The sequence below is a fragment of the Danio aesculapii genome, chromosome 14, assembly GCF_903798145.1.
Source record: "Danio aesculapii chromosome 14, fDanAes4.1, whole genome shotgun sequence".
NCBI classification, from domain to species: Eukaryota; Metazoa; Chordata; class Actinopteri; order Cypriniformes; family Danionidae; genus Danio; species Danio aesculapii.
Window position 1 is genome coordinate 17474263 of NC_079448.1, and position 144179 is coordinate 17618441.

Sequence of the window (144179 nt, forward strand, 5' to 3'; positions counted from 1 at the left end):
TTTATGTCTCTTTGATCATATTGGGTTTTCATACATTGTGGTTATGGTTAGTGTAAGTGTAAGTTGATGTACTTTGCAGATTCTCTTATATTTAATTAAATATCTGTTGGTTGTCAGCAGATTAAAGCAGACAGTCTATTTTAATTACTCTTCTATTCTAATAATCTAATTAGAATAATTTGTCATGTTGTTGAAATGTTACTTAGAGGCAGCAAAATGTGCAATAGGGACAATCAAAATAATGTGAAAGAATTATTTTAATATAGTCCGTCATGAGCTAAAGTAAGTTGGTCTAAAACTCCAGGGATGCAAAGGGAGTCTCCAGGGAGACCCACTCCAGCCCTGCTTCCTAAACTGCTGAATTTCTATATAACCAAGATTTTTTTTGTTGAGTACTGAGTTTTTCATCAGCTTTTTTAAAATTCAAGGACACCTGAACTGGAAAAATATCAACTCATTAAGAATTCCATCCCTGTTAAGCTTTGATTCTTCAGTCTGTATGAAGTATGAGATGTTGCAACTGTACCCAATGTTTCACCCCCGATATTTAAATGATCTTTACATATTGACTCTCTAAATCTTTTCATGAATATTAATTAATTATATATTCTCAGTGGAATGAGGTGGTCTTGTGGTTTTTCCTATTCTTAAATTTTCATTACAGCCCATCTTCTTGAGTTGATACTAAATATTGTAGCATTTTTATATCTTTTTATGTGATTCACACACTTGTTGAGGTATGAGGCAGTTTTTGCAGCTCCACTACATAACATGTAAAGTAATATACTACATATTTACAGGAAATCTCACAAAAACAACCTAGTTATTATTGTTTATATATTCTAAACAAAAAAAATGGATGAAACATGTATAGTTTTAAAAGTAGACCTTTATTGATTTTGAAACATAATAAAATCTTACACAATTATAACATGATACAATATTTCAGAAGAGCTCAACAGAGGGAAACAATATATATATATATATATATATATATATATATATATATATATATATATATATATATATATATATATATATATATATAGATAGATAGATAGATATGTATATTTACAAACACAAACAACTTTTGTCAGACATTATGAGAAACTGTGTAAATAAATACTGTAAAAATGTGCAATAAGACAAAAAGTTAAGACTATACTGTCAATCTACAGTGTGTACAGCAAGTAGGACAATGTAACATTTAAGAAGTATTTATAATTAAAGAAATTCTACAAGTATATTTGTTTTGCACAACAATTCATTGGCTTTACATTTTGATGTCATATAATTAGTATTTTTTTATTGCAGTTGGGCAAGCAGTTGTTTACAGTCATCTACACGATCCAGGCTCTCGACGGCTTCAATGAGCCTTTCCACCTTCTCTGTGGACAACACTGTGCCTGCGTTGTTACGGAACTTCTTATGCAGGCTTTCTTGGCTAAGAGGGTTCCTCCAGTGACCGTAGAAAGTGTCGCAGCGTCCTCTTAAGACATCTCCGGTCACCAAGGTAACCTCAACCTCACCATACATTATGTTGAAATTGGCTGGGTTGTCGCTGGGGTGCTCTAAACGGACGCGGGAGAGGAGTGCATGAAGTTCAGGTCGTTGAATGGCTTCTGGGTGGAAGGACTGCACTGTCACTTCTCCATCCAGCAAAGCAGTGCAGGCGTTGAACTGGAAAGAATGGCGCGCCTGGTGCTCTGACTCTGGGAATGGACGATTGATGTATTTGGAGAGTGGCACCCTAAGCAGGATGTCCTGCACCAGGTTTGGAGAAATGCTGCCTCCTCTCAGGCCAACCAGGGTCTTGTGCACAGCAGAAGCAGCATCAGCAATCCAGTGCATTCCCAGATGTGCAGGAAAGCGCTTGAAAGCGATGTCTTGTGACTCTATCAGAAAGCTGTGCTCATCCTCCTCAGGGGATCCAATGGGACGTGGGGCATAGTCTTCATAGAAAGCACTGAAGCCAGCAACGCCAGGTACTGCATCCAAGACTAGAGGACTTGCTTCTAAACCACGAGATGCCAGCAGGGCTGCTTCAAGACCTAGACGTGAAGCATTTCCGATGTGAAGAGGTTTTGATTGTGTTGCAGCATTAGCCATTGGTGCACCTGCCAAAGATGCAGCGATGGCCAAGGCATTACTAGCCTGGTTGCGATCTAGAGAAAGGAGGCGAGCACAAGCAGCAGCACTACCCAGAGTGCCCACCACACTTGGAGGATGGAACCTTATGGAAAAGACAGAAAAGAGCATTGCTATTATTTGCATACTACTTAACACAGGACAAAACATCTTCAGATTAATTTTCACTTATAGCAACATAGCTCCACTGTTCTTTAAATGTGTGTTGCTTCTTCAAAAATGAGTATATCAAATATTTAGACAGTTATTTTTAATCTTGCCTTAGCAACTCTTTTGAATTTAATAAATCATAATGTTTGAGTCTTCACATAGCCACCTGTTTCAAATATTATTCAAGAATCAAGGTGGTTTTTGTTTTCTCAGTACTCAGGAAATAACAAATTATGAGTATTTAACTATATTCTTGGTGCACAAACAGAACTGCTTTGCATAGCCACCTGTCTGAAGGAGCTTTGATAGCCTTGCACAAAATCTGCAATGTTCTTACTTAGCCTGGTGTAAATGTGCATAACCTCACAGAATAAATTATGTAAGCAATGTTCAGACTGTGGTGTGCTTAGAAATGTTAAGAATTAAAAAATAATGGATGGACTCTTACCTCTTAGGGATGTTGTGAGCCTCATTGGAGAATCTCATCAGTCGGCCCTGTATTTCGATGCCCACATTGAATGCTGTTAGAAAGTCAAGCCCGCTTGGTTTGCTGTTGCTGTGCAACATGTCGCTGATAGCCAGGAGAGCAGGCAGTACGGCTCCAGAAGGGTGGGTTGCAGGATGCCAAGTATCATCAAAGTCCATTGAGTGAGCCTGTGCAAAACCAACATGTCAATAAATGTATACAATGTTTTTCTATAGTGGCAGTTACTCGATGATGGTTTGTGTCATCTTTTCTCACATAGCAAAAAACACAACATAGGAAAAGCTGTGCATGACTGCCGGTAGTATAAAAAGAGCCAATCAATTGATCTAGTTTCTATCATTTGAAACACTTCCTGGATTGTTTCTGTTTAACCATACCAGACATTCCAACAGCATGGTTCATTAATATTTCACAGTGCTGCTGAGGTTGCACTACTTATTAAACTAGTTTTTCACATTAATACATTTGGAGCCAAAAATAATGTTAGAAAACAAGTTTTCATTTATACGCTTCTTTGACTTTTTGACAGGCTGCTAATCTCAGGACTTGCAGAACAGGAATTTCACAAGAAAAAAATCTGTGTCAAATTACATAGGGAATGTAAGATTAAATGTCAAAATCGTACAGGTAACTCAATACATTAGCTGATACTTACAGCTACTCCATTGACAAAAGCAGCAAGCGTTGGCGAGAGCTTCACACCTTGGCGCCCATAGACAAAACTGATGTCGTCAGAAGCATACATGTGCTGGGGTAAGAAGACAAATGGATGGTCAGAAAATTCAACTCATTCACATGAACATATCCGAAACATATAACAGACATGCTTTGATTTATTATATTTACTATTTACTATTGGACGTTGTCCTACCTGGCAGTGCTGAAGAGCAAGATCAAACACCTCAGTGGTGCTTCCCAGAAGCCCAACACCAATGCTGTCCAAAACCATGCGTTTGCTGCGCTGTAGCACTGTTGGTGTCAGATTCTTTGGCTGTACGGTCTGAATGAACCTGCCAAAGCTGCTAGTGACTGTTTCCTCAGGAGCAGGACGCTCTGCCACTAAAAACAGACAAGAGACAATATAAATGAATCCAGAAACAATTCACATAATTCACTTGATTATTTAAAGAGCCAGTCTATACAAAAATGTATCTAAATTTTTGATCCTAAATTAAAATCTAAATCACGAATTAACAAACAGTAGTTTAGAGGAAAGGTAGAGAGCTGTAACAGGTAGAGCTTGCTCACCATCTAGTGCAGATTTATGGAGTCCTCGGGCTGCCGAGAAGGAAGTCAGGTATCTGGAAGATCTCTGTGTGCAAACAATTATGTTTGAGTGACAACTGTGAATTCTATCTAAGTGAATTCATAACAAGTAAGTTTTTGTTCTTTCTTCAATTAGCATGGCTTTAACCATTATTAGTCCATAATAAAGTATACTTAATATAGGTAATAGTTCATGGTTATTATTGCACTGTTATTTAAAAAAAATGCAGTTTATTACATGGTTTTGTTTTTTATTTAATTTTGAATTTTTATTTTTTTAAAGCTCCAAAACTACGAAGACAAGATGATAATACTTAATGTTATACCTGTACAGCTGAAAGCATGTTGAAGATGATTGTTGTGGTCAGGATCTGGATATGAAGATTGTTTTCAAAGTCTCTCTCCTTTTTCTAGTTGAATGTAGAGATGACTGATTGACGACAGAGGATGCTGCTCTAATAGAGTCAGGAATGGCCTGGCTCTTTTTATATGGTACCAGACTACAAAAGACAATTATACACCCACTGAACCCAGAAAAGAACCGGGGCTGGATTTCCCAGGTATTATTTTTAGGTTCATGGGTGGGATTTTCACAGAAGGAAACAAAATGTCTATTGACAGGGCCAATGATGTCACTGTTAATGATGGGCATGGGCTGACTGACATCACAGTAACTCCTCCCATGTCCATCAAGAATGTTTCTATAAACTTAAAGCATTCTTGAAAATCATCTCAATACTTAATTTCAGACCAAGGATCTTCACTGGGTAAGTTTTTATTTGTATTTCTTTAAATATTAGTTCTTCTTTTGTCTTTTATTTTAAATATACATAAAATTAAAAATGTTAAATAGATTATAAATATACACCACAACAAAATATCTTTGCCCAGTGATTAATTTAGTATGTTAAAATGTTTGTAAAAGTATGTTGAAAATTTGACATTACTGTGAGCTCAAACTTACCTTAAGGTTATCCCCAAGTCTTGTCCACACAGCACTTTGTAAATTGGCATCTGTTTGCTGGCAGTTTGAGATAAAACAAATTAAATTACCGAGGCTGTCGCTTTACTGACACCTGAACTGTAACAAAGTACATTCTATGCAGCTAAGACTTGCCTCTACTCCAGAGACACAGTTTTAGTTAATAGCCTGAAGGCTGATACATCAACTATGTGAAATACTTTTGACTACTGCTCAGCTGTAGGCTGAACCAGACAGCTGCATTTCTTACTTACGGAGGTGGGAGAATAAGAAACTAAACACACATGAATAGGCAGGGTTTTTTTTTTGTTTTGTTTTGGTGCATTTTGAATGTCTCATTTAAAATCTTTGGGGAGATAAAACATGAAAATGTTCAATTCTTGTAATACATTTATTATTGTTATTTAATTAATTATATTATGTTTTTATCTTAACCATCACTAAAAGTACAAATATTTGATATCATGCTGATTATCTGCCTGATATTCATGAGTCACACATAACTTCTATTAAAACACATCACATAACGGCTTCATTATGTCTTAGACAGGTAAACTCAAAGAAAATTTAAGCACAAATGTTATTTATTATTATTGATTAGTAGATGTTTTGACAAGAATGTAAAATGTTTGTGTGAATTTGTTCTGTTTATCATTATGTCTTCTTTACACAACTATTTTTATCAGCAAAAAGCCACAGTTAAGGGGATATTCATGGCTTCAGAAAGTGGCTTTCCGGCAAGTTTTTATGGGGAACCAGGTGTCCTTGGGCTCCTGGCCAATGGAATCAGTGCTTTCCTTGTGCTACTGCAGAACTTCCATGGGGCCAGGACTGGTGTTCCTGCAGAAGGAGTGGAGAATATATTAGCAGGTGTTGTTGCGCATTGATATAATATTTTTAATTTAACAACAACTTAGAAGAATTATTCAGTATAACTCAGTAAATAATCTTATGTTAATTTAAACAGGTGTCCATCTCATTCTAATTGGTGGGCTGTGTCAGCTTGTGGCAGGCTTGTTGTCCTTCCGAAAATATGACCATCTAAGTGGAACGTCATTTGTAGGATATGCAGCACTGTGGGCAAGCTATGGGGCCACAAGAATTTATCTAGGTGCTAACCAACAAAGTCCAATCCCATTTAATGAATCATCAATGGCAAATAGTACATTTGTAGATATGAACACTAACACAGGCAGTATCAATACAACTGACATTCCATTGTACATCAAGGAGTCTGCCATCGCTGGGCTGGTTCCTTACATCCTGCTTTCCTTCCTTCTGGCCTTCTGTTCAGCAACAGTAAACTATATAATGCCCTTTGTGTTTGGTGCCATCACTCTCACGCTCATATTTGAAGCTGTGGGTCTAGTAGCAGGGTGGGCATTAGTGGTCTCTGGGATTCTGGAGCTCCTAATTTTGCTCTTTGCCATATATGGCTCATCAGCGCTGCTAATCAAAGGACTGACCCAACGTTATGTGCTAAAGGGTTTTGGAAACCCTCTCTTTAACGTGCTGCTTCTAGGAACCACTAATGCCAGCAGCTCCCAAAGCCTAGGTCAAGAGAAAAAGAAGAATACAAAATATGCTGAACCAATGGCTTTGGGATTCTTCTGTGACACAGTCTCACCATTTATTTTTGCCTTCTACGCCTTCCATTACTTCCCATCAAACTCAGTAGCTGCTATCTGGATAACCATAAATTCTGCTGCTCAACTTTTATCCAGCTATTATGCCTATCTGCGTCAAGACTGCTACCATGCTACCAAATTTGGCTTACACTGCATGTTTTGGTTGGTGAAGACCTGGGAAGAATATGTGGTGTCTACAACCACTGGCCAAATCGAAGCTGATAAAGTAAGGCCTGCCATGGTTGGCAACTGGTTCTTCTTGTCTGCTGCCTTGGTTTTCTGCATCGCGAGTCTAAACAAAGACACACTTGAGCTAATCCACAATTCCTTTTTTGCCCTGGTGACAATATCAACCATATCCCAGATTCCAATCAAACAATACTACATGTTTTTTGGAGTGGCCTGCTCTCTCTTTACTCTCCTGTCCTTCTATGGCACCTTTGCACGCCTCATCAATACCATTGCTGAGAAGTCCTTAATTCCAGTTGGACCCCAGCCTGTCTCCAATGAATCCCTGCAGAAGCATCTTAGTTACCTCAAGAAATCTAAACTGATTGATCCTGAGGGTAAAGGTGCACAGATCCCCGATGCTTTATTCTATCTCTGCAATGGGCTGGCTGCACTCTCAGCCATTCACAACAATCAGTCCAACCTGGCCTTTTTCGACCTAACTGTTCCTTGGGTACTCATCCCAGGAGCCATAATGCAGGCCTACATCAGTCGACTACAAGTACAAGGTGGCCAGAAATTTGGCTCTGTTGTTCCCTCCTTCTATGTGGCTATTTGGGCAACTTGGTGCTGGTTTCGGTTTGCAGGTACGAAAACATAACATGTCGTGAACAATATATAGAAATAATTCAAAATGTAAATGTTCAAATTTAGAGTACTAATGTGATGGTTTATTTTCCCTGCAGGACATCGCTTGCAAATATCCACAGAGTCAGCATACGGATTTGCTGCTGGTGCTATAGCATTCCTGGTCATCAATGCTTTCTTGATTCTAGTTGGTAGGTTTGTTTCTAAAGACATGAGATAGCCTATCACCGAGTCTCTTGGAGTTTACAATTGTGAATTGGACTGTTTTTTTTACAGCTGCCTATGGCAATCTTGTTAACTTGGCATTGACCACTGTGATGGAGGTCATCATAGTTTGTTTTCTCCTCTCTACTCTTGGAAGGCTTCCTTATCAACTAGAAGGTACAGCTAAATGATACATTTTGTAATGAAAAGTATTGTAGACAATAAAAAAGCAACTGCATAAAATAATGTCAACATTTAATATTTTATTTTTTTAGTTGCCATGCTAGCAATTTTTGCCATCATATGTTTATATGGAATGCTAGCATCACTTGTGAATGGTATGTTCTCCAAGACTCTGATACCAGTTGGACCTGCCCTTATCAAGGTATTTGATTTATCAGTGATGACAAAATATCAAAAATACAAGCTTCCTACTAACAAATGGATTCTCCATATCTTAGGACAAGAAAAAGAACAAATCCGAGACTACGTATCCATGTTTAATTGCTAATTCCCGGGAAACCAGTGGACTCCTTAAGATTGCAAATCTGTTAGAAAACAATGGAGTGTGTGGTATCCCTACAGACACTGTCTACGCCTTGGCTGCTTCATGCAAAAACCCCAGTGCAATTGAGAAGATCTACACTATCAAAGTACATACTGGCAGTTTTACTAATGATTGAATGCATATGTGCCCTTTGCAAACTAACCTACTGATTTCTGTCTTCACTAGGACCGTCCTGCAGAGAAGCCAATATGTATCTGTATCTCAAGTGTGGAGCAGCTAGTAGCAGCTAAACCTCCCTTCAGCCCTCTGCTGTGGGAGTTCATGAGGAATGTCTATCCAGGAGGAATTAGCTGCATTGTTCCAAAGGGGGATTGGCTCCTCAAACTCGGTACAGTCATTGTGAACATTTTGTATTAATATGGCATAACTGTACTTTTAAACTTATTTGGATTGTTTCTCTTTAAAGCTGCTATGACACAATGTGTACTGTATAAAGTGCTATACAAATACACGTGATTTACTGTTTTTTTCAGTAATTTTCACAGATCATGTTGTTTGCAGGTGTGGGTCCTGCGTATGACCGTGTGGGGACTAGAGAAAGCATTATGATCAGAGTTCCTGACCACACTGCTACTGCTCACTTGTGTGAATTCACTGGTCCACTGGCCATTACATCTGCCAACCCCAGTGGAGAAGCAGACAGTACTCACCATGATATGGTCATCGAGTAAGTATTTAAACTCAGAAACAACTACAATTTATGTAGCCTGAACAAAGGTTTATTATTAAGCTTGTAAGGGTTAAGGTTTTACATAACCCAGTCTTTTAGATTAACTTAAGAAATGTTGAACATTGTTTTCTTTTGACCCAAAACAGTCGTCTTGGCCACAAGATTGAAGGAGTCCTCTGTGATGGAGAATCTAATGAGGTGGTGGCATCAACTGTAGTGAACTGCCTGAAAATAGATGAAGGTAAACTCATATCTCAGCTGATACTTCATAATATATATGAGTGTGTGTATTCAGTTATTAATAATAACATGCATTATGTTCATTTTTCAGGAGCTATCAGTATTCTTCGTGAAGGTTGTGTGCCTGCATTGAAAGTGAGGCAAATCTTTGAACGAGTGAAAAACAACATGCTTTAGGTTTACTGTCATCAGATTTGACAGCACCTCTTGTTTCTTTGGTTAATGGAAGGATGTTTAGATTGTGTATGAAGAACACTTGACATGTAAATACATACATTTTGGATCTTGCTTCACTGCATTATTATTATTTTGAGCAAGAATCCACATATTGAAGTGGACATTATTCAAGTTCAAATTAAGTGAGCACTAGCTATCTTACTGTAGGTCATTGTGGAATTTTTTTTTTATTATTGTATGAAGGTTTTAAAAGATGTAATATTAAAGAGTTTTATTATTATTAATGTATTGTTATTTATGGATTATTTCAATGGTACATGCCTTTGCTGATTAAATGTAAATATACTGAAAAGCTTGTCAGTGGAAACAAGAAGAAATGTGGATTTAAATTATGTTTGCATATGCTTATGTATTATAACATAAGAAATCATGACATGTATGATAAATTTCTGTTTTGAAAAGTGATGTATGATTGATTGTCTAATAAAGTACTCTTATGAAGATTTTTTTTCTGTCATTAAATGAATTAAAATGCCTTTCTAAGCAAGCTATCATAGCAAGGGAGTGGGGATACTTCCCAATATATGCACAACACACAATGAACAGTCTGAAAACAAATACAAGGAAAACTATGTTAATGTAAAAAAATCACATTATCTAAATTCACATACAATTGGCAAACCCTAAATACAATAAATATATAGAAATATATTCAGACTGCATACAAAAATATGGAAACAATGTCAAAAGCATGGAGTAAAATCGTTCCATAAATATTTATTATTAATAAACAGCATTCTAGGGGGGAAACGAAGAAATTATACAATAGAACACATAAATACATAGCAGTGCCTTTACAAAAGTGAGGTTTTGAATAACACTTGAACATATAAATATATATGAACATGAATCAGGTTAAAGATGTGTTTCCATGTGAGTTTTGAAAAACAAGTTGTTCCAAAGCTCTTAAATGCTCCATTGAGCCAAATTTGGTAAAACATTTATCTTTTTGATTTTAATAAATGTAAACAATTCACACATATTCAGTTGAAGTCAGAATTTTTAGCCCCTTTTATTAATTAATTAATTAATTGATTTTTAAAAAAATATTTCCCAAAAGATGTTTAACAGAGCAAGGAATACTTCACAGTAAGTCTGATAGTATTTTTTTTTTATTTCGGAGAAAGTCTTATTTGTTTTATTTTGGCTAGAAAAAAGTTTTTTTAAAAACCTTTTTAAGGTAAAAATTATTAGCCCCTTTAAGCTATTTTTTTTTCCGAAAAGTCTACAGATCAAACCATCGTTACCAGGGACGTAGCAGCCTTTTTAAAAGTGTAGCAGCCTTTTATTTAAAAAAAAAAAAAAAAAAAGGGGGGGGGGGGGGGCAGCTGAATGAGATCCAAAATTTTACGTTCATTTTATTATTAATGACCTGTCTCTAAAAGTGAGGGGTACGCTTCCCCCCAGTTGCTACGCCCCTGATCAATAAACAATAACTTGCCTAATTACCCTAACCCCCCTAGTTAACCTAGTTAAGCCTTTAAATGTCACTTTAAGCTGTATAGAAGTGTCTTGAAAAAAATCTTGTAAAATATTATGTGCTGTCATCATGGCAAAGATAAAATAAATCAGTTATTAAAGATGAGTTATTAAAACTATTATGTTTAGACATGTGTTGGAAAAAAATCTTCTCTCGTTAAACAGAAATTGGGGAAAAAATAAACAGGGGGGCTAAAAATTCAGGGGGCTAATATTTCTGAATTCAACTGAATATCCATCATTCATTATCACTATTGTAAAACACTATTGAAATATTGTCTTCACAGTAATATAAAAATTAAGATATTGACCATGGAACTGACAGGGAAATTATGGATTTAGCTTGACATACCTAAATGCACTGGACCAGTTGTAAACAAATATTCCAAATACAGTTATATTTAATTAAGTTAAAATATTTAATTATATTTAATCAATAAGAATAATTTAAGACATGCATGGTGGCTGTGTGGAAAGATGAATATATGAGTAAATGCTGTTTTAAAAGGATGAATAAAACACTAACAGCTTAGGTAATAAACTGGTTTAAAGATGTGCAAATGGGGTGGTGGGAAAGTTAAGAGATACTTCATTTTTTTTTTAAATTCTGACTGTATAAAAGTTTAACTACAATCATGAATTAGCTTTTCCCACCACCTCCTGAAACTTGTTTATAAGTTTCACAAGTCAGCCCAGTAAACTACGGGGTGCCTCAAGGATCAGTTTTAGGCCCTTTGCTGTTTACAATGCTACCCCTGGGAGACATTATTAGAAGACTTGGGATCAGCTTTCACTGGTATGCAGATGATACTCAATTATATATTTCAACTAAACCTGACGAGATGTCTAAACTGTCTAAGCTAACTGAGGGTATTAAAGATGTTAAAGACTGGATGACCAATAATTATCTTCTTACAAAGTAAGCATTAGCTCTACTATAAAAGATCTGGGTGCCATATTAGACAGCAATTTAACTTTTAAAAATCATATATCCCATGTCACAAAAATTGCTTTATTTCATCTGAGAAATATCGCTAAGTTACGAAGTATGCTATCCATCTCAGATGCAGAAAAGCTAGTCCATGCTTTTATGACTTCTAGGCTGGACTACTGTAATGCACTGTTTGCTGGCTGCCCAGCATCCTCTATTTATAAACTTCAGCTAGTACAAAATGCAGATGCCAGAGTTCTTACCAGGTCTAGAAAATTTGATCACATCACCCCAATTTTATCCTCCTTACACTGGCTGCCTGGTAAGTTTCGTATTGAATTTAAAATATAGCTTCTTACCTACAAAGCTTTAAATAATCTTGCTCCTGTTTATCTAACCAACCTTTTGTCTTGCTACAATCCAACTCGCTCTTTAAGATCTCAAAACTCAGGGCTTCTGGTAGTAACTAGAATAGCAAAGTCGAGTAAAGGAGGTCGAGCCTTCTGATTTATAGCTCCTGAACTCTGGAATAGCCTTCCTGATAACGTCCGAGGCTCAGACACACTCTCCCAATTCAAAACTAGATTAAAGACCTATTTGTTTAGTAAAGCATACACTCAGTGCACCTCTTAGTGGGTTTCCACAAAGGTTTCTGCATCTTGTTTATATACACTATGAACAGCAGCTAGGCTAATTATTCTCTTTATTCTTCATTTCCACCTGGGGATACTCTTCCCGAGGCCCTCAGACTATGTAGAGTCACTGATTTGATCCAAGACTAAAGACGAGATTACCCCAAGGTTTCCATATCCTGGACCAGGCCGTATCCTGAGCAGCTACTGTGGTGGTCATGGAGGAGTGGATAACATGAGACCTGTGGCGCTCCAGGGACAAACGAGTCTTCGCTGAGGCCAGCTTCCAGCCTCCGCCGCTGAGACTGCAGCTCTGCACAAGATGTTTGGCCAGCGGAGAAATTAAAATGGTCGTGCCCAACTGAGTCTGGTTTCTCTCAAGGTTTTTTTTTCTTCACTTTCGCCAATTAGTGATGTTTTTTTCTCTCTTCGCTGTCGCCACTGGCTTGCATGGTTTGGGATCTGTAGAGCTGCGCATCGTTGGATTTGCTCTTCAGTGTTTGGACTCTCAGTAGTGATTATTAAACCACACTGAACTGAGCTAAACTGAACTGAACTTAAACACTACAAACTTAACTACACTGTTCCAATTTACTATGACCTTTTATGTGAAGCTGCTTTGACACAATCAACATTGTAAAAGCGCCGTACAAATAAGGGTGAATTGAATTAAATTGAAAAGTTTATAAAACTTCACTTGTAGGAAAAATTGATACTGAATATGTTTTACCAACAAATTAAAAAGCAACAGTTTTTACTTGGTTTATTTTCATTCAGACAGAGAGGGCAAATAAAAACTTGTTGACATACAAACAGCTTTAAAACAAACAGCTTTATATTATATTATATTATATTATATTATATTATATTATATTATATTATATTATATTATATTATATTATATTATATTATACATCTCAAATATAACACAGAATATCACAATATCAAAATGATATGATTGTTTTTAAAAGAAAATGTTTGCTTGAGGACGTTCTTTTTACTTTTGAGAGCTGTTTAAGAGAGAGCAGTGTATAAAATTGGCTTAACATAAAACGCCTACTGAATGAATACACAATTACATTATGGTTGAGTATTTACTGCTTAATATGTATTTCCTTTTTCCTCATTAACATTACAAAACTCTCTTATGAAAGCATGAATTTGAAAGAAATATTTTACACAGAAATTTATTTATCAAGAGTTACCATAAAACACTCTCCCAGCTTAGGTAATAAACTGGTTTCATGATGTGCATCCGGGGTGGTGAAGGGATTCTGGAAGTCAAAAGATACTTACTTTTATTTATTTATTTATTTGGTTACACTTTATTTTGATGGTCCATTTGAGTATTAGTAGACTGTCTGATTAATATCTGTTGATACTGCTCCTTCAACAGACATTTAACTGACTATAAGAAACTTTGCAAGTACATGTCAACTTACCCTAACCCTAACCATAACCACAACCTAACAGTCTGCCAATAATCTAATAATAATTAGTTGGCATGTAGATGCAATGTAATTAAATTCAACAAATGGATCATCAAAATTGTGTGACCATTTATTTTTATGCTCATTGTATAAAAGTGTGATTAGTGATGATAAATAGCCTTTTCAATTATCTCTACGTTCCTCCTGAAACTTTTTATAAAGCCTCACTTGTATGAACAATTGCAACGCAATCTTAATTTGTAACATTTCAATTTAGTGGCTAATTCTTATGAATTCGTTTGATCTCATTCGTACAGTTTAGTACGATTTGCTCATCACCCAATAATGGTTGGGTTTAGGGTGCTACGTCTTCTTTTTAAAATCGTACAGTTTTGTACGACTGAACTCGAATTCACCATTAAACTGATAAAACGTAAAATACTTACGTTTTCTTGTGAGGCTGAAAAATAAGTAAACGTTTTTACTTGATTTATTTTCATTCAGACAGTGAGGGCAAATAAAAACTTGTTGACATACAAACAACTTTAAATACGTTAGTCCAAAGACGTGCGGTATAGGATCAATTGAATTAGCTAAATTGGCCATAGTGTGTATTGTGTTTCCCAGAACTGGGTTGTGGTTGGAAGGGCATCCACTGCATAAAATATATGCCTGAATAGTTGGCAGTTCATTCCGCTGTGGCGACCTCTGAAAAAGAGACTAAGCCGAAGGAAAATTATTAAATGAACGAACTAATATTATATTAAACATATAGGCTAGCATGATGAAGTCACTCCACATCTCAAATACAATACAAAATTAACACAATATCAAGATGACATCAGATGGATTTCTTCATCTCACAAATTTCTGTTTAAAAGAAAATATTAGCTTGTCTTTTTATTTTCAAAGCTATTTAGGAGAGAGCAGTGCATAAAATTGGCTTAACTTAAAATACATATTAACACCTAGTTTATATCATGTTTAAATCTCTATTTCCTTTTTCGTCACAAATATTCCAAAACTCTGTTATGAAAGTATGTCAAGTGTAAAGAAGTGTCAAGATTTAAAGGAAATATTTTAGACAGAAACCTATTTATAAAACATTACCATATTGCCATGGTACGTGTGTATGATTCATGATTTCCTTTTAGTCATCTAAAAAACAAACAAACTCAACCATAATCAATTCAATTATAATTCCTAGGTTACGTTCCGTTCTATTATAATAGACACTTTGCTGATTAAACATAATCACTCAGATTAAACATAATTGCTCATAGCATCATAACTGCTTTCTCTTAATAGCAGCTTTTTACTGTAATTGTCATCCAGTCTTTGTCCATGGATGGAATTTCCAACCAGATACTCTTTTGTTATTCCTCCTCACGTTTTTTCAGACAATAAAAGCAAAGTATGCTGTTTCAAACCAGATACTGCTTTTTATGCTTCCCCCTTTCCTGTAAACATACACTCTAGACACCTGTCCCACTATGAAGCTTGGGTTACAGAGGGCAAGCTTCTCTCAGCTTTCACAACCACACGGAATCCTCAACAACATGATGAAAAGTTGCCAACTAGGACTATAGCAGTTTATAGCACACAATACTCTCTCAGTCACTGATATGGTGTGGAAAATGAGAGCTATAGTAACCCAAATTGCACTGTGGACAAACTCTCAGAGCCAAACGACTGTAAACAGGATGCTCTAGGACGTCCTGCCAATTGCATGAGACATCATGACAGAGTCTGAGAATTCAAAGAACAGGTTGTGCTGCCCATCATAGACAGCAGGCAAATAAACGGGCAGGGCTAGGTCATTGGTTCACCTCCTCAAAAACACCACATGAAAAATCAACACTTAAATAACCTGACACATCAGTCTTGCATTTTCATTGCGAGTTCCTGGAAAGGAGCTTCTTTATGCAAGAGATGCTGTCATAATTCACCCCATCATGGCTTTTGTTTAACTTGCATATTAGCATGTTTGAAAACAATGAGTCATTGTACGGTTAAAGTGCTAATTTTAAAGCCTTTTACTTCCTTCAGGTGAAATCCGACTCATGGTCCATTGGACTTCCTGTCAGTCAAACCGTAATTGAAAACAAAGCAAATCTAAAAATCTGTGAGGTGAGTTTACTGTTACTATACCATTAGTCTATAATTAATGTCAAGATTAGTTCCTCATTTTAGTTTGAGAACAAGGAAACAAGGCCCCCAAAAATGATTTCCTTCCAGAAAATACCTGAAATAAAAGCAAATTAAATGTGTGTTATTCATAAAGAGATTTTGCTAAAATAATTCCAAATAAATTTTATTTTTAGAATTTGTATAAATAAATCTTAGCTCTATGAAAACACACCTGACCTGATTCACCTCAAATGTTCATTATTGGGTAGTAAAAGTGTTGGATTAATTTAGAAAAAAAAAAAACGCTTCAGCTTGTTTCATCATAATAAAATAATAATAATAAAAAAGTATTACCAGGAATATATTAAGTAAAAAATATAATAAATATGTAAGTATCCCGTTGATCCAATAGTTCATTTTTTACTATGTATTTGGGAGTTAACATTATTATTAATTATCAATAAATGTAAATTATCAATGACATGAATAATAATATTAAATGGGAGCACTTTATAATATTGTTTCTGGTTGATTTCTTAACTACAATAGTTAACAAGTGAAATAAATAAAAATAAAAAAATCTTGTTTATACCTTTACTTATATGTTTGCTAATTCTGGCTTTTATTATTCACCTGTTCATCCTTGTAAAGTGATTTTGAAATATCAAACGTCTTATTGTTTTTATAATAGTCATTTAACCTGACGATACATGAGCTAATAATGAACATATTGCTTTAATTATTATTTAATTCATTCATTCATTTTCTATCGGCTTAATCTTTATTTCAGAGGTAATCACCAACTATTACACAATGAATGCCTTTCCAGCCACGACCCAGTACTGAGAAACATTCACACACACTCATACACTACGGCCAATTTAGTTAATCCAAATCACTTATAGTGAATGTCTTTGAATTGTGGGTGAACCCGGAGCACTTGGAGAAAACCCACGCGAACACCGGGAGAACATGCAAACTCCACACAGAAATGCCAACTGGCCATCCAGGACTTGTGAGGTGACAGCCACCATGCCACCCCTGATTCATCAAAATAAAAGAAAAAAAAGTAATTATTTAAAAGTAATATATTAAGTTAAAAAAAATGTTAAAACAATTTTTTAAATAATATAATATATTATATACACTGACTACAGTTGAAATCAGAATTATTAGCTACGCCCTTTTTTTTTTTTTTTAATTATTTCCAAAAGATTGTTAACATAGCAAGGAGATTTTCACAGGATGTCTGATAATATTTTTTTCTTCTGAAGAAAGTCTTATTTGTATTATATATATATATATATATATATATATATATATATATATATATATATATATATATATATATATATATATATATATATATTTATATATATATATATATATATATATATATATATATATATATATATATATATATATATATATATATATATATATATATATATATATATATAACACGTTGATCCAATGGTTAATTTTTACAGTGTATTTGGGAGTTAACATACAGTATTATTACTTATTACCAAACATGTATTACCAATAAATGTAAATTCTCAATAACATAAATCAATTATAACAGATGATAACAAATTAAATTGGATCACTTTAAAATAATGTTCCATTTGTTTACTTAACTACATTAGCTAACAAGTAAAACATAAAAGTATATAAATATAAAGGAATTGTTAATCTTAATTCTAGCTTGTACCTTTACTAATACATTTGCTAATACTCACTTTTATTATTCATCTGTTCATCCTTGTAAAGTGGTTTTGAAGTCATTTAACCTGACAAGCTATTCATGAACCTATTCCTGACAAGCTATTCATTTCTTTAACTAGTTAACACAAAGTTAAAATAAACATACTTGTAAAGAAATTATTTATCTTGTTTTAAAGTTTAAAAGTTTGTACCTTCACTAATAAATAATGTAAATCAAAACTTTACATTTGTCAATAAAGCTGAAATAACATGAAATAATAAATGTCTGTTATTGAATTAACTAACTGTACTAAATGTTATTTTCTTTGTATAATGGATGTTAATATCTTACAACCTAATATAGAAGTCACTGCTCAATATCAAACATTAGAAAAATTAGATTGCATAACACACTAGTTCCCAGTTCCTTGAAAAACGTTTTAATGTCATAACAAAGAAACTATTTTGAAAGTTTGCCAACATGACAATGCATACTATCCATCTGACCTATCCACATTTTTCTACAGCTAAGCATAATCATCGCTCAGCTTACATTGAGTTTTTTCTGGTTTCATTGTGTAATAATTTGTCATAAGAATGAAGGAAGTAGACTGAAGGAAGAAATCTTAATACAAATGTATAACGTGTCTGGTTAATAGGGGTGAAAAAATAAACAATAATTAAACATTCAACAAAATAAAAATGAATCATTTGTCACATGCCTCAGTGCTGACGGAAGTCGTTTAATTTTAAACAAGATAGGGTCAAGTGTGCCGACAAATAGCATCAAGGTGCTCACGGTGACCTAAATTCGATTCCTGACTCAAGGTCCTTTGCCAATCCTTGATCATTTTCCACTCTCTGCTCCCCATGAGTTTCTCTCAATTCTTTACACTGTTCTATCCATTAAAGGTTAAAAACCCCTAAGAAAAAAGATGTAAAAGAAAGGGTCTGATGATGCTTATAATATTTATTTACATTAAAAATTCCCATACTATGTTGACAGAATCAAAAGCCAGTAATAACCGATAAATAATTGGTAAATAATAAAAGTTACTGTTAGGTAAGCAGTGTTTTAAATTAAGGTCAGAAACGTATTTTTAAGTTATATTTTTTAAAATCCACAATTATTTTTATTATATTATTATTTTATATATATTTTCCAGCACTGGGTTGCAGCTTGAAGGGCATTAACTGTGTAAAACATATGCTGGAATAGTTGATGGTTCATTCCACTGTGGCGACCCCTGAAATAAATCAGAGGTTAAGCCAAAGGAAAATTAATGAATAAATATTATTTTTATTATATATATATATATATATATATATTTGAAATTTTTATATTTTCATCAGATTAAAAGCATAAAACATGTGCTGGTAATACTTCACATAACGATTCCATTAATAAAAATAAGTTAAAGTTAGATAAAATAGTAACATGAACAAACAGTTAAAAATACTGTAATTAATGTATTTTTAACTGTTTGTTCATGTTACTATTTTATCTAACTTTAACTTATTTTTATTAATGGAATCGTTATGTGAAGTATTTATTCATCTTTGTGGTAATTAAAAATACAGTTGTTTATTGCACATTACACTGTCAAGCTCACTGTTAGCCAGCACTCACTTTAGGGGACTTACACCTACCTAACTTTAAATTGTAATAGATATTGACCCCAGTAAGCTACAAACACATGCATTATGTATCGTTATGTATCATTGGAAAGAAGACACTTTAGGCTTTACTGTGGTAAAAGGGGAAGTTTTATGCTCAAAAATATTAAAAGTTATACATTGTGAAGTCATGAGAAAAAAAAATTGGGTAACACTTTATAATAACTACACGCTATGAACCATTTATTAAGCATTAGCAAATAGCGAATTCATTATCTGTTAAGCATTAGCTCTACATTAATAGATGTTAGTAAGCAGTTTATAACTGCAGCTATAAATGCTGTATTCTTGACTTACAACCACATTTATAATGTGGTTAATAATTGTACTTTCATACGTTGTTAATGATTTATTTTTCATTAATTTATTATGTATTACATTATTTACAAACCAGTTATTTAAGCATAGTGGGTTGATAATTCAGAATGCGTTAGTAAATGAGTAATTAACTATTAAAATCAACATTTATAATTCTTATTATTCAGGCATATACTAATAGTAAATTTGTGTGTTAATAAATGCTTTATTAACTCAACTTCATCCAGTTCTGTGACATAATCTAAAGTGAGGACTATTTATGCTTTATAAATCACTTATGAATGAAAATTAAAGGGTCAGTTAAATTCTAAACAGGAAAAAAGAACATAAACGATATTATTCATTCCTATTTGTTTAAAGATACACAAATGAAACTGTACTTCAAATGAAAAACAAATCTTTGCAACCTTATCTAAAATAAAATTACTGTACAGTTCAAACATTGCATCTTATTATATTGTTAAATTATTATATTGTTGTTGTTTTATCCAATTGTATGTCGTATTTTTACACTTCTGTTATTCAGCAATGTTTAAACTTTACTGTAATTTTACTTTTTAGATAAGATTGCAAAGATTATTGTTCATTTGATACCAAGCCTTTAATTGTGATTTATAAGGGATTTGTAAAGCATAAACTGTCCTCACTTTAGATTAGGTCTCAAAATTTAGTAATGAAAAATGAATCATTCACAAAGTATGAAAGTACAAGTATTAAGCACAGTATAAATGTGGTTTTAAGTCAAGATTACAGTATTTGTAGCTGCAGTTATAAACTGCTTACTAACATCTATTAATTAGCTAACATCTACTTATTAATGTAGAGTCAATGCATAACAAATAATGAATTCACTAGATGCTAATGCTTGGTAAATGATTTATAGTGTGTAGTTATTATAAAGTGTTACCAAAAATGGTATTGTAGTCAGTATTTGTTTTTCCATATACAAACACAGGAAAACATTAATGTGATGTCCTAGAAAAAAATATAACTAATGTTAATCAATTTTGGATTTTAATTATCGGTTAGTATATTTTGAACTACAGTATGATCAATAAATTCATGAAATTTTGTACATATTTAGTTCATGTTATTAAATACATGGACTAACGTTAATAAATGGAACTTGATAGCAAAATGTGACCATTCATATTATAACAAGGTAAAAATAAGCTCCAGTCCTTTTTTATGTCTAAAGCCATGAATCATAAGTGTAGACAACTGTTTGCAATATGAAAAGCCTGTTCCAAGTCATTGCTTGATGATGATCATACAAAATTTTAGTAGGATCATACTAAATTTGAAACATTTAAGGATATAACAGTATTTGTTTAGTTTATTTAGTTACACTCTGTAAGATCTATAAAAGGTAAAGAGTTACCCAACAGAAAACAGAGATCTCAATGTTCAGTACCAGTGATGGTAAGTCAATGCTTTTTAAATACCAGTGGACCATTTTGAGTAAAAAATTAACCCCATGTCACAAAACAGCAAAAAAATAAAAATAAAATAAAAAAGGACCTCAGTACTCCAACAGGCATATACATTTGAAGTCAAAACAGTTAGCCCTTCTGTGATTGTTTTTTTTTTTTCAAATATTTCCCAAATGATGTTTAACAGACCAAAAAATATTCCTCAGTATTTACTGTAATATTTTTATATCTGGAGAAAGTCTTATTTGTTTTATTTCTAGAATATTGTTTATAGAATAAATTTTTAATTTTAAATGTTCAATTTTAATAGCTTTGACTTCAACTGTATGTTTTAAAAAGCTGAGTGGTTTTTCTTTTTTTAAATATTTCCCAAATGATGTTTAACAGAGCAAGGAGATTTTCACAGTATGTCTGATAATATTTTTTCTTCTGGAGAAAGCCTTATTTGTTTTATTTCAGCTAGAATAAAAAAAAAAAACATTTTAAGGTCAAAATTATTAGCCCTTTTAAGCTATGTTTATAAGCTTTATATGGTTTAATAAGTCAGAGGAGCTAATAATTCTGACTTCAACTGTATATATATATACATATATATATATATATATATATATATATATATATATATATATATATATATATATATATATATATATATATATATATATATAAATAAAATTTATATATATATTATATATATATAAAACACGTTGATCCAATGGTTAATTTTTACAGTGTATTTGGGAGTTAACATACAGTATTATTACCAAACATGTATTACCAATAAATATAAATTCTCAATAACATAAATCAATAATAACAGATGATAACAAATTAAATTGAATCACTTTAAAATAATGTTCCATTTGTTTACTTAACTACCTTAGCTAACAAGTAAAACATAAAAGTATATAAATATAAAGGAATTGTTAATCTTAATTCTAGCTTGTACCTTTACTAATACATTTGCTATTACTCACTTTTATTATTCATCTGTTCATCCTTGTAAAGTGGTTTTGAAGTCATTTAACCTGACAAGCTATTCGTGAACCTATTGCTTTAACTAGTTAACACAAAGTTAAAATAAACATACTTGTAAAGAAATTATTAATCTTTTTTTAAAGTTTAAAAGTTTGTACCTTCACTAATAAATAATGTAAATCAAACTTTACTTCTTTACATTTGTCAATAAAGCTGAAATAACATGAACTAATAAATGTCTGTTATTGAATTAACTAACTGTACTAAATGTTATTTTCTTTGTATAATGGATGTTAATATCTTAAAACCTAATATAGAAGTCACTGCTCAATATCAAACATTAGAAAAATTAGATTGCATAACACATTAGTTCCCAGTTCCTTGAAAAAAGTTTTAATGTCATAACAAAGAAATTATTTTGAAAGTTTGCCAACATGACATTGCATACTATCCATCTGACCTATCCACATTTTTCTACAGCTAAGCATAATCATCGCTCAGCTTACATTGTGTTTTTTCTGGTTTCATTGTGTAATAATTTGTCATAAGAATGAAGGAAGTAGACTGAAGGAAGAAATCCTAAAATAAAAAAAAAAAATCTTTGTGCACTTAATACAAATGTATAACGTGTCTGGTTAATAGGGGTGAAAAAATAAACAATAATTAAACATTCAACAAAATAAAAACGAATCATTTGTCACATGCTTCAGTGCTTACTGAAGTCGTTTAATTTTAAACAAGAAAGGGTCTGATAGCCTAGTGGTTAAGTGCACCGACATATAGCATCAAGGTGCTCACGGTGACCCAAATTCGATTCCTGACTCAAGGTCCTTTGCCAATCCTTCCCCACTCTGTGCTCCTCATGAGTTCCTCTCAATTCTTTACACTGTTCTATCCATTAAAGGTTACACTCTGTAAGATTTATAAAAGGTAAAGAGTTACCCAACAGAAAACAGACATCTCAATGTTCAGTACGCAATGACAGTAAGTCAATACTTTTTAAAAAACCAGTGGACCATTTTAAAGACATCTGGGGTAAAAAAATTTACCCCATGTCATAAAACAGCAAAAAAAAATAATAATAAATAAAGACCTCAGTACTCCACAGGCATATACATTTGAAGTCAAAATAATTAGCCCTCCTGTGATTTTTATTTTTTCAAATATCTCCCAAATGATGTTTAACAGACCAAATAATTTTCCTCAGTATTTACTGTAATATTTTTATATCTGGAGAAAGTCTTATTTGTTTTATTTCTAGAATATTGTTTATAGAATAAAATCAGTTTTTAATTTGAATACTTTTGACTTCAACTGTATGTTTTAAAAAGCTGAGTGGTTTTACTTAATTGTTTTTATTTATTTATTTTTTTAAGAATTGATGTAGAAAGTACTCATTATTTTTTAATTCTTGTCTGTATGTTTAAAATAGATTTTCACCTGTAACATTTTCTGCATCGCAGAATCATTTTTATCAGTGTATTTTAAAGATACATGTGATTGAAGTCCACAGGTTTCAAGCAGTCAAAAGAGAGGAAAGGGATGATTTCAGCAAGGTCAAGCATTTCCAAAATCACTTCTCATCAAAACATATACAGTGCTCAGTATAAATTAGTACACCCCATTTTAAAAATGAATATTTGAATCCATTTCTCAGTGAATATGGGTAATATACATTGGTGCATTTGAACAAAACAGATTTATTAAACATAAATATATAAATAATATTTTTAATATTTTTAGTCACAGAACATCTTTAGAAATGAAAAAATAATGCATTTAAATTCATGCAAAATACTGCAAAAAAAAAAAAAAAAAACTCTTACAAACTACAACATTTAAATAAAACATTATATATTTTTTGTTTCTTTTGATTTTTGCTATTTTATTTTTACATTTTTATTTAATATTTTTTCCTAACATGTAAACTTGGGGTACTCATTTTTGAACCATTATTGTAAGTTATTTTGTCAGATTAGCTCCAGATTTGGCTACAGTACTGACTAAACTAATGTATATGCACAAATATAATATTGTAAAGAATCCCATAGAAAATATTAATTTAAATAAGTTTGTGGGGGTGTACTCATATATATGCAGAGCACATATGCTTATTGGTATGCAGTCCTTCAGTATGAATTCATGTAATTTTACTCACATTGATGTATATATTCCTTTGTCATTAATGACCCAATTATTAAAATAAAGTGTCAAAACAAACAAATAAACAATCATTCATTTTTTTTTCAGTTTAGTCCCTTTAAATAAACAATCAAACAAACAAAACATTGAATAGCTTCAGATATAGGAGACCCCTAACTGGTGCTAATGTCACAGCATTTGACTATGTCTTTATTTGGCTGTATTTACTGTATTAGTGTTGCTAAGCACACACAATATAATAATGTATATGACTTTTACTGTTCTCTGCATGACTTTGAATATGAACTCAGGTAAACACTGTAAGCATGAATCTTTTCAATATTTATACAAGGCTATATATCACAAAAATAATACAACACATTAATTATACAGCATAAATAATTTACACAATTTTACAGTTTAATATTTTATAAAAAAAAAAAAAAGTAGAAAAGTATTTACTAGTACCATAATGGCCAACACACAATAAGAAATATGTTATTCACATCTACTTATACAGTATTTATCCCTATGTACATCTTTATTTTCAATCACATAATTACAAATACTCTTAATAAACCAGTGCAATTTCCTTGTTTCTTGACCAATTTCTCTGAAATATCTGGTGTCAGGTTAACAGCTGTACTGTACAATTTAAAATGGGATCATCCAATGATTAAAATGCATAACACTTAAAGAGTTTGAAACCATCTATAAAGTCTCATCTTGCTCCATATGGTCATCTTGGCTGAAGTCCAAAGAGCTCTCTGATTCCACAGGTGTCACATGACCACACCCAGAGTCTGACAAGCTGGTCTGAGAAACCGCAAGATCTCTGTGTGGATCTGCAATATCTGTCTCAAAAGCGCTATTCAGTTCACCATGCATGTGCTTTTTCTGAATCTCCTCAAAGATCTGAAGAACCTTTGGAAAAATCACAACAAACAGATTCCCTGTTAACTCCAGATAGTTTGCATTTATATACATATATGATCACCTTGTGATTTTGTTATGTTATATTTTGTCATGTTACCTTAGATTTGGGAATTAGACCAACACGGAAAAATCCAATCTGGCCACTCTCGATTTTGGTGCAGTCTACTACTGTGGAAGCAATGTTCTCTGGTGATGGCCCATCACAAAGCACTCCATCTACCTGTAAGGTATAGGCAATACTATTTCAATTCTCTAATTAGTATTTATTTATTTATTTTATCAAAAAGTACACCACTTTCGTACCTTGTCACCAAGCTTTGCATAAACTTGATTATGATGGGTAGTATCAGCCTCACCAGTGGGATTAGCTGATGTGACTGCGATGGGACCCACCTATAAAACAAGAATGCATGATTTATACTGTACCTCGCTATTGCAAAGCCCAATATTAGCAAACAATAACATCACCTACTGCATTTATGAGGTGTGTAGCAACAGTGCAGTCTGGGTTTCTGATGGCTATACTCTGCGGTGTGCCAATATATTTTGATGAGTCACCCAGTCCAAAGAATTCCATCCATGGAGCTAAGATTAAATAATGATATATTGATTAAATTCCACAATCCAGGCTCATTCTGAACACGTACCCCTATATACATTTCTGGAAAGAGCAAAATATGTCCTAGGAGCTATGTTTTTTTGCAGTTTTTGTTTTCGCCAATCTGCCAAAGGCCGCTGTGCATGCTTTTTCAGATTTCAAATTCTCTCGCGATTGCCATTCGTGCCTACTGTTCTCACGTAAATCCACCAGAGGCCACTGTCGGCTGACTGACTGACTGACCAACCGACAGATTCCCTCACCCACCCCCTTCTCTAAACCCAACCACAGTGTTTTCAAAAGCAATCCAGAAAAAGAAAAGCCTTTACGGCAGCCTGATTTTTACCACGTCTTCAGATTTTACCACATTCTCACTCTGTTATTTACTTGTTTATTACTTTCTGGAACCGTTCTTCAATGGACTAGAACCTTGTTGTTGCAGTCAACTCTGCTCTGCGTCTCAAGTCCGTCAACGTACGTGTTGGACTACCGGACAAACTGGTAACAGCAGAAAAGCCGTCCATAAAGACGTAAGCGGTCAGCTGGGATGCTCCAAAAAGAAACGGTGTGTCATACCCCCGTAGCATTCGTTTTAAAGTTGAAATGCAGCCATACTTAGCTCTGACTACATAATCCGTGATCTCCAGAAATGTATATAGGGCTACATTTTCAGAATGAGCCAATGTTGCAATTCTGCATCATTTTGTAAAAAAAAATATCAGGTTCAGTGTGAAAATTACACTACTTACCTCTAGCTATAACCAAGCTAATGGAAGATGGCCAAGCAGCTTCCATAAAGTCCCATAGAATAGGGCTGATCTGTTTTCTGACTGGCTCTAGCTGCTTTATTGATGCAACCCATAAGGACATGGGTCTTTCTTTGGCCTGCTTCTTTACACTATAAAGGTGTGAGTAGATGGTTAGTGACAACACTGGAGCAACCACAACTAAATATTCTTCTTAAAATTTGGGCTTTAAATGACAACAGGGAAATGATCTGACCTATATGCCTTTTCAACAGCTTGTGGGCGATTGCAGGCTGCCACAAGAACATAGACAGTGTCTGTGGGCATTCCACATATTCCCCCATTCTTCATGATCTCTGTCATAAAATAATGGGAAATGTATTGGTTAAACATATTCATGTATACGCAAACAGTTTTGCCAATAGATATTAGTCAGGGTTTTGAAAATGACTGAACTTTATACAGAGCATTCCACAATAAGAGTGTAATGCCATATTCCCTGACTAAGTTCTATAGTGTAAATCAGTGTTCAGGAAAGTTACTTTTAAAAGTAATATATTCAAATCTTGAGTAAAAAAAATAACTAAATTACACTTTAAGCAAGTGTTTTTTTTTTTTACTTGACTGTGCGTAAGATTATAATATACTTTTAAAAGTAACTTTCCCCAACACTCGTTCAATTTTTGCTACACTTACTGACCTGCGATCTGATGAACTGATGTGGACCTCCTGGCTGAAAGGTGAGGGCAACTGTCTTTGCCTCCTCCAAAGCCACTCAGCTTGATGAAAGGATCACCGAGTGGTAGTTGTGGACTTTTAAAGATGGAGTTGAAAATACTGGCCAAAAACATATAGAAGCTGACAAGCCCAACAATTATGGTCACACCGATATCATAGCCGTAGGGCAGTGCACCCACTGCATCCAGTAAGAAGCTTATGAGGATGAGCTGGAAAGTGAATGTATAGATAAACCAAGCCTTGCTGAGAAACATCGACCCAGCAGTCACCAGTACATTGAAGAGCATGAAACTGATGATTCCTACTGCTAGGTGAAGGCCACGCACATCACCATAGAGGCCGCCGAAGCGTGTCAGTCCCCACACTGTCCACATGATACCATAAAGAACGAAAGTCGTGCTCTCTAGGGTCTTTCCTCGAGCAAAGGCAACAGAACCACATATTAAGTGCAACACACCACCAGAAACTACTGTCCAAGGTAGGATGAGAATGGCTAAGGGGTTTCCACTAGAAAGTGAAGCTGTAATTGAAAAGGCAGCCAGGACACTGCAGCCATGGCCCAACACTTCAGCGTCTGCATATTTGGAGTAGCCCAGATAGGGAGCATGCAGATTTTTGTCATGGGTATGTAGGACAAATTTATTACTACGACTAAACAGGTTCTTAATGAACCCTGCACCTGTAGGTATCTTACTTGTGGATGCCATGTTAAAAAGGGTTACAAAAAGCACAAAAGAAGACATAACAAAAATGGCAGCCTGAACACCTTGCGTTCCTCTCTGAAAGAAGCTCTGGGGTTCAGCTGCAACTGCTATGCAGTATGCAACAAAGAATAGTTGGTATATGGTATTGACAAATCCCCCGTGCAGGCTAAACAAAGCCAGAATGAAAAACAGCACAGAGAATACAACTGGAAAAGGCACTTGAGAATAGGGAACCTGGTTTGTTAGGTGCACTACTAACGCAGTGTATCCTTCAGTGAAATGAAGAATCGATGTGAAGCCGTAAAAAGTGGCTGCCAGGTTGTCCATAGATCTATAGCTCTGAACACACACACACAGCTGAAAGACACCAGCGGTCCACAGCCATGGCACATGACCAGAGAAAAGAGTAGGGACAACACCAAGCAGAACACAGGCTAGCACACAAGCTGACAACAAATTCATGATTATCCCAATTATCACAACAGCGTTGGCATGTCGACCCTGTAACTGTTTGTTATCTTTGTTAAATGTTCCAGGTAGCTGAATCTTTCTTTTTGTAATGTAAGACAACAAGCGACCACTTCCAAAGTATGCACCCACAATACAGACCAGCAGATAGCAGACGGCAGTAGCTGCCTTTCCGAAGGCCAGATCCGCAAGGCCAGCAATCTGGTGGGCACACGCTAAACATATGGTGAGGGCAATGAATGACAGGACAACCTCATGACACACAACAGCCACAATACAAATAACAAGCAGTGCTAGTGTGAAAGCTGCAAGACCTGGCACCATAGCATCTCTCAGTCCTTTTTGGCCATTTATTATATTTTCACCTGCAAGTATGTAAACTAAACCTGAACCACACCACAAGGCAGACACTGTCAGGCACAAACTACCAAAGAGTACATTGTGGGACTTGCTACGTCGTAAACCTGAGAGACAGAGAATAAAAAAAAAAGTCATTTACATGGAGGACATACAGTTGAAGTCAGAATTATTAGCCCATATTTATTTTTTTCCCCAATTTCTGTTTAACCGAGAGAAGATTTTTTCTAAACACATTTCTAAACATGATAGTTTTAATAACTCATTTCTAATAACTGATTTATTTTATCTTTGCCATGATGACAGTAAATACTATTTGACTAGATATTTTTCAAGACACTTCTATACAGCTTAAAGTGACATTTAAAGGCTTAACTAGGTTAATTAGGTTAACTAGGCAGGTTAAGGTAATTAGGCAAGTAATTGTATAACGATGGTTTGTTTAGTAAATAATCAAAAATTATAATAATTTTGTCCTTAATTTTGGGCTAATAATTTTGTCCTTAAAAAAGTGTTTACATTTTTTTAAAAATAAAACAAATAAGACTTTCTCCAGAAAAAAAAAATATTATCAGACATACTGGAAATTTTCCTTGCTCTGTTAAACATCATTTGGAAAATATTTAAAAAAGAAAAAAAAATTCAAATGAGGGCTAATAATTCTGTCAACTGTAAGCAAACAAGTGAATTCATGTATTTATTATAAGAGCACCATAAAACAAGTTTAAAGATTAAGTGTTTAATTTTTGAGGCATTACCACCACCACCAGAAGAATAACTGACATAAACAACAAACAGACCACCCCCCCCCCCACCACCACCCTAAAACAGACTTTAAATACAATGCAAATATATTGCATTAAAATATAAATATAAAAATATATATATATATATATATATATACACATTAAAGTTATATGTTAATGTGAAGCAAATTTGTTGCTTTTTCGTGACTAATATGGTGACAATATTTTTGTTAAAACATTTGAAAGTGTCTGTTAATAGTATTTTTGTAAATTAATCAATAATCGCCACAATATTTTACTCTCTGATTAAAAAGTAAGTTTATGTAAATGCGATAAAGATTTTATTTGTATATAAAATCTTATGTGGTTTATTGGCGTCAAAAAGTGAATGTGAAACACATACAGTACCTGAATAAGCCAGCAGAGCAGCAAATATGAGAAGCAGAATTCCTAAAGCTGTGTCTTTGATCAGGGATTTGTCTGGCGAGCTCGCATAGTTGTTTACCAGTAACAACAACGAACCTATTAGAACAGTACCGTTATTATTATAAGCCCAATTAGTTAATCAAGTAATTATAATTATAAGTAATTATATATAATTATAATTATTCAAGTCTGTTAATATATTAAATACATAATATACTAAGTATATACACATAATAAACTAAGTATTACAATATGCAAGAATATATTGCTAACTGTAAAACATTTACAATAAATATTCGCATTTTAAAATCCAGTTACATCCCAAAACTACTTTTTAAAATTATTTTAAAAGGCTAAATAGCATTTTTAATTATTTAAAAAATCATTCGAAATAAACAACTAATCAAAATAATCATAACTTTCTTCATTTATTTTAAGAAACCTACCCCCAGATATTCCCAGAATGCCAATGGATAAGTGTAATGATTCAGTGTCCGCCATCCTCAATTTTGACGCTCTTCAAACTCTCGCTTAGCTTTATACACACTGCTGACGTTATGCATGCTGATGTCAGATACGCCCTTTCTAAAAAGGCCCTTTATTTCCTGCTTTCCTGGTATAGCGAACTTGAAATACTTTTCTAAATGAATTCGTGTAATAAATATATCATTTCAGTCATTTAACACATTTAAACCTGTACTGACTAAGGTGTTTTAGGCTGTTTTTATATTAATTCAAACGTAGCCTGAATGAACATATAATATACAGATTATCTTTTAAATTCTATTATTATTATGATTATTACTTTAATTGAGATTATAGGCCTACTTATTGTTGTTGTAGTTGTTTTTAATATTATTATTGTTATACGTATTATTAATTTGATTTGCAAAAAAATGTAAATAATTTCTAACTATTTAGTCTAACGAAAAAATATACAACTCGGTACACTTAGATTATTCTGAATGAATAATAATAATAATAATAATAATAATAATAATAATAATAATAATAATAATAATAATAATAACAATAATAATACTAATAATAATAAATAGTAATAATAATAATAGGAAAATAGCTCGTTTACTTAGACACCTGTCTGAGATATGTGTGGAAATGCAACTTCTTAGTCTAAGTCTATCTGTGACAGTAATCTTTAAAAAATCGGACATTATTTGTCCACAGATGACAAACGTAATCTTATGATTACATAAAGACAGACTGCTAGTTTCATATAAACTCTAGAGTCATCCAAACTTAATAATTTGATTAATAAGAAACGTACAATCAGTTAATGTGGCACCAATATAAAAACAGGTGAGCTCAGAAAGAGGGCATGACTAAGCGGTAAGCGCGACCTGTTTGGGTAAACGGGACAATAGTTTTCTTATTTCCTTCCAGAAAGCGTTGACGGGTGTGTCCTTAACTTTTTAACACGCCTTCGTGGGCGGTTCTGCTCTTCAAGAATATAAGCAGAATCCAGTCTTGCTCATCTTTGTGTAGTGAAAGCAACCTTCAGGAAAAGAGCGCACTTCACTGTAAAGTCAACTACTTCAACAAGGTAGGTTCTGCATTTCATTTTACAATGACATTTGTAGACTTGAACCTAAAAGTTTCAGATTTTTAAAAACGTTAACATCATGTTTAAAGTATAAATTTCAACATTTCCAGTAAATTATGTTTTTGTCGTTGTTCTTTAATGCTACAGTTAGTGCAACCAAAATTTTGCAACTGTAGAATTAATTTCCTAATACATGAGGTATTATTGTGTTCAAAACATGTTGACTTGTTCCCTGGAAACAGCTGTGATCGTGTGTTACCTGGGTAAAACTCTCTAGAGGTGTCATTACCATAAATATTTAAAGCAGCGTGTCAGGAGTTGGCACCTGTTGTTGTCTTTGCTTTTCTTTCATTTTCTTTATTTTATTTGGTTTGTTATGTTGAGTGTCGTGAAATGTATGTAGTCTAAATGAATAATTACCTTAAAAGACCAGCATAAATAGTAAACTCCTGTATTGTGTTTAATGTAACAGAGATAAGATGGCAAAGAAGAGTGTTGCATTAGTTCTGTCTGGCTGTGGTGTGTATGATGGCACAGAAGTTCATGAAGCATCTGCCATAATGGTACACCTCAGTCGAGCAGGTGCCGAGGTAATATCTCTCTCTCTCTCTCTCTCTCTCTCTCTCTCTCACACACACACACACACACACACACAAACACACACACACATTATTTAGGCTAGAATAAAAGCAGTTTTAATTTTTTTACAAACCATCTTATGGTCAAAATTATTAGCCCCTTTAAGCTAGTTTTTTTTTTCAATAGTCTACATAACAAACCATCGTTATACAATAACTTGCGTAATTACCCTAACCTGCCTAGTTAACCTAATACACCTAGTTAAGCCTTTAAATGTCACTTTAAGCTGTATAGAAGTGTCTTGAAAAATATCTAGTCAAAGATTATTTACTGTCATCATGCAAAGATAAAATAAATCAATTATTAGAAATGAGTTATAAAAACCATTATGTTTAGAAATGTGTTGAAAAAATCTTCTCTCCGTTAAACAGAAATTGGGGAAAAAAATAAACAGATGGGCTAATAATTCTGACTTCAACTGTTTATATATATATATATATATATATATATATATATATATATATATATATATATATATATATATATATATATATATATATATATATATATATATATATATATATATATATATATATGAGATAGAGCTCATTAAATTGTTAGTTATAATTTAAGTGTATGGGTGTTTCCCAGTACTGGGTTGCGGCTGGAACGGCATCTGCTGCATAAAACATATGGTGGAATAGTTGGTGGTTAATTTCGCTGTGGTGACCCCTGATAAATAAGGGACTTAGCTGAAGGAAAATTAATCAATGAATAAATAATCAAAAGAAATGAATTCTGAATTATAGTGTATCACATTTGCCACACAAAAATAAGCTGCACAACCCAAGTATTTATAAAAGTAAGAAATGTTTTCTTGATAAGAAAATTAATCAAATTAAAAATTTCTGAGCTATCATTTAACACTGAAAAACATAATCATACCTGCTGAAAACTCCTCTATTATATGAATAGCAATTATTCAAATTGAAAAAAAAAATTAAATTCTCTCAATTTTTTCAGGGTTTGCTGTAGCAGAATGTACAACCCAGACATAAAATAGTTAATAGCTAATAACAGTAACAGTAACAGTTGGAATAATATTTCACTTAATAATAACTTACTTTTTTACTATATTTTTTATCAAACATATGCAGCTGTAGGTAAGTAAGATACTTTTTTAAAATATGAAATATTTGAAATATTCAAATGAAATGAAATATGAAATTAAATGAAATATTCAGTCATTCATTCATTTATTCATTCATTCATTTTCTTTTCGGCCTAGTCCCTTTATTAACCCAGGGTCGCCACAACTTATCCAGCATATGTTTTACGCAGCAGATGCCCTTCCAGCTGCAACCCATCACTGGGAAACATCCATACCCACTTATTCCCACACATACATTATGGACAATTTACCTATACCACATGTCTTTGGACTTGTGGGGGAAACCGGAGCACCCGGAGGAAACCCACGCCAACAGGGGGAGAACATGCAAACTCCACACAGAAATGGCAACTGACACAGCTGAGGCTCGAACCAGCAACCTTCTTGCTGTGAGACGAACATGCTACCCACTGCGCCACAGCGCCGCCAAATATAAAAATTATTATTAAAAGAATCAAAAATATTAAAATAATTATCCAAGTCTTTTGAGTGTGAAAGTGTGAAATGAACAAAAAAAAAATTAATGAAATAAACACCACCTCATGCCTTGCCTCTATGTTTAACTTGGGTTTAATGCAGCTCACTTCTTGTGTAGGTTACAATATTTGCACCTGATGTTGAGATGATGCATGTGGTGAACCACTGTGAAGGGAAACCTGTGGCAGACAAGAGGAATGTGATGCAGGAGAGTGCCCGCATCGCCCGTGGTGATGTCACAGATCTAGCCAAGCTAGATGTCAGCGCATTTGATGCACTCATCATTCCAGGTAATAAGAGCATCCATGACATTATATAACTCCACAAATAAATAACTAAATACTATATCAAAGCAATCTGATCTTAATGTGTTAAAACTGTATACAGTACATGTAAATATATTTTGAAATGATTCTTTCCGGATTTTATCCTTCTTTAAACATTGGCACCTCTTTTATAGGAACCCATTAAATATCCAAGCTATGTTGACAGAATAGTTATCGAAGCATAAACTCCAAAAGGCTTTTTATGTCATTAATGTGTGACTTTACATGAATTACTGTCTGGAGATTAGGCTTGGTTTGGTTTGTCAAACCAAGTTTATCAAAGAGTCCACAGAGAAACGACCAAACACATAATCCTCCACAGACACATTTACATAGCTGAAATTACCATTTTCTAATTTTGTCATCCTTTGAAAGGATCTTGTTCTAGCATCTCTCGCTTTATCCATATACATTTACAACACTCATTTACCAATTTTAGGATTTTTTGGGGGGTTCAAAATACAAATGATGAATTATTAAACTTGTAGGTGGTTGGTTTGGGTTAATGAAGGCATTAAAAAACAAAAAAGGTCATGGGCACTAATGCACTTAGGATTTATCAGTGGGTTGGATTTAAATAGAATATAGTTTAAAAACTCATATTATACCGTAATTTTTATTCTAAAACATGCAATATATTTTATAGCACAATGAGCGTATATATTTTAAAAGATCACAAAAAATTTAAGTTCTTTTAAATCTGTTAATTCTTCATGTGCCATACAGGGGGTTTTGGAGTGGCTAAAAACCTGAGTGACTGGGCTACAAAAGGCAAAGAGTACTCTATCACACCTCAGATCGATAAGGTCATTAAAGGTTTCCACAAGGCAAATAAACCCATTGGTCTGTGCTGCATTTCCCCTGTGCTGGCAGCAAAGGCTATTCCTGGATGTGAGCTCACCGTTGGTCATGACACTGAGTGTAAAATGTGAGTTTGGTCAATTTATTTGAATAATAATTCACATGATTACAGATAAAGGGTTTAACAAAAGTGTTTTAACAAAAGGTATTACTTTTTTACTTAGTATTTTCATTTTTTTCTTAACTGCAGGTGGCCATATGCTCAAGTGGCACAATCCATGGCAGAACTGGGCTGCAAACATGTCAATAAGAATGTTGGCGAGGTACATGTTGATTCCAAGAACAAACTGGTGACGACAAGTGCATTCATGTGCAATGCTCCCATCCATGAAATTTTTGATGGCCTGAGTCTGATGGTTGCAGATGTTCTCAAGCTAGCTTAACTCTGTTATGTGATGTTGTTCAAATTATTACATAAATATGCATATTTATTTCAACCAGAAAATGTTGTCATTTAAACAGGGAAAATTGAATATAGGTTACATACTGCAAAACTTTTAAGTAAAACTGTGTTTTTGATGTAACCTATTGTCAATAAAACTGACTTGAATCTATGCACTTCTTTGTTCATTGAATATTGTATTTCATTCATGATTATACCAGCCTGATCTCAAGAGAAAACGTAAGTATTTTACGTTTTGTCAGTTTAGTGGCTAATTCAGAGTTCAGGTGTACGAAATTGTACGATTTTAAAAGAGAGGCGTGGCACCTAACCCCACCCCTAAACCCAACCGTCATTGGGGGATGAGCAAATCGTACTAAATTGTATGAATTATATCGTACGAATTAGCCACTGAATCAAAAAGTTACGAATTGCCGTGAGATTGTCTTAGATTATACACAAGCTCAATAAGTGTTTCACTAATTCCATCTTGAATTTAGATTGGCACCCTACCCCCACAAAGCACACACATTGAAGTAATTTACTGCAAAATAGTAATTATTTTTAATTTATGTTATATACTATATACATTTTATATAAATCATGTTACAATATATAACAAATCAACAAACAACTTGTTCCAGATAACTGCCCGACTTACAGTACTTGCTTATTTATACTGTATATTTATTATTTAAGCTAAACAAAATACAAAAAGCCAAATCACAAAAAAATATAGGTCGTGTGGTACAGGAATTAAGTAGGCTAAATTGTCCATAGGGAATGAGTGTGAATGAGTGTGCATGGATGTTTCCCAGAGATGGGTTGCAGCTGGAAGGGCATCCGCTGCATGAAACGTACTGGATAAGTTTGAAGTTCATTCCCCTGTGTCTACCTCGGATTAATAAAGGGACTAAGCCGAAGAGAAAATAAATGAAAGAATGTTACGGGTAGCAGCAATATAAGTGAAGACCAAGACAACCAAGATAAGTAAAATATGTGACAAAACAATATAAATGGTCACCACAAAAGCCATTCACTTAAATAAAAAAAGATCAATTTGAAACACTTTTCAATAATTTTTTGTAATGTAACATATTTACATATTGTGAATCATTTCCTTTAATAGTGACATTCAAATTGAACTGAACTGAATCATCATGCTTTTAGGACTTCTAGGCTGGACTACTGTAATGCACTGTTTGCTGGCTGCCCAGCATCCTCTATTAACAAACTTCAATTATTACAAAATGCAGCTGCCAGAGTTCTTACCAGGTCTAGAAAATTTGATCACATCACCCCAATTTTATCTTCCTTAGACTGGCTGCCTGTTAAATTTCGTATTGAATTTAAAATATTGCTTCTTACCTACAAAGCTTTAAATAATCTAGCTCCTGTTTATCTAACCAATCTTCTGTCTCGCTACAATCCAACTCGCCCTTTAAGATCCCAAAACTCAGGGCTTCTGATAGTACCTAGAATAGCTAAGTCGAGTAAAGGAGGTAGAGCCTTCTCATTTATAGCTCCTAAACTCTGGAATAGCCTTCTTGATAACGTCCGAGGCTCAGACACACTCTCCCAATTCAAAACTAGATTAAAGACCTATCTGTTTAGTAAAGCATACACTCAATGCACCACTTAGCGGGTTTCCACACAGGTTCTGCATCTTGTTTATATACACTATGAACAGTAGGGATGCTATCCCTGGGGATACTCTTCCCAAGGCTCTTAGAATATGCAGAGTCACTGATTTGATCCAAGACCAACGACGAGATGATCCCAAGGTTTCCATATCCTGGACCAGGCCGTATCCTGAGCAGCTACTGTGGTGGTCATGGAGGAGTGGAACATGAGACTGATTCCTGTGACGCTCCAGGGACAGACGAGTCTTCGCTGAGGCCAGCTTCCAGCCTCCGCCGCTGAGACTGCAGCTCTGCACAAGACGTATAGTATATATAGTACGAATAAATGAACAATAATAACGAAGTATGGTCAAAAAAACTGAGTCATTTCCAAATACACATGCTATGCCCCATATGGTCTAAAACCTGACAGGTGGGCAAATCTAAGCTTGTTTTTAATAAAACAAATCTAAATATGTATACAATAATTAATACTACTACTAATAATGACATTATACAAAAGCAAATTGTCATGAATAAACTGAAAAAGCCCCCCGAGATGAAGAAGGCATGTATGGTTTTTATATTTATGTAGGCTAGAAAATAATATGTTTGTATTATTTTAATCCTTTATATTTATATCCGATATATATCCTTAATCATTTCATTCTTTTTCATTTGTAAAGAAATTTGCGTATTGCTGTACACCCTGTGTGTATTAAGCAATGTGTAAGCGAGGCACACAAATAACGTGCTCTGCACTGGACTTTAGACCTGATTTGATCTGGTCTATTGAACAATCTATTTAAGTTCCTCAAAATAGCAACGCGCCAGCAATGTGCCTAAACACGCCTCTTTTAGCGGTCTTTTTTTTAGACCAGAACGCCTATGGGCGCACATATGAGTGCAAATGCATTTGCTATTTAAACAGCGTGCCGCAAAATGTCAAAACGACTCTTGCGCCAAGCTGAAACTAGCAAACAACAATTGCGTCATGCCTTGCCATGCATTGCACCGGGTGTATGATAGGGCCCATAGTTTTTATTGACGTTTTCATTTGCTTCAGCAACTTCTCACATTAAATGCCAGTCTGTCAGAAATCACGCTACAGAAAAACACTGCATGTCATATGACTTAACCAAAGCACATCATTGGCTACACTAGGTCTTCTCTTTTCAACAACAACAAAAAAAATCTATGTTGGTCTTACAGAAACAGTGGCAGGGAAATGAACATAAATATCATGTTGCCACATGGCAACACCATGCGGTAGAGGGTTAAATTTTGCTCTGACAAAATTTATTCTCAATGAGTAAAAGCAAAGTGTGCAGGTCTGATGAGCAAGCAAAAGAAACTCTCTCTCAAACTTCTAGTCACAAAATAAAAAACGGTTGAAAGTAGGTAAAACATTATAGATTTCCACTTCCAACATTACAATCAAATAGAGATGTTCTACCTGAAAGAAGATGTCAGTATATTCTTGGTGAGGTGTAACGTTTGAGTTGCAAAACACTCTCCAAGGAGTACAGCTCTTGGGGCCAGAAAAAGCAAACAACGCCTTAGTCACACACACACACTTTTATTTCATAATGAGATTTCTCAATCATTCTCATTTGTTTCATTTCAATAAAAGCATAGATTTTTGTTAATACTTTTAATGCATTTCAAAAAGTGCAAGTGATTTGAGCACGACTAAATGATCACATAACATTCTCTCTCTTTTTTTTTTTTTTGCAGAGTAACTGCATTTTTTTTGGAGTAACTGTGAAAATGTTTGTAAATGTAAACTGAAATTACCTACTGCCACACTACACTAAAGATGGGAATAACTGACATAAAGCATTTACATGTGTATGCATATTTAAAAAAAAAAAAAAAAAAAAAAAAAAAAAATATATATATATATATATATATATATATATATATATATATATATATATATATATATATATATATGTGTGTGTGTGTGGAGTTTGCATGTTCTCCTGTTTCCCCCACAAGTCTAAAAACAAGTGTAGTATAGGTGAATTGGGTAAGCTAAATTGTCTGTAGTGTATGTGTGTGATTGAGTGTGTATGGATGTTTCCTAGTGGCTGGAAGGGCATTTGCTAAATAAAACATATGCTGGATAAGTTGGCGATTCATTCCGCTCTGGCGACCCCCAGATTAATAAAGGGACTAAGCTGAAAAAAAAAAGAATGAATTAATGAATATATTTATTTTGATTCTGGCATCTCTGTGATCTAATATAATCAGACCATCTTTTCTCAGCCTGTACTCTTGTGTTTTCCCTGCAAATATTGCTATTGAGTTGTCTTTTTATTTTTTCAAATGTTAATGTCTCGCTGTCATCTTGTATGGCTACTGAAGAGCTTTGTTGAGTCTTTTAACTCTGCTTTTTGTTTGGCTTTGAATGTAGATGCTCCACTTAAACAGGTAATAGGGTCAGTTCTAGTCCTCAGCCCTGGTTAAGTTAAGCCCTGGCTCTAGGTCACCTACTTGACTGTTGTTTAAACCTGTTAAAACCTGTCTTCTTTCAAAACCATATATTCCATTGTTAATCCCATTGTTTGCTCAATTTTGTTGCCATACTTGAGGAATGCCCAGATTCTTTTTTGTTCAGAAAATACATCAGTTCACACCTCTCTCTTGACATAAATTACTCTAAATTGGTTTCTCCACCCAGTAATTTATACCAATGTATTCATCTTAAAAACATTTCTCAGATGAAATTTATTAAGATGTACTGGCTTGTTGTCTGTTTAAAAAGGTTTTAGACACAACTAGTCCTTACCTTGCTATAATAAACAGCTCTTTAATAACTTCGGTTTTCCAGAAAGATTTAAACATGCTATCGTACAGGCGTTATTAGATAGACATCAACTTATACAGGCCTATCTCTAGTCTTTCATTTATTTAAAAGGTTTTAGAGAAAGTTGACAAACTTCATATTTGTATTTGTGTATGTTTAATATTTTATACCCATTTCAATCTAGTGTCAGAGAACATAGCCACAGTAGCCAGTTGGAGTGCCCACAAGTCACCATAGGGCACTCCACACATCACCTCAGCCACTCACCCGGGCTGTATCCAAAATCACCCCCTATATGCTTCCATTTGTAACAGGTGGTTATTTTTTATGTTTACGTGTCAGACGTAAACACAGGCACAGCTTCATCAGAACATATTCCTCTTATTCAATCTTTTCACAAACATCTGTATACCCCATATGTTATTGGAGTGCCCTCTATTGTCCAATGGGTGCCACTACATTCCCTCCTTTCAGTTACAACATATCTTATTCATTCATTCATTTTCCTTCGGCTTAGTCCTTTTATTCATCAGGGGTGACCACAGCGGAATAAACCACCAACTATTCCGGCATTTGTTTTACTCAATGGATGCCTTTCCAGCCGCAACCCAGAACTTGGAAACACTAATGCTCTCACATTCACACACAAACACTACGGACAATTTAGTTAATCCAGTTCACCTGTACTGCATGTGTTTGGACTCTGGGGGAAACCGCAGCACCCAGAGGAAACCCATGCGAACACAGGGAGAACATGCAACTCCAGACAGAAATGCCAACTGGCCCAGCCGAGACTCGAACCAGCAACATTCTTGCTGTAAGGTGACAGTGCTAACCACTGAGACACTGTCACCCTTATATCTTATTAGTATTCGATAAATTTAAATAAACTATACTATCTTTCATTTTCAGGAAACCAACATCTCCATAACATATAACATTTAACTTCTGAACTTTCCTGAGCTGGAAGCCAGGATAGACTACCTGAATATTCCTGACTTTTGCTGTAGGGATTTTTCTGCCCTTTTCTTGATAGCAGGTTGCCTAATGCTAAGACTCGATTTATAAGTTGAATCTGTTTGAGAGACAAATAATCCTCCCCAAACTTGTTACTGATCCATTGACTCCATGGTGAGTTGGTACAGGAAGAACTGTAAGATGACTATTCCTTTTCAGTGTTCCCAAGTCTGTTTCTACTTGTTAAGATCTAGGTGTTGATGCTTCTCGATCAACCACTCCAGTAACCTTCAATGCCCTGATACCCACTTTCTGTCCCAGCACAATGTATGTTTTAGCTCTGCGTCCTGATTTGAATGTTTCATGTTGTTTTCCTTTCAATATCCTGTCTTTCTTTCTGAAATTTTATTTATTAGGCCATTGTGGAGCAAGTGACTTCTGAGTGACTGGGACTGTTCCTCCCCAATCCTCCTCCCCAATCAAGAGCTCTGCGAGCCAGAAACCCTGTCTCAGCATTTGCTTCACTGTTCCGACCATTCGTTCTGCCTCACCATTTCTCACAAGGATATTGTGGACTACTTGTGACTCAAACAAGTAGCAAACTCTAGATATGCAATTGTAGATCGTTGTCTGTCACCAATGTTTCAAGAATTCTGTAACATGAACTTTCCACAGTTGTTGTTGCTGTTACAAGTTTTGGTTGGTTTGTGTCTTTGATATATCTTGAGAAGTTGTCAACAACAACAAGACAATAGCCTCCATGCTATTGAAACATATCTGCTGCAACCCATTGTTATTGTCTCACTGGTAATGGTGTTGGCACCAATGGTCACATCTCTCCAACAACTCTCTTTCATCTCTTATTACAACAGACCATTATACTGATTGCTTTGCTCTTGCAATCAGTTTGTCATCCCTTAATATTCTTGATGCAGCCTGTCAATCAACTCTCTATGCATAAGTTTTGGCAACAGAATCTGAATTTCTTTACTAGTGTCTAATTGGCTACATGGATATCTGCTCTATGAAACCAATATTGCATAAGATGTTTGCCTTTTAGTGTACACTGTTTCAGTTGCGGGTGACACGGTGGCTCAGTAGGTTGCACTCACAGCAAGAAGGTCGCTGATTTGAGTCCCTGCTGGCATGTCTGTGTGGAGTTTCATGTCCTCCCTGTGTTTGTGTGGGGTACCTCCGGGTGCTCTGGTTTCCCCCACAGTCCAACGACATGTGGTACAGGTGAATTGAATAAGCTAAATTGGCCATAGTGTATGTGTATCAATGCAAGAGTGTATGGGTGTCTCCCAGTGCTGGGTTGCAGCTGGAAGGGCATTGTGTAAAACATATGCTGGATAAGTTGGCAGTTCATGCTGCTGTGGCAACCCCTCATGAATAAAGGGACTAAGCTGAAAAACAAAAAGAATAAATGTTCCAGTTGCTTACAGATTAAATATGCTTCCTACATTTCCTGAATATGGAATTTGTTGAACAACGAATCCACCAAAACATGACAATCCTTCTTCAGTGTTTTGCTTCAGGTCATTTTCAGGTTGTGACAATGCACTGCAGCAACCAGTTGTTTTCCAGGGACGTGCACAATTGTTACAATAGACATGACTCAGACAGATGTTAGTATCAAACAGAGTTTATTGCAGCTATTGTAGAGATGGATAAAAGCAGTGATGTTCAATGAAAGTCTTTGGATTATCAGAGTTACAGAGCAGAGTGATAATGACAGGTGATTTCCAGAAGCTGGTTAATCGATAGGAAGATCAAGGAACACAACTTAGACAGGAACACAGGGAGTAGACGAAGGAGATCAATATTGCTGGAGCATAAGTCAAGTAAGGGTCTGAGACAAGGATGTGAGTCCTATCTGTAAAGAACACCAGACAATGAGGGTGCTTTTATCCATTGTTGTGCTGATTGGGTAATGGTGATCAGGTGTGTATGAACTCAGTTCTCAGGTGATTGGGATCAGCGATTTAGGGGAGAGCCTGGCGTATTCGTCATAACAATGTTGTACTTGAACCTGAGCAGTTTTAATCTAAACAGAAGCCGCTTAAAGTTGCAGTCAAACTAGAGTTTGTGCTTGTGAAATTCTGTCGTACGCCGCTGCGAAAAACGGCGGGATTAAACAAGAAGATTATACATTTAAAAAGCAAGCGATTGGTCCATGTTTTTAATTTTTGTCCGGAGAGGTCTTGTCTTGATCTTCAGTTGGTCTCACGTAGACAAGTGAAGTGATTTCGCAGGTTATAGTTCACCAAACTTAAATTTTGCAACTTAGCGAAGTGCGAAACTTGACGCATGACCTTGCGTTTCCGGTCTGACGCATTCGTGTGCGTATGAATGGAAGTCTATGGGGAGAAAAGTCCAGTGTGACCACAGCTTAATTCTGAACCAAAGAATTCTTGGAGGTAAGACATCAATGATTCTATTGCTCAACAGTCATATTAGGGACTTGTGGTCTGTTTGCACAGCAAACTTCAATCTGAGTAAATACAGACTAAGCCATTCAAATACCAACATTCTTTTTCGATTTGTGCACATTGGGTCTCGGTAGGTGTGAGACTTCTTTATATGTATGTAATTGTAAGGAAGGATCAATTGTTCTGTCGACAATATGGCTGCTGAGTTCTGTCATGATTTACACAGTCTTAACTTTCAAACATGTTTACAGTAGATGCTTTTGTCCAATGTGATTTAAAATTAAGACATTCAGCAGTTCAACAAGAAGAGGCAATGCACAGAAAAAGTGCTCAGTAAATTAAGCACTAGAGTAAGGAGGGGGGAGTGTTTTTTATAAAGAGAAGAGTGTTTGTATAGGGGGTTTGTCAATCCCACTCACTTGTGTGAAGCACACTTCATAAATACACATTGTTTTTATCTTTGAAAGTGTGTTCTGACACTTACAGGTGATTTGTCAAGCCCAATTACCTGTGTGAGGCACACTCAGAATTGCATAATATTTAAGGCTGTTGTGTGGTTGGTGAAGAGAAGAGGGGGTCCTGGTTTTGTTCACAGGGGTTCAGAAGGGATGGAATTTTAGTTGTCTGTAAATGATACTAGTGAATCAGCAGTTTGTGTAGGAATGGCAATATCATTCCACCATCAAGGGACATTTGAATAAAAAGATTTTGGAAAGTGGCTCATAGCATTTCTGTAATGGTACCATAAGGTTAATCGAAGGGATGTAGACCTTTAGGAGCAGGTGCCACTGTTCCATTGGTAAAAGGTAAGAGGGTGCAGTACCAGTGGGGGTTCTGTAAGCAAGCATCAATGTTTTGAACTTGATAAAAGCCTAAAATGGTAAACAAGGCAGAGAGACAAAGAGAGGTGTTACGTGGACTCACTGCAGACCAGATGAGCTGGAGCATTCTGGATCATCTTTAGAGGTTTAAGCGTGCAAGATGGGGGTTCAGCTAGAAGAGAATTACAGTAGTCCAGTCTTGAAATGACAAGAGCTTGAACTAAAACTTGTGCAGCATGATCTGTTGGAAAGGGTCAAAGTGCAAACCTGGATGATCAAGCTGTGTTAGCAATGTGCTCTTTTAAGGACAGCTGATCATCCAGGCCCAAGATTTCTTACTTAATTACATGGGGTGATAGTTGATGATTCCAGTTAAATTGAGATATTGCGTTGAATGTATGGCGTTGCAGGGAAGATTAATCTGTAGGTTATGGTCTTTCCAAGCTGATATATCCTCCAGACAGAGTTATTTTTTTCTGTTGAACATAAAAGCAAGCTGTAAACCTGAATCATTGATTATAGTATTTGTTTTTCCCACTGTAGAAGTCAGTGGTTACAGGTTATCAGCTTTCTTCAGAATATCTTCTTTTGTGTTCAGTAAAAGAAATGTTTTGACCCACACAAGACTGTGTAAATAGTAAGGACATTTTCATTTTCATACAAACTTTCTTCTTATGGAGCAATCACAGTATTGGGGTAAATCCAAAATGGTAATCCAGAATAAAGACAGACAGCAAAGAATCTACAAATTATCCAAGGTCAACCATTGGCAGGGAAAACAATGACAGTCTGAGAAAAGTATATGAGAAGAACAAGTGCAGCATTAATCAAGGAAATAAATATTAGATTAAGTGATCAATGCAATGTGTGGTCAGTTTAGACTGGTTCCGTATCCATAATTGCCTCCTATACCCTCATTCGCTATTCTCTACAATAGTCCACTAATACAGTTCACTTGAAGGAATGAATAAGAATGACTCTGTGAATTTGAGCACTGCTTGTTGCAAAAAATGGCCAAGACAGATTAGATTTTAAACTCCTGGGTCAGACCAGTTATTTAACACTTAGTGAGTTGTCTATTTGTAATAAAAAAAGTACTTTGTTACTTTTGACATGTACTGTACGTTTGCAAGAAAAAGTATGTGAACCCTTTGAGATTACTTTGAGATGTGTGCTGATCCTTTTCTAAATGACAACAATAGAAAAACCCAATCTGCTTAAACTAATACCATACAAACATTGTTTTCACATTTTTACTGAATAATACATGCAAACATTCAGAGTGTAGGGTGGAAAAAGTAGTTGAACCTTTGGGTTTTATAACTGGTTGACCTAGTTGAGCAATACCCTCAACCAAATGTTTCCTACAGCTGAATATCAGACTTGCACACTGGTCAGGAGGAATTTTTGACCATTCCTCTTTAAAAAAAAATTCCTCTTTCAGTGCAGCAATATTCTTATGATGTCTGGTGTGAATCGCACTCTTGAGATCATGCCACAGCTTCTCAGTTGGGTTGAGTTCAGGACTCTGACTGAGCCACTCCAGACAGTGTATTTAGTTCTGTTGAAGCTACTTCTATGCATTGGGTAATTGTCCTGTTTTGTGACTCATCCTCTGTGCTTCAGCTGGTGAACAGATCTTAACTTTTCCTGCAAAATCTCTCTCTATGCATAGCATTGTGTGTTCTATCCAAACAAGTAAAGTTGGTTTTATCTGTCCACAGAATATTTTGCCAGTAGTGCTATGGAACATCTAGGTGTTCTTTTGCAAACTTTCTGCAGTGGTTATTATTGGACAGCAGTGACTTCGTCCATAGTGTTCTCCCATGGAATTTTCTTGTCACATTCTTGTTTAATGTTTTGCTTATTGTGTGTTTGTAAAGAGCAGGCCAGGGCTGAAAAGGGGGAGGGGGCAACAAAACAGAAAGGAAAGAAACTAGTCCATGGAAAAGAAAAGCACAAACTTCATAGTAAATATGAAACAGATATTTTCAACTCTGGGAGGATTTAATTTCAATAAGCACAGCTTGTCGCCTTAGTGGGTGCACCACTTTGAAATATCCAGAGTTACAGGTAAAGAATCCGCATATCAAGTGAATTATCTTCTTTACATAATGGGAGAAAAAGTGATGAAATCTTAAACACCTTGCCATTAAGTGAGAATGTGAAAGAATTATGAGCAGAAGACAAACAAGGCTCATTCTGAAAATGTACCACTATATACATTTATGGAGAGCACCAAATACGTCCCTGGAGGTACCTTTTTTTTTTTTTTTTTTTTTTGCAGTTTTTGTTTTCACGAATCACGAAGGCCACTGTGTATGCTTTTTGATATCTCAAATTTCTCTCACAAGTGCCATTCACGCTTGCTGTTCTCGCATAAATCCACCAGAGACCGCTGTTGACTGACTAAATCTTCACTGGACTCAAACCCTGTTGTCATGGTCAACTGCTCTTTGCATCTCAAGTTTGCCGACACACATGGCGACCTACTGGACAAACTGGTTACGGCGAAAAAGCCATCAATACAGAGGTAAGCGGTCAGCTTTTAAGCGCAAAAGGGAACGGTGTCATACCACTCTGTCACGTTTATTTTAAAGACAAAATGCAGACATATGTATTTGTGGCTACATAATTTGCGCTATAGAGCTATGTTTTCAGATTGTTTGCTGAAGAAGGCTTTAAATGAGGACTTTATATGAAGACATAATGTCAACAGCAAATTTTAACACAGAGCTTCATCATGAATGTGTACAGACTATTAATTAAAGTTCTTATTATATAAATTGATTCAGACACAGCGTTTCCAGTTTATGTATTCAGTAGGAAAACAAGCGAAACTCACCAAATTTACAACGATTAATTTAGGTTTTAACAGTACTCTTTTGGATGTCATGACTACATTTAGATTTTGCTTGAAAAATTACAAAAAGTGCATTCAGCAAAATGTGTACAGCCACAGTGAAGGGCTCATTCACAAAGAAAGCATTTTTTTCATTCCAATCTGCTACATTTTTATTTTTCAATGTAAACACACACTAGACAAACGTGCATGACCATTACATTTAAATACAGGAGTTCATGAGTTGTTAAGAATGAGTTAATAATAATGTGCCCCTTAAAGTAATGTCATGACAATGATACATTAACATAGTCTTTCTCATAGAGTGAGTTAAATTAAAGTGTTAATTAAAAACACATTTACAGACATGTACTAATTAGTAATGAAGGTAGCTTTAAGGTAGCAATTATTGACACAAACTTGCGTGACTGATGTTGTATTTAAAGTTTTTGATTAGCGCATACTTTAACTCATTAGTTCACAATAAATATTATTATTTTTCTCTTTGTGCTTGTCATTCTCGAGTATACCATTATATAACTTTTTATGTATTTGTCTGTAATGTAACATATATATATTTTCTATGGTGGATATAACTGAAGTAATGAGGGTTTTTTTTGTCTTTATTTCTGGCACATGTTGTGGCCTAATAATTAGAGAGTTTGAGTTTCAAAGCCAGAAAAGCAGAAAGGCAATATGGAGTGAAAAAACAGAAATACACTTTATTAAATGTCTTCTGTTTATGCAAAGGTCGATATTAATTCCTGCCTGTTTTCATATATGTTACAGCTTTAATCTGCAACTCTAAAAAAATCTGTCTTTCCTGTTTGTTGAGAATAATTATAATGTAGCCTATATTTCATCTACAATGCAATAAAGTTTTGCACATTATTTCTGACACATTAACAATGACATTCATGTTCACGATAGATTTATGAAAAGTTTGGTCGTCTTGGTTTTGTCAAAGTTTTTTGGTCTAAATTTGTCAAATGTCAAAGACAAAAACTGGTTGTGATGTATTTGTTGAAGTCAAGTTGTCATAACAAACAATTTCATCTTTGCATTTAAAATGTCAAATGCAAATGACACTTAATTACAGTTGTCATAAGCCTGCATAACATCTCATTCACACTCATGACATGTGTCATCTCATGAGTATAAAGATTTAATGACAGTTTTATAAATACCCCTTTAAGTAAAATGTTATTAAATGTTCACAGCTTAGCACGTTCACCTCACAAAAAGAAGGTTGCTGGTTCGAGCCTCGGCTGGGTCAGTTGGTATTTCTGTGTGGAGTTTGCATGTTCTCCCTGTGTTTCCCCCACAAGTCCAACGACATGTGGTACAGGTTAATTGGGTATGCTAAAATCTATTTTGCTGCGTAAAATATATGGTGGATAAGTTGGCGGTTCATTCCGCTGTGGCGACCCCAGATTAATAAAGGGACTAAGCCGAAAAGAAAATGAATGAATTAATATTAACAGCTTAAATAAACAATGAGGTTAAATTTCAGAACCTAAAAATAAAAACCCTGAAAAGTCATTAATATGTACGCATTTGTTAATTTAATTTTATATTCAATCTTTTTATTTCAAATACTTTTATTTTTTTGTTCTATACCTAAGACTTTACACAGTATTGTATGTGGATTTTTTGCCCTGCTTTCTGTTTTCATTTTTTTTTATTGTTTATTCTCTAGTTTTTTTGCTACATTTTATACCAGTATTAATTAAAGATTCAAATGACAAAACACATCAACAGTTAAAGTAGCACTCTCACTGGAAAAACTGAAGTCAACTTAACAAGTCACCTTCCACTTTACAGTATATGTGATTGTTATAAAACCTTTAGGTTTTATATTTCATACTTTATCACAAAGCACTCATCACATTTTACTATGGATGCATCTTTCTGCCTGATAGTATGTGGAATGCTGTCACTTTTTATAATTTTTGATCAAGAATTTGTTCAAAAGCAGCAAATGACATAAACATCCAGAGGTCACTTTGAGCAATTTATTTGGTATTCTATGTTCAGATTGTGACAATACAGAAGAACAAATAATACAGAGATACATTATTAAATATACAGATTCAAATATTATAAAACAGGGTTTCTTTAAAGCCTGAAAGATAAATACATTTTAAATACTTCTAGTGTAGTAACAATGAAAAATGTGTACAGTATATTGTATATAATCACTTTGAAAGTATACATGGGTTGTCAAGATTAATAATAATAATTGATGTTAATAATATTAAACAAATGGTTAAACTAGGCTACTTTTCTAGGTCTATTTAAGAGAATAAACAATGTTAGAGTTTAATTACTGCAAACAGTCTGTCTTAATGAGCTCAGCATAAGCCAGTCACAGTTTGGAGGTTTTCTTGGAGAAGTGGTTGTATTTGTCAAAACCACTAACCAGCACTGTATCAGGAAACGTCCTGGGGCGCTTAGGATCCTGTAAGGTAAACAAGTGAACAATTAAATAAATATATATATGAAAATGAAAATCTGTACATTACAAGTGCACTGTAATCGTTTTGTAAATAAAGTAAGATTTTTACCTGTATTGGATAAGTACATGTAGGAACATATCGGATCACGTAGCCACAACGCCTCCTATTAGATGTGTTGGGATCACTAGCATGAACCAAAAGTCCATCATGGACCTATGTGGGAGTAAAATTCAGATAATAAATGTCCTTATAGTCTTTATGGATGTATGTCCAAACCACTTTTTGTATAGAACCAAAATACAAGATGGGATATGATTTTGGTCAATAGTAATTGAGTTCGATGTAATATCCAGTGTTTTGACAGGTTGTATACCTCAATTCTTTCACTGAATATTGTTTTTCAGACTTTGTAAAGAAATACTCACCGACATCTGGCCAGCTATCAGGGGGCATAAGATGGCCTTTTCTGTCTGCACTAGCTCCTCTGGGATCTCTTGATTGACACTCAACATGTTACCAGCTCGTTTTGATTGGTGATGGGGTAAAAGACCATACTGGTGACTTCCTGTTGACAAAAAGACAAAGAAATTTCAGATGTTTCACATTACAAGCCAACCACAATAACACAAGGAAACAGTGTTCCTACCTGGAATAACCTGGAGTGCTCCATTATCCTCAAGTGAGTCATCAAGGGCAAGCCAGACTGACAAAACGGGACCTCCATCAAAACCCCAGTACCTAAAGACAAGAATATGATGGCTTATAGTACTTGCAATGACCACCTGAGTTAATAGAATGAATTTCAATACGTGTAATTGTGCTTACTTCATGTCCTGGTGCCAGGCTACAAACGGCACTTCTTCCTTTTCGTTTGAATCCGTTGCCTTATTACAGGTATTGCTCAATTGGATGATCCCATTGCTTGCTTGCTTTTCAGCATGTTTGCTATGCACTGGATATTTACAAATGAATCTGGAGTCGAGCAGGATGACATCAGGCCCCAGAACTCCTGTGACCACCTCAAGAAGCCTTGGGTGCATTGCCAGGGCCATCACCCAGTCAAACTCCTTGTGGATGTTATGAAGACTGTAAGCAGTGTAACTTTCGCCTGTAAGAGAATACTTTGGTTACTTCAGTTCCAAACCTTCCTTAAAATTCAAATTCAGTTTTTCTGAAGCTCACCATGTTTTCTCTCCAGCTCAGCAAAGGCATCGCGGGCCTGCTGCAGCTCCTCTGGGCTCAGGATAGGAAGGGCAGTCAGATACCCATCCTGTTTGTACTGGCCCTGAATATCAGCAACGTCTTTGTTCATGTCTGAAAATGGAGTTTGTGCCTTTGACTTCGTATCTCACTCTTCCTCACAAGTGCTCACCTCAAACTCTACACAGAAAGAGAGAGAGAGAGAGAGAAACCCTGTTTTTATATCATGTGGTACAGAGAAATGCATTGCAAGAGGGAAAGATTGGAAATACAACTTTGCTTCTACATTCTGTCTGACTAAGGCATTTCCTTTTCCATCCTCTGAAAACCCCCTTGTTTCAGTCTTACTTTGCCCCGTTTATACATAGCAGATTTATTCTAGGTTGTTTATGCAGGAACAGAGCTATAATGTGCCTGGAAGCAATGGTCCATGACATAAGGGTGGAGTGAAGTTAAAAGTGCACACTTAGGTGTCTATTTAATCTGCTTATTTTCCTGAAGAACTGAAGTCAAACACACACCTGAGTCAGAAAGCTGTTGATTTCTGTGTGTTCAGTCTTGGTCAGAAAGCTGTTGAGTCTTGGCTGCTGCAGTTTTGAAAAACAAACTTGTAAATGAGAAAAGTACAGAAACTTTAATGTTTAATCTAAATGACATGAAAATAATAATAATAAGTAATACCTGCTCTCTGCTGTTCAGGCTGTTGTTACCCAAGTTTTGTTGCTTTTTACTATCAGTCTGTGTTTATTTATAATCGTTTGAGAATTAGGCCCCTCCTCTAATGCATCATATATTTCTAATTTGATTATCGCAGGTTGATTTTTAACCACCTTTTAAAAATATCCTAGGGTGTGTAGGTATTGTATTTCACTTATGGTGCAATACGTTGAGCTTGTCAGTAGATGATGCTGGAAATTCCAAGTCAAAAATGCATTTCCTTTTGTGAGCAGGATTCTTTGTAAATGGAATACTACACAATGGAACATGCTGTCATCTCTCAGCACGTGTTGAACGTGACCTACATATTCACCCATTGATGACAATGTCATGATAAAGCAAAAACATTTTTTCCCCAAATAGAAACTTTATACAGTACTTGCTATGCATAGTCACTTTATAATAACTACACACTATGAACCATTTATTAAACAACAGATAATGAATTTACCATTTGCTAAGCATTAACTCTACATTAATAAACATTAGTAAGCAGTTTATAACTGCAGATACAAATGTATTCTTGACTTACAAACGCATTTATAATGTGCTTAATTGTACTTTCATAATTTGTTACTGGTTGATTATTCATTACTAAATGAAGTATTGCATTATTTACAAACCATTTGTATTTAATAGTAGTTGGAGATTTTTAAGATCATTCAGAATGAGTTAGTAAATTGTAGTTGCAGTTATAAACTGCTTACTAACATCTATAAATTATGAGATAATGCTTAACAAATAATGAATTCACTAGAAGCTAATGCTTAATAAATGATTCATAGTGTGTAGTTATAAAGTGTTACCTTATATGTTTTTTTTTTTCTTTTTATGAGCTGATTTTTATAGAATTATTATTTATTTTTTATTTACATCATACAATCACAGATTTTAATTAATTTATAATGTTCTATTTTTATTACAATTTTATAATAAATAAATATATTTATTCACTCATAATAAATATATAGTTTTTATTCATTTTAGTTTGTCATTTTGATGCATCAAATGAAGTTTGGGAAATGTTGCCCTTTCCTCCCTATTTATTTTAGTTATTCCAAAGGGAATAGCTGTATTTTCAGTGATAATATCCCTGAAACGTCAGTCACATTTAAGTTTTAGACACATTTTTTTTTATTCAGTTGCAAAACACCAAGGCAGAAATAGTTGTTTATAAATATTCTTTGTCTATTAATATTTTACTACTCTGAAGAGACAAAATACAGTATAGCTGTTAGCAATTACAGAATTTTTACTTTGAGTCAATTTACCATTGATGATAAGAACTTACAAATATAAAATACTACATCCAAACATAGAAAAAAATAGAAACAGTAAAGTAGAAACATCTATATACTGATGTATATTTCAATAAAACAAAACGCTTTAAAACCGTTTTAAGAGACAATTCTATCTAATAAAAAAAAATAACTTGAATTATTTTAGAGGCCATTTACAAGTGCACCAATGGACAACTACATTTCTAATGAATGAGTAAATACAATACAGCAAGTATCCTGGAAGCAATCAGTTAGTCATTAAGAATGAGCTCAATACAGAACATTCCAAAGGGCATTTGTGTTCTTATAATTGAAGGTGCAGAAAAAAGTGCTTCCTCTTAGTAATCTCTTAAAACAACTATCTGGAAAAGATATACCAGCTTACAAAGATTATAGTATTTACTCTCTGACAAGAATTGTTTGAGTTTCATGCTTTCAGACAATAAACTGGTTCAGACCAATTCATATTAAGACTATACACAATACACATGTCAGTCATTTTCAAGTATAAAAACAGAGTAATACAATAAAAATGAGGAAAATGCATTAAATAAATAAAGCAGTTAAAAAGACAGAATCTAGCTTGTTTACATTCTTTTATTATGAAGTTTTAATCCATTCAGGGAAACTCCAGCTTGCCTTGATGGTCACGGTGATTTGGACAAATATATCCACCACGCTGCTCTCCTCTTTGTTTCCGCCTGTCTGTCCTGGGACGGTCCTGCTCATTGTTGCAGCGATGCACCAGAACTGGATCTTTCTCTGCTGGAGTTTTTTTCATCAGAAGCCTTTGAAGAATTCGTTTGTCTGAGCGTTCTTTCTGAAAATCATCCTCGTACACTTTTAGCTGACAAAACAAAGAAGATTTCATCTAAATCACAACAGCTATCTGATTAACACTTTATAAGATGCCTTTAAATGGCATAACTTAAAATAGTTTAACAATAACAATGATTTTTAGTGAACAAATGAACAATTTAATTAAATATAGGCACATATCAAATTGTCAGTCAAATAAACCCATACAAGGTTATTATCAACATTCTTGTAAAGCTTGTAAATCTTTTGACATCACAACCACTGGATTCTTTGTCTATATGTGACCCAGGACCACAAAACCTATGGTATACAGATAATAGCCAAAATCAAAAGCCAAAAATATATTGTATTGATAAAAATTATGACATTTAGTTTTATGTCATAAATATTCTAAAATGGTGATTCATTCTGCTGTGGTAACCCCTGAATTAATGAATTATTGAATTAATATTCTAATATTGAGTAAAGATCATGTTCCATGTACATTTCCAACTATAAATATATCAAAACTGATCTTAAAAAAAAAAGTTTATATAAATTCAGCGAAAAAAAGTTAATAAATTGAAAGACATATTACTGGTTTTGTTGACACATTACAATGACTCACAAACTTTTTGATAAAGCAGATTCATTTTGATATATAATACATAATTTCCTTATTGTAACAAGTTGGAATTTTTCCCTCCTCATTAACTAAGTAAACTTTTGGACTCTACAAACAGAAAATAGCTATTAGCTAGTAACTTGTGCCACCCAGTGGAATACGTTAATAACTGACAGTGTTGTGATAATTTTGTAACTTGTGCCACCCAGTGGAAGACGTCCATAGCAGACAGAACAGGGATAATCTAGTAACGTGTGCCACCCAGTGGTATAACTCCAAAACAGACAGTGTATCTCGTTGGTTGAAATGGAATGCAGTCCAGTGCTCACCTGCTCCTGCAATAGCACCATCTGCTGCCGCATCTCTCCCTCTCTGTGCCGTAGTCTCTTATTCTCCTGAAGCATACGCTCATGGTCCTTCTGCTCAGTTTTATAATCAGCCTCATAGATTTTAGTCTGTGGAAGAAGATAGTTAAAATCAACTGAGATTTTTCAATTTAAATGAGGTTTGGTAATATAACTACTGCTTGCATGTTGTTAACTGTAAAAAGCAAATGACAGGAAATGCAACTGTTTGAGTCATTTTATCACAAAATAAATAAAAAATGTATTATAATACATACATACTTTAAATGTTTGTTTAAATGCTATTTTATTATTTGTGTTTTAATGAAAAAACTTTTCATCTAAACAGGACAATTAATCACTGCACATCAGTAAATGAACAATCAGTGTTTTTTCATAGCATAAAGTTTTGTGTTTTATTTCTTTGTAATAAATATGTAAAATGCACATAATAAAGTATATATTAATGTCAAGCTTCTACATTCCTAATGTTTAATTTATGGCTCATAAGTTTAAACAAGTAAACAGAGCCTTTGGTATAATTCAGCTCATTGAAATTGTCTTTTCAATGGAATATCCCCACATTCATTCTAAATACATATTAAAATATAAGTACTGATATGATGTACATAATTAAATTAATAAATAAAAAAGAGACAATTAATACTTGGATGCATTTTAGTTATATGTCATCTGTTAAGGTATCATTGATTTACATTACAAGCATATATGAATATAAATATCAACACCAAACTGCATTGATATATATATATATATATATATATATATATATATATATACACATACAGTTGAAGTCCGAATTATTAGCCCCCCTTCGAATTTTTATTTCTTTTTTTTTTTAATTTCCCAAATTATGTTTAACAGAGAAAGGAGATTTTCACAGTATGTCTGATATTATTTTTTTCTTTTGGAGAAAGTCTTATTTGTTTTATTTCGGTTAGAATAAAGGTTTTTAATTTTTTAAAATCCATTTTAAGGTCAAAATTGTTAGCCCCTTTAAGCTATATATTTTTTCGATAATCTACAGACCAAACCATCGTTATACAATAACTTGCCTAATTACCCTAACCTGCCTAGTTAATCTAATTAGTTAACCCTAAAATGACAATTTAAGCTATATAAAAGTGTCTTGAAAAAAAAACTAGTAAAATATTATTTACTGTCATCATGGCAAAGATAAAATAAATCAGTTATTAGAAATGAGTTATTAAAACTTTTGTTTAGAAATGTGCTGGAAAAATCTGTCTGTTAAACAGACATTGGGGAAAAAAATAAACAGGGCTAATAATTCAGGGGGGCTAATAATTCTGACTTCAACTGTATATATATATATATATATATATATATATATATATATATATATATATATATATATATATATATATATATATATATATATATAATAAACTAAGATGTTCTCTTTAAATTTAAGCTTTCTCACAATTTTATATTATATGAGTAATAATATAATATAAAATTTGAAATATTAAATTTGAATTTATGTATTTCTTTATTTTCTACAATGTAATATCTAACAGTCATTATAGGAAATTATGCCTATTTAAAACTCTCTTGGTCATTTCATTTAATGTTATGATGCTGTTTATTAACCTGACACCGAAGTGCCTCCAGCTGTTCTTTAAGATCTTGAACTTCTTTCGTGGAATCAGACTTGATCTGCATTCTTGTGCCAGCCAGTTTGAGACTTGATTTTGTGTCTGAAGACACAGTAGATCGAACGTCCAGTGACGGCTTAGAAGATTGCTGGAGAAGCTGAGAGTCTGAGGTTCCACTGATATCTGGAGTCTTCCAATGTAGAAAAAAGTCAGCATGTTCATGTAAAGGATATTCACATATCAAACTATAAATAGTTGGCCTGACTGATTTTTTTTTAAAGCTTACCTTTGTTCCCCTAGTCCATTGATGAAAATCTGTTTGGTGTAGTCGGCTCTCAAGCAATCGAATATATTCCTGGAGATGCTGATTCTTCTTCAGTTCCTGCATCAGTGTTTGTTCATAATATTCCCTCTTGTTCTACAAAAACAAACACACAGATGTCAATATGTCCATATGTATCTAAATCATAGTGTTGAAAAAAGTCACATGAAATACCATGAAAATGTGTTACATTATAGCCAACAAAACACTTTACCACATCTTGTGTAACTGTGGAGGCTATTTGAGTACAGTGAACTCATTTTCATGTTCAAAAACCAATCTCAGATGATTTGCGCTTTATTTTGCATTATCATGCTGGAAGTAGCCATTGGTAGTGTGCCAAAAAATTTCTCCCACACCATTACACCACCTCCACTATGACGTTGATGTCAAATTCTGACCCTAACATCTAAATGTCACAACGGAAATCGAGACTCATCAAATCTTCTAATGTCCAAATTTGGTAAACCCGTTCAAAACATAGCCACTGTTTCCTGTTCTTAGCTGACAATAGTGGCACCTGGTCTAGTCTTTTGCTGCTGTAGCCCATTAGCCTCAAGGTTCGACATGTTGTGCGTTCAGAGATGCTCTTCTGCATACCTCAGTTGTTACAAGTGGTTATTTGAGGTACTGTTGCCTTTCTATCAGCTCGAACCAGTCTGGCCATTTTCCTCTGACATCTGGCATCAACAAGACATCAGAACTGCCCCTCACTGGATATTATAACTAGAGGTGGTTGTACGTGAAAATCTCAGCAGATCAGCAGTTTCTGAAATACTCAGACCAGCCCGTCTGACACCAACAACCATGCCACGTTCAAAGTCATCTTTTTTCTCCATTCTGATGCTCGGTTTGAACTGCAGCAGATTGTCTTGACCATGTCTACATGGCTAAATGCGTTGAATTGCTGCCATGTGATTGGCTGATTAGAAATTTGCTATAACAAGCAGTTAGACAGCTGTATCTAATAAAGTGGCCGGTTAGTGTATTTAATCTGTATAATATATAAATTTAATTTTTATTAATTTATTTATTTTGATAATTTTTATTACATTTAAATAAAGCTTAAATTTAAATTTATTCACGTTATTTTTCCGAAATCATTATAATATGAAGATCTGGTGCTTACAACAAACTTTTATTAATATTATTACTGTTCAAAACTATTTTTGTGGAAACTGTGACCATTAAACATGTATTTACTTTAATTTACCTTTCATCCTTTGTTCGTTATTTTAAAAACACAAAATGTTTGTGAGTTAAAGACATTTATAATCTATAAATGAATAAAAAATGGTGCTATTTTGAACTTTCTTTTTGTCAAATAAAAACAGCTAACAAAAAAGACTAATTTTCCTGGCTCTTAACCACGCATCATCTGAACTAATTACTTCAAACATCCTATTATGACCTTTGGATTTCTTTAAATAAAATGTGGTCCTGATGTATTAAAGCAGCCAAGAGATGACTCATCACACATATTGCTTTTCTGATCACTCAAAGTACCAGGGTTTATGCACCTGACACCAGGTTTTCAGCTTTAAATGAGACAAGTCCCGACATCTGTTAAACCCTAACTCAAAATCTGATTTACTTATAGAAATGATTATCTTTTATATTTATTTGTATTTAACAATCACACTGTTTTGAAGCAAATATACAATTTTTTTTTTATGTAATATATTTTATTTTATTGTATGGTGAGCTCTGCTGTGATGTAAATTTCCCATTGGGATTAATAAAGTCAAAACAAACAACTAACAAACATCAAACATTTAACATTTTAGTCAGTAAAACCTACATTTTTGTAGAACTATATTCATTTATTTAGAATTTATACACTCTCAGATATAAAGGTACACGAGCTGTCACTGGGGTGGCACCTTTTCAAATGGTCCACATTTGTACTTAAAGGGTCCATATTGGTACCTCAAAGGTATATATTAGTAGCTACAAATTTTAAGAGGAACACTTTTCTACTTATAAGGTACTAATATGTACCCTTGAGGTATTAATATGGACCTTTTAGGTACAAATTTGTATCTTTTGAAAAGATACCACCCCAGTGACAGCTCTTGTACCTTTATTTCTGAGAGTGTATTATGAAACATTCATTTAGATATGAAATGTATTAATTTTTAATATATAGAAATAGCTTCACAAAATGTTAACAACTTATACAGTGGTTCAACAGAAATGCTAATAATGTGGTGATATGAAGAATTTTGAGGTTTGCAGTAGTCAGGATTTGAAGTAGATCAAAATCTTTCATTAAAGTTGTTATAAAACCATTAAACAACATTCTCATGTCTTGAGACAATTTTGAAAAACATTTTAGATGCACTTCAAATCTTGACTACTGTATAACCATATTTTTTATAAGAACTATAACAATATTTTCTAGTGACGTAGTGATGCTGAACTCCCACTTAATGTGCCATGAGTGTGTGTCTGCCCACATACAGTACCTGCTCGTGTTCTACTTTAAGCAGCAGTCGACTGTTGAGCTGTTTGAGGGCTGTGCTTTCCTCCTCAAGGGCCACCACACGCTGCTGGAGGCCCACACTTGTGCTGTGGTAGATATGATCCCACTCCTCGTTCAGTTTCATCAGCTGACACACACACACACACACACACGCACACACACACGCACACACACACACACACACACACACACACACACACACACACACACACACACACACACACACACTAGGTTTTATATAAGTCTGGGGACTTTTTGATTTGTATTATAATTACATTGAAATCATTGTATTTGGTGAACCCTAACCCAACACTTTAATTTCCTTCAGCTTAGTCCCTGATTAATCACAGTACAATGAACCACTAATTACTCTGTTATATTTTTTTATATGGCTGATACCCTTGCAGCCACAACCCAGCATTGAGAGTACACTAACTTTTAAACCTCCAGTGAACAAAGAACATGCATACCCCAATTTACACACAATTTACACATTTTGTCCCGTTAACTAATCCATTGTCCATACAGGGTGGATTGCTTTCTGTAAATTTATGGATATTTGATCTCCACAAACACAGCAAAATCTTACACACAAAACAGTAATGAGCCCAGGAGAGGTGTAATCAACCTGTGGTTTGTGTGGGCCTCAGTATAGTAATGGGGACGCTAAAATGGCAGTGAGTGCTATTTTTTGGGCGAGAGGTTAAACTGAGTCTGTCTCTCTGTCATCATTAAATATCCTATGATTTATCCCACTTTTTGTAAGGTATTGGGTTGTAGTCTTAGAGTCCTGGCTAAATTCCCTCACAAATTCTTACATCACCCCCTCACAGAATTGTAAAGTGCATTTATATATTATATATATATATATATAGTTGGATCCATAAATATTGGGACATCGACACAATTATAACATTTTTGGCTCTATACACCAACACAATGGATTTGAAATGAAACAAACAAGATGTGATTTAACTGCAGACTGTCAGATTTAATTTGAGGGTATGTGCATCTAAATCAAATTAATGCTGTAGAAATTAAAACAGTTTGCATATGTGCCTCCCACTTGTTAAGGGACCAAAATAATTGGACAGAATAATAATCATAAATCATACTTTTTAATACTTGGTTGCAAATTTTTTGCAGTCAATTACAGCCTGAAGTATGGAACATACACACACTGTAGACATCCTCAGACGCTGGGTTTCATTTCTGGTGGTGCTCTGCCAGGCCTCTACAGCAACTGTCTTCAGTTCCTGCTTGTTCTTGGTGCATTTTCCCTTCAGCTTTGTCTACAGCAAGTTAAATGCATGCTCAATGTGATTCAGGTCAGGTGATTGACTTGGCCATTGCATGAGATTCCACTTCTTTCCCTTCAAAAATTATTTGGTTGCTTTTACAGTATGCTTTGGGTCATTCTCCATCTGCACTGTGAAGCAATGAGTTCTGAAGCATTAAGCTTAATATGAGCAGAAAATATTGTCTGAACCACTTCAGAATTCATCCTGCTGCTTTTGTCAGTGTCACGTTATCAATAAATACAAGAGAACCAGTACCAATGACAGCCATACATGCCCACGCCATGTCACTAATACCACCATGCTTCACTGCCTAGGATCGTAAGCAGTTCCCTTTCTTCTCCATACACTTCTCATCACTCTGGTACAAGTTGAAATCTAATCTGTCCATAGGATGTTGTTCCAGCAATGTGAAAGCTTTTTTAGAAGTCTAATCTGGCCTTCCTGTTTTTGAGGCTCATCAATGGTTTACATCTTGTGGTGAACCCTCTGTATTCACTCTGGTGAAGTTTTCTCTTGATTGTTGACTTTGACACACATACACCTACCTCCTGGAGAGTGTTCTTGATCTGGCCAACTGTTGTGAAGGGTGTTTTCTTCACCAGGGAAAGAATTCTTTGGTCATCCACCACAGTTGTTTCTGTGGTCTTCCGGGTCTTTTGGTGCTGCTAAGCTCACTGGTGGACTCTTTCTTTTTAAGAATGTTCCAAATAGTTGTTTTGGCCACTCCTAATGTTTTTACTATCTCTCTGATGGGTTTGTTTTGTTTATTCAGCCTAATAATGGCTTGCTTTACTGAGAGCGACAGCTCTTTGGATCTCATCTTGAGAATTGACAATAACAGATTCCAAATGCAAATAGCACACATGAAATGAACTCTGGACCTTTTATCTGCTTGTTGTAATTGGGATAATGAGGGAACAACACACACCTGGCGGTGGAACAGCTTAGAGGCCAATTGTCTAATTTTGACCCTTAACAAGTTGGAGGCACATACGCAAACTGTTGTAATTCCTACAGCATTCACCTGCTTTGGATGTATATACCTTCAAATTGAAGGTGCGGTCACACTTGACTTTTCCTTCCATAGACTTCCATTCATACGCACGCGAATGCATCAGACCGGAAACGCGGGGTCATGCGTTAAGTTTCGCAAGTTGGTGCGGTGCAAAGTTCAAGCTTGGTGAACTCTAACCTGCTAAATCGCATCACTTGACTGCGTGAGAGCAATTGAGGATCAAAACAGGACCTCTCTGGGCAAAAATGTAAAACATGGAGCAATCGCTGGCTATTTTAAATGTCTAATAAGCTTGTTTGATCCCGCCCCTTTTCGCAGCGCAGTACGACAGAATTTCGCACACACAAACGCTGGTGTGACCGTAGCTTAAAGCCGAAAGTCTGCAGTTAAAGCACATCTTGTTCGTTTCATTTCAAATCCATTGTGTTGGTGTACAGAGCCAAAAATGTTATAATTGTGTCGATGTCCCAATATTTATGGACCTAACTGTATATAATACTTACTATAAGGTACATGTACATTACTGGGTTACAAGAATGACCACCTGAGTCCCAAAAATGTATGTCACGACTGCTTGGGCCCAAAGAATAGCTTCTGCTGATTGAGTCACAAGAATGGACACCACCACCTGAGTTCTAAAAATGGCCACTGACTGACTTTCCAGGAGAGCTGTCTGATCTGGACATCTCTGGCAGATCAGATTTCATTCATTTATTTATAAATTAATGAATGAAATCCATTTCAGATTACACTTACTTACTATCCTTCGTCGTACTCCTTGATTTATCAGGTGCTGCCACAGCAAAATAAACATATGGCATATGTTTTATGCTGCGGATAATTAAAGACTACAATCTATAAGTATTATACCTAGTACTGATTATAAATCAGAAGCACTTTGAGTTTGAAAAAATGGCTTTTATTCTACCTCTTTATTGAGTCTACGAAGTTCAGTGTTTTTGTTGAGGAGCTGAAGCTTTTCCTCATCAGAGGAGGTAATTGACATGCTCTCTGTGATGAGGGTGAACTGCTCCCCAGAGAAAATGACCTCATCATGTGCCACGTCCTCCACCTGCCTATAGACAAAACACACATATTTGTTTTTGTAGGGTCTCAACTAGATTTGAGCATACATAGACAAAGGAACCTTTAAAAAGTGTAACAGTTTAACAGACATGGATCAGCACACTACAGAAAGGCAGTGCAGCATAAGTGAAGCTATTCTAGTTGTGTTTGTCTTGTAGCGGTGACTTGGCTGGGCCTCAAATTTACAGTTAATTATCCAATAGACAAATAAAATGAATTTCTGTTGTTAACATTTAAGACTCATGGGCTAGTTTAGCAATATATCACGGGCAAACAGGCTAACAAGATGGAGAAATGACACTTTACTGTAAAATGAATATTGTCAGAATTGCCACATTGCTATGCAAATCAGATGTTAAAGTAATTACTCTTGACACAAGGCATTACAGATGAAACAACATGACTAAAGTATACCACCACAAAATGTCCCCAGTTTTTAGTTCAACTGCACATGATATGACTGTCGGAATATGCCCGACAGTGGTAGTCGTACAGAATTTTCAGTTTTGTTGTGCGCCATGGGAGAGGAGCTGATTCTCAGGGTTTCCAAAAATAAAAAAGAATTGCAAAAGCAAGAGCCTTTATTCTCAGTGCGTTCATCATGGTTTAAATGAATGAATCAATACTAGAAATTCACATTCACATAAAAGAGGGAATAAAATAGAATAAAAATTTTGGAGGAAATGTGGAGACAGCATTAAAAATTTTTTTTATTACTCGCTTATGAATATAAATGTTTTTTAAATGAGTCTGTTGCTTGTCATGTGCAGCTTTAGAAACCAGTAATGACATAAAAAAATTATGTCTTATGGCATCAAAAAATGCACATTCTGGCTTAGTTTTGTTTATTGTTGCCTGTTCTTGTTTGTTTTTCTGTTCTGACAAAAATGAATGAATAAAAACTCTGGTCTCTATGCGACTACTGATTGTTTTGTTGACTTATTTTTTAATTGAAACAATATGTGTCAATCGAGGGAGTGTGAAGGAATTCAAATAAACTTCTAAGTCAGAGTTGTGTTAATATATTTACAATTTTGCTTATTTAAAAAAAAATAAACATGAGAAAGGCCCTGTTTTTCCACTTAGCCCACAACGTCTGTTTAAATCAATGGTCTTCACATTACTATTGATTTACAAGTTATTATGCCAGTTGTACTCATGCATAATATAGGTTTCCTCTACACTTGTAGTTAAAAAAATATTTTTGTCATTAAAAAAAATATTAGTTTCCAGTACAAACCATACACTGGTAAAACTGCTTTGAGGTGATAAGCATGATATTGTTTAAGAAAAATACATGGAAGTGTTTACTGATAATTGCATTTATATCCAACAGGCTTGTTTGTCGGAGCAGTGCTACAGCAAATTATTAATCCTTTAGAAAACATTGACCTTTAAATAAACTCATTCAAATTTATCAATAACTTGCAACATTCTAAATCAGCATTCACAGAAAATAAATCCTACATTAGGGCAATTATGTCAATCAACATTGTGCTGAGAGGCATGTGCTGGCTGGCTTATGCAAGAACTCAGTGCATGAGCAATTAAAATATAGAAACATTGATTCGTTCATTTTCCTTCAGCTCAGTCCCTTTATTTATCAGGGGTTACCACGGTGGAATGAACCATTAATATAGAAACAGATTATCATAAAATAGTGCTATGACCCAGAATTTGATCAGAATTTGACCAACTTAAATTTATCTTCCAGAGTCACCATTAACCTGTGGTGTTTGTCTCACGGGAAAACCTGAAATCTGCAGTAAATTACACATACAGTATAAGTACGTTTTTTGGAGATGTTGGCAATGCTGGTAGATGTATATTTTTTCAATTAGCCTTTTGTAAGTTTTTGTTATTCTAGTGAAGGTGTCCTTCTAAGAGTAATAGATGACTTGGTCTATACAGCACTAAATTAATTATTGTATGGTTAATTACAATTGGTAATACAGTCCATACAATTCATGACTATGTTAATTACAATGTGTACTAAGGCTAAAAATGTCATATTAAATACTATCTATTATAGTAAAAAATATATAATTAGGCCACAATGTAAATATTTTTGTCAATTGAGAAGCTAGGATCACAGTGGAAATGGAGTAATTAATAGATAGACTCAGAAAATCTGAAACAGCTTAAATAACGTCAGGGATGTGTTGCAAATATATCCAAATATTTGTTACATCCTCATGACTAATGACTCATGCTAAACTGTGAAAAGATATGAACTAAAAAAACAGAATCCCCTGTGTCAGTAAAAAGAAAATGAAAATGAGTTTGGAAAATTTGAGCTGGGTGTGTTTTTACAGCAGAAATTAATGTTTTTGACTTTTTATGTGTTTGGCATCAGTTCTTTTAACTCAAAATCATTCAATGTGCAGCATTTAAATTTTTAAATAACCATATCAGAATTGTCATATTTGAGGATATCATATCATATCATCATAAATTGTGAAAATAACAATTTTATTAATTCAAATAAGCTGAATTCTCAGTTAACTGTCACATCAGTGTGCCTTCAGCTAATAAGTTTTGTTCAATGAAAACTATTATTTTTTATGAGTCCAACATCCAGCTTTGGAAGAAAACATAATCGGATGTAGCCTAAGTAAAGTCATCTTTCACTACTGTATTGTTTTTAAATAGAGAAAACATTTTACATTATTTTTTTTCTAAATCTTGAATCTTATACTCTTAAAACAAAAAATAACATAAAAAGGTGTGAAGCGCATTTTAACCATATTAAAATGAATTTGAATACTAATTTGGCTATTGATTTTATCCATGAATTTTCAATCAAATGTACTTTTTCACAAGAGAGGTTAGAAAAATCATGAAGCTCTTTTATTATTATGTTTAAATGTTTTATTATTCAAAGAGCCAAATTGTGACTGAGGAAAGTTGAGTGTGCTGGCTAGTTGGTTATTTGCCTAATAAATGACAATAGGCTACAGTTTTTAATTTAAAACTTTAATAGATTCCTTTTTTGTCTAATGATACATGATATAATAAATTTGTATTTTAATAATAAGTATTTGTTCATATTTCTTTATTCTTAAGCTTTAGGAAATATTTTGGTACATTAAAAAGTGTTTATAATGACCATCCGACAAGCTAATCCAGCTAAAAATAGTGCTTAAAAACACTAAAATGTAGTATTTAAACCTCATAATTAAATCCAAAATGTAAAAAGATCTACAAATTTGAGAAAAAAGAACCATCACTTTTACCAGGCTAGCTACGGGCCTGGTAAAGCTGTATTAACTCGTTTCAACTGTCACATAGATGTTGAAAAATACACTGTATGTATGATTATAGAGTAACAAATAATCATGTTTTCTCAGAAAATGGATTTTAAATACACTAACAAATAAAATATAGCATCATATTAATACCACGGTTAATGGAAATGTCATCATTGTATATGTTATAATTATCAACTGTACTACAAAACATATACAGTTGAAGTCAGAGTTATTAGCCTCCCTGTTTATTTTTCCCCCAAATTCTGTTAAATGGAGAAAATATTTTTAAACACATTTCTAAACATAACAGTTTTAATAACTCATTTCTAATAACTGGTTTATTTTATCCTTGCCATGATGACAGTAAATAATATTTTACTAGACATTTTTCAAGACAGTTGGAAGTGACATTTAAAGGCTTAATTAGATTAATTAGGTTAACTAGGCAGGTTAGGGTAATTAGGCAAGTTATTGTATAACGATGGTTTGTTCCGTAGAAAAAAATCGGAAAAAAGGCTTAATGGGGCTAATAATTTTTACCTTAAACAGGTTTTTAATAAATTTATTTTTAATAACATACAAACTGTGAAAATGTCCTTGCTCTGTTAAACATCATTTGGGAAATATAGAAAAAAGAAACAAAAATTATAATAATTCTGACTTCAACTGTATATTTACTTTAACACTATTAAAGTAAATTCTCGTGGTTGGTTTACAATGAACAGTTGACATCAGAATAGTTAGCCCCCCTGAATTATTTGCCTATATTTTTTCTCTGAATTTCTGTTCAACGAAATGAAGATTTTTTTTTCCCAACACATTTCTAAACATAATAGTTTTAATAACTAATATTTTATAATAACTGATTTATTTTATATTTGCCATGATGACGGAACATAACAATTTACTGAATATTTTTCAAGATACTATTCAGCCTGAAGTGCAACTGAAAGTCTTAACTGGGTTAATTAGGCAAGTTATGGTAACTAGGCAAGTCATTGTATTATGTTCTGTAGACAATCAAAAAAATATTGCTTAAGGGAGCTAATAATGTTGACTTCAAAATGGTTAAAAAAAAAACTGCTTTTATTCTAAACGAAATAAAACAAATGAGACTTTCTCCATAAGATTATAAGAAATACTGTGAAAAATTCCTTGTTCTATAAAAGATTATTTAGGAAATATTTGAAAAAGAAAAAAAAAATCATGTTCAAATATGAATCATTTTATTCTTTATACATTTTTCATAACAGAAAATGTGTTAAATACCTGGAACCATGTGTTAGGAAGAATGTATTATAGGAAAAAAATTACAATAAGCACACTTCCTGTTTGCAGTTTTCTAAAAAAATATGAAACTAATTAATATCCCATTTACATACACACTACACTGTATAATGCCTAAGGGTGGCTCTTGAAGTTAACTTAAGCAGCAAGTTTAGAGGTTGAACAATATTAAACTGATACCCACTTAAACTGATGCTCGTTTTCTTCCTCAGGTAAAGAATGCTGTTTGCTTGAATGATCCTCTTCTGACAGTGAAGTCTGTGAACTTTCTTCCATGACAAATCTGAATTCAACTGATTAAAATCTGTTGTTCAATCCACCCGTTGTCTTATACTCCTGAATCAAAATGATGTAACATTCACAGCCCAAAGGCAACATGATAGTGTGATGTTTTTTCACTGGAGGGGAAGTTCGACTATAAACCCCTTCATTGACATGCAAGTTCACAGAGCAGGAAGTAATGCTCAGAATGTCACAGTAGTCAACCCATCATATCCAAACTTTATGATTGTTGCAAATGAATAACTCAATGGGAACAACTCATTTAGTCTAGCGATACTGTGAGTAATTATTTAAAAGACTTATTTTATGTCTTTGAGCTGAAAGTGTTTTGTGTTACTAAACTAGAGAAACAAAATAAGGAAGTGATTTACTGGTATACAGAGGGGAAATTCCACTTCAGCATCATCTGTTCTCTGTGGGCTTTCTGAAAGATGGCTAAAATAAGTGCTGATAAAAACCAACCCACAATTTCTCATTGTTAACACATGAGTGAAAGGTCATGGGGGTTATTGTTTATTTTTACTTGTTCCATAGTAACCATACATTTTCCCCACCAAAATGCCATTTACAACAATTAATATTTATTAGCAAATTTAAATGGCAGATTATTTTAAACTCCAGTGATGGGAAGCACCAGATTTGTGGAGACTTCGACTCTATTTACTGTTCCTTGTTTGTTTTTGTGACACAATGTACTTTTTCTGTGGTTCATGTTTATTACTGACATACAGTTGAAGTCAGAATTATTACCCTCCCTTTGATTTTTTTCTTTTTTAAATATTTCCCAAATGATGTTTAACAGAGCAAGGAAATTTTCACAGTATGTCTGATGATATTTTTGCTTCTGGAAAAAGTCGTATTTGTCTTATTTTGGCTAAAATAAAAGCAGTTTTACATTTTTTATGAACCATTTTAAGGTCAAAATTATTATCCCTTTTAACCAAATTTTCCCCGATAGTCTACAGAACAAACTATCATTATAAAATAACTTGCCTAATAACCCTAACCTGCCTAGTTAACCTAATACACCTAGTTAAGCCATTAAATGTCACTTTAAGCTGTATAAAAGTGTCTTGAAAAATATCTAGTAAAATATTATTTACTGTCATCATGGTAAAGATAAAATAAATCAGTTATTAGAAATAAGTTATTAAAACTATTATCTTTAGAAATGTGTTGAAAAAAATCTCTCTGTTAAACAGAAATTCAGGAAAAAAATAAACAAGGGGGCTAATAATTAAGAGGGGCTAATAATTTTGACTTCAACTGTACTAACTGAACATCCTAACTGCTGTGCTTCAGCAGCCCAGAGGGAAGTGAAGAGCATGACGTCACATGACATACATATTACATTCATATAGATATTTTTAGACACATTTGAAACATTCTACTCTTTGTGTTTTTGTAGCTCATATGTCATATGTAGCTCTAGTTAGTGACCGTGAATTTTTTTTCAGTCAGTTTATAAGCTTAGTTATTATGTGTTTAGTTTACTTTCTTTAATTGTCACTGTTTGTTTTCTTTTGTGGTTTGTTCAATTTAAATGATCATACATATATATATATATATATATATATATATATATATATATATATATATATATATACATATATATATATATATATATATATATATATATATAAACAGTTGAAGTCAGAATTATTAGCCCTCTTTTGAATTTTTTTTTTTTTTTTTAAATCTTTCCCAAATGTCATGGATTGGCCAGGCTTATCCACCAATATCACACAGCGAGCATCATCACCTGAGTTTTAATCATGCACAGCTGCACCCTATCACTCTAGCACACTACAAAAGCACACACCTCACACCACTCATTGTCCGGGCTCATTTATATGAAGCGGACTCATAGAGAGTACCCTCCTGGTATTCACTATCATCTAAACTCGTCAATTGACACTTACCTGTTCTCTGTTTACTTCCAGTTTGTCCAGCGTTTCCAGTGTCCTGTCCGAGTTGTGGGTTTCGTCAGTCTGTCTTCCCCGCAAGCCATATGGTGTGTGCATTCGGTCTTCCTCAGAGTCTGTCATCCATCCTGCTCCAGAGAAGGACTATTCAATCAACCCGAACTTCATTCACTTTCCCATTGTTATCCTTCTGTTGCTCCGCTGTTATAATAAACATCGTTCACCATTTACTCACCTTGTCCGTCAGCTTCCATAACAGAAGCCCGGACCTGATACAGTTAACAGCATGAGCACTCCCGATCCCATTCAGGAGTTGGTGGACTCGCTGAAGAGAGTTCTACTACCATCTGAACCACTTCCCGAAGCACCACCAGCACCGAGCACTTCTTTGCCGTCCACCCACACATCCAGTTCCATGGCTCGACCAGCGCCCTACTCTGGCAGGGCGGAGGAGTGCAATGGATTTCTATTACAATGTTCTCTTGTATTCACTATGCAACCTGATTTATATCCCACAGATCGGTCGAAGATTGCTTTCATTATCTCCCTTCTCTCTGGATCTGCTCTCCGAATTCCATTCATACATTCACTAAATATTTCAAGGAGGTCTTTGGTCGTGAGGATGGAGAAGTAGCAGCTGGAAAACAATTATACCACCTCAAACAAGGAGCCATGTCCACACAGGACTATGCCCTCCGGTTCCGTACTCTGGCTGCTGCTAGCGGATGGAATGAGCGATCTCTCCTCACTACTTACCGGCTCGGATTGGAGCCCAACCTTCGACTACAGCTAGCAGCCCTCGACGATACTATGGGTTTGGAAAAATTTATCCAACAATCTCTTCGATGTTCTGATCGTTTGAAGGTCTACCAGCATGATCTTGCACCAGTACCTCAAGCACTCCTCTGTCCGTCAGAGCCAGTAGCCCCTCCAGAACCAGAACCCATGATTATTGAATCTGGTAGACTCACGATCACTGAGCGACAGAGGAGGCTGACCCAGGGTCTGTGTATGTACTGTGGTGCCGAAGGACATGCGAGGCTGGACTGTCCCATTCGTCTCATATGCTCCTTGGTCAGTGTTCAGTTCTACCATTGAAAAAATGCACCCTCTCACCACCAATGTTCAATTAACTACCCACTTTTTCGCTGTTTCAGTCACGGCCCTTATCGACTCCGGGTCTGCTGGAAATTTCATCTCATACGCCCTCTGTCGCCACCTCCAGCTCTGCACCAAAGCCTCGACGCACATCTACCAGATTCAACCTATAACCAACTATATCAATTCCCAGGCACGTATCCATCGTAAATGTGAACCCATCAATCTCCAAGTAGGATTGCTTCATAAAGAGGAGATTCAATTCCTGGTTCTGGAGGGTGCCTCCATGGACATCATTCTAGGGCGCCCGTGGCTGGTGAAGCACGATCCCATCCTCTCTTGGGGTACAGGAGAGATCAAGAAATGGGGTGAAGAATGTGTGTCAAGCTGTTTTCCCGACCTACCCTTGCAGATTCATAGACCCCTAACCGTCTACGTCACATTAGACGAAAGCCCCGTCGAGAAACGATCCATCCAGATTCCTGAAATCTACTCTTCATACGATGACATGTTTTGCCCCAAGAGAGCTTCCCAGCTACCTCCACATCGGCCATGGGACTGCGCCATAGACCTGATTCCTGATGCTCCAATGCCCAGAGGTAGGATCTACCCGTTGTCCCTTCCTGGGACTAAGGCCATGGAGGAGTACATTCAGCAGGCTCTGAGTCAGGGGTATATCCGCCCTTCCACTTCACCTACTGCATCAAGTTTTCCTTCATGGCTAAGAAGGACGGAGGGTTGCGGCAATGCATCGATTATAGGACGCTCAACCAAGGAACACTCAAGTTCAGGTATCCCCTTTCTCTCCTGCCCTGTGGCCCTAGAACAACTTCGATCCGCCAAGATCTTCACCAAGTTGGACCTCCACAGCGCATACAACCTAAAGAGAATACGTGAGGGGGACGAATGGAAGATGGCGTTCGTGACCCCTGCTGGACACTATGAGTATCTGGTCATGCCCTATGGTCTGGTCAACGCCCCCTCCGTATTCCAAAATTTCATCCATGAAGTCCTCCGGGAGTTCCTCCATCTCCTCGTCATTGTCTACATAGATGATATCCTGATTTACTCCCGGAGTGAGGCCGAACATCGCCACCACGTTGCGGAGGTCCTGCAAACCCTCAGGAACCACCAATTACACCGCAAAGCTGAAAAATGCTCATTCCACTTACCATCTGTTTAGTTTCTGGGATACATCATCGATCAAAAAGGGGTTCGTATGGACGACGGGAAGGTCACTTCAGTTATCTCCTGGCCAGAACCCAAGACCATAAATGAACTTCAACGATTCCTAGGGTTTGCAAATTTCTATCAACGTTTCATCCACAATTACAGTCTCATCACCGCTCCTCTCACAAACCTCCTCAAGAATAAACCCAAAACATTATCCTGGCCTCCCGAAGCCGCCGCAGCCTTTCAAAGCCTCAAAGAATCCTTCACTCAAGCTCCACTCCTGACTCACCCAGATCCTAACTTGCCTTTTGTGGTTGAAGTGGATGCATCAACCACTGGAGTGGGAGCCATCCTGTCACAGTCCCACGGTACTCCCAAGTTACTCCATCCATGTGCCTATTTCTCCCGGAAGCTTAGCCCGGCGGAAAGGAATTATGACATCAGGAACCGAGAACTTCTCGCCATCAAGCTCGCTCTGTAGGAGTGGCGACACTGGTTGGAGGGGGCCAAACATCCCTTCCAGGTGATCACAGATCATAAAAACTTGCAATATCTCAAAGATGCTAAAAGACTCTGTCCTCGTCAGGCCCACTGGTCATTGTTCTTTTGTGGATTTCATTTCTCTATATCCTATCAACCAGGATCAAAAAATATTCGAGCAGATGCACTTTCCAGAATTCACGATCAGCAACAAACCATTGAAACCCCAGCCAAAATCCTTCCAGAACACATTGATATCTGCCCCATCCAATGGTCTGCTCCTCCAGCCATCGCCACTCCTGACCCCATACCTCCGCCGGGCTGTCCCCCTAATCGGCTTTTTAAATTTTTTTTTATTTTTATTTATTTATTTTCGTCCTTGAAAATCAATGGGTAGATCTCATACATTCTTGTCACATCTCTGGGCACTGGACATCCCGGGGCCAACAACACCCTTTCGCTGCTATCCCAACTCTATTGGTGGCCGGACATGGCAAGGGATGTGAGGAGGTATGTACAAGGCTGCATAGAATGTACCATATCGAAGAGTCCTTAACATCTACCAGCAGGAAAACTCCATCCCTTGCCCATCCCCAACCGTCTCTGGTCACACCTAGGAGTAGACTTCATGACGGACCTTCCCTTCTCCGATGATAATACCTGCATTCTGGTCATAGTAGATTGATTCTCAAAATTCTGTCGTCTGATACCCCTGAAAGGTCTTCCCACGGCCCTAGAACAGCAGAAAATCTTTTTAACCATGTCTTTCGACGTCTTTTCGAACCATGGTCTACCAGAAGATATAGTCTCGGACCGAGGTCCCCAATTTATTTCCAGACTATGGAAAGCCTTCTTCAAACTCCTAGGTGTGACCGTCAGCCTCTCGTCTGGATATCACCCTCAAACCAAAGGGCAGTTCGTAGAGCTAAGGAAGTGTCAGACAGGAGGAGGATTACAGGGCCCGTCTACAATCCCGGACAGAAGGTTTGGCTCTCCACCAGGGACATCCGCTTACGCCTGCCCTCCAAAAAACTTAGTCCCAGATTTGTTGGTCCCTTTACCATCCTGGAACAGGTCAACCCCGTCACCTACAAATTACAACTACCACCTCAGTACAGAATCCAACCCACATTCCACGTGTCACTCCTTAAACCCTATCATGACCCTCTGATTCCCTCCACAGAGCCTGGCCACGAAGAGGAACCCCCCTCCCCCACTGATGTTGGAAGAGGGTTCTGTTTATACAGTCAAGGACATTCTACGGTCCCGGCATCGTGGTGGTCAACTACAATACCTCGTTGACTGGGAGGGATATGGACCAGAGGAGAGGTCGTGGGTCCCCAGATCCGACAGTTTAGATCCCGCACTTATGGAGGAGTTCCACTCCAATCACCCTGAGTTCCCAGCACCTCGTGGACGAGGTAGACCATCACAGCGCCGGAGGTTTAGGCCCTCAGGAGCGGGCCCTGGGGAGGGGGGTAATGTCACGGTTTGGCCAGGCTCTTCCACCAATATCACACAGCGAGCATCATCACCTGAGTTTTAATCATGCACTGCTACACCCTATCACTCTAGCACACTACAAAAGCACACACCTCACACCACTCATTGTCCGGGCTCGTTTCTACGAAGTGGACTCATAGAGAGTACCCTCCTGGTATTCACTATCATCTAAACTCGTCATTTGACACTTACCTGTTCTCTGTTTACTTCCAGTTTGTCCAGCGTTCCCAGTGTCCTGTCCGAGTTGTGTGTTTCGTCAGTCTGTCTTCCCCGCAAGCCATCTGGTGTGTGCATTCGGTCTTCCTCAGAGTCTGTCATCCATCCTGCTCCAGAGAAGGACTTTTCGATCAACCCGAACTTCATTCACTTTCCCATTGTTATACTTCTGTTGCTCCGCTGTTATAATAAACATCGTTCACCATTTACTCACCTTGTTTGTCCGTCTGCTTCCATAACACCAAATGATGTTTAACAGAGCAAGGAAATTTCACCGTATGTCTGATAATACTTTTTCTTCTGGAGAAAGTCTTTGCTTTATTTCAGCTAGAATAAAAGCAGCTTTAATTAAAAAAAAAAAATTTTAAGGTCAAAATTATTAGCCCCTTTAAGCTATATATTTTTTCGATAATCTACAGAACAGACCATCGTTATACAATAACTTGCTTAATTACCCTAACCTGCCTAGTTAACTTAATTAACCTAATTAAGCCTTTAAATGTCACTTTAAGCTGTATAAAAGTGTCTTGAAAATATTTAGTAAAATATTATTTACTGTTATCATGCAAAGATAAAATAAATCAGTTATTAGAAATGAGTTATTAAAACTATTATGTTTAGTAATGTGTTGAAAAATCTTCTCTCCATTAAACAGAAATTAGGGAAAAAATAAACAGGGGGGCTAATAATTCTGACTTCAACTCTAAATTCCCAAGAAGATCGCTGGTTTGAGCCTCGGCTGGGTCACTTGGCATTTCGGTGTGGAGTTTGCATGTTTCTCCCCATGTTTGTGTGGGTTTCCTCTGGGTGCTCTGGTTTCCCCTACAAGTACAAAGACGTGGTACCGGTGAATTGGGTAAGCTAAATTGTCTGTAGTGTATGTGTGGTAAATGAGTGGTGTAGGAAGTTTCCCAAGATGGTTGTGGCTGGAAGGGCATCCGCTGTGTAAAACATATGCTGGATAAGTTGGTGGTTCATTCTGCTGTGGTGACATATATATATATACTATATAATATATATATATATATATATATATATATATATGCAAACACACACACATGCACTTTTTACTTTTTAGAGTTTATTTTTTAAATATGCTAGGGCCCCACACCTGAAATTGCATAGGGCCTTCAAATCACTAAGTCTGCCCCTGTCTTTAGGGCAAGTTTCTTACTCTGTTTTTACACTTTGGTTTGCATGGCCAATTTTACAGTTGAATTAATAAAGAAGACCTGCACTGTTCTTTGTATTCAACAAAATTTAGCTATGGCAGTAACATTTGATAGTAATTATTTGTACAGTCTAAACCTACTTGACCTTTTCTGAATCACATGATCCACTTACCCAGACAGGTATTTCAATGTTCAGTGTTCAGTATCTGTCCCTGGCAATCCTACACAAAGCTTATCCTTTGTACCTATGCAAAGCCCTCTCAAGCTAATGTCATCAGCATGATGGACAACAATATATAGGTAAAACTCTAATTGTATAACATTGTATTCTAAGGAACTGTCAAACAGTGCCACCATGTGATTAAATTACACAACTAAAATAAATATGATCCGAATCAGAAATACTTTGTATTTTAAGCAATTTAATGTTGTGTGTAGCATGTTCAAGCTTTATTGACTTTTCTGTGCTTTACACAGTAGCTAGAACAGTAGAATAGAAGTTCAATGGCAGAAATACATTGATGCACAGATAAAGTTGAATTCAGTATGATTTTAGTTAAACACAGAGCAGTCTTCTTTTCTCCTCTAAGCTCTTTGAGGCTCATTTAGACTAATAGCTCAATGTTGCTCGGGCCTAATATTCATTTGTTAAAACAGGCTAATGGGGTCAGCCTAGTTTTTATGTGACAGTGCCTTATTAATTCTTAGAGTTAATCACAGAGTACTTGCAATTCCCATTAATTGAGCTCTTTAATGCTCGTACTAAGAATAAATATGACCATGTGTTATAATTCAACAAGGAAGGATTAATTACAATGATTATTATTGTTGCAAAATTCTTGCAATGTCACAGAAACACAAAAGGAAAACTAAGTTTCTGAAGAAAATAAGAATAGCAAACCACTTTTGATAAAACATTGAGGTTCAAATCTCACATTGTAATGTGACAGAGGATATAGACACCATTGGCGAGGTTTGATTTCAGACTTCAACAGTGGGCTGCTGAACTGCAGTGAGTCACAGTGTCTGCCGCTGGCTACAGACAGCTCTTATAGATCAAGACTTTCAAATGAGCGCTGCCACAGATTTCATTCAGGGACTTTAATTGGAAAAGTGGTTCTCAGCTCTTTCTTTTCCAAAGGAACATTTTTTCTCTGAGGGCTGGTAATATTAGAGTGCACTGCTTTTGAAAAAAAAAAAATGTTTCATTTGCTTTATTCCTGTGCTCTTGATTAGTAAGCAAACCACTTTGAAAGCATGCAGTGAGTCAGGTACAAGGCCATCTGTAAGAAATTAGGTTTGCAGAGGTATTATTGCATTACCAAGCCTATACTGGAAGGCTGGCCTTTGCTAGTTTAAAGTGATGGACATCTAAAGAAGTGGTCAAAATCTTTCTAAAGACTTTGCGAAGGCAGAACAGGCTTTTGACCTTTATGTGAAGTGTATTGCTGCATCATTAGTGACAAAACTTATATTTTAAGAAGTCTCATACACACCTGACTTTGAACAAAATGAAGTATAAAGACAGAATTTACAAACATGACTTAATTTTTAGATCACAGATGAAAACACATTCTAAGAAATTTCACAGAGCCAAACACAGTCTAATTAGAACTTGCTATTTTTAACAAGCTCTTACCGTTTCTCTGTGATTAGTCTGATGTGTGTGGAAATGGCCAACCCCTTTTTTGATGCCTTTATCTTGCACAGCAGACACAAAGAATTTTACTGATTTTCAGCAACAGTACAATACAAGCATATGATTGCTCCTGGCATAAGAATGTTCCGCTTCATACTTTGAAAAAAACGAAAATCGACAAGTGTGGACAAATGATGAATCAGACAGTCATGAGGTGTGATAAACAATTACACATAGTGGTTGCACACTGTGAGTTGCTGTACAGAACAGAAATCTACATGAATCAGTTATTTATAGTGTAGAATATATAGTGCCCATCATGGAAATGTTTCTTTCTTAGAGCTGAAGTAGGATGAAGCTGCATCATGAAATTCTGAATTAATCCTGAATATACTGCTGAGTGTGGAGGATATTTCATAAAAGTTAATTTGCCTGAAAATGAATAAAATGAAAAAAAAAAAAAAAAAAAAAAAAAAAACGATCATCCCAATAAGATGAAGGGTATGCTGGTTTCTCTTGTCAGTATTATGAAACTGACAGGTTATTGTGAAGCATTGAAATTACAAACAATTGACTCATAATGTTAAACAACTGAATTGTAATGTAAAGTTAATGTGATAAGAATTAAATTTAAAACAAATTTTAAGCTGTATTTTGTCAGCAAAGGGACTGATCCAGTTAACAAAGCTATTCAGATTGATTCATTCTTACTAATGAATGAATGAACATTGAGACATTCCAAATTTATTATTAACATTCCACCGGAGGAGAGGTTTATCAGAGAATAATCCTTGACTTTAATCCTGTTGACGTCAGGTAGTGCACTCAGCATCAATGCCCTCAGGCAGCCTTTTCCTGACATACAATTGTAACTAACTCACTTTCCTTTGGCTTAATCCCTTTTATCAGGTGTCTCCACAGCGGAATGAACTGCCACAATTAAAACTTCCTAAATCATAAAAAAATTAATAAATAACTTATTAGACTTATATACATTGATTCATTCATTCATTTTCTTTTCAGCTTAGTTATTAATCAGGGGTTGCCAAAGCGGAATGAACCGCCAACTTATTCAGGATATGTTTTACTCAGTGGATGCCCTTCCAGCTACAAGTCATCCCTGGGAAACAACCATACACTGTCATTCACATACATACACTATGGACAATTTAGCTTACCCAATTCACATATTTTGCATGTCTTTGCACTTGTGGGGAAAACCGAACCGTCGCCCCTTTATTAGACTTACATTGCATTAATATATTTAATATACTGTCTAATGTCAAATTATATGTTATTTAAGTTAAAAAGCACTGTAAAATCACTGTAACTTATTTAGCTCTAAATTGTACATCTTAGTACCTTGGGGTCCCACCCCAGTGACTCTTTAACCTACACGCCATCATATTTCTCAACCCCCAACATACTTTGAGGCTGTGTAATGGTACTGCTGGCACAACCTTGAACCATAACCCAAGGACGTAGGTTTGCAGTTGACATTGGTGGGGACGAGTAAATACAATCCCCCCACACCCCCGCCAAGAATGAATATTGTTTTTTATTTCATATTATATATTTTATATATTGCTATTAATTATCTAACTGCTATTAAATATATTAATAATTAACCATTCCCTTTATACAATTTATTAAGTTAAATTAAATAGTCAGACGCGTAGCCAAGGGGATTCAGGTGGTTTGAAAGGCCGAAAGTTCATTATTATTAAGATCATTATTATTATGTTTGAATTTATCTTATTATTTAAATGACCGAATTCTCACTGAGGAAAGTTGAATACACTGGCCAGTTTTTTATTTGCCTATAGGCTTCAGTTTTTAATTTAAGTCAAGTTTAAACAGATTTCCCAAAAACATTGATTAAACATTGCATTTAAAAAAATAAGTATATTTTCATATTTGATAAGTTTAGATGCAAAAACCTCTAAATACCATTTAATATTTTCTTCTAAAATTAGCATTTTTCTCCAACTCCTGTGTGTGGAATCAGTGATTTTACTTTTATAGTGACAAATATGTCCTTCCATTATTACCTTAAAAGGAATAAATATGAGGTTGAGAAAAATGCTCATTTTACATGGCATTTAGAGGTTTTGGCATCTGAACTCTTCATTTCTCTTCATTCTTTATTCTAAGAATTTAAAGTTGTAATTTCTATGTGCACATGTGTAAATAAAGCAATATGACAAAATGGTAGGACATATTTTTGGTACATCAAAAAGTGTAGTTATAATAACTATAATAACTAATAAATATGTCACTAAAATGTAATATTATACCTCAATTAAACAGAATGAATAATTAATCAGGTGAATAACTGCAAAAAGGTTCAGTTTTTCCGAAAACAAATAACCCCTCCTTTCAATAAGCTGGCTACAGGCCTGAAAGTGTAATGTTAAAATAATGTTTATTAACTGATAAAGAGAGAGTTTAATGAAGACTTTTTGTACAAATTAAACACGTCTCATAGTATTATTAAAAGATGGAGCACAGGCTGTCGTTTTTCTGCCAAATTGTTTCAACGGAAATTGGAGATGTTACTCTAAGAGATTAGGAGAACTGGCAGGGTCATATACTTTTACATGTAGATTTTTATTCTGCAGTTAGTTTTCAGGGAATATTGTTAACAGACTACATCAGTCTGCTTTAACGTTAGACTGACCATAAAAGCGGTGAAAAACACTAGCAAAGCGGCATTATCATGATGGACTCATTCAGTAGCGAACTTGAGCTTATGTGACTTACACTTTACGTTGAAAAAAGCTCGTTATGTCCACCTTTTTTTGTCACACACCTCACACAGATCTTACGGGAAAATTCCCCTCGCGCAGTTGTTTTGGCGCTGCTTTTATCTGAAAGCAGCCTCTCACATGACAGCAGGGAAAGGCACAGCCAATCACAATGTTTATATGTGCTTGGGGGCGGTGCGACTCGAGGAGAGAACTTGATATGAACAGTGCCACTGATACACTCTGCTCCACGCTAACATCATGTCTAGACAGAATATGCCCTCTTACATCTAGACCAACCCGGGCCAGTCCTCCTGCACCCTGGCTCTCAGATGTTCTCCGTGAGCATCGCTCAAAACTTCGGGCTGCTGAGAGAAGTTGGCGGAAAACTAAAAATCCTGAACAGCTCATAACATACCAAACTCTTCTTTCTCGACTGAGGTTACTTCTGCAAAGCAGACATACTTCCGTCAGAAAGTCAACAGTGCCACCAATCCTCGCTTACTTTTTAAAACATTTTCCTCCCTCCTCTATCCTCCTCCTCCACCTGCATCCTCCACACTCACTACTGATGACTTTGCTACATTCTTTTGCACCAAAACTGCAAAAATCAGCGCTCAACTTGCTGCACCTACAACAAACACGCAAGATACACCACCAACACCACACACACTCACCTCTTTTTCCCAGCTCTCTGAGTCTGAGGTGTCCAATCTCGTGCTATCAAGCCATGCAACCACCTGTCCGCTTGATCCCATTCCCTCTCATCTCCTGCAAGCCATTTCTCCTGCAGTCATACCAACACTGACTCACACAATTAACACATCTCTTGACTCTGGTCTATTCCCTACTTCATTTAAGCAGGCTAGGGTAACCCCACTGCTAAAGAAACCCAACCTGGATCAAACGCTACTTGAAAACTACCGACCGGTATCCCTGCTTCCATTCATGGCCAACGTTTTGGAGAAAGTAGTGTTCAATCAAGTCCTAGACTTTCTTACTCAAAACAACCTCATGGACAACAAGCAATCTGGCTTAAGAAAGGCCACTCAACTGAGACTGCCCTGCTCTCGGTCGTGGAGGATCTCAGACTGGCTAAAGCAGACTCTAAATCATCTGTCCTCATCTTGCTGGACTTATCAGCTGCTTTTGACACTGTAAACCACCAGATCCTGCTATCTACGCTTGAGTCACTGGGCGTCGCAGGCACTGTTATTCAATGGTTCAGTTCCTACCTCTCGGACAGGTCATTCAGGGTGTCGTGGAGGGAGAGGTGTCCAACCTACAGCATCTAAACACTGGGGTACCTCAGGGCTCTGTTCTTGGGCCTCTTCTCTTCTCCATCTACACGGCATCTTTAGGAACAGTCATCCAGAAACATGGTTTTTCCTACCACTGCTATGCTGATGACACCCAGCTATACCTCTCTTTTCACCCTGATGATCCCTCGGTTCCAGCTCACATTTCAGCCTGCCTGTCAGACATTTCACACTGGATGAAAGATTATCATCTCCAGCTTAACCTCACGAAAACGGAAATGCTTGAAGTTTCTGCCAACCCGACTCTTCACCATAACTTTTCAATCCAGATGGATGGAGCAACCATCACTGCATCCAAAATGGTAAAAAGCCTCGGAGTAACGATTGATGACCAACTGAACTTCTCTGACCACATTTCTAGAACTGCTCGATCTTGCAGATTCGCACTCTACAACATCAGAAAGGTCCGACCCTTCCTATCTGAACATACAGCTCAACTCATTGTTCAAGCTCTTGTCCTCTCCAACTGGACTATTGCAACTCTCTGCTAGCCGGGCTACCAGCTAGTTCTATCAAACCTCTTCAGCTGCTTCAGAACGCAGCAGCACGAGTGGTCTTTGATGAACCCAAAAGAGCACATGTCACTCCGCTACTCACCCGTTTGCACTGGCTGCCAGTTGCTGCCCGCATCAAATTCAAAGCTCTGATGTTTGCTTACAAAGTGACCTCTAGCTGTGCTCCTTCGTATCTGCTCTCACTTCTGCAGATATATGTGCCCTCCAGAAACTTGCGTTCTGTGAATGAACGTCGCCTCGTTGTTCCATCCCAAAGAGGGAAGAAATCACTTTCCCGAACTCTCACATTCCATCTGCCCAGTTGGTGGAATGAGCTCCCTAACTACATCAGAACAGCAGAGTCACTTGCTGTCTTCAAGAACGACTAAAAACGCAACTGTTTAGTTTCCACTTTCCTTCCTAATCTGCAACTGCCTCTCTGGCTATACCACTAAACTGTGCCCCTCTCTCTCTCTCTCAAAAAAAAAAAAAAAAAAAAAAAAACATTACTAATGCTTTGCTTCTTAGACTTTACACACCTGAAACTTGTCTATAGCACTTGCTCACTGCTGCTCTTATAGTTGTGTAAATTGCTTCCTTGTCCTCATTGTAAGTCGCTTGGATAAAAGCGTCTGCTAATGACTAAATGTAAATGTAGAACGTGATTTAGCTCTTTTGGCATGTGTACTTTTATATTGACAGCTCGATTTTTTTAGGTGAATTAAATTATTGGTGGGGACATTTCAGTAGTTGGTGGATATTGGTGGGGACACGTCCCCTCCGTCCACCCTAAATCTACACCCCTGCCATAAACCTTTATTTTTATAAGAGGAAAGTGAGAGGGGCTGGTTGACGGTGAGGACCAGGTTACAACTGTGAAATCAAGAGTGGTGATGGAAGAATCAGAAAGGAGCCAGGAGCTGAAGATTCCAGGTGAGGACTCTGAAAGCAGGCAGGATTGTGGCTCACAGTGGAGTTGAGGGAGGGGAGGAGCCACTGACAGAGATGTGGCTGATAAAGTGGGAGCCCAGTTCAGGGACAAGTACAATAAAAACCTAGGGGACACAACATATTTGGAGGTGGAGTTGCAGCAATTGATGAACAAAGGAGCACAACAAAGCCAGAGGATGTAATGAGGTTCAAGCAGAGGAGAGGATTCCCTGGGTGGAGGCAGGTCGATGACAAACCAAAAAGGTGACAGTGGACTAACAGGCCATGTTATTTTTGTGAATGTACAAGAGGAATGCTGTGTACACTTTTGAGATCTCAAAACTCTTTCATGAGTGCCATTCCCGCCTGCTCTCATAAATCCATCAGAGGCCGCTGTCAACTGACTCACTGACCGACCAACCGATGTCCCCACCCAAACACCCACTTCCCTAAACCCAACTGACAGCGTTTTCAAAAGCAATCCAGAAAAAGATAAGCCATCATGGCCACCTAGATTTTACCATGCTTTCAGATCTTACCACATTCTCACACTGTTATTTACTTGTTTATTTAAATTTTTTGCCTTACCTGCTTTCTGGAGCCAGTCTTCAATGGACTCAACCCGTCATAGCGGTCAACTCCGCTCCGCATCTCAAGTCCCTGACGTATGCAGTGAGCCACTGGCAAACTGGTAGCAGTGGAAAAGCCGTCCACATGGAGGTAAGTGGTCAGTTGTTAACGGCGTTGGTGGCGCTATCACCACCCCGTAGCGTTCATTTTAAAGATATATGCAGCCATACATATCTCAGACTAAATATAATTTGTGCTTAGAAACGTAGAGAGGGGTACGTATTCAAAATGAGCCTGTGTTGTCATCACTATAATGGGGGCACAGGAAAAGGAGTGTGTTTGGACATAACAATTTTTATCACACTTCATTATTATTGTTTATTTTTTTATTTGCTGGAAAATATCTTTGCACTTAACAACAAAAAAAAAAAAAAACGAAATTAAATATGTAGGCTAATGGATGTCTTTAGTGGAGGGTGTCCACCATCTTTTCCTTACTCCACAAAAGTAAAAGAGTAAAGTATAGACTATAATTTAAGTAAAGAGAAAGTGAAGAGGCAGAATGGAGGAGGCTCGTGCTGTAAATGGTCCTTTTGCTTCGCACAGATGGCCTTCTCGCTAGTGAAGCATTTTTTCACTTACAAATCTGTCTTGTAAATAGCAAATGCACCATGGTGTGATGCAACTTATTCTTAAAGACAATGGAAGATTCTCTGATTAAATGGGAGAAAGACCCTGATTGGTTTAATGCACATTACGCTCAAAACAGAACTCCTTAAGAAAATAAGTACTTTTAGACCATGCACTGGCGGGCAGACCTTATTTTTCTATCCTCAAGATATCAGAAGTGGATTCAGACATGCCCTTAATGCTTTTGCTTAGACATCACACTTAGATTGTTAAAATAGAGCCCTTAATTATTTCCAGGCAAAACGACATTGAGATAAGCAACAAAGCAGTAACAATATATGCTCTGCACTTCTGCATCTTTTCAAGAAACGTATCTAGTTTGCGTTACTTCTGTCTGTGCATAATATCAGCAGAATATAAATTTTGCACAACTTGGATTATTAAAGTGTCTGGCATTACTACCTCAAACTTCTACCATCCTGTGAAAAGAAAACATAAAGAAAGGTATGTTGTGTTGCTTGTAACCTTTTAAATATCAAATAAAATTGTATGATTTAAAGGGTGGGTGATATGACCACAAAACAAAATCAGAATAGGTCCTTTTTAATGTAAATATATATCACTGCAAGCAATGTTTGACATCACCCCTGGCAAAACAACAAATGTCTCACAAACTCAAAAACATGTATACTTTTGTAAAAAGCATGGTTTAAAAAATGTTGTTAGCCACTTATTGATGAGCCACTTATTGTGGGCATAGGGTGTGATTGGGGGAACCCCAGACTTCCCTCCAGCTCCTTCCAAGGCATTCCCTTGCAAGCAGCGAGACATAGTCCCTGTAGCATGTCCTGGGTCTCCTCTTGGTGAGGAAAGCCTGGTGGTTTTCCAGGAGGCATCCGAAACAGATACTAATGCCACTAGGGTTGTGACACCCTGCGAAGGAAGCTCATTTCAACTACTTGTATCCAAGATCTTGTTCTTTTGGTCTCGTCCCAAAGCCCAGAGTAGTGTGAGAAGTGAGAGTAGGAATGTAGATTGACCTGTAAATAAAGAGCTTTACTTCATTGCTCACTACACTAATCTGTCAGTCTTACATTTTATCTATGCCTCACTTGTGACCAAACATCAAAATACTTGAACTCCCCCACACATGGTAAGAACAAAACAGGCTCATTGTGAAAACGTAGCCCTGCGGACGTTTCTGGAGACAGCGAATTACTTAGGCGGAGGTACGTATGGTGGCTGCATTTCATTTCTTTAAACGAACGCTACGGGGTGGTGTGACGCCGTTCCTTTTCACGCTTACCAGCTGACCGCTTACCTCTGTATGTTGACCATGAAGACAGGGGTTCGAGTCCGGTGAAGAGTGGTTCCAGATAGCAGGTAAGACAAAAACAGAATCTAAAATATAAAACAAAATGAATAGCAGGGTGAGGATGTGGTTTAAAAAAAATGTCAGACGAGGGTTTTTTTTTTTTATTGCTTTTAAAACGTGTTGGTTGTGTTTAGGGAAGTGGGTGTATGGGTCAATCGATAAAATTGGTTGGGTTTAGGTAAGGGGGAGGGTGGGTCAGCCGATTGTTCGCTCAGTGAGTCAGAAAGTCTGTCCAAAAGTGAGTCGACAGCGGCCTCTGGTGGGTTTTACACGAGCAGTTTACACAACAGCAGGCGCGAATGGCACTCGCGAGGGAAATTTGAGATCTCGAAAAGCATACACGGCGACCTCTGGCGGATCCGCAAAACAAAAACACTGCAGAAAAACGTGCCGCCGGGGACGTATTTCGCGGTCTCCAGAACGTCCGTGGAGGTACGTTTTCAGAATGATCCTGGGTTGGGTAAGAAGTAACCTTTAACCTAGAGTTGGTGCCAACCATTGCTGTCCATAAAAATAAGAAACAGGTCCAGTGACAAAGGGCAGCTCTGCTGAAGTCTAACATGCACTGGGAACAAGTCTGACTTATTGCCAGCAATGCAAACCAAACAGCTGCTCTGGTCATATAGACACCAGACAGCCTGTAACCCCCATACTCCCAGAGCACCCCATAGAATGGCATGAGTGACACAATTGAATGTCTTTTTCAAGACCACATAGCACACGTGGACTTGACAATTGAACTACACCAAACCCTTGAGTATTTAGAGATAAAAAAAAATGGACGAAAACCCCATTGTTCGTCCTGAATCCAATGTCCTACTAACAGCCAGCTTCTCCTCTCTATACACTGACATAGGACTTTTCCGGGAAGGCTTAGTGTGATCCCCCTGTAGCTTGTCTGGTCAAGCATTGTGCACACTTTGTTTCAAAATTGTTATAGTTACAATGAAGAAGGTCACATGTGTTCATTCAAATCTAACACAGTTGTTGCATGGGAAAAGGGCAAAAAAATGGTGATGCACAGGTCCAGTCCAAACCCACTCTGCCTCTTTCCTGATTGTCCTGCTGATGGTCAACCTAATTCTGCCTGTATTTTGGTTTTACTGTTTTATTTAAAAGTGTCAGCATTAATCTATTTGGGTTTGGTGAGATTTTATGTGCATTTATGTTATTTAAAACATGGGAGTTTATTCGACTAATACATTTAATTGTCTATTGTCTAAATAACCTGCCACAAATATTAATTTAAATATAGCAGAGGGGTCATGGAAACATACGTTTGGTTTAGCGGCCACAAGTTTAAAAAAAAAAAAAGTTGGGGAAACACTGGAAAATCAAATTCAAGAATATAGAATAATACCATAATAATCCATAATCAATAAAATAAAGTAGTAATTAGTCAAAAATATTAATAATTCCTTTTGGTCATTTAATTTTGGATGTTTGATATTGTACGAAATCCATGAATTAACTACATACCATTTTCATGTGATCTTTTTGGAATTCCATTTAAGAGTAGAGGTTTTTTTCCCACTATGTGAGCAAACAGAGAATGGGAATCAATTACTTTATTTAGAACCTCACATGGTAAACCCCCTTCACCACTTGCCCCACCCCAACACTAGTAATAATGTAATAAAGTTATTTCAGTCAACGGTGATAGCAGGAAACTTTTTTCAATCCTTGAACCATACAACCACCAGAAAGGATAAACAATTTCTGATAATTTCATGAACTGAAATGCTTGATGCGTTTATGTGAAATGCGTTAATCAAAAGGGATACATACATCTCCAGACAAATGGCAAACGTCTAATATCTATATGTGCCAGAATGCCTAATCAATGCTTTTAATCAGCTGATTGGAAACCAGAGCAAACTCCATTTAACACAGAGGCAGGTGAAGAGAATTGATTCATCAACAAATGGCCTTCTGAGGTTCATTGCAGATGTTAATTCAGTGAAAGACCACCATTACTAGATTCTTTCCTGGCTCCATAATGTTAATACTCTACCGTGATGAAGATAACATTGGCTCATTGGAAAAACATGTCTCTATATTTCAATTGATATAATATAATCTTTTTAATATAATACACAAGTAGCCAAAGCTAGATCTCTAATGTGAAGTCTCATGCTGATTTTTGTTAGTCTTTCAGATAAATAAAATATATCATTAAACTTTACCCTGTCATGATAGGCTGCTACCTATGCAAAAGTTCATATGTGATCTTTCATTACTACCAAGTATTATATGGTCAAATGTTAGTGGTATTATAACCAGTGTTGGGAATAATGCGTTACAAAAGTAATGTATTACAGTAACATATTACTTTTTCCTATAACGCAGTAGTGTAGGGCATTACTAATTTTTTTTTTAGTAATATTTTACTCGGTACATGTTCAGTAATGTGTGCGTTACAACAAACTTTTTGCCTGCAAGACATTAACAAATAAAAATACCGCAAGTAAGTTCTATTTCCTGTTCGTGGTTAGTGAATATATGTGCGTGTTGTCTTTAACCTCCCTCTGGCTATTGGAACCTTTTTACTTTGAACGCGGAATGATTTCAGCCTCTGAGCTCGAGGTCCGAGGCTATTGGCTCAGCCCGGATCACAACGAGTGGCAAATAGATTAAAATAGCAGAAGACAGTATATTCATGCATATGGCGTTATTTCACTGAAAACTGTCGTAAGCGCAGTTTTACAAGTCAAGAGCGCATTCATGTTATCCTCTGTTTGGGACAAAACTGCTCGACTTTCTCTTTTTCGCAGTCGCACGCACTCAAAACACTGGCAGCTCACGTGCGAATGAGCTGCCCTCGCTCCGTCAGATGATGCAGACTTACAATTTGTGCCTTGTTTTTCCTCTTCTTTTCGTGCATTTGCTCTCCAGAGATCCTCCAGTTCAGTTGGTTATCCCAAGAATGTTGATTTGATTTATATATTGCTACACTATTTATTACCAAAACACGAAACACTAAAAGGTTATGGTAAGTTCTATAATAAATACTAGTATTTTTGAGTGTTAGATATACTGCCTATGTTTTAGGCTAGTACTATTTACAATTTGTTAAAAATGAATGCTTCAGCATACTGTTGTATTAAGAATAGTGAACTGATAAAATGAAATACAAAGTGTAGTTTTACTACAGTAAAGTGTGGTGAATTGTAGTATAATATACCCTATATTGTAAAAAAACTACAGCACTGGGTAATTTGTTTATACTGCACTTGTGTTACCATTGCAACTATAGTATTACCACAACAGATTAACTGAAGTACTTTACTGTAGTACTGTTCAAAACACTGTACATGACAGGGGAAATGTCCTCCACAATCTTATCAACAATGCGGAAGACAACAGTGACTTGTTCATTTTATTTTAGTTGACATGATAAAATGGGATTGATAGTGAGATTTATTTGAAGACTGAATAGAACAGTATAGGCTATAATACCTTATCAAGTTTTCCCCTATTTTTATCACAGTTACATTTCTGCTTGCATTCGTTATATTTTTGTTTAAATGTTTTTTATTAGTATGGTGCACCTTTTGGATGTTTAATAAATGTTTTTAAAATAAAATGTATTCTTTACACCCAACTTCTATTCTCTGTCTTTAAGTGTTTGAAACTGGAAATATCTCATCATATAACATACAGCCAAAAATGTTATGGTTTATTAGATTAAAAATGTAATATGTAAGTCTATTTTAGTATTTTGTTTATTGTTAATAAATAGTGGACCAATATAAATCAAAAGCACGAATAGAAGAGGGAACACAAGACACAAATTGTGAGTCTGCATAATCTCACTGAGCGAGCAGAGTACTGAGAGCACGCAGGAAAATTTGTGCATTAGCAGTCCTTATTTGAGAGAGCGTGAGAAAATTTGTGCGCGAACAGAATATATTTGAGACCTTGCAATCAGTTTTGTCCACTAACAGGAAATCAATGCACGAGCTTTATATTGAGAAAGCTATGTTCATCATGCTCACTTTGTGCATGACAATTTTGTGTTGTGAATCTGAATTTAAAGTGAATAGAATAATGGCAACAATAAGAAAAAAAAATAAAAAAATCTGCATCTTGTCATGGTGTTGGCCTGTTGTGTCTAAAATCATTAGTGATTATGGCTCTTATCTTTTCTTGCATTGTCTTGAGCCTTCATGTTGCCAAATATATATACTATATATTGTTAGTAGCCTGGATAGGTCCCATGTCATTCTGCTACATCATATCGCTTTCTACTGGATGTAAAATGCTCTGCAGTGTCATTTTAGAATGTTAAGCTCTAATTCTGTAGTTATTTTGGTGAAAGTAACTAATAAGTAATATAAGAGTAATGTAACATATTACAATTTTGAGACAGTAATATTGTAATGTCAGGGATTACTTTTAAATAACAGTAATAAGTAATGTATTACAGTTTGGAAGTAACTTGCACAACACTGATTTTAACAAAGTGGAAAAAAATAGGAACAACAGCTTCTATGTATTACTCAAAAAATAATATCACAGACTAAGGTAAGTGCATACTGAGGCACATAGTGTGCATACGTCCCCAGCATTTTGCAAAATCAATATCTACAGGCCTCCATACTTTGGCTGTTTCTCAATATGCATTCTTATCTGTTCTTGTGTCCTTGCTTAAAGCCATCATCAACAGCCAAAGTTTAGCTCCAAAACTCAAGACCAGAAGAACGCAGGATGCGTGAATGTACCCGGATGAGTGCTTGATATAGAGGATGCATTGATGCAGACTTAAGCACAGTACTCGATTTAGAAGTGCCAGATGTCATTGCAGCTGAATAAAAGAGATGGTGTTGGACTTTCCCCTAGTCCCCCAGGTTCAAAGATCGGTCAGAGACTTCAAATAGGTTTAAATTAATTTAATGAATTAAATGGATACAGCAAACAGGGCCCTGGGTGGTAGAGAACACCCCTCCCCCATATTTATTGCCGTCTCTTCAGCCCATCCAGGGGCGCTTCAGTAAGAAAGATCCTCCATCCACATAAGCCGAATCATCAGTTGTCAGGTAGAACAAATGATATGCACAGAAAAAAGTTATGCATGCACATAACAGAACACACAAGAGAGAGTGAGCCCGCACCCTCTCATTCGTGCTAGATGAAGAAAGCAGTGCAGCCTAAAAGAAAGAAATGTAACATTTTATTGATAACAAGTAACTTGGTTAAGCTCGGTTATCAGTCACACAAAGCCACAGCTGTTATGGAGAAAGGTTGTATGAGGTTAAGCACACAAACACAAGTTTATATATTAGTTAAACACAGAATTAAATTATTAATGCATAGGATGAAGTTAAGATCATCAAAAATTCCTTCAATGGGAAGCACAGCATTTTTAGCATTTAAGTTCAGAGATATAACTTAATTGTCTCAGGAGTTTCCCTAAATGAGACAGTGAAATTAAACATTACCATGAAAATCATAATGAAAGCAAGTTTTATATATATTGAAAATGTTAAAAGCAATAAATCGTTCTATAAATGCTTTAAATAATGTTTAATTAACTTTCTGTGAAAATGCGTGAAGCATTAGGACGTAACCATCAGGAAGAATGCAGCATCTCATTTCTCAGAGGATGTGTTGTTTGTTCTCGCACTCTCCCTAGTTCGTTTTTTAGAGATAACCTGCTAAGAACAGTCTCCACGAGAATGCAAGTCCGTACTCTGCATTCTTGGAGTTGAGAAACAGTCTTTGTGTGTAATTTAAATTAGCTTAACAACAGTACATAGAGAGCTTCATGGAATGGGTTTCCATGGCTGAGAAGTTACATCCAAGCCTTATTTCACCAAGTGTAATGCAAAGTGTCAGATGCAGTGATGTAAATCATGCAGCCATTGGACTCTAGAGCACCGAATACGTATTTTCTTAGGTGAAGTTATCATGCTTCCTGACGATCTGAGTCTTTATTTGACAGTTGCCAGGAGAATTTGGACTTTTTTGTGTTTGTTGGAAGGGGATAATGATGTAATTTTAGTTTTTAAGACTTGGTCAAATAGTCAGAAATGTGTAAGAATTGTTTGGGGAAAACCCCTTGCTATTATTTTATGACTATGCTCCAGTGGCCATCTTTGGCCTGCACATACTGTAAAACTTTTTAGATGAGGATAGTGTTGTTTTTGGTGGCCTTTTTTTTATTCTTGTCTTGTCTTTCGTGCGAAGCTGACTTTTTAGTTTTTATTAGTTTTAGTCATGTTTATACTCTTCTTAGTCTAGTCAGGTTTTAGTCAAGTAAAAGTCTGAGCAGTTTAGGCTTCATTTAGTCAGAATCATCCATGACTATTTTTGTCAAGTTTTAGTCAACCAAAACTGATGACATTTAGTCTAGTTTTAGTCAATGAAAATTGCATTTGTTTTTTTTTTAGTAATGCAATTCTATTTAAACCGGTCAATATAAGGTACCTAGTAGTAAAGACAAAACCAAATTTTTCTTAGACAAACCCATTTTATTTTACCTTATAGACACAATAACACATACATTCCAGACATGGAAAGTGACTCTGATTTGAAAATCTACTAAAAGCACCACAGAACAATGCCAGAAAAAGAACATTAAAATACAAAAGAATACAATTTTAACAAGGATAATCAAGGTGCTTAAACAAATACATACACAGGAACAAATAAAAATACATAAACACACAGGTAGACACACACAAAGAGAGGCACACATACACTTTACACTCACACAAAAAATACACACTGGCAGGTTAGCCCACTTTACACTCTCATATATACAGTATACACACACACACATACATTCCCACTGGTCGTTTTCAGCCACCGTGCCACCCATATACAGTACAAGCCTTTTTTATATGTATAACATTATTATTATATATTATTTTATTATTTTTCAAATATTTTTCAAGTGCTATTTAACAGAGAGAGGATATTTTCAACATATTTTAACTCTCTGGCTACCTAGAACATTTTGAATTACACTTGTACCCTTCCAAGTGACTAAAGACCTGTAAAGTATCCAACACAGGCTTATTCTGAAAACGTAGCCCTACAGACGTTTCCAGAGACCGCGAATTACGTAGCCAGAGGTACGTATGGCTGCATTTAATTTTTTTAAACGAATGCTACGGTGTGGTGTGACCCTGTTCCTTTTCGTGCTTACCAGCTGACCGCTTACCTCCGTATGGAAGGCATTTTGCAACCAGTTTGTCCCGTTAGTGCGCCATGTACGTCTGCGGAGTTGACCATGACGATGGGGTTCGAGTACAGTGAAGAGTGGTTCCAGAAATCAGGTAAGACCAAAACAAAATCCAAAAAATAATATAAACAGGTAAATAGCGGGGTGAGAATGTGGTAAAATCATTTTTTTCTTTTTTTTTTGGATTGCTTTTGAAACGTGTTGGTTTTTTAGCATTGAAAATTGTTTATTTTTATTTATGCAAGCAGTATTTTTAGTTAAACTAGATACTGTGCCGTTCAAAAATAAATTTGGCGAGGCAATTTTCTGTAGAACAGCTTGTTAATTGCATAGTTGTTTTCAGACAATTATTTTAATTATTTTTGATGGAAGACTTTAATGTATATTTAAACTATAATATTATATTATAATATTTTAAGAAACTTGGACTATTTCTTTCACATATGTAAAATAATTTTGACTAAGACAATTTTACCAGTATTTGGATTTTTTAATTCTTAGGTTGTAAATTTTCAAATTCTTGCATCTCATCTACTGCCAATAATCACTTAACTGACATGCATGCTTTGCACAGACCAACACAAAAGTACAGCACACATTACCGCTGCTAGGCAACACCTCAGTGGAGAATGAGTCCTGGCTGTTTTATTGCCAATGTTAGCATCTGTCTCAAGGTCTCACTCTTTATTTTTCAGTAGAATCTTGTCAGAATCTCAAACTCTATTGTCAAGGGTACAGCCAGGGCTCCCCCCACCTAATGAATCCTGCAAGTCTGTTGTGTTCATTTTCACAGACCAAGAGTCAAGTTTATAAACTCACTTTATATAATATTATGACATTTGAATGAAATATTTATCCTGTTTAATACACTGTAATTTTAGATAATGCAATTAAATTATAAAATCTAAATAACAGTTGAATAACAGCTTGAATGTGCAAATCTATTTGCTTAAAATAGATTTACAAAAATAGATGAGTGGGGGTGGGGGTAGGCTAGAGCAGTGTTTCCCAACCCTGTTCCTGAAGGCACACCAACAGTAGACATTTTCAACCTCTCCCTAATCAAACACACCTGAATCAACTTATCATAACATCAGAAGAGACTCCAACACCCGAAGTTAATGAGTCAGAAGAGGGAGACAGCCAAAATATGTACTGTTGGTGTGCCTCCAGGAACAGGGTTGGGAAACACTGATCTAGATTACCAGGATGATGAGGATGAAACCAGGGTGGACATTTCAGCAAGACAGTAATCCAAAGCACAGCCAAGGAAACTCCCTAGTGGTTTCAAAGAAAGAAAATCAAGAATGGAAAAAAATACAAAATAAAGATTAGATTTGATAGATGAGACCCACAGAACCATCAAGATTTCTACACTGTTGAAGTCTGTGAAAAAATTACATTGCACGTAACTTCATTCTCTATATGAGAGCGGTATTTAAGCTGCCATCACTAAAAAAGCCTTTTATGTAAAGTATTTAATACATTCATACATAACTCTTTTTTTTCATTCATTCATTTTCTTTTCGGCGTAGTCCATTTATTAATCTGGGGTCACCACAGCGGATTGAACCACTAACTTATCCAGCATATGTTTTACGCAGCGGATGCCCATCCAGCTGCAACCCATCACTGGGAAAAGGATTTTTTATTAATTTATTTTTTTTGTATGGTTTGAATTTTTACCAAAAAAAAAGTAATTATGTATTTACATTAAGAATTATTTGCCTCGCCCCCTAGAATATACCACATACAAGTAAGCATAAGTGAGCTTGTTACAAATCCTAATAAAACGAGACATTATAAATCAGAACAAACAAATAAATAAATAAAGAAAACACTTATTTAAACGAGCAAAACATAAATAACGGATAGCCAAATTAACTGCACACAAAAATGCCAAACATAAAATATACCACAGTCATCACGGTCCATCACAGATGTAATAAGTGCTGGCATGTGAACTGTGATGTAATGTAATTACACTTATTAAGAAACAACAACTTGATCCAAGCAACTTAGCAAATTATAGCCCTATTTCAAATCTTACATTTATGTCTAAAATACAACAATATGTTGTGTCTGCACAATTATCCTGTTCTACTGATGAACAATGTTTTTGACATGTTTCAGTCAGGCTTTAGGCCTCATCATAGTATGCAAGCGTATGGTAACATTTTGGCAGCAAAAGTTCTAAGCCTTTCTGTACAGCAAGCTGTGCTTTACTACAACCATCTCACTATCTAGCAAATGTATAAGACTTTCCTCTTCAAACTTGTCAAAACAATGTGTCATTATTATTTCTTTGGAGTTCTGCTAGTTTATTTGAAATACCATCTTACCCATTATGAATTTCTGCTTCTTCCAAAGCTTTGGACTGGGTCGTTTGGGTTTTATAATCTGGGTTTGTAATTAAAATAACCAACTATTTCCTATCATTCAGATTTACTTCTGTTTGGTTGCAGATTTGTAGCATATTGGAATACTTTAGCAGATGTTTTTCTTGTTGAGATGTAAGCCTTTTGCTGCTTTCCTCGACTGTGATTGGGGATCTCTTTCTTTTACCCAAGTCCTAACTTCTTAGTACAAAACTTGCAAATATTGCTCCAGTACCAGGGTCTCCATTAAGTCCTTTTTATCACTGCGGTCAAAACAAACCCATTTAGCAAATAAATCTTTGAGTCTGGCAAGTTCCATTGGATGGTGGAGTGTTTAATAACAGGATCTCAAACAGTAAGTTTAGCAGTTAATCGCATACTTTTTCACAATTGCCTCTTTTACAAGTTTCTTGTTGTCAGCATTGCTATTGGTGATATCGCTATGAACCATAGACTGTAAAAATGATAGGGATTATGCAACACCGCTTTCTTCCACTGAATGCAAAATGATGTTTTTTTAAGCTGTTTTTAATAATTTCATAAAGCAACTAGTTTATTATGTTGGACTGCAAAATTAGCAATCTTTCAGTTTTCATTTGGTTTATTTAATGCCTTATATCTGGAAAATGAGAAATCATTTAGTTTTCACTTGGTTTATGTGATACCTTATATCTGCCAAATAGTATTTTACATTCATTTTAATATTTAATACATGTTTTCAAATAAAAAGCCTACAGTAAAAGATGTATACAATTAATACATAAAATTTACAGTTCTATTATATATTAACATATTGGATAGATGTTGGTTTGACCAGATGAGAAAGGTGGATATCAAGAAACACAGAGGACCAGACACAAAGACCAAACAACAACTAGACAGGGAACCAGGATAGACCAAACTAGGAGAGAGATGCAGACACTGAAAATTACAAGGCAAAAGGAAAGGTAACTTCACATACAGTATTGTATAGACATTTACCACAGAAATTGGAGCACCCGTAGAAAACCCACGTGAACACGGGGAGAACATGCAAACTCCACACATGCCAACTGACCCAGCCGAGGCTCGAACCAGCAACCTTCTTGCTGTGAGACAAGTGCTACCCACTGCGCCACCGTGATGCCCTACATATAGCTGGGGTGGTGGAGGGTCTCTGAAAACACGCTAACAGCGTAGAGCAACACTCAGCATTTAAAATGCTGAGGCGCAAACTCATTTGCTGCTGAGGCTACAGCAACCAATCTTCTTTGCTATTTGGCCAATGATGTAGAAGCAGATTAGATGACCTATCAGCCTGCGCAGGCAAAGTTTTATGGCAGAAAATTGTACTGATTTAAACTCCTTTACACATCAAAATAAATTTCAAATGGTTATAAAACCTGGTTCCTTGATGTTGGGATGAAATCAAGCTTCATGGCGTTAATGCCATGAAAAGATTCAGTATGACAAAGTAACTTGTTCTCATTTAATGGAATTTTATAACCAAGGTGTTACATTTCAAGGCATCTCAATGCTGCACCATGGTATGAACACTATAGGAATGTTAATACCCAATATGTCATACAAATAAATGTCTCTTCATCAGCTGAAAAAAACAAAGCCACCGGTAGTTAACAGGCGGTAGCCATGGTTACCACTCAGACATATACCAAGAGGACAAGAATTTAATGCCCAGAGGCATGGAAATTATGCAGTTCAGCCAGACAGCCATGGCATATGAATTAATTGTATGTATGTATGTTAAACATCTTCATAATAATTAATACAAATGTTAGATCTGTGACAGGCTGTGGTATTACAAAAATGTGTTGATGCAAAATATGACAGATGACGGCCACACATGCTCTGGAGTGCATAGATTAATAGCTGGATTTACTACAAGTAAATTAACAAATTCCCAAGTGATACAAAAGGTAATGTCTGGTAAACCAGGAGTAGAATAAGCAATCTAGTTACATACACTATTAGACTTACTTTATTTATGAAGTGCAATATAACAGCAGTTGTTGACCACTGTGCTGTACAAAAGTTGTGTTTACAATTATCAAATAAGATCAAGGGAATAAAACAACATACAATACATACAACATGGGACAGAAGAACAGAAAGCTCATATAACTCCAGTATAAAAAGCCTTTTCTAAAAGGTGAAGTTTTAGTTTCCTCTTGAACACAGATTCAGTAGAGATTATTTTAATAGATAGAGGTAGAACGTTCCACAATTTAGGGCCCACAATAGAAAAGGCCCAGAAAGGCCTGTGTTTTGGATCACTTGAAGGCAATTTAAAAAGGATCGACCAATGCCTGTATAAATCGAGTTGCAGTAGTCCAAACATGAAGATAAATGCATGTATTGCTCTCTCGAATTTAGCAGGGGTTAAAAAGCCTTTGACTTTGGCCAGTAATCTCAACTAAAAAAAGCATGATTTAACTACTGCATTAACCTTCTTATCAAATAGCAGGGCAAAGATGATACCTAGATTTTTTTACAGATGGCTTTTTCGTAGTCAGGTAAACTGTCCATCATTTGATTCAAGCTGCCAGAGACAGCTAATGGTCCAAAGACAATTGTCTTGGTCATCCTCTCATTCAGTTAAAAAAAAATTGGACATCCAAGCCTTAATATCTGAAAGGCAGGCAGTTAAATAAGAGGATACAGAGCCCAAAAGAAGCATATACAGACAAAATAAAATAGGGGCAAGAGTAGATCCTTGGGGAACTCCACAAGTTAAACGTGCTTTAGATGCAAAACATCCATTAACACAAACTGTGAATGTTCTATTGTTCAAATAAGATTTGAACCAGTTAAGACCAGCACAATGATTAAGTTGAGAAATAAGAATGTCATGATCGACTGTGAGTGGTGCAGTAGGTAGTGCTGTGGCCTCACAGCAAGAAGGTCGCTGGTTTTTCTCCCTGCGTTTGCTTGGGTTTCCTCCAGGTGCTCCAGTTTCCCCCAGAGTCCAAAGTCATGTGGTGTGTGTATGGATGTTGCAGCTGGAAGGGCAACCACTGCGTAAAACATGAGCTGGATAAGTTGGCGGTTCATTCCACTGTGGTGACCCCGGATTATTAAAGGGACTAAGCTGAAAAGAAAATGAATGAATGATTGACTGTGTAAAAGGGTGCACTTAGATCCAACAACAGAAGTATTACCGAATGACCGGAGTTAACAAATAATAAATGACTGAAAAGATTCAAAGACTCCATTTGGCTCTAAAAATTGTAATAACTAAATAGATACTACCTTCTCTGGGATTTTAGATGAATGGTAAGTTAGACATTTAAAAATACTAACTTAACCTAAAATAAAAAAAAAATCTGTTGCGGAGTCAAAGACCTGGATACGTATGTGCGCTGAAATAATATCAGTTGCAGATGAAGTTACCTTTAGCTTCAAAATCAGTTTATGCAGATAATTTATTGTAGCATTAAAAAAAAAAAAAGGACAATCTAAAAAATAACTCTACATAGTTACCACTACATAGTTTAATACTTTGTTGTAACTTAAAAATCCTATATTGCTTTGTTTTCACAACAGGAAAATATTGATAATTACATCAACTTAAAAAAGAGGTTAATTTAAAGATAAATATATCTGTCAATAAGTTTAAAACAATATTTATCTTGTAGCAACGCCATTAAAACTGGGTTGATAATTTTTCCACCAATGGAGTTCTGGATTTCAAAGCTCCTACCCCACTGATCAATCAAGAGGCATGTTCAGTTTTAAGCAGACTGTTTGGCAGAATGGACATCTAAGGTGAGATATCTGGGTATTATTTTATTTCCAAATCAATTTTCTCCATTCCACTAGAGTGTTGGCTACAATACAGTTGATATTGGCAGCGTTTTTTGACTAGAAAAATAGTAGATAAGAATGTAAAAACACATACGTAATCTAGAAAGGCAAATTAATTTGAGCTGTAAATAAAAAAATGATGTAGAATTATAGTATATAAGTCATAATATGTAATATAGTAGAGGCTTTTTTCATATATAATATTGCTTTATCCTGCATGTTTTATGTTAGTTACACCAGCAGAAATAAATATTGAAATATATATTCTGGAGCTTGCTCACAATTGTTATCCAACCTGAAAATTGTATTTTCTTCCTCCTGCTCTTATGGAAAACATTACATTTATCTACTGGTTGCTGAGATTTTAATACAAAGTTCATGCAACTGTATTTTAACTTTCTAGGCTGATCTGTATTTCATATCTGCCAACATTTGAATCTGAAAATCCGGGAGCCGGGGGGTGATGGGTTGAGGCATAGGTGGAAGTATGGGGATGTGTAGGTGCCATGCAGAGAGTGGCATGCTGGAAATTACAGGAGATAAAACAAAACGGGAGATGGTTCTGAAATACGAGAGACTCTAGGGAAAAACGGGAGTGTTAGCAGGTATGGTATTTTAGATATAAGTAGGCCTATATATAAAATGGGTTGGGGGTGCAAAATGTGTACATTTGAAACATTAACACAAATAGTGTTGCTAAAACATTACATGCTACACCGAGGTCATTGTGGGCAACCATTTCCATGCCATCATCTACTGCGTCAAATAAACGTATTGCTTGCATATTGGATCCTTCTCTGTATCCTTATTTAATTGTGACAAAACGAACTGATCTTATTATGGATCCAGCGAGTGTGTCCCAGATCTCCGAGTTCGTCTCACTTAGCAACACCAGGATTGACCGGCAGGATGAGGCATTGGCTACCACTGCCTAGGCGATTCAGGCTCTGGTCGGCCAGGTTTCTTTGCTCACCACTCAGGTCCAACAGCTGGTTACTGGAGTGGCTCAGGCTGAGGCCGAACCAGCCCCAGAAGTGTTGCCAGCACCGGTGGTTGCTAATCGCTCTCTTGAACCTCGCCTTCCTCCTCCGACCTGCTATTCTGGAGAGCCTCACTTATGCCGGTCCTTTCTATCCGAGTGTTCCTTGTACATTACGTTGCAACCGTCATTGTTCTCCACAGAGCAGTCTAAGGTTGCCTTTATGATCACTCTCCTTTCGAGTAAGGCGGCTCAATGGGGAACTACAGCCTGGGAACAAAAACTGCCATGCTGTTCTACTTTCAAGCTGTTCTCCAAGGAACTCAAAAAAGTTTTTGATCGGGCTGCTTCCGAGAGAAAGGCCGCCAGAATCCTCGCTGAACTCCGTCAGGGGAATCGGAGCATGGCGAATTACTCGATTGAGTTCCGGAACTTGGCTGCTGAATGCGGCTGGAACGCGGAGGCGCGGTGGGACATGTTACTGCATGGATTATCAGACCGTATTCAGGACGAAATCTATACATTAGATCTTCTTAAGACTCTGGATGAACTAGTAGATCTGGCTATCTGGGTGGACACCAGACTACTTCGCAGAGAGAACCGCATGCAGCAAGGCAGGTTTTTGGATCAAATCTCTGACCCTCCAGCTTTGGCTGCGGTGGCGGAAGTGGGGAGTGTTGACCCGGAACCTATGCAGGTGGGCAGATCCCGCCTGTCCATGCAGGAGAAGCGCCGGCGGAGAAATGAGGGACTCTGCCTTTACTGTGGTGGCGCGGGACATCGTGTGGCTTCTTGTCCAGTTAAAGACAACACCCATCAGTAGGTAAGAGGTTACTGATGGGTGAAATCAGTCTGGATAAACCTTCTGCGGCGGCTACCTTACTGCCCGTCACCTTATCATGGGTTTCCAGAAGCCAGAACATCCATGCCCTTGTTGATTCCGGGGCAGAGGGGAATTTTATTGACTCTAGTTTTGCTTTCAGTTTTAAACTTCAGGTTATTGCCCTTTCACAACCCATTGCAGTACGCGCTCTCAGCAGACTTTCCCTTCCCACCATCACTCACTCCACTAAACCCATAAAGATGATTACATCTGGAAATCATGTTGAACACATATAATTTTTTTAACAGACTGTTCTAATACACCGGTGGTTTTAGGTCATCCTTGGTTGGTTCTCCATAAACCTAATTTTAACTTAATACGATATTCTCGTGGAGTGAGAACTGTCATGAGTCTTATCTTTCGTCTGCTCGTTCTGCTGTGTCTTGTTCTGTGTTTCAGGAGGAGCGCATAGACCTGTCAAACGTGCCCAATGAGTACCTCGACCTGAAGAGAGTATTCAGTAAGTCTCGGGCTGCTTCTTTGCCTCCTCATCATCCCTATGACTGTGCTATAGACTTATTGCCAGGTACGTCTCCGCCTAAAGGCAAATTAAACTCTCTTTCTATTTCTGAGAGGGAGGCCAGGGAGAAATATATTTCTGATTCTCTAGCGGCCAAGATCATTCGCCCTTCTTCCTCACCAGTGAGGGCGTGGTTCTTTTTCGTGTAAAAGAAAGATGGGTCTCTTCGACCTTGCATAGATTATCGAGGGCTGAACAACATCACAGTAAAGAATACATATCCTTTGCAACTGATGTCTTCAGCGTTCGAGCTTCTGCAGGGGGCATCTTTTTTCACGAAATTAGATCTCCGCAAAGCATATCATTTGGTTCGCATTAAGCAGGGTCATGAATGGAAAACTGCATTTAATACCCCCAGGGGGCATTTTGAATATTGTGTTCTTCCTTTTGGGCTTTCTAATGCTCCTGCAGTTTTCCAAGCACATGTAAATGACGTGTTGCGAGACATGATAGATCAGTTTATTTATGTCTACCTGGATGACATTCAGATTTTTTCCCGTTCTCTCCAGAAACATGTGCAGCATGGTGTAGTTTGTGGTGGAGGTTGACGCGTCAGAGGTGGGGGTGGGCGCTATCCTGTCCCAGCGTGCATCCTCGGATGACAGAATTCATCCTTGTGCGTTTTTTTCACACTGATTATCTCCCACAGAACGTGATTACGACATTGGTAATAGGGAGTTGTTGGCTGTCAAACTCACTTTGGAGGAGTGGCGTCATTGGTTGGAGAGTTCGGGGGTTCCCTTTATCATTTGGACCGACCATAAGAACCTTGAATACATAAAGTCCGCCAAACGACTTAGCTCCAGGCAGGCTCGGTGGGCATTATTTTTCGGACGATTCGACTTTACCATCTCTTATTGGCCGGGTTCTAAAAACATCAAACCCGACAAGTTATCCCGTCTTTTTGATTTTTCCGAGCGCAATACGTCTCTTGAGCCCATTGTTCCTCAGAGGATTTGCATTTCTGCAGTGACATGGGAAATAAAGAGCAAGGTCACACAGCCCTGGATGGGGTAACACCCCCGGCCGGATGTCCACCCAGTGGCTTGTTTGTGCCGGAGGAGATTCAGTCTGTCGTCATTCGATGGGGACATTCCTCCAAAGTGGCTTGTTATCCTGGGGTGAGTTGTACTATATTTTTGGTTAAACAGTAATTCTGGTGGCCAGCTCTGGCACGGGACATACGTGAGTTTGTTTTGGCCTGTTCTGTTTGTGCTGTTTCTAAGACTTCTAATCGCCCTCCCGCTCGACTCCTTCATCCTCTGTCGGTGCCTTCGAGACCCTGGTCGCACATTTCGCTAGATTTTGTCACAGGTCTCCCGCCATCTGGTGGCAATACGGCTGTTTTGACCGTTGTGGACCGGTTCTCGAAGGCTACTCATTTTATTCCTCTGCCCAAATTACCCTCAGACAGAGAGACAGTGGATGCTGTCATTAATTACGTCTTTGCATTCATGGCCTCCCGACGGACGTGGTTTCTGACAGGGGGCCTCAGTTTGTCTCTAAATTATGTAGAAAATTCTGTCGTTTATCGGGGGCGACTGTAAGTCTTACTTCTGGTTTCCATCCTCAGAGAAACGGACAAACAGAAAGGGCCAACCAAGATTTTGAGCGTATGTTACGTTGTTTGGTTTCCTAGAATCCCACCTCTTGGAGTCAGCAGCTGCCATGGGTGGAGTACGCACACAACTCATTACCAGTGTTACCCATGGACCTTTCTCCATTTCAGTGTAGTTTAGGTTACCAGCCACCAGCTTTTCCCAGTCTGGAATCCAAAGTCACGGTTCCCTCCGCTCACGCCTTTGTCCAGAGGTGCCGACGCACTTGGAACAGGGCCAGACAGACCCTCCTCCAAGTGGGTGCGCACCAAGGCTAAAGCTGATCGCCACCGGTCTAAGCCTCCCGTTTACGTCGCCGGTCAAAAAGTGTGGCTTTCAACCAAGAATATTCCATTACATTCCATATGTAATTGGAATTGGTGAGGATTTCAGTACTTGGTGGACTGGGAGGGTTACGGTCCAGAGGAGAGAAGTTGGGTTCCTGCTAGGGACATATTGGATCACTCTCTTATCGATGATTACAATCGCCAGGTAAGCTCTTCTGGGAGCACCAGGAGGTGCTCTTAAGAGGAGGGGTACTGTCACGGTTGCAGGTTTGTGCGCTTTCCAGAGTGTCTGTTTTGTCACGTGGGTTTGTTTTGTTTTGGTTGTCCACGTGTATTGTTATGGTCTTGTGTTATGACGGCACTCAGCTGTTTTGATTAGCTCACCACAGTCATGTGTGTCTGTATGTGCTCAGGACTGTGAGGAGTTACTGCTGGACCCCGTTCATCTGTCTGTTCCTGCCCACTATTTCCCGTGTCCTTGCTCATATATTCGGCCCTGTTGGTTTAGTTTGACTGCGTCAAATAAACTTAATACTTGCATATTGGATCCTTCTCAGTATCCTTATTTAATTGTGACAAGTGGAACCAGTTGAGTATTTACTGGATAGGGAAGAAAATAAAAGCTTCCAGTATGTGCCCATTTTGAAGTCATTGCTTCAAGTTCTGAGTCAGAAAGAGATCAATTAATCAATGATTAGAGCTGACAGAGACAATATTACATCCCGAAGGTTGGTTGGAGGAGGTTTGTGCTTTTTTGTACACAACGAATGGGCGACACACTTTAAGATCCATGAACAAACGTGTACCACAGACTACAAAATCCTCTCAGTGTCTTTTAGACCTTTTTTTATCTGCCCAGAGAATTTGGACAGATTACTGTCATTTTAACATACGTTCCAGGCCCAAACTATGAGGAAGCTGCAAGCAAAATAACAGACAGCTATAATGACGCCTTGGCTCGTTCATCAGCTCAACCAATTTTAATGAACTTATGTAAGTTATCAAGCCATTTGTGGACTGTCCTACTTGATCAACACACATTTTGGATAAATGTTTTGGCAATATAAAAGACGGATATAAAGCTGTGTGTCACCCTCCGTTGGGGAAGTTGGACCACAAAAACATACACCTGTTACCCAAATATCGAGCTAAGTTTAAACAAAAAAAAAAAAAAAAACAGTGCTAGGATCAAGCCAAATAAAGCACCTGGCTCAGATGGGCTTAAAGGTCGTGTGTTGAGAGATTGTGCTTTCCAACTGTCTAGTGTATTCACTCGTTTGTTTCAACTTTCGTTAGAATGCAGTGTGGTTCCGAATTTATGGAAAGAAACAAAAATTGTTCCAGTGCTTAAAATATTTAATGCCAATAAGTTGAAAGATTTTAGACCAAAAGCTCTTACATCTATTTTGGGTAAATGTATGGAAAGAGTATTATCAAGGCACATCTGGAACAAAGTGGTCAAAGATTTGGACCCCCTTCAGTTTGACTACAGGGGAAAGAGGGGCACCGACAATGCTGTAATAACTTTGTGTGATTTTGCTGCTGAACATATCCAACAGACTACAAATTATGTTAGGATTTTATTTACAGATTTTAGCTCAGCTTTTAATTCAATTCGGATATTCTCCTGCAAAGATTACTTGATTTAGGAATGAATAGTGATCTTATTTGGTGGATTAAAGATTTCCTTTTTAATCGTCCTCAAAGAGTAGTTGTTAACGATATGGTGTCTAAAACAATGATTGTAAATACAGGAGTTCCACAAGGAAGCATTTTATCACCCTTACTTTTTTTCTCTTTACACAAATGAACTTAGATCCAGGATTTAGGTTTTAGGTTATTTAAATATGCAGATGATATGGCACTTGTTGGCCAGTTGACTAAAACAGGAACAGAAGGAGATACCTAGTACTATATTTATATAAATGTGCTTCAAAATTGGTTTAAAAGGAGTTCACAGGAGATCAATTTGAATAAAACCAAGGAGATGATAATTAGCAGAAATAAACTAGTCCTTAGTCTAGGGTTGAAACTGGTCCTCGAGGGTCATGAAATAGAGACAGTTGGATGTTTTAAATATTTAGGAACATTTATTGATAGGGGATTAACATTTGCTGCAAATGCAGAGTGCATTTTTAAAAAGCAATGCAGAGATTATATCTCATTCTGAGGTACAATTTGAGGTGAGTCAAGATGTTAACCCTGAGATTGTATTCAAAAATTTGGTTGAAAGTGTTGTGAGTTTTAACATGATTGCATGGTATGGACTGTTGCCAATTAAGGAAAACCAAAAACTGTGTTGAGTAGTGAACATTTCCAGTGCAATTGTAGGTAAAGCACAAAGACAACCAAATGAAATGTATTAAATGAGAATTAAACAGAAAGCACACGTCATTATTGAAGATTGTGCACATCCCTTAAATATAAAATTTCATCTCTTGCCATCAAAAAAACGTTTTAGGCAACCTCAAGTAAAGAAAAATGTGTATCAAATGTCCTTTGTGCCGACTGCCATTAGAATTTTAAATACTGGGTTTAAGTATGTATAGGGTTTTAAAATTGTGTTTTTAATGTGATATAAGCGATGACATTGAATGTATTTGTGTTGCCTGTTTTTTCTGTGATGTGTGTATTGTGAACGTTGATGTGATTGTGTGGTGAAGCCAAAGATAAATTTCCACTTGTGGACAATAAAGAAAGTATAAAAACTCCTAAAAAAACTGACAGGTGCAAAGTAACAGAGAAAGTCAGTACAAGGCATTTTCTGATGGAATTTAATATAAAACAAACAAGTTGTTTTCAACAGAAGATCCTACGATTGCTATTATTCTCTATGTTGATGACTTAAAGAAAAAACGTAAAGTAACAGTTGTGTACTGGGTGTTACAGATGTTCCTGCACTCTTCAAATCTTCACTGACATCAATATTCTTAGCAATCCTCTGCAAGGCTGATGATGTTAAGAAATTTGGTTATAGCCCTTGTACTTGAACCACTTCTCAAAGATCTTGTGAGTTTGGAGGAAGAAGACCTGTCTGTCCCAGCATCGGGCAAAATAGTCAAAGGAACAGTGTTTTGTGTCGTGGCAGATAATCTTGGGGCACATTCTATCGGGGTATTTGTTGAAAATTTTTCAAGTTCTTAAATTTGCAGATTTTGTCTGGGTGATCAGTCAATGTTCAGGTAGAAGAAGTCTGAACAGGGTCATTTCCTCACAGAACAAAAGAACAGCATGAAATGCATATCCAGACCGTGCACAAAAATACTGACTTGACTCATATCTATGGAGTCAAGAGAAACTGTCCACTAACGGAGCGTCTGAAGTACTTCAATGTTTTGTCAGGATACCCTCCTGATGTAATGCATGATTTGTTTGAGAGTATACTTCCCAGAGAACTGGCTCTCTGTCTTCAAGTGTTTATCAAAATAAATACTTCACTCTTGATGAGCTCAACAAATACATCAAAACATTTGTTGGAGGGAATGCACATGAGAACTGGTGTTTGTTGAAATTCCTGCCCCTCCTAATTGGATCAAAAATACCTGAGGGTAAACCAGCATTGGAAGTACTTCTAGTGCTCATAGTTGAGCAAATTGTAAGCCATATTCATACAGAAGAGACAATTTGCTACCTGGACAGTTAGATCTCTGAACACAAACATAGATTGCTCCAGGTTTTCCCAGAGGAAAAACTAACACCCAAACATCATTTCCTGGAGCATTATCCAGATTTGATCAGAGCCTATGGTCCACTAGTTTTACTGTGGACTATGCGGTTTAAAGCCAAACACAGCTTTTTTAAGCGTATTGTCAGGAAAACTCAAACCTTTCGAAATATTCTTCTTTCGCTTTCCATGAAGCATCAGCTGATGATTGCATATAAGCAGCATGTTCCCTGTGTTGTAAAACCCATCTTACAGTCCACAAATCTGTCTACTGTAGATGTAACTGTGCTAAGAGAAGACATCCAGAAAGCAATGCAAGCTAAATTCCCTAATGAGAGATTTACTCAGTTAGCCAATAAAGTGTGTTACAGTGACACAAAGTATGTAATTGGAATGATTTTGGCTCATGGCTTGACAGGTGGTCGGACAGATTTTGGAGAGTTGATCCAAATAGCTGTTGTTAAAAGCACTCTTGTATTCATTCTGAAATCCTTGATTGCATGGTCAGTTAAGCACCTCAGAAGCTATATTCTTGAAAAAACAGATACTGTGAAAGTGAATGTTTCCTTTATCACCTTATGTGTTTAGCGGAACAACCATTGTAACCCTGAAACACTAAATTTATGTTACTCAGACTGTCAACAATTTGATGTGTCAAACTCAAAAGTCATAATTTAAAAAAAAAAAGCCAACTTACCAAGGATTAAGCATGTTAATATATACTTTACAATAAGATGAACATACAAGAAACAAGTACATTTTTATTTAAAAGAACAAATTTTAAAAATCGTGTTCTAACATTTTATTGAGCAGAGCCTCTACAACTCAAAGGAAAACATTGCATTGTATTTTTACAGATATTTTGTTATTTTGTGTATTACAAATATTGCCACGAGTTAGTCTCTGAGAGATTCTTTCAGACCATGTTGTCCAAAAACTGACATTACCATCTGGAGTGCCAGGAACAGTTGAAGAACTCGGATCAGTTGTTCAAGATACCTTTGGGATTTCTGGGAATTTCTGTTTACATTAGAAGGATGCTGATTTTGGGATTTTTTTCACCTTGATGTCAACATCTGATATCAAAGACACAATTAAGATTGTGTATGTTGTGGAACCCCCAACTGTAACATTGACTTTAACAGATGTAGACAGCTCTATCTCAAGCAATGATTGTCTCTGCCAGCCTTTTAATGATGCTTCATCTGTGTCTTCCCATGACACATTGCCTGTATGTCCAAAACCGATTTCAGAAAACCTAACCTACCGGTCAAAGGGTTGGCCCTCAGAATTTCCCATTCCCCGATTCTCTTCCAGTACAGAGATAGTGCTTCAGTCAGGCAATGAAAAATACAGTTCATCTGGGACTCATCTTGATACAAAAGATCTTGTTTCACTACTGCCAGACATTCTTGGAAAATTAGCAGAAGCCATTTTTGAATACTCTGCAATTCCATCAAGCGCTCACTTAGGTCAGGTAGCGGAGGCCCTCATCAAAAAACACCCATGCCTCAAAGAACCAGGACCATTCAATGGCTACTATGGTTGGATTCAGCGACTTAAGTACAAGATGAACAATTTTAGATCAAAACTTCAAATCGGCTGCCCAGAAACTGTGGTTAACTCACTCAAGAAAAAAAACAGCAGATGACCAGTCTCCTCCTAAAAATGTTAAAAAGCCTAAAAAGGCTAAAGTTTATTACCTGCCTCCTCATCCTCAGGGTGAATCCAGTGAGAGTTTGGAGCAATAGAGAGTGAACCTTTTGCATGAAGTGACAAAAAGAAACGGTTTCCAGGTCGTTGCAGATAAAATGGGCAAGACATTTTTCCTTCGCAGGCAGGAAATAATTTACAATGCCCCTGAAATAAGGGATATCTTGGAGCGCTGGCCTGCATTATCAGATACAACACAAGTAAGTTTAGTTTTTTTTTAGTCTAGTTTCACAATTTTGCGAGAAAATCACCTTGACTACTTTTACATGGACATCAGTGATCTTATGATTTGCCTTAATCTGAATAAGACAATAATATTATTCAAGTGTTTACATGAGTTATTTTTTGAATGTTACATTGTGATAATGATTCCCGGTTACATTTTATAGCACATAGATCCATTAACGTCATTGCATCACCAGCCTATAAATGTTTCCTCCAGTTTGTGTCTGTGGTCCTTTAAGATAATCAAAAATCACTGTTTATGTGGTATACTCTTGATCAGAGTATTGTCTTAATCAGGACTTGACATTAACTTTTTTGATCAGCAGCCACTTGGGCTAGTAGTTTTCCAACATTACTAGCCACTTTGCATTTTCAATAGCCACAATTTTATTGTTGGGAAAACTTATTTTTTACACATAAATATGACTTTGACATGCTAAAATTACTTGATTTAGATTTTGTGTTATGTCCACAGGCCTCCTCATTCATTTCACTTGGGTCATGGTTTCATAGTATTACAATTAGTTTTTATTTCACATAACTTTTCAGAGCTCAAAATGAAGGATTTAACAAATTTATCTCTGACCACACCACAAACATATAAATAATTATTTCTTAGCCACAAATTTTAAACGTGTCAAAACAAGCAAAATATAAAAATATACTTTTTTATCTAACAAAGCATATGCACAGTAATCTGTCCTGGCTAAAGGTCCCATCACCAGTTAACTACACATAAATGGGGAGTAAATTTCCCATGATTAAAATGTTACTGTAAAAAAAAATGATAATTAAACCATAATAACGCAAAAGAAAGCAGGTGAAAAAAACATGTGCGATGATAAAAGGATGATCACACACACATGGTTAACGCTAGACCCATTAATAATCTGTTCAAAGAATCGTTAAAGCGAAAGCAACCTGTGCTGCTTACAAAAAGACAAATCTGGAGTGTGGGTGCATGTTCATCACTTCTTGCATAGTCTATTTAAAAGATAACCGATCACATCAGTTGCCTTTATCGGCACGGTTGCTTCACGCAAGGAAACGGGAGCACACACGCTCTTTAAACAGTCGAGTGCATCACATCAGCTGATCATCCTCTCATCCGCTTTTTACTTGCTTTCTTTTGCTCGCACGAACATAATTATTTTTGTCAGTCATGTTGGTGTGTCAGAATCATTGCTTGTAAAATATAGCCATACTTTAGAATGCTTAGTTTAAGCAAATTAGATGAATGCGATTATGCATGTTGATGAAGGGAGTCGCTCACCGCATGCGCCGTACTGTGCGCTTTGCCTTCTACAAGCAACAAGAACAATGCCTGACATCGCTAATGGTGTCTGTAACCCTCAAAGCTGTTTAGAATTAAATATTTAGAGATGGTGTGACACAACGCGTCCTTATGTGTGCCTTTGATGCAGCCATTGATGCTTCTTACATTCTTGTCGCAGCACCAGTGGCAAAGGAATTAGGCACCGAAATTCATATGCTGATTTGGTCTGGTGCATACCGGTACCCAACCCTAGTCATCAGTTGTGACATGAATGGTGTTCCCTGGTCAGTCAGAATTTCTGTTGGAATTTCTACTTGGTTAAACATCATAAATAATTCCTTTGATGACTTTTGCCACTTTTTTTGTGCTTTTAGGAGTGGCATGGCCTAGAGATTCCAGGTGGCATAATCCAAAATTGGCCAGCATGTGTTCATGGTCACGGGTGGACTTTGGCAGAGGCTAAACCAGAGCTGTTCACACACTGGCCAGTCTCTTCCCAGTAGCAGGGGGATGGGTATGTCTCTCACCACTCTGACTTCCAGCTGCCATCCCTGAATCCCAGGATGTCTGATATCAATACCCTCTGGCCCTGGAAAGCTGCGGGTGTTTCCATATACACGGGTTAAGGGGGATGCTGGCTTTCCTTTTCGGCTTAGATGGGACCATACTAAGCTGACCCAGGGTAATGGAGCTCCCTGAGTGTGGGCGCTCAGGAAGGAATCTAGCAGTGAACTAAACAGCTGGCCACTTATGGACACACTGGGAACTGCGGCTCTGCTTACTGCTCAGTGGGGTGCCCTACACTGTGCTCCAATTCGTATTTGCCCTTTTGGTGGGTGCAATAATATGGAAAAATATGCAAGCTCTGCTTCCCTCTCAAAAAGGGTGCCAGCAAATGTGCCCACTCAGCTCTGTCCCAGTAATCGGCAATGATCCTGAAGGTGTAAAGGTAAGTTTTAGTCTCATCCAAGTCACTTGGGTGATGGGTGATGACGCATGGATCAATAAGCGGAGTGCATACAACTGCATCCCTTAGTCTTTTGACTGTCTGCTCTGTCCTTTCTTACTGCACTGCAAGCTGTTCGGCAAACTGTTGTTGTCGTGCTGTCAATGACGTCAGAACGCAGATTATCCCCTACATACTGCTGGCAAGAATCAGGCAGGTTAGGCAGGAGAGTGGCCGTTATCTTCTGTAACACACTATGTAAACAAAGTATGTAATTTCACTCAATCGGTTCACATTCTCCACCCTTTGTAGCGGGGAGAGTCAAATGATGTTGAGACAATATGGTAAAGTTTATAATAAATCCCTGAAGGGCATTTATTGACAGACCAAAGTAAAGTGTGCTGCGCTGTGTGCTTGGTAATTTTCAAAATACAAAGTAAGCTTATTTGATGTATTTGTTGTGGGGTTTATTCAAGCATTTTTTGCAATGATGAGTCACACACAAATGCAGTTACTCCACATCAAGTTGAGGCAAATATATCAGGATATATGTAAATATACACTGCCTTGTAGACTGCTATATCATCATGCTACTGTACAAAATAAACCAAATTTAACATCCAGAAACCTGGACTCCTGTATTGTATTTGAAGCATCCTCTGAAGGAGCTGTGGTGATTCCAGTGGATATCGATTTGACATTCTTCTCTTAATTACATACATGCACTGTTTTAAAAACATTTTAATCTTTTAAAAATTATTCTTGAGATGCAGCTGATGATGGAGATTTGAACAGATCTTTTAATACCAGTTTCTTTTAGGACATGTATGGACAATTCTTCAACTACGGGCACTTTTAGCCTTGTGAAGTTGAGTAAAAAGAACTTGTTCAAAAGTAATTTAACATAGCCTCATAAGTTTAAGCAATTTGTCTAGTTTTAAGATCTGTAAGAGGACAAACTTAGAGATGAAGAGAAATTGTTAATATTTAACATTTTTCCATCATGAACTGAACAAATGTCATTTCCACCACGTCTCAATATACAGCTTTAATTTCATAATTAAATAAATTATGGCAGTCAAACGTTGTCTAAGATCATTTTTGTATTTAGTTTATCCAATCTTGCCACAATACATACAATAATTATAAAATTTTCAATTAAATAAATTAGTCCATTAGGGCCAAATGCTGAATTGTACACCTGGCACACTCTAAAATGTAATATTATTTGGTTAAAAGCTTATTAGAAAATAAATAAACTGAATTTGAATATTAAATAAATCATGAACTCATAAATTGTGACAAATACAAATACAGTGTTTGTATGTGCTGTTGTCATAGCCCTTTGTGTGCTGTTGTGGTGGCATCTCCGATTCTGAATGAGTGACTAGAGTATGATTCTGGTGGGAAGCCTGAATGGTGGAGGACTGCCTTAAGATGTTTTTGGAACCAAAAACGTGTTACTGGGTGATTTGTCTCATCTATGAAAAAAGGGGGAGAGGGGACTTAAGCTTATTGTAGGTATGCTAGGAGTGTATAGAATGAGCTTGTAGGGGAGGGGGTATTGAAAATGTAGATGTAGTGTACTTGTCTGGATTGATCTGTTTTACCTTGTTTGAGGAGGAAGGATTTGTTTCCTCGTCAATCAAAGTTAGATCTGAGATGGTAAGGTGGAAACTAGAATCAATTTAGTTGTTACTATACTTTTGCAACCTTTGAGGAACCCGAAAAGGTGGGAATAAAAATTGCATCTGAAGTATGGGTAGATTTCTCTGAGTGTGGAAGTGCATTTTGAAGTATGTTGTGTGTAATGGTCAGCCTGTAGTCTGGGGGGAGGGGGAGGGGTGGACTTTCCGGATGCCTTAGTAAGAGGGCTGGTTTGTGAATTAACTAAGGAAATCAGATGTGGAGCCATACGTTAACTTGTGGAAAATTTTGGGATTCTGCTTATATAGCTTTTGATAAAGCTGGCTTGGATGTGTTTGTGTGAATAGAGATATGTGATGAATAGACTGATTGTAAGTGGGGAAATTAGGAAATGAAGTGTTGTATGAGGAATGGAATGTTTGGATGTGTTCTGTGGTGAGGAATTATTGTTATATGTTCTGGGGTTACTTCTTAAAATATATGTGTGGATGTTGATGCAAATTGTGTATGCAGAGATTATGGGAATAACATCTCAGAAGGAGGCATGGGGTGGGATGCGGTTCTGCTGCTGGTACCAGTTTCTGGAGCGAGAAAGAGAGTCAGCAATTTCCTTATGAAACCAGGAACATGAACAACATTTATAACAAAATTGTTTTTGGCTGAAGTCCAAATGAAGCATTGGAGAAGCAGCATTAAAGCAGGATAATGATAACCTTTATTAGTGCAGTGAACAGCGGCTTCGTTGTAACAGTGACAAGAATCTTGGAGGCAGACCATTAATTTACCCAATGATATGGTCAGTCGATAGCGAGTCGGCGGCCCTGATTATCTTCCTCCAAGCCTACGGAGGGGGCGGCGTCTGTGTAAAAATGGATATATACTGGGGATGAAATTAGATCGCTTAGAAATCAATGGGCAGCCATTCCAGCGCTTAAGGAAGGAAAGCATAAAGCAGGTTGCACGGCATAAGCGCCATAAGTGCATTTAGAATTATAAGCATAGGTTCTATCAGGGTATGCGTGCAGGCGCCGCGAGTCTGCAGCTGTCCGCAGTGCCCAGCCACAAATCAGGACACTGTTCGTATTTTGCCGCGCCACGGAGCGCTGTTTGAATAGTTTAATTTAAATAACATATGAATTTGCGCGTCTGGTGTGCATTACTATCCCCTGTCAAGTGGACGCCGTGTCGCTGCGCCGAGTGGCGCCTCCAGTGCGCGACGCCCTTCAGGCCCGAGTTCATTACGGCCGCGATTGAATAGAGGTACATTCTCATCTACTCCGGCTACTGATGCTGCGGGTTGAAGGAGGTGAGATGACAAAAAGGCATCTCTACGGGATAATGCGCATGTGAGATTTGGTGTCCTAAGATGGAAAGCAGTTTATGCTTAACGCAATCTTGTCTTGTTGGATGCTTGGAATTATGCGAATCGAAATTGATGAATTCTATAGAAGTACTTGAGCCGGAGGTTCTTCCGCGATGGGAATGCCTTTGGATGGAAGATATTAGGGGGAGAGATGATAAGGAAATCATCTAGTAGATGAACTACATGCGAACGCCATAGTTATTGGCGAGAATCCAGCAAATAGCTTCTGAAGCATGATTGTGCTGGTTACTTCTGCGTCTGAATGTTAAACGAACTGTGAAGTAGAATTGTGATCTCCGATTAATGCCAGCAATCATAGGAGATGCCAGAAATCGGGCTTTAATGTAATGACTTTAAAGACGGGGGTAATGTCGACTTTTGCAAGCCAAGCGTTGCGGCCGACTAGATTAATTAGAGAGATTGCTTGGTTTATGGCGTGATAATTTAAAAGCATCTTCGTTAGGTTAATTATGAGGAGATGGAAGATCCGTTATTAGACGTTTTTACCAGAAACGTTCTGATGCCCATTTCAGTAGGGCTGATGTGAATATGCTAAACGGGGGGAGCGAGAAAAAGAGACCGATCATGAATTTATTGTCGATCTCTTTCTCGATTAATTGCTCTGTGATTTCTGGTTCAGCGTTGGTGGAGGGCCGGTGAGGTTATAGGAGGGGAGTGCCAAGATACTGGGCTGGGAGCCGTTAGACAGACCTGGAATGAGAAATGCAGAAAAAATTAGAAAAGGGTGCAAACGTAATTTAGTAAAAAGATTAAAAATATGGACAGAAGTCGACAAGTAATTTCGGTTTTCACTAGACTTAGCACTTAGCTGACGTCATGCACATCGCCGCCGTAAGTGTGGAGAAGTGAGAGGAGGGAGAGCGGGGATGTAGCTACTAGCACTCTAAATACCGTGGCACCCATCAAACTAAAAAAGGCTAGAGAGAATAAAACTACACCATGGTATAATAGTCATACCCGCGCTCTCAAAACAGCAACCCGTGCCCTGGAACGTAAATGGAAAAAAACTAATTTAGAAGACTTTAGAATTGCATACAAAGACAGTATTGTCCAGCTATAGGAGGGCTTTAAAATCTGCCAGGGCTGAGCACCTCCGCAAACTGATAGAAAATAATCATAACAATCCTAGATTCTTATTTAACACCATTGCTAAATTAACAAATAATCGGTCATCTGTGGAACAAAACGTTCCACCGCAAATTAGTAGTGATGACTTCATGAATTTTTTCAGTGATAAAATAGAAGGCTTTAGACAGAAAATAAGAGATATTAAACTTTCTGCACCGCCTTATACTTCAGATCCAGTAAACACGCCACTGAATCTAAATAACCTACAGTGCTTTAAAATCATAGAACAGGAAGAGCTAGACAAAATTATAAATGGCTCTAAATCAGCTACGTGTATATTGGACCCAATTCCAACAAAGTTATTGAAAGAACTGCTACCTGTTATAGGAGAACCTCTTCTTAACATTATCAACTCTTCTTTATCTTTAGGCCATGTTCCAAATCCTTACAAGTTAGCTGTTATTAAACCTATTATTAAAAAACCACAACTGGACCCCAGCAACTTAGCTAATTTTAGGCCTATTTCAAATCTTCCATTTATGTCTAAAATATTAGAAAAAGTTGTTTCTGCTCAATTATGCTCCTTTCTGCAGACGAACAATTTTTTTGAAGTGTTTCAGTCAGTTTTCAGAGCTCATCACAGTACAGAAACTGCATTAGTGAAAATAACCAACGATTTACTCTTAGCTGCTGACCAAGGGTGCATCTCGCTATTAGTTCTACTCGATCTTAGTGCGGCATTTGACACCATTGACCATGGTATCCTTATTAATCGCTTAAAGTCTACAGGTGTCCAGGGACAGGCCCTACAATGGTTTAAGTCATACTTATCTGACCGTTACCAGTTTGTGAATATTAACGGACAGCCTTCACAAATCAGCCCAGTAAAATATGGGGTGCCTCAAGGATCAGTTTTAGGCCCTTTGCTGTTTACAATATACATGCTACCCCTGGGAGACATTATTAGAAGACATGGGATCAGCTTTCACTGCTATGCAGATGATACTCAATTATATATTTCAACTAAACCTGATGAGACGTCTAAACTGTCCAAGCTAACTGAGTGTATTAAAGATGTTAAAGACTGGATGACCAACAATTATCTTCTCTTAAACTCAGACAAAACAGAATTATTACTTATTGGGCCTAAATCCTGTACACAGCAGATCTCACAACTCGACCTACAATTAGAGGGATACAAAGTTAGCGTTAGCTCTACTATAAAAGATCTGGGTGTCATATTAGACAGCAATTTAACTTTTAAAAATCATATATCCCATGTCACAAAAACTGCTTTCTTTCATCTGAGAAATATCGCTAAGTTACGAAGTATGCTATCCATCTCAGATGCAGAAAAGCTAGTCCATGCTTTTATGACTTCTAGGCTGGACTACTGTAATGCTCTGTTTGCTGGCTGCCCAGCCTCCTCTATTAACAAACTTCAATTAGTACAAAATGCAGCTGCCAGAGTTCTTACCAGGTCTAGAAAATTTGATCACATCACCCCAATTTTATCCTCCTTACACTGGCTGCCTGTTAAGTTTCGTATTGAATTTAAAATATTGCTTCTTACATATAAAGCTTTAAATAATCTAGCTCCTGTTTATCTAACCAATCTTCTGTCTCGCTACAATCCAACTCGCTCTTTAAGGTCTCAAAACTTAGGGCTTCTGGTAGTACATAGAATAGCAAAGTCGAGTAAAGGAGGTCGAGCCTTCTCATTTATAGCTCCCAAACTCTGGAATAGCCTTCCTGATAACGTCCGAGGCTCAGACACACTCTCCCAATTCAAAACTAGATTAAAGATCTATCTGTTCAGTAAAGTATACACTTAGTGCACCACTTAGGGGGCTTCCACACAGGTTATGCATCTTGTTGATATACACTGTGAACATCAGCTACGATAATTATTTTCTTTATTCTCCATTTCCACCTGGGGATACTCTTCCCGAGGCCCTCAGACTATGCAGAGTCACTGATTCGATCCAAGACCAACGACGAGATGATCCCAAGGTTTCCATATCCTGGACCAGGCCGAATCCTGAGCAGCTACTGTGATGGTCATGGAAGAGTGGAGAACATGAGACTGATTCCTGTGACGCTCCAGAGACAGACGAGTCTTCGCTGAGGCCAGCTTCCAGCCTCCGCCACTGAGACTGCAGCTCTGCACAAGACGTTTGGCCAGCGGAGAAATTAAAATGATCGTGCCCAACTGAGCCTGGTTTCTCTCAAGGTTTTTTTTCTTCACTTCCGCCATTAGTGAAGTTTTTTTTTCCCTCTCCGCTGTCGCCACTGGCTTGCATGGTTCGGGATCTGTAGAGCTGCGCATCGTTGGATTTGCCCTTCAATATTTGGACTCTCAGTGGTGATTATTAAACCACACTGAACTGAGCTCAACTGAACTGAACTTAAACACTACAAACTGAACTACACTGTTCCTATTTACTGTGACCTTTTATGTGAAGCTGCTTTGACACAATCTACATTGTATAAGCGCTATACAAATAAAGGTGAATTGAATTGAATTGAATAGCAAGGTGGAGGGGCGGGGTACGTAGCTGGTGGATCTTGGGATGGATAGTTCTTATGACCAGGGTTAAAGTATGTAAGAGGTTTGGAAGAAGAGAGAATTAAAGAGGGTTTAGAGTGGTAAGGATAGCTGGAAGAGGAGGGCTTGAGTTCGCACTGGATTGGGGAGCTGCAGGCTTGAGAAGGTGAGGTGGAAGTCCAAGAGTTGCGTTATTGTCCGGGAGATTAGTCCTATTTATGTTTAAAATTAATGATGGCTGCAGTATGTCCAATTCCAAGATTTCTTTAATGCTTTCTTTGATGGCCCGGGGTGGCGGAGTGTTTGCGGGGCTGTAGTGCGTTGGGGATAGGGGGCGTGGCAGGAGCATGTGGTTGTTACGTCCTGGGGATGGAGTCGGTGATGACATGGATTTGTAAAAATGTCTTTTCGGGTATAATGCAGCATCTTGGAATTGTGGTTCCGGTGTCTAGGAGTCTGGAGGTCGTTTGTTGGATATGAGAGACGTATGATGTGCTAAAGGAGGTAGGTGGCGATTTGGAGTAGCGGGAGATGGGGATTGCATAAGACATTGTATTCTGGTTGGAGTGGAGCGGATAGGCCTTCGGCCTCCTACTGGAACCTAAGTCTCGAGCCAACTTCCAGGCTGAGCTGGGTATTGTTGAGACGGGGCTGGTGTTTAGGGGAGTGAGGAGCTTTCTTTCTTGCCAGTAGCTGCACTGTTGCTGTTGTGATCTCCGCCACTGTTGTTGTTGATAATGGTAATGGTGGTGTGATATTGTAGTTGAAAATAGTAGAAGGTCGGTTTGTCCGCTTTCTAAGGAGCTGGAGCGGACCTGTTGTTAGCTTCTTCGGAAAATGAAGATAAGGGAGTGATTTTTGCTAGGCTACTTATAGTGAGTATGGATTAATCTGATTGGCCAACTAATGATTGTAGATGAGAGACCAGCTGCAGTCAATCATATCATGTGCTCCTCTCGGAATTAGTTTGCGAAACTTCACATAAATTAATTTTAAAATAAAAAGTATTACACCTCTACAAGAGTTGGGCAATGAAACTGAAAGGCCTGAGAAAACAATAGTTCATTAGTGGTGCAACACGGTGGCGCAGTGGGTAGCGCTGTCACCTGACAGCAAGAATGTCGCTGGTTCGAGCCTAGGCTGGGTCAGTTGGCATTTCTGTTTGGAGTTTGAATGTTCTCCCTGTGTTCGCGTGGGTTTCCTCCGGGTGCTTCGGTTTCCCTCACAGTCCAAACACATGTGCTATAGGTGAATTGGCAAAGCTAAATTGTCCGTAGTGTATGTGTGTGAGTGAGAGTGTATGGGTGTTTCCCAGTGATGGATTGCAGCTGGAAGGGCATCCGCTGCATAAAGCATATGCTGGATAATTTGGCGGTTCATTCTGCTATGGCGACCCGAGATAAATAAATGAACTAAGATGAAAAGAAAATGAACGAATGAATAATTCATTAGTATGGTGACAGACCTCCTTTTGTAGACAAAATACCATTTGTTCATCTCAGGAATGACAGACACAGGTCCTGCACAGTGGCCAGAGGGATTTTGAGCCACCCTTCTCACAGAATAGCATTTCGGTCACCATGTGATGCTGCTAGAGGAAAACATTTCCTGACTCATTTCCCTAAATGATTTTTTTTTTTGTATTTATTAATTTATTTATTTTTTTTGGTTTTTTATTTTATTTTATATATTTATTATCTGTTTTTTGTCCTGTCTCTGTAATCCTGTTGCACTGTAGAAGCTTTGTCATGAAAACAAATTCCTCGTATGTGTGAACATACCTGGCAATAAAGCTCTTTCTGATTCTGATTCAAAATGATCAATAATATTTAGTACTCAAACCACTCTGTCACCAGTCTTGTTGTGTGTATGGGTGCATTATTATCCTGATAAACGCCACTGCCCTCAGGATGCAATGTTTGAACCACTGGGTACATATGGTACTTCAGAACGCTTCGGTAGTCTTTGGCAGTGATGCTCCAACTAGCACCAGTATTGGGTCTAGGGAATGGTATGATATTGCAGCCTAAACCATCACTGATTCCCCCATGCTTCACTCTAGGCATCAACACTCTGGGTGGGACGCTTCGTTGGGGCTTCTCCACACCGTAACTCTCGAATGTGGGAAAGACAGTAAAAGTGGACTCATCAGAGAACAATGCATCTTTCACACTGTCCACAGCCCAAGATTTGCTGCTGGCACCACTGAAACAGGCATTTAGCATTGGCACGGGTGAGCAAAGGTTTGACTATAGCAGTCAGCCATGTATATTGACCCTGTGAAGGTCCTGATGAACAGTTTTGGTGGAAACAGGAGAGCTGAAGTGCACATTAAATTCTGCTGTGAGTTGGGCTGCTGTGGTTTTATGTTTTTTGAATACAATCGGTGTTAGCAACCTGACATCCTTTTCAGACATCTTTCTTTAGCATTCATACTTACTTCTGTTGGATGTGGTTCTTCTTCTTGGTTGTTTGCTGACATTACTCTGGATACTGTGGCTCTTGACGCATTACAAAGACTTGCTGTCTTAGTCACGGATGTGCAAGACACACACCAACAATTTATCCTCTTTGGAACTCTGATATGTCAACATATGACATAATGTTGTGTGCATTGCAATATTTTAAGCAAAAATGTGCAATTACTTTGCTAATTAAACCATCACACTCAGCTCTTACTGGTGGTTCGTAAAATCAATGAAGATTGGCCACCAGCTGCTCAGATTTAGTTATGAAACCTCCAACACTGAATTGGGCAGTGTTTCAGTGTCATTGTCTAACCCCTGTACTTTCGCAATCCATATTGTGTTTTGAAACAATAATTGTCATTTCCACCACATGCTGTCTTTTCCACCACACTGGGCAGCGTGGTGGAAATGACATTTTCACAGTTTATTGTGAAAAAAATTAAAGATAGCTTCACTGATTAGCTTTAAAATTATACTAGCATTTCATGTATACAAAATACATTTATTTACCTTAATATTGTTTGGTTTTTAAAAACACCTTTGAAGGTACAGCATGTTTGGAAATGACATAGAATAATGTATTTCCCTATCAAGCAAAATTTTGCTTGATTTTTCTTCATGTGTTGTTAATGATAATTTAAATGTCCTCCATCTTGAACATGTGCTCAGATGTCACTATTCATTTTTATAGAAACCACCAAAATAATCTTTTACACAACCTTTTTAAAGCGACATTTCAGTGTTGTGGTAGAAATGACACTGATACTGTGCGACAGCTATATTTTGTATAAAAATTTATATTGATAATAGTCTTGCATTATTACCTTTAAAATATTTAACCTATTTCACTAGGACTTATTTAAAATACATTTATAGTTACCAAATTAATAATATTTTAAAATGTTATTTTCATTGTTTAAGTTTAAAACTCTGGGTGTGCGACAAGGCAAAAACAGTGATTTTGACACCTAAAAGGAGGTTGAATAATATAAAGAAATATATAATAGAAAGCTAGTACATTTTTTAAAAGTAAGTTTTATTATTAGTTTGACGAAGAAAAATGAATTTGAACAAAATTATATATATTTTTGGATGCCCGTAGTTGAAGAATTACTCGCATACGTGTTATTATAGAGACATGTTGATAGACTCCTGTCAAACAATTTGTTGGGTGGGAAAAATTGCACTCCTACATCAGAGACTTGTGTTTGTATCACTTTAATATTACTGTGAACACACAAGCTTACAAAAGTTAATTTTGCATCATATGTGCCCTTTAATTTATTTGTAATTTGCTTCTGATTTTGTTCTTGATTTGTGTGTTGCCCTTTAAGAGTTTCACTTTAAAATATTTTCTTTAAATATGTTTATGCATATTTCTTTTGTTAAAATGTGAAACTCATAATTACTGATTATTCTTTTTTGTTTGTAAAAAGGAATACTTTTATTTTATGTTATAAGATACTTCCTGTTTAGTCACTTCCTGTTAGCGTTCCTGGCTCAGTGCAGGGGCGTCGCTAGACCCAATTTACTGGGGCATGTGCCTCAGTAAAAATCGCCAGTGCCCCAGTAAATGCTTTGGGATAAGAATTACTATATTTGCAAAGTATATTTATTAAGAGTGGTAATCCTGGAATAAAGACATTATAGCTGGAATAAAGCATTAGAGCTTTATGTCTAGCAACGACCCTGGCTCTGTGAAATGCATGTCAGACACAATCTAAAGCATCCACTCAAAATCGTCATATAGGCAATGCCGTAAGTTTATGTTTTGTACATTAGACATGTTAAAGACATTATGTCAGTGATTATTTTGTAAAAAACGGCACGTTTTTCTGCAGTTTTTGTTTTCGCAAATCCACCAGAGGTCGCCGTGGATGCTTTTCGAGATCTCAAATTTCCCTCGCGAGTGCCATTCACGCCTGCTGTTCTTGTGTAAACCCACCAGAGGCCGCTGTCGACTTTTGGACAGACTTTCTTACTGACTGAGCGAACGATCGGCTGACCCACCCTCCCCCTTCCCTAAACCTAACCAATTTTATCGATTGACCCGCCCACCCACTTCCCTAAACCCAACCAACACGTTTCAAAAGCAATCCAAAAAAATAAAAGCCCTCGTCTGACTTTTTTACCACATCCTCGCCCTGCTATTCACTTGTTTGTTTTAAATTTTGGATTCTGTTTTTGTCTTACCTGCTTTCTGGAACCGCTCTCCCCCGGACTTGAACCCCCGTCTTCGTGTTCAACTCCTCTCTGCATCTCAAATCTGCTGACGGACGTGGCGCGCTAACGGGACAAAGTGGTTGCAGCCGAAATGCCATCCATACGGAGGTAAGCGGTCAGCTGGTAAGCGCGAAAAGGAACGGCGTCACACCGCCCCGTAGCGTTCGTTTAAAGTAATGAAATGCAGCCATACGAATCTCTGCCTACGTAATTCGCTGTCTCCAGAAACGTCCGCAGGGCTACGTTTTCACAATGAGCCTGTGTTGACATTACAACATCGATGCTGTAAAAGGAACCGTATAAAATGGAAAAAAGTCACATTAACCGTTCACTGAAAGTTTATTGGTATGGGAAGAAACACTAACTGCTTATACCCTATTCACACATTTGTCCTGCTTAGGCTCATCAGCTTAATTCTTAGAAGTAACGTTTATGTCGGCTGCCTATTGCTTGGAATCAAAAGGCCTACGACAAAGTACTAACCTCTTAATTCATTTGTGATCCTCTAGTTTGACCCACATTGGCTATAATACACCAAGGGTCAACAAAGGATCCTCACAATTTACTATTCATGAGTTCAGTAGAATTAAAAATACACCAAATTAAAATATTTGTCAGATTAAATTTGTCTCAAGCCGTTTACATAATTGAACAATAATAAGCAAATTCAGATATAATAAAAACTCAACATCAATTGCTTAAAGACAAATCTTAGAATCAGAGATGCATAACTGACTAGAGAAATACGCTGCATTATGGGATTCTCAGAGTATCATACACTGCAACTGGTTATCCTACCTACTGAATCCCAAATTAACATAAACTACATATACTATATATAAACTATATATACTTTTGGATACTAAATGCAAAAAGCAAGAACTGAAAAGCTAACATTAGGCTATAAACTAGGAAACCTAGTTATGGCTTTCAATTTCAAATCTTACATTCTTTTTCATAGATGACAGAAATGAGGCATGAAGGATTAAGTCTTTCAAATGCCTGCAAGTTATTATGGAAAGTGAACAACATTTAGTATTCTTTATTGTGACAAAGTACAGTGAAAAGTAGGCCATGCACTCATATATAGTGCTATAAATGATAAAGAACTGCAATAAATAAATATATAACTATGCATTTCCATGTATATCTATGAGGGTATGCACAAAACAACTGTAATCAAAGCAATCGCAAAATACAATTTGTGTATAGTGATGTATAAAAGCCATGCAAGGAGTGTAAATTTTGCAGTTATGACATTCAGTTATACATTAAATGTGTTCAAATTATGAAAAAAGGCAAAAGTATTAGACTTATGTTAATGTAAAATGTGAAAAATGTGAATAAAAAATTATATATTATGCAAACTAATACACACAGTTGTATTATGAGAGCAGGCAAGTGACCGACTGCACTATTATAACCAGTATGTTTAATTGTTTAAAAATAAAAATTTACATTTTCATAAAATAGTTTTATTAAAATAAATGATCAACAAATTAATCTGTCATGACAGTATCTACAGGTGAAGACATTTTCTGCACACAATATGAATGCCCAATTAGAAAAGTGCTACAAACTATAAAATACTATTTATGTTACTTAACCAACAAACAGACAAATCCAAATCCCCAAGACAAGCTGTAAAAACAGGCTATGCATTCCATTTTAGCTCTATGACATACAGTATAATGTCTCCGGCATTGCCAGTAGTCCCATTTAGCAACTTAGTAACCTTTTTTTTAAAGAAGTTTAACATATTTTAAAAATCAAGTGTGGTGTGTGTCTGAAGTGTTTTATGTCGATAGTATCTTGAATTTGTATTAGTTACCAACGTTACTTAAGTGATTTAACCAAAATCCCGTAAAAAAAAATATATATATATATTTATTTATTTATTCATCAGGATCCCCATTAGGATAGTCTTCCTGGGGTCCATCGAACAAAAAACAAAATTTCAATAATATATAACAAAAAAGACCAATAAAAAAAACATAAAAATCCAAAATTCATACAAAATCCAGATCAACAATCCACTTACTATTGGGTCATAAATTTTTTAAACCTCATTTTACTTGTTACAAGCATGTAATGTCTGATGGCAATTCATTCCATGTTTTCATTCCTCTATAAATTACAGTTCGTTGCTTTGTATTAGTTTTTGAAATGGGAAGAAAAAAATGTCCTTTTGATGCATGTCAGGTGTTAAAATTATGACTAGCATTACTATACAAAAGTTGAGAGTATAATACACTTGGAACTCTTGACACAGAAATATTTCTTATGAAACACAGCAGAGAAATCCTTCACCAATAACTAGGGCTGCACGATTCTGGCAAAAATATGAATCACAATTCTTTCTTACGATTCTGTAAATGTAAAATAAAGGTTAATATGAGTAGCCTATTATTATCGTAAATTCTCAAACATATGGTAAAACAACAATAATAATATTAGGCCTGTGTATAGGTATACTGTTGCTTAAAATGCTCAATTTTGTATAGTTTATATCAGGGGTCAGGAACATTTTTTCAGCAAAGAGCCATTTCTGATTTTCTTGGCAAATGGATTTTTTAAAGAGCCATTGGGGGCGTGTGTGTATATAACAAAATCTTAGTTTGTGTCCATGCACAACTCAAAAAAAAAAAACAAATATGATGCATCACAATGTATGAAGATAGAACAATTTATAGAATTTTTTTCTTTTCGCCATCACCTGTCATGAACGTTGTTTGAGTTTACATGCGCGAGGTTACCATAGAAATGTAAGTTGCTTGCCCTTTATTGCTGTCGCGATTCAAGTTAACCCACAGTGCCACAGATGCACATTGGTTGAAACATAATTTATTGTAAACTGAGTTCTTATACATTTTGCCTTAAAAAAATACAATAAAAAGGGAATTGTAATTGTATTTTTCAATAGGAAACAGATTTCTAGTGACAGTTATAATTTTTTAAACTTTAAAATATTATTGAAGAGAGACAGCTGGAGAGCCACATATTTTTGGTCAAAGAGCCACATATGGCTCCCGACCCATAGGTTCCCTACCCCTGGTCTATATGGTGGACTTGAACAGACTTTCAGTATGTCCTGTTTGTTAATTCACAGTAAAATGATGACATCAGAATATAACTATTCATAATTATAAAGTTGATTTATTATGTTTAAGATAATTGTTAAATTTATTTTCATGCGCAACACTTTGTGTTCGCTATGAAAGAAAAAACATATCAAATGTTTGTTGTTATCATAACTGTAAAATGCGATATGATCATTTACATGCACTGTTGCCAACTATTTTCAACAAAAAGGCGCTAGATTACATCATACGTTAATTTGCATATTACTGACATCATTACGTTCTACCATTTCTGTTTGTTTAAGTCTATGGTTAATAAAAGGGTATTTATATGTGCTTTACGCTTTATATAAGCATGTCAATTTAACTAAATTTACTGTTGTTTAAGTACAGTATATCATTATAGATGTGTAGTGAATTTGCAGTAATCTCTGAGACGTAATAAACTCAGACAAGTACTGAAATTGTTACTAAAATATCTGTGATTGTGAACAAGAAAAGAATAAACGGTCAAATTAAATTGTTAAAGTAAAGGAGAAGCAGATTGGTTTGACTGTACAAGGGAAATACCTTCACAGTGCAGCAGCTAAATCACTTGCCGTCGGTACGCAGTGGGGTGATCTGCCGTCAGGCTGCAGGTGGGAGAGGCTGCTGTATGAGGACTGGGCTCCCTGTCAGTGTTCTGAGGAGGGGGAGGGGCCAGTGACATCACCCACAGCTCGTTGAGAAGAGTAGGGACGGTACAGTATAGACAAATGACAGTCTATAAAAATCTCCAGTAACACAAAAAAGTCGCTAGATTTGTCACTAGTCACTTTTTTAAAAACTTGTCGCTAGGGGGGTCTGAAAAGTCGCTAAATTTAACGACAAAGTTGCTAAATTGGCAACACTGTTTAAATGATGTGCGCACAGGTTTCATTTTCACTTCCGAGTGCGACTCATGGCTACTGTCACTTTGAGGAAAAAAAATACATACATGCAAATCAAACCTCCCGCACGGCCCTTAAACGATCGCTCTGTGCAACAAACTGAACGTTATTTACGACTTCATTACCTGTTATCCACAGCCTATGCAGCTTCTGTTCACTAAAGACGTTGCACGCGCGTGTTCTTGGCAATGTTGCCAGATTGGGCGGTTTTAAATTTATTTTTGCGGGTGAAAAATGACATAGGCGGGTAGTGTAAAATTGGGCGGTTTTAAAACGGCCCCGGTCTTCACTTATAAACCTGTTATGATCCCCCAAAGAGGAGCCATAGCCCCCATTCTCCACATACAAACGCTTACAACAGTTGTGATCACCCAATGAGACTACAGATTGTTGGGCGGTGCCTTTTTAGTTTTCAGCGGGTTTTAGGCTGGAAACAGTCAGCTACATCTGGCAACACTGGTTCTCGGAAGTAAACAAACAGCTGGCGGTCAGCTCACATATGCAGCCCTAGCAATAACCTAAACTAAACACTAGTCGCTTTTTAAAAAAAATTTCGCTAGGGGGGTCTGAAAAGTCGCTAAATTTAGCGACAAAGTTGCAAATTTGTCAACACTGTTTAAATGATGTGCGCACAGGTTTCACTTTCACTTCCGAATGCGACTCATGGCTGCTGTCACTTAGGGAAAAAAAATACATACATGCAAATCAAACCTCCCGCACGGCCCTTAAATGATCGCTCTGTGCAACAAACTGAACGTTATTTACAACTTCATTACCTGCTATCCACAGCCTATGCAGCTTCTATTCACTAAAGACGTTGCACGTTAAATATATATAATCATAACTCATGTATAGCAGTGCCAATACATTCTGACACTCGAATACCCTGTCAGAAAAGTCTAGTAACTGGGAATCGGCTTTTAACTGTGTCTGCTATAATGTTAGGGTTGTTTTCGTGTGTTTACATAGATGAATATGACCACTGTGTAAATACACTGTACAGTTATGATCTTATTGCTACATTAGATCATTATGATAACATGTTATATGCCTTCAGTGATTTCCTGAAGATAAATACCAAAAAATAACACAACTGAAATAACTACAGCAGTCGCGATCGTCTGATCTCATATGAAGCAAGAGATCGCGATGGCATATGATGACGTGTGCTGGTGCTGTAGTGGTGTCCTAATTCCTAGGGGTAAACTTTGAAGCCCTTCCCCTTCACACTTGGTTTTAAGGGCCAAGGGAATGGGGTAGGGGTACAAAAATAGAATTGGGATTGGGCCATAATGTTGTATCATCTGCATACATAACTACCCTTGCATGCTTTAAAACCAAAGGAAGATTATTGGTAAATATAGAAAATAACAATGGTCCTAAACAACTTCCTGGAGGCACAACACATTGCAACTCTTTCACTAATACTTGATACTTGAATAATTGATAAATACTTACACTTCCCAATAAATTCCATTATAAAATACACATTGCCTCCTACTAGTCAGATAACTTTTAAACCAATGACAGTTTGAGAAGCAAATTTATAACATTTGAATTTTTCAAGCAATAATTTCTGATCCAGTACATTAATCTGGGACGAGGGAACCAGAACTGCTAAAAACAGTCATAGTTCCTCCACTCTATAGCCCTACTACTATTAATTAAAAACACACATAATTTTGTTCTGAGCCCAGTGAATTCAGGTGATGACAGGAAATATGGAAGCAGGAAATACAGTAAATAAATGCTAGCAGTAAAGAAGGTTAATGAAATAAAAAGGTGTACGTGAACCTAAGTGAACTGACAGGTTTTCATTAGAGAACACTTTCTTATCTTGGCATCCTTTGTACATCTGCCTCTTTGACAGTTAAGTTTCTTAAAATCTGCAGTGTCTTATCATGCAGTAATCCCCTTAATGCATGATAATACATCTGGTTTACCACTTAAGTTCTCCACTGTACCCCACTTACAAGGGGCACAATTAAGTTGGCCCATGTCCAGAATTCCTTTGACTTGCACGGCAGTGCAGCCATCAGCATACTGCAGCTATAAAAATGTAAATAGGTGTTGGGCAGGATAACAGGCCTGGTTTGCTGCTTCAGCATTTTTACACATGAACATTCAAGGCAGCATCTGCTCTTGCTTTCTGTGTGTTATACTGTGTGTGAATGAATCTTTGCATGGGAATAATTTCCAAAAATAATTAAATAAATAATAAACCTTTAGCTCTGCTGCAGATGCAGCATGACATTACCATACACTGTAAAATCATCAATGAAACTTCACTGGAATAGTTAATTTGCTGATGAACATAATCTACTGACATTGCTGACTTGGAAGATTTTCAGTCAAAATCCTTTAAGCATAAATATTAAAAGGGGTGGAGCTAATGTCATTCACTCCTCTTTAACACATCAGAAAGCACACCACTTTAGCCCCACTTCCCATTACTTGTGACCATAGGAATAAGAAAAAAAAAGAATTTCAGTAATGTTATTAATGAAATTATTAAAATGTCTCAGTGCTTTCTCTCAATGACTAAACTAAATCACAGTTATGATTTAAAAGAAACAGAAGAATGCACATGTGTTCAATAAATATAATTGTTAATGCATGTAATCATGCTTCCCTGAAAAAGAATTATATATTGCATTACTATGTCATTTTTCAACATACCTGAGAATGGCTTTCTTTTACTTGGACAGAAAGAAACCACATAACATGACTTCTTACACAAGAGAGATGCTGTGCATGTGTGCTTTATAGTTTCCTGGTTATAATATAATGCATTGTGGTGCATCATACTATTATTACTGATTTCACAAATGGTTTGACACCAGAAAAAAAGGTGCCTTCAGCTGGGACCTAAAAACAGCTATAAATGAGCCTGCCGAATACAAGGGACGAATGTTCCACAGGTTTGGACATATTAAAGTTGATCTACAACACCAGAGTCATATTTTGAATATTAACAAGTTGTATATAGCGTTGAAACCAAAGTAATAAAATCTCAAAATCAAACCTATGCTTGACTTGTTGCCACTGGAATGAATCTAACACTGCAGAGTTGTGTTTTTATTTTTTATTATTTATGCCAGGCAAAAGCCTTGCTGCAATCAGGATACTGGAATTGTACAATGAAACTGAAATGCCTGGTTTCAGAATGTGAAAATTCATTATTATGGTTTAGGGCCTCCTTTTACAGCCAATACAACATCAATTAGTCTAGGGATACAAGTCATGCACAGTGGCCAGAGGGATTTTGAACCATTCTTGCAGAATAGTGGCCAGGTCACTATGTGCTGCTTGTGGAGGAAAATGTTTCCTGACTCGCTCCGCGAAAACACCACAAAGTGGCTCAATAATAATTGGATCTGGTGACTGTGCATGTCAAGATCACCAGAGATCTGGTGCTTGCGGAGAACTACAGACCTGTCACTGAACCGGACTACATATACCTCTTGTGCGCGCGCGCACACACACACACACACACACACACACACACACACACACACATGATAGTCATTTTCTATGATTACATGGACTATATATACATCCTGGTTTATTACACTCTTTGCTGAGTCTTGTTACTGTGTATGTGTATTTCAAAGCGTTTACCTGTGTTTGCCTGCCTGTGTTTTGATCCCAGGACTGTTTACCCCGTTTCCGACCGTTATCTGCCTGCCCTGACCAACGCTTGTTATCTGGATCATGTTTTGGATTTTCTTTGTTGTTCTCGGTGGTCCTGATAACTCTTGCCTGTACAACCATTCCTCTTTGTAATAAAGCTGCATTTGGAACTATCTCGATTGTCAGCACAATCTATCTTAACAGAAGACTCAGCCTAATCTGTTCCAGCAGCGTTATTAGAGATGGATCCAGAAACCAAGATTTTGTTTCTCCGGCAAGGTACAGACACTTTAGAGACATACACAACCAAGTACTGTGATTTGTATAATAGTAAATGTTTGGGCTGGAAGGATGTTGTCTTGAAAGACTTATACAGACATGGGTTGAATAAACAATTTAAAGCTCTCATGCCCTATGGGGTTAACGAATTTTCACTGTCTCAGTACATGGACTATACATTGTTGTTGAGCTGCTCATCGTTTATGGTCGGCGAGGAGGAAAGATCTCCTAAATTTTACTCTAAAGGGGTCAGCACACAGCAAGCCATGTGCTCGATGGATTTGCAATGGACTCCACCACATCGCTGGGCTAACCTGTCTTTTTCTCCACAGCTCCCTTATGGTATTTCCTCTGCTCTGCCTTGTCAAATCACACTTTCACCGGCATTCCCACCTAAGAGTCTCATGGCAATGTCCTAGCGTCTACCGTGTTCACTGCCCGATGCCCACGCAGATTCTAAGGTCCTAAAGCCCGCTGAGTTCGCGACTCACACTCAACATATCAGTTCTCCAATTAGTTCTCCAGTCTACAAGATGGCCACAACCGATCAATCAGCGCACAAAATGGCCGTCCCCTGTCTACTAATAGACAAGATGGCCATCAGTCCATTAGCTTACAAAATGCCTCCCACTAATGTACCAGCTATCAAGATGGGTAATACCTGTCTGCCAGCAGCTCACAATAGGGCCTCCTTTTCTGATACTTCTCCTACCATGATCTGTGTCCCTGAGTTTCATGAAGTTTGGCCTTCTGCAGGAATCTGGGAAAGGGAGGGGGCGGTGGAGACTCCTGTGGGAGGTTGACTGGTAAAGACTCAGGGAGACTGGGTAGGGCTCTGGGAGACTCCAGGGGAGTCAGAGCTTGGGGAGTGAGGGCTTATGCGAAAGAAGAAAAGAGTAGTGGAATACTCAATGCTAGAAAAAGGTGGAATAGCGGAGCAAATCGACTCTGAAAAAAAAAAGTAGCGGCGCAACTCGACGCTTGAAGGGGGTAGGGAGTTAAAGATTGGGGGGGGCAAGAGAAGGGAGGATTGAGGAAAAAGTGACTCCAGTTAGAGTCGGGGCTTGTGGGCACTCCGGGGGAGTAGAGCCGTTGGGAGATGGGGTCCTGAAAGAGATGGAAAAGGGTGGACGCTCTTGCTGTAAGTGTGATGAGTGAGGGGGTGGCCTGGGGATTGGGCTTCGCATGACTCTCGAAGCTCTTGGGCCTCTGTGGGAGATAGAGCTGTGAATGAGTATGAGTGATAGTGATGGGAGAGCGAAGTATAGCTCGTGCTAAGATAAGAACAGAGAGGGAGTAGCTAGAGCTGAATTTGATAAAAGAAAAAGGGGAGTAGCGGAGGAACTCAGCGCTGGAAAGAAGAAAATTTATCGGAGGAACTCGACGCCAGTATAAAGGAAAGCAGCGAAGAATCTCGACACTGTAAAAGAAAAATTTCCTGGGCTGGAAGAGAAAGGATGTTAGCGGATGCTAGAAATGATAGAAAAGTAGCAGAAAAACTCAATGCTAGAAGGAGGGGGAGAAAGAGGGAATGGCAGAGTCATGCTCGTGCCCTTGTACTCTGGATGGTGGATGTCGTTATGGTGAGAGACAGCTGGGCTTCCTTGAGGTGATGTCTGCTGAGTTGGATGTATGTTTTGAATGCAACCGGCCGAGGGCCTGGATTTGGTTTTGGGATAGCCTGTTGTGGGCGGCTGTAGTGGCGGCTCCAATTCTGAAGGAATGGCTAGAAAATGATTCAGGTGGAAAGCCAGATAAGTGTAGTATTTCTTTTAGGTGTTTTTGAAACAAAAAAATTAGTTACTGGACAGTTAGCATTGTCAGTAAAAGTGGAGAGGAGGGTTGGGATCTTGGGATTTCCTCAGCTGTAAGAATGCTAGGAGGGTTTGAAACGGGTGTGTTGGAGAGGGGAGGTCAAAAATGTAAAAAATGTTTTACTCTGCTTGATAAGGAAAGAAATGGTTTCTTTATCCTGCAAAGTCAAATCAGAGATGGTAGGGTGGATGGAGGGCTTGAATTTGCATGTGATTGTGAATTCTGAGCATTTAAGGAAACCGTAAAAGGCTAGGGTCAACATGGCGTCAAGGGTGTGAGCTGTATGGATAGACTGATATGCCTTTGCGTAGTGTGTGTTTACATTTGGAGAGGATGTTGAGTGTGATGGGGGGGTCTGGAATCTGGGGGTGGGGGGTGGGATTTCTGAATGCCTTTGAGTAGTGTGGTCTGGGAGTTAGATATGGCATCTGAAGGGGATCCGTCAATTAGCTTGGATTGGATCCCGCTTAAGTAAGCTTCTAAGGGTGCTGGCTTGTATGTTCTTGGAAATCTGAAGGTGAGATATGAATGAGGTGATTGTGAGAATAGAAAATCTGGAAAAAATGCTTTGTACAGTGTATGAAAGTGTTTAAAGGCTTTCCATCCTGTGAGGTATGATTCAAGAGTTCTGGGGGCTATTTGTTGTAATATGAGAGATATGGAAATTTGGCTGAGGTTATGTAACGGGTTGTTTATGGCAATATCATTTCTGAATAAGGATGTACTGGTGTTGGATGAGGGTCTGCTTCTGGAGACAATAGATGAAATTTGGGTGGGTGTAAGTTGGCTGGAGAGGATCAGCTGGGCTTCCCTGAGGTGGTATTGCTCTCCTGTGGTGTAAGAATGCTTAGGGGGTTTGGAATGGGTCTGTGAGGGAGGGGATATTAGAACTGTATATAGAATGTGCTTTTCGAAATTGATCTGTTATGCTTTGCTTTATAAAGAAGATAGAGTTTCTTCATCCTGCAAAATAAGATCAGATATGTTGAGTTGGATTGTGGGATTGAAATTTGATGTTAGTTTAGAACGTCTCAAAAACTAAAAAGGCTAGTGTGAATATGGCATTGAGGGTGTGGGCTGTGTGAGTGGAAATCACACCCTACCTTTGTGTAGGTCGTGAATGTATTTGGAGTGTAATAGGTTGGATGAAGGTTAGCTTCTGGAGCCGGCTGTCATGATCTCTGAAATGCGAAACGAGAGGGAATCAGAAATGAAATCTTTTACAACATGGTACATGTACGGCAGACATAATAAATTGTTTTAGCTGATATACGTGTGAGGCGTCTTAATAAGGGCATGAGCAACTGTGAATGGAAGTGCCTTTTCTTAATGCATGGTATGATAACTTCATTGTCGCAATGTGCGAGGATGGTAGAAGTGGGCATTCATCCCCCCACAGGATGGCAGATGGATAGAGAGCTGAGGATATGGGGTGTGGGTTGTCTGATGGTCCTGGAGTTACCTTTTGAAGACTGAGCAGGTGAGGTGATAGTGGAGTTTAAACCCCTTAGTGATATAGAATTTTGTTTAAAATGCAAACGTATTTAACATCGAGTCAATGGATGAAGCATTACTCTATTTGTCAGAAATGTCCTCCTCCTATTCTTAGATGTCAAGCAGGAAGTTTGTTTCTTTGCTGTTTTCACATCCAACCGACTTGCCATTATAAACTTACATATGACACTTTGTGTATGGACATATGAGTCGCTGGCATATTCATTTGGACTTCTGTGCTCGATATGTTGAATCTTTCTCGCTGGTTGGGAAATAATCTTTTCAGAAGTTAAATGGCTTTCAGATGTGGCAGAGTTTTTTTTATTAAATATATCAACTGCCAACATCAAACTCTGAACTTTAAAAAGTCACTACTTAGTAGAAACCGTGTGAATTGAATGTTTGTTATGGGCTTTTCTTTAATCCATGATTAAATAACATTACGTTTGGAATCTTAATGTGATTAAATTCACAAGCATATCTGGCCCAATTCATTCACTTTCTTTTACAGCTGAATTCATTCATAAATTGTCAAGAGAGAGGGCGGGACCATCTCGAGCTTTCGGAGCTCATTGGATGGGACACTTCTCCTTTCAGCTATTGGCTCAATGGAGTGTCAATCAAAGATCGCAGCCATTTTGTTGACCAAAAATTAGTAGTGTTTATGTGTGAAAGATGCTACTGCACTCCACCAACTAGTTTGGATGATAACAGCGCATTCCATGGATCTTTATAAATGTATGAATATGTTGTGGATTAATGTCTTACGGATTAGATTGCCTAAATCCTTGCAGTTAACGTAGCTAGTTACGTTATCGCGGGTGGACCGCTGGGGGAGCAGTGAGAGTTTAGCTGGTGTCTTGAGAGTTTAGTAAGAGTTTGTGGACTGCGTTGTGTGAGGCAGTTTGAAGTAGAAGGGGGAAGAGCTGGTGGGCCAGCCTTTTGTAGGAACTCAGGCTCGATTGCTGGCGAGGCTGCAGCTGAATTGTTTGGGAGAGTGGGGCTCTGGCTGGAGTTGTTGTTTATTTGTTCCTCCGTATCGATAGGTTAAATGATGCGATGCTGGAGCGTTTTGTAGCTGGAAGCATTCTCCAAGACGAAGATAACTAGAGTAGAAAGCTCAGGCAATTTATAGTGTGTCAGTATTTATCTGATTGGTGCAAATATGCGGAGATAATGCTGTACCAGCTGTGTTTAATCATAAGCACATGATCCTCTCTAAAATAAATTTTGACAATGTTGGTATTGTATGATGGCGTTAGGAAGCTAAAACTGGATACCATTCATAAAATACAAGCTTCAGTGAAAAGGAGAAGCAGAAGATTTGAATGTTATGACATCTCTTTTTCAAGACAATGCAATTGACATAAATAATATCAGTGGACAAGAATATGATGGGGCTGCAAACATTGTCAAACTACAGTAGGGATATTTTCTATTCAAATATTCACAAATATTTGTACCGCAGCAGTTGGTTTTTCTTATGAATGTTAAATAATTTACTGCTGTAACAGTGGTTTAACTTCTTTTCAAATATTACTGCTGACAAAACAGTTTAAACCACATATTTCTTTTTTCCTCATTGCAGCAGCAGTGATCCCCCACTTTTCTAAATAGATTTCTCACTGCCTCAGAAGTTGTTTCTTCACTTTCAATTAATTGACTATTTCACTCCAAAATAATACAGTATATTTTTGCTATTGCTACAGTTTTTCTGTTCAAAATGTTATTTGTTAGCACAGCAATGATTTCCATCCTTTTCTAAGTAGATTTACTGCCACTGCAGCAGAAATTCTTTCTCCTGCTCTTTTCACTGCCACAGCAGTGACTTTTAACAACAAAAAGAATACAGACTTAGAGAGACAAGGTTGATTCCACATAACAGATCGGGTAGCATGAGCGTAGCACAGCAAGTGTTGAGGCAAGTAGTGGGTTGATGACAGAACAGAGTTTAATTGGACTGAACTGATAAACTGACATAGATTGAGAGCATGAGGCAATGAATGCAGAGTACCAACAATAATCTGACAAAAATAAAATAGAGAACAAGTGAAGCACAACTGGTCTGAGCATAGATTGAAAATGACTAAAATCAGTATGGGAAGCAATTTCAAACCAACCTCATCACTCTTCAACCCTTAATTTTTCAGGTACTGTAGATGTTCATATCAGAGCTCCTTTGATTGGTCATGGTACATGCAATTAACACAGTTAAATGAATATATTCAAATCCGATTTTTTGAGACTGAAAACTCAGTTTATTACCTCTGAGTAAATCAATTCATAGTTTATGTTTCAATTCAGGGTGGCACATTGTCTCAGTATTTAGGACTGTCACCTTACAGCAAGAATGTTGCTGGTTTGAGACCCAACTGAGTCAGGTAGCATTTCTGTCTGGAGTTGGTATATACTTCCTGTGTTCATGTGGGTTTCTTCCAGGTGATTTGGTTTCCTCCACAGTCCAAAGACTTCAGGTATAGGTACAAACTTAAACTTGGACAAACTAAATTGGTCATAGTGTATGAATATTTGTAAGTGAGAGAGTGTATGAGTGTATCCCAGCACTGAGTTAGTGTACTCTCAGTACTGGGCTGCGGCCAGAAGGGCATTCACTGCATAAAACATTTACCAGAGTAATTGGCTGTTCGAACCATTGTGGCAGCCTGATGGATCAGGGCCTAAGCTAAAGGATAGTGACCGAGTGATTAACTCAAGAGTTGGTTTATCCTTCTTTATGAGATGGGCCCTAGGGCCAAGGTGTGTGTACATTGAGGATCTGCTAGTTGTCACACATATACAGCAGGGACAGCTGTAATCTGCCAGTTGGTTACTTCTTGAATATCAGCTTAATATAATTTTTTGTTGTCACACCAATACAGTAGGGAAGGCTATAATATGCTAGTTGATATGCTACTGGTTATGCTAGGTTATCCACCACTCTTGCTTTCTAGGCCTGGTCAACAGCTGTTGTGTCACATATGTGGAAAGCATTAAAGCTGTTAATAGAGCTGTTTATTCATTTCTAATTGCCTTATTTCTTGGGGGAAAGCTCTTTTTCTGGCAGATATATTTAAGTCTTAAAAAATCATCTGTGGGAATTTGGCCTCTGATGCACTTCATGAAAGTGTAGAACACAGTTTGATCTTGGCAGTGCAAATATGGATGATTTGTTAAACCTTTGGCCCTGCATGTGCCTCTTACAAATAATGGGAGCCAGTAGGTGCCAATGAGGGTTCTGTGCTGTCCCATCTGCCATGTCTCTGTGCAGTTAAAAAATTTGATTTAGATCATTTTATGTTTATACTAGGGTCCAATGGTACAGATTGCTCAAGGTTCAGTTCATGTAATAGTTTTAGGGTTATGCTTTTGGTGCAATTTGGTATACAAGTTCAGTGAAAAAAAAAAGTCAAATAAAATATCTTCTTAAAATACATTTGATAAAATAAATATTTTACATTATAAGGCATAACCAATTTGAATTCTCATCAAGTCATTCATGTTCTCTGTTCAATGTATAATAATTAACAAAAGCTTATGTATTAAATGATGTATTAAATATACTCGATTTATAAGATTTTGTAAATTGTTTTAAATTTTTCTCTCCGCTATCTTGGATCAAATATCTGCTTATCCACATAATCAGTTTGCATTTCAAGTCATTCTGGTACAATTAAATGTAATAAAGCATGTTGTCGCCATACTCCATTATTGTTTCCTAGATCCAGACTCCAACTTAACTCTTTCCCTGCCAGCATTTTTTTTAAAGAAAGCTGTCAGCCACTGCCAGGATTTTAGATGATTTTCATCCAAAATGACAGTCCTCAGAATATTTTTCGCTAGCAATATATGACCATATATTACATATCAAAACCAGAAACAAGCCTCTGCTTTTAAACAACAAAAAAAACAACATTTTATTCTATATTGAGGTCGGTGTCATGAAAAATTTAAAAAAAACAACAAACAAGAAAACAGAACATTTAGTGCATTTTCAAGATATATAGTATATAACACATATACATACATACATTCATTCGCACACATATTGTACACATAGGCTAAGTGTATATGTGTGCAAATGCGTGCAAGCACATGTGCACATACAGTGCATCCAGAAAGTATTCATAGCGCTTCACTTTTTCCACATTTTTTTATGTTGCAGCCTTATTCCAAAATGGATTAAATTAATTTATTTCCTCAAAATTTTACACATAATATCTCATAATGACAATGTAAAAAAAAGGTTTTTGAAATTGTTGCAAATTGACGCACCTTTGGCAGCAATTACAGCCCCAAGTCTTTTTGAAAATGATGCCACAAGCTTTGCACACCTGTCTTTGGAAATTTTCGCCCATTCCTCTTTGCATTACCTTTTAAGCTCTTTCAGGTTGGATGGGAAGTGACGGTGTACAGCCATTTTCAGATCTTTCCAGAGATGTTCAATAGGATATAGATCTGGGCTCTGGCTGGGCCACTCAGTTGTTGTGAAGCCACTCCATTGATATTTTGGTGGTGTGCTTTGGGTCATTGTCCTACTAGAAGATGAACTGTCGCCCCAGTCTGAGGTCAAGAGCACTCTGAAGCAGGTTTTCATTCAGGATGTCTCTGTACATTGCTGCATTCATCTTTTCCTCTACCCTGACTAGTCTTCAAGTTCCTGCTGCTGATTAACATCTCCACAGCATGATGCTTCCACCACTATGCTTCACTGTATTAGCCTGGTGATGAGCGGTGCCTGGTTTTCTCCAAATGTAACGCCTGACATTCACTCCAAATAGTTCAATTTTAGTATGATTAGACCAGAAAATGTAGTTTCTTATGGTATGAGAGTCCTTCAGATGCCTTTTGCCAAATTTCAGGCGGTTTTGGCTTCCGTCTGGCCACTCTACCATATAGGACTGATCGGTGGGTTGCTGCACAGATGGTTGTCCTTCTGTAAGGTTCTCCTCTCTCCACAGAAGAACGCTTTGGTTTGTGCTTTGACATGCACTGTCAACCCTGGGACCTTATATAGACAGGTGTATGTCCTTTCAATTAATGTCCAATCAACTGAATTTACCAGGTGAACTCCAATTAAGCTGCTGAAACATCTCAAGAATGATCAGTGGAAACTGAATGTACCTGAGCTCAATTTAGAGCTTCATGGCAAAGGCTGTGAATACTTATGTACATGTGATTTTTCAGGTTTTTTATTTTTTTATAAATTTGCAACAATTTAAAAATATATATATTTTTTCACATTGTCATTATGGGGTATTGTGTGTAGAATTTTGAGGAAATACATGCATTTAATTCATTTTATAATAAAGCTGTAACAAAAAAAATGTGGAAAAAGTGAAGCGCTATGAATAATTTCCAGATGCACTGTAAGCGTGTGTGTGTGTGTGTCCTCGTGCATAAGTTTATGTGTGTAAAACAAATCTCTAACCTTGTGCATATCAATGAGGGTGGATCATTTCGCTGTGGCAAGCCCTGGAATAATAATATAAGGAACTAAGCCAAAGAAAGGTTATATAACTCTTATTTTTACTTGCAATCTTACTTTCTCCTCAGACTTCATTCCCCGTAGTATGTGACGTCATGTACTTCACTCAGGACATATTTTAGGGCATCTCCTACCGTAATGTACCTAAAACACGGATTGCTGTAAAAATTTGTCAATGGCAGGGAAGTGTTTTCTTTTAATTGACGAGTTGTCTTGTCAATGGTAGATAAAGAGTTAAGTCAGTATTCAGATTTTTCTAAACAATGCTTCAATTAGCATTAATTTACAAACAGTTTTCATTGAGGGAAAGTCAAAATTAACTTTATTCATTAAGGAATAACTTAAAACTCAAAAGTTAAACAAGTTTAGATAATAGCTGTTCTGAAATATTGCAAAAGCTTATTTTTTATGCAAGAGAAGTACATAATGTAGTGTACACCCAATCATGCCTCTAGTCTATGAAAATACTGTTCAATGCACCAATGGTTCTAGTTGGAAGCTGCTTCATTTTAATCAGCTGTGTGTCTCCTGTGGGCTGAGAGAGAGAGAGAGAGAGAGAGAGAGAGAGAAGAGATAATAAAAAATACTTTTTCTGTGATTAATATGATTCTATTTCAACCTCAGACCAAATGGCATATACACTCAATCAGACAACAGACTCTATTAAAACGTATTGACTCCAAACACAGAGAAAAATTGAGTAAATAATTTGAAATAAGAAAGGAAAAGCAAAACTTAGTAAGAGTGTCTTCTTTTCTTCTTGCTATCTGGGTTAAATTGTGCATATATATATTTTTGACAGTTTTTTTACTATTATTTATTTTGGTGTAAAGTCAGTTGTTTAGTGGAGAAATTATTAACATTATTTTTTGTTTTGTTTTCCAAGGTGGTACTGTGGGAATATATATACAGTGGATGTCAGAATTACTAGCCCCCCTGAATTATTAGCCCCCCTTTTATATTTTTTTTCCTAATTTGTGTATAATGGAGAGAAGAATTTTTTTCAACACATTTATAAACATAATAGTTTTAATAACTCATTTCTAATAACTCATTTATTTTATCTTTGCCATGATGACAGTAAATAATATTTTACTAAATATTTATCAAGACACTTCTATACAGTTTAAAGTGACATTTAAAGGCTTAACTAGGTTAATTAGGTTAACTAGGCAGGTTAAGGTAATTAGGAAAGTTATTGTATTACAATGGTTTGTTCTGTAGACTATAAAAAAAATAGCTTAAAGGGGCTAATAATTTAGACCTTAAAATGTTTAAAAAAAAATTTAAACTGCTTTTATTCTAGCTGAAATAAAACTGCAAATATTCTAGCTGACTTTCTCCAAAAGACAAAAAATATTAGACATACTGTGAAAATTCCCTTGCTCTGTTAAATGTCATTTGGGAAATATTTAAAATAGAAAAAAAAATTCAAAAGGGGGCTAATAATTCTGACTTCAACTGTACACACACACATTGCTCAAAAAATAAAGGGAAAACTTGTGACACTATGTGACTCCAAGTCAATCCCACTTCTATAATATCAAACTTAGGAAGCAACAATGTTGTGCAAATGGAATGGACAACAGTTGGAAATTAAAGGTAATTAGCAAGACACCCCCAATAAAGGAGTGGTTCTGCCGGTGGGGACCACATACCACTTCTCGGTTCCTTTGCTTTCTGGCTGATGTTTTTATCACTTTTGAATGTTGATGGTTCTTACACTCTAGTGGTAGCAAGAAACGAAGTCTACAACCCACATTCACAGGTGGGGATTGTGCTTACAGCCCAAGACCGTGCAGGACATTTGGCATTTGCCAGAGAACACCAAATTCACCACTGGCACCCTGTGCTCTTCAGAGATGAGATGATCCACTCTGAACACATGTGACATACATGACAGACGAGTCTAGAGACACAGTGGAGAATGTTCTGCTGCCTGCAATATTCTCCAGAATGACCAGTTTGGCAGTTCTCCATGTACTCGCCAGAGGTAACCTGGATGAGATCCTCAAACCTCTTGTGAGACCATATGCCGATGCGGTTGGCCCTGGGTTACTCCTAATGAAATACAGTGCTAGATCTCATGTGGCTGCAGTGTGTCAGCAGATCCTGCAAAATGAAGGCATTGATGCCATGGACTGGCCCACCTGTTTCCCAGAACTGAATCCAATTGAGCACATCTGGGACATCATGTTTCGCTCCATTCACCAAGGCCATGTTGCATCACAAACTGTACAGGAGTTGGCAGATGGTTTAGTAAAGGTCTTTGAGGCGAACCATCTGCCACATCATCAGGAGCATGCCCAGGCACTGTGTAGGAAGGTCATACAGGCACATGGAGACCACACACGCTATTGATCCTCATTTTGACTTGTTTTAAGGACATTACATCAAAGTTGGATCAGCCTCTGGTGTGTTTTTGATAATAATAATAATGCATTTTATTAAAAGGCGCCTTTCTGGCAACTCTGAGATATTTTACAATAAAAACAAGAGCAATAAAACAACAAGATGTTAAGTGTTCTCTTTATTTTTTGAGCATATACACAATACAACAGTAATGTATGAAACTTATGTTGTTCAGGTCTATGACTGTCACAGCCAGTGCAGGTTCTCCCCATTCACAGTCACATGATTCACCCCATTCATGGTCAGTCTATTCCAGTCTCCACTTCACTCCATCACGTACTCCACTGTTCTCATTTCTGCAAGACAAAGATTTTACCTAATTGACATATCAACTGTTTACATCATGCTTGAGAATTAACTGTTTACTTACTCACTCAGTTCTGGGCTATGTCCTTCTTCTGTGACAGAAGGCTGGACCAACACCGAAAATGAGCAGTGAAGACTCCAAAACACTTCGTGGATTCACTGATACAGGTGCTTCGCGCACCTTTACCACCTGCACTCAGCACTTCCGCATTCCCCTTGTCTTCTTTGCCGCAGGTCAATGCCAGTCCCATGGCTCACTCGGCGCCCTACTCAGGCCTGGTGGAGGAGTGCAACAGGTTTATACTTCAATGTTCACTTGTGTTTAAAATGCAACCTCTATTGTATCTGACTGATGCTTCCAAGATTGTGTTTATAATGTCTCTGCTTTCAGGAAAGGCACTGCGATAGGCGGAAATCTTAAGGGCTCAAAGAAGACCGTTAACAAAATCCATCAAGCAGCTTACAGAACATTTCAAGGTAGTTTCCGGCCGTTCTGCTGAAGATGTTTCTGCTGTCGATCAGTTATACCATCTAAAACAAGGTACGATGTCCATCCAGGAATATTCGTTTAAATTTTGTACCCTCGCAGCAGCCAGTGTTTGCGATGAAAGAGCACTTATGACCAACAAGCATCAGGGGGTTGAAACCTTGCCTGAGAATGTAGTTATCAGCCTATGATTATACATATGGTCTGGAAAACTTCATCCAGTTGTCTATTCGGTGTTCAGCACGTATGGAAGCCTGTAGCGGAGAGATCCACAACCAGCCTTTACTCCTCCGTCAGCCTGTTTCCTCGACCCTTCCAGACTCAGATCCTGAACTCATGATTCTATTCCAAGAAAAGCTCACTGATGCAGAGAGGCTCTGTCGGCTGAATCTGGGTCTATGCTGGTATTGTGGATGACCATGGTTGGTTAAGCACAATCTGGTGCTCTCTTGGGGTATAGGAGAGGTCCCGAAAAGAGGAAAAGAAGGTTTACAAGAAAGTATTCAAGAGTGTCTTGTCAAGAAAGTTATTAATCCTATGTCTGTGTGTTCAACTTCTATAGAGAGTCCTGTTGAACAATGTTAAGGGTGTAAGGGTGTAAGGGTGAGCCAGTGCCCCATGGACATGTTTAGTCTCTCTCCATTTCCAAAAGGAAGGCCATGGATGAGCACATAGTGAAGGCATTAGCTCAAGGACACATCCGCCCCCTCTACGTCCCCTGCCACATGAAGGATGGGGGGTTAAGACCCTGTATCGATTATCAGGGTCTAAACAACATCACCATCAATAATCATTACCCACTAACATTTTCACCAAACTAGACCTCAGAAGTGCATATAACCTCATCTGGATCCCTACAGCCTTTATAACCCCTAGTGGACAGTATGAATATAGGGTGATGCCCTATGGACTAGCTAATGCCCCGTTTGTCTTCCAAGAATGAGGTACTTCACGACTTCCTTTATAAGTCAGTTCTTGAGTACATTGATGACATCTTGATATTCCAGAGATCCAGCAGAGCATGAACAGCATCTGAGATAAGTCTTGTACTGTCTCTTTAAGCATAACATTTCTGAAAGCCAAAAAATTAAAATTTCATAAAAGAATCATCCACTTCTTCTGATTTGTCACTTCAGCTGTCGGGGTCAAAATGGACGAAGGGAAGGTGGAAGGCATCCCCAATCACAAACTCCAATTGGTGCAGGGGCCATCCTATCATAGCGACAGGGAGTACCATTAAGATTACAAGCTTACAAGTATCTAGCTAACAAGCTGGCACTTGGAGAATGGAAGCATTGGTTGGCAGAGTCTCAATATCCATTCACAGTGTTCACCGATCATAAGAATCTTCAGTATCTAGGTGAAGCTTGGAGGTTAAATCCACGACAAGCGAGGTGGGCATTATTCTTCACAAGATTTAACTTTACCATCTCATATCTCCCTGTTCGTAAGAACATCAAAGCAGATGCACTTTCCAGGTTACATGGCCCTGAAGAAACCTCGAACAAGCCCGAGCCCATCATCCCACCAAGTCTGATTGTGTGTCCCATTGGCTGGTCAAAGAGACCTGCTCACTTCTGAGATGCCATTTCTGCTGGCTGGGAATGGCCCAGGGTGTGAGAAGGTTCGTGCAGGTGTGCAAGGAGTGTGCTTTCTCAAAGACTCCCCAAAACTTACCAAAAGGAAAGCTTGTGCCCCGGCCAGTCCCGAATCGCCCCTGGTCAATTATATAACTGATCTGCCTGCTTCCGAAGATAATACCTGTTTTGAGATGAAGGTTGGTTGTCCATGAAGGATATGCATCTCCAATAGCCCTTCGAGAAGCTGAGGCCTCATTACATTGGTCCCTTACCCATCGTCGAGAGGATCAACCAAGTCACGTATCCTTTACAACTCCCACCAGAATACAAAATACAAAATCATTTTACATTTCCCTATTAAAATCCTTCTACCCTCCTCTGCCAAAGAACCCCCTCCACCACCTCTACTAGTTGAAGAGGGTTCCATCTACTCGGTTAGTGAAACCATCAGTTCCAGACAGCGTGGGGGTAGAATAGAGTATTTAGTCTACTGAGAGGGTTATGGCCCCTAGGAAAGGTACTGGGTTTCTAAAGAAAATATGCTTGATCCAGTGTTGCTTCACGAATTTAACAGTTCTCATCCCGAATGTCCGGCACCGAGAGGCTATGGAAAACCCCCACACCGTAGTAGGTGAGGGCGGCCAGGAGTCCACCCTGGAAGGGGAGTAATGTCACTGCCAGGCCAGGTTCTTCCCCCTCACAGTCACATGATTCACCCCATTCTCAGTAATTCCAATAACAACCCTGGGGCTATTATTTATGTATGTATTGTTTAGGGTTATAACTGCAGAGCCAATGCTGCAAAATTTTGTTCTGTGTATAGGTACATGTGAATGACAATCAAAAAGGAGAATAATCATAACCAATGACCAAAATGTCAGTGATCAATGCTGCCATCTAGTATGGTAGTTGAGAATTATGTGTGTTTTAGTGGCTAATATAGATTATATGGATAGAAAATACAGGTTTTTGAGACCTTTTTGAGCATTCACAACACATTATGCTCACACAGACACAAAGACTAATGGAATAGTTAAGTTTTTTTTATTTTATAAATAATAGTCAATAAGCATGTATACACATGTATATTTTTACATGTATATATTTGAAATAAATGATTTTTAAACAAAATGCCTACTAGTAGCATCTTTTTTTAAATGTTCAATGTGTAAGTTAAATAAGAGGTACGTTTAAAATAAATTGGATTTTAAATGTAACAACAGAATCGGTATGTCAAGATGTGATTCAGAATAATCTTAATTGCAATTTCAGTGACTTTGAACCAAAAATAAATGGCATTGTGCTGTCATCTGGCTAAAACAAATTGAACATTAATTCATTCATTTTCTTTTCGGCTTAGTCCCTTTTTTAATCAGGGGTTACCACAGCGGAATCAACCACCAACTTATCCAGCATATGTTTTACGGAGCGGATGCCTTTGCAGCCGCAACCCAACATTGGGAAACACACATACACACTCTTTCACACACATACACTATGGCCGAATTTGCTTATTTAATTCACCTATAGCGCATGTCTTTGGAAAGTGGGGGTAATCAGGCACCCAGAGGAACCCCACGCGAACACTGGGAGAACATGTGAACTCCACACACAAATGCCAGCTGACCCAACTGGGGCTGGAACCAGCGAGCTTCTTGCTGTGAGGTGATTGTGCTACCCACTGCACCATCGTAACAGCAC

At 37.0% G+C, this 144179-nt stretch overlaps 6 protein-coding genes across 7 annotated transcripts; 2 read left to right on the top strand and 4 right to left on the bottom strand.

The window, feature by feature from the left end:
- Positions 1-1061: 1061 nt before the first annotated feature.
- Positions 1062-4509, bottom strand: irg1l (immunoresponsive gene 1, like). The gene is made up of 6 exons (XM_056472256.1): positions 4378-4509; positions 4034-4097; positions 3657-3844; positions 3441-3533; positions 2747-2952; positions 1062-2233 (listed from the first exon to the last, which is right to left on the bottom strand). Exons 1-6 carry the CDS (start codon positions 4393-4395, stop codon positions 1306-1308), a joined length of 1497 nt encoding a protein of 498 aa, XP_056328231.1. The 5' UTR covers positions 4396-4509; the 3' UTR covers positions 1062-1305.
- A 1190-nt stretch (positions 4510-5699) lies between these two features.
- Positions 5700-9786, top strand: si:ch211-153b23.3 (uncharacterized). The gene is made up of 10 exons (XM_056472285.1): positions 5700-5903; positions 6001-7476; positions 7576-7668; positions 7754-7858; positions 7957-8066; positions 8143-8334; positions 8415-8577; positions 8751-8916; positions 9066-9160; positions 9251-9786. The coding sequence occupies exons 1-10, from the start codon at positions 5747-5749 to the stop codon at positions 9334-9336; spliced, it is 2643 nt and encodes an 880-aa protein (XP_056328260.1). The 5' UTR covers positions 5700-5746; the 3' UTR covers positions 9337-9786.
- Positions 9787-24035: 14249 nt separating this feature from the next.
- On the bottom strand, positions 24036-30473 carry si:ch211-153b23.4 (uncharacterized protein LOC335392 homolog). Its single transcript, XM_056472942.1, has 9 exons — positions 30419-30473; positions 29955-30068; positions 27234-28907; positions 26790-26889; positions 26537-26685; positions 25662-25774; positions 25493-25582; positions 25287-25409; positions 24036-25177 (listed from the first exon to the last, which is right to left on the bottom strand). Exons 1-9 carry the CDS (start codon positions 30471-30473, stop codon positions 24965-24967), a joined length of 2631 nt encoding a protein of 876 aa, XP_056328917.1. The 3' UTR covers positions 24036-24964.
- Positions 30474-31446: 973 nt separating this feature from the next.
- si:ch211-153b23.5 (uncharacterized protein LOC321177 homolog) lies at positions 31447-35504 on the top strand. Its single transcript, XM_056472218.1, has 5 exons — positions 31447-31536; positions 32011-32126; positions 33882-34053; positions 34816-35017; positions 35141-35504. The coding sequence occupies exons 2-5, from the start codon at positions 32016-32018 to the stop codon at positions 35331-35333; spliced, it is 678 nt and encodes a 225-aa protein (XP_056328193.1). The 5' UTR covers positions 31447-31536; positions 32011-32015; the 3' UTR covers positions 35334-35504.
- A 13307-nt stretch (positions 35505-48811) lies between these two features.
- On the bottom strand, positions 48812-51190 carry zgc:174917 (uncharacterized protein LOC565650 homolog). 2 transcript variants are annotated; one of them, XM_056472502.1, is made up of 8 exons: positions 51159-51190; positions 50999-51064; positions 50460-50655; positions 50103-50385; positions 49924-50015; positions 49703-49842; positions 49386-49490; positions 48812-49279 (listed from the first exon to the last, which is right to left on the bottom strand). In XM_056472502.1, the coding sequence occupies exons 3-8, from the start codon at positions 50587-50589 to the stop codon at positions 49187-49189; spliced, it is 843 nt and encodes a 280-aa protein (XP_056328477.1). In that variant the 5' UTR covers positions 50590-50655; positions 50999-51064; positions 51159-51190; the 3' UTR covers positions 48812-49186. The 2 variants fall into 2 exon arrangements, with proteins under 2 accessions (XP_056328477.1, XP_056328478.1); XM_056472503.1 differs by having other exon boundaries at positions 50999-51084; positions 51159-51187.
- A 1302-nt stretch (positions 51191-52492) lies between these two features.
- Positions 52493-67001, bottom strand: si:ch211-153b23.7 (uncharacterized). The gene is made up of 7 exons (XM_056472401.1): positions 66810-67001; positions 61930-62077; positions 58669-58812; positions 56165-56296; positions 55874-56068; positions 54227-54352; positions 52493-53321 (listed from the first exon to the last, which is right to left on the bottom strand). The coding sequence occupies exons 1-7, from the start codon at positions 66899-66901 to the stop codon at positions 53094-53096; spliced, it is 1065 nt and encodes a 354-aa protein (XP_056328376.1). The 5' UTR covers positions 66902-67001; the 3' UTR covers positions 52493-53093.
- Between the last annotated feature and the right edge of the window lie 77178 nt (positions 67002-144179).

What these genes read in the sequence shown, in the direction of transcription:
- irg1l (XM_056472256.1), bottom strand. An exon ending in CCATAAATCTGCACTAGATG is followed by an intron (nt 3,845 to 4,033) that starts GTGAGCAAGCTC and finishes GTCTGTTTTTAG; the next exon opens with TGGCAGAGCGTCCTGCTCCT. An exon ending in GCTCACAACATCCCTAAGAG is followed by an intron (nt 2,234 to 2,746) that starts GTAAGAGTCCAT and finishes CTTTTCCATAAG; the next exon opens with GTTCCATCCTCCAAGTGTGG.
- si:ch211-153b23.3 (XM_056472285.1), top strand. Translation starts at nt 5,747, where the DNA reads ATGGCTTCAGAAAGTGGCTTTCCGGCAAGTTTTTATGGGGAACCAGGT. An exon ending in AGTGGAGAATATATTAGCAG is followed by an intron (nt 5,904 to 6,000) that starts GTGTTGTTGCGC and finishes TAATTTAAACAG; the next exon opens with GTGTCCATCTCATTCTAATT. An exon ending in GCTTCCTTATCAACTAGAAG is followed by an intron (nt 7,859 to 7,956) that starts GTACAGCTAAAT and finishes TTATTTTTTTAG; the next exon opens with TTGCCATGCTAGCAATTTTT.
- si:ch211-153b23.4 (XM_056472942.1), bottom strand. Translation starts at nt 30,473, where the DNA reads ATGGCGGACACTGAATCATTACACTTATCCATTGGCATTCTGGGAATA. An exon ending in TGCTCTGCTGGCTTATTCAG is followed by an intron (nt 28,908 to 29,954) that starts GTACTGTATGTG and finishes TCTGTCTCTCAG; the next exon opens with GTTTACGACGTAGCAAGTCC. An exon ending in TAGCTTGGTTATAGCTAGAG is followed by an intron (nt 25,775 to 26,536) that starts GTAAGTAGTGTA and finishes ATTTAATCTTAG; the next exon opens with CTCCATGGATGGAATTCTTT.
- si:ch211-153b23.5 (XM_056472218.1), top strand. Translation starts at nt 32,016, where the DNA reads ATGGCAAAGAAGAGTGTTGCATTAGTTCTGTCTGGCTGTGGTGTGTAT. An exon ending in TCAGTCGAGCAGGTGCCGAG is followed by an intron (nt 32,127 to 33,881) that starts GTAATATCTCTC and finishes CTTCTTGTGTAG; the next exon opens with GTTACAATATTTGCACCTGA. An exon ending in CATGACACTGAGTGTAAAAT is followed by an intron (nt 35,018 to 35,140) that starts GTGAGTTTGGTC and finishes TCTTAACTGCAG; the next exon opens with GTGGCCATATGCTCAAGTGG.
- zgc:174917 (XM_056472502.1), bottom strand. Translation starts at nt 50,589, where the DNA reads ATGAACAAAGACGTTGCTGATATTCAGGGCCAGTACAAACAGGATGGG. An exon ending in AGCACTCCAGGTTATTCCAG is followed by an intron (nt 49,843 to 49,923) that starts GTAGGAACACTG and finishes TTTTGTCAACAG; the next exon opens with GAAGTCACCAGTATGGTCTT. An exon ending in TGATAGCTGGCCAGATGTCG is followed by an intron (nt 49,491 to 49,702) that starts GTGAGTATTTCT and finishes ACTCCCACATAG; the next exon opens with GTCCATGATGGACTTTTGGT.
- si:ch211-153b23.7 (XM_056472401.1), bottom strand. Translation starts at nt 66,901, where the DNA reads ATGGAAGAAAGTTCACAGACTTCACTGTCAGAAGAGGATCATTCAAGC. An exon ending in TTCGTAGACTCAATAAAGAG is followed by an intron (nt 58,813 to 61,929) that starts GTAGAATAAAAG and finishes TGTGTGTGTCAG; the next exon opens with CTGATGAAACTGAACGAGGA. An exon ending in TTAAAGTAGAACACGAGCAG is followed by an intron (nt 56,297 to 58,668) that starts GTACTGTATGTG and finishes TTGTTTTTGTAG; the next exon opens with AACAAGAGGGAATATTATGA.